The sequence below is a fragment of the Staurois parvus genome, unplaced genomic scaffold (assembly GCF_062004578.1).
Source record: "Staurois parvus isolate SC_StPar_1 unplaced genomic scaffold, SC_StPar_1.0 ptg000249l, whole genome shotgun sequence".
Classification (NCBI taxonomy): Eukaryota; Metazoa; Chordata; class Amphibia; order Anura; family Ranidae; genus Staurois; species Staurois parvus.
Window position 1 is genome coordinate 2,054,634 of NW_028318045.1, and position 144,179 is coordinate 2,198,812.

Sequence of the window (144,179 nt, forward strand, 5' to 3'; positions counted from 1 at the left end):
TTGGGGCGTAACTGTAAATATACCTATGTTGTGTGTGAGAAAACATCACAATTTACACATTGACATAATTCACTATGCCTCTTACGTAATTTGGGGGGGGGTTATGTATGTGTATTGTGGGAACTCGCTTCAACGTGGTAGAGCTTTAAATGCAAACAGCTACTCGCTTTCTTTTTCAGGGCCTTTTTAGCCCACTTTTATTTAAATGAAAGTTCAAACATAATGCTTCCCACGCAGGGGTATCCACCAACAAAACAACGATTCAGCCTCCTGGCTTACACACAGTTCAATGTCTGTCTCCTGCAGACTCTTCCCAAATTATAGCCCCTAGCACACAGCTAGTCTGGCTTCCACCTCCCCTAGGTGAAGCCCACCTGACTCCTATCTGCTGGGGTGGAGCCCTCCTGACTCCCATCTGCCGGGGTGGAGCCCAGAACCCTGGTCCTGACTCTCTCTAAAGGCCTGCACACACCTGTGCAATCAGTCTCCTGGCCTATCCCAAAACCTGGTCCCAGGATTGGAGATTTCATCCCTCCCAGATCTCTTTGAAATCTCCAGGCTCCAGATCCCAAAACAGACCTTACAAACGAAGGAGGAAAGTGAAAAGCCACTTTCCTCCGTATCAAACAAACACTTACCCTGGAGCCCCTCAACCTGCCTTGTTGAGAATCCAGGGTGACAGATCGCCACACTGTCACATATCCCCCCCCTTTGTTTTGATCCCATAGGGGGCAGAACACACAACTTATACCTTCTGGCACCTCTGTGCCAGTTCTCACTTACAGGGGTCCAATCTGGTCTGACCATACCTTTCCTAAAGGGGAACTCTACCCAATGACTCCTTTGGTGTCTCTCCCCAAGCCCCATTGTCACTCTGCTATGGGCTCTACTCAAACCTTCCCTATTCTTTTTCCGAGTGCATTTCCATAACCACTTTCTCTCCTGAGATCTTAACGGGGTCCCCCTGGCTTTTCTATTGACCTTTCTGCCCCTTTGCTTCAGGTTCAAAGGTTTCCTAATACCTCTCTCCGTATTACTGTCCCAAGGCTGTAGGGGAACTATTTCTACTGTATTTGTACCAGGACCATACCCCTGATTTCTTGTATCTTTAGCTATCAAAGCTGCATGACTCATTACCACAGCATTCAGTTTACCATGAACAGGTATATTCCAGTCAATATTACACCTTTCAAATATCTTTTCTAGCCTTAGTTAGGACAGTGTCTGCAGAGGGCACACACACCATAGGGCAGCCATCACCCACGTGAACCTCACAAAATGCCACTTCACCTGGCGTCATGCAATCTGCAGGCGGCTGTCCCACCATTTTAACTTTTTCTACGCCACTTGGATCTGTATACAAATCCTGTACAGATGAGCTCTCTTCTGATCCATTTTGCCAGTTTTCACATACCATTTCTCCCTGTATTTCAGGTGTCTTATCAGACCTGCTACATAAACCTCTTTTTGGCCCAATGACCCTGATTTCTTTATGCACATCCGTTTGAGCCCTGGTCAGGATCTCTGCTGTTCTCAGGTCCATGCTCGGCCCTTCCAACTCATGTGGTTTGTCCAATGGTGCAGTAAACACGCCCTTAACTGACAACTGGCCAGCACCATCCTGGACCATAGCAGCAGAAATGCTTCCCACCTGGCTGTTAGGAGGTGAAACCTTTTTTGACTCATTTTCCATTTCTCCAAAACATTTCTCATCTATCACATTTACAGGTAATCCAGCAGCATACCCTGATACAACTTTTAACACCATCAACAAATTCAGAAATAAACCACTTTCTTGTTCCCGTTTGATATGTACAGCCAGCCATTTGGTGCTCCACCTAGTGGTACTCCGCAGTACCAGACCATCTGACTGTGGAGGAGACACCCCAGTATACATTGGTTGTACATTCCAAAGTTCAAGCATCTCCTTTAATACTTTGATTACAACCCAACCACTTGACTCTAAACCTAAGACCTTCCGGACCATATTTAGGGCACTGGGAACGCTGAGAGACTCACCTGCTGAGACTTGAGAAGCTGAAACTTTTAAAGGGACCTCCTCCAAGCTGGAGATAACCACAGCCTGGTGCTCCACCAGAGCGCTGCCATGTGCTGGGCTCACTCTCAACATCTCAGACTCAGTATCCACAAGCTGCCCCTGATCATTCCCAGTGACAACATCATTTTGACACTCCATGCCAACATCACGCTTGTGGGTCACAGACAAAGTCTCTGCTGTATACACGCCCTGATCTATAGGTTGTTCTATAGATCCTCCTGCTGGCACAGCAGAAACAGTGTCCACCTTATTTTTTTTCATAAAAACCTCATCTATCAATGAGATTTGCCTTTTACCCCAACTATCCCAATCCATTGTATATGTGCTCAATTCGCCAGTGCTCCTCAGCACTGATCCATCCGCCCAAGGAGACACATAAGAATAGACGGGCTTAGTTGCAGATCCATTGCACAAATCACTCTGGATCACGTCAGACTTGGGTAACACCTGTTTTCCCACTGCAGGTTGCAATACCTCACATCCACCACTTTGCTCTGGTGATACTTCCTGAATTACCCACACACTTGCATTTTTGCCAGGCTGCATTAACCCGCTGTTCACCTGAACACTTTCAGTATTATTAGACTGCACCAACACACTCCTATGACAAGGTGCAGTTCCACTCTGCTCCACCAGAGTGACATCGCAGTTGTCCCGGGCAACCTCCGGCTCCAATACATGGAGAGCCCTGGAGATGTCCAAGGACACCTGTGCTGTCTGACCACCAGTTGCTTTGGGAAACGACCCATCTTTAATTACAGCTTTTGCACTGCAAGAGCTCAGGGTTTTCCCAACAGCAGTACATTTCACATCAACATTAGCATTTTTAGCTCTTGTGGGCTGTACTAGCCTACGACCGACCTGTGACTGGCACACATTAGTGACATCACTTGCTTTTTGAGAACCATGCACAGGTTCTACTTCAGCCCCTAACTCCCCACTGTACAAGGCACTGCACAGGGAAAAGTCACTCTCAAAAGCACATTCAGTGGCCCAACTAACTGGGGTCACTCCTACATCAGAATGGACAGTCTCATAACCAGTCCTTCTCAACATGACAGTCCCAGCCATGGTTTTATCACACACAGTCTTACCCACCACAGTAGCAGGTGTCGCCATCTTCATTTGAGTGCGTTGTCTCATAAACGCATCCTCAACTGCACTTTCCTTGGCAACTTTTCCCTTGCCGCAAGGTGAAGTAACAGACGCCATCATAGGCTCCATGGACTCTCTGGCACCCCCTTCAGGCCCAACAGAAACTTCCTCCCTGTTGCCAGAGGTGGCTACCAACATTTTAAAAGAAGAATCTGGGCTTGCAGTTGAAGACATTTGCCCAATATCAGCGGTATTCCAGAGTCTGGGACAGTAAAAGATCCCATGCCCCCACTGACCACATTCCACGCAGGGTATATTTCCACTCTTATCTTTGTTGGGACACTGAGCCACATCTCCAATGCAGCTCCTCCTTCCAGGCACTACTTTTTCTCCGGTCGCCATGGGAGATTGCACTCTCCAAGCAGAACTTTGCTGGCTCTTTCCAACATGCTGTATTGGCTCCTCTTGATACCACTTGCCATGATCCTTGTACGACATGACCCCCCGTACACAGACAGCCCGACTGGCCTCCTCTGTGTTGCTATGGGCCTTCACTCTTGGTCCTGGCCTCTGGTCAGCCCCTCTTCTTGCACATAGCATAGGCTTCTCTCTGCTGGACCAACTCTGAAGCCGTGACACATTCACATTTTTCACAACAGCTACTGGTTTAACTGCAGCAACGTTGCCAGGGGCAACAACACCCCTCTCCCAGGTACGGACATCCTGCAGCTCTCTCCTTGCACTGAAGGTTGGCTTGCTTTCCTCTTTAGGTTGGTTCAATGCTGCCAGGTGCCGCTTGCACCAGTCCACAGCAGACTCACCCACATCTAAATTTCCCGGCTTGGCTGGGGCATCTGGTATATAACCCCCTAGCCACAGGGCTCTCTCTCTCGCTTCAGCAAACATTGCCTCCTTTTCCTGTTTTGACCGCCCCATCTTTGCAGTCATGCACACAGCAGTGTGTTAGACAGTTCAGCAACACTATGGAACACTGTCTCTTTAAGGCAAAGTCCTTTTCACTAGCAGGTTCTCCTCACCTGCACACACAGATAGTGCAGACTTATGCACCAAACAGTTCATATAACAAATGAACTTACTTCAGTCGCCGGGATCTCCAATTCTGCCCGCATTATCCACCATATGTGGGAACTCGCTTCAACGTGGTAGAGCTTTTAAACGCAAACAGCTACTCGCTTTCTTTTTCAGGGCCTTTTTAGCCCACTTTTATTTAAATGAAAGTTCAAACATAATGCTTCCCACGCAGGGGTATCCACCAACAAAACAACGATTCAGCCTCCTGGCTTACACACAGTTCAATGTCTGTCTCCTGCAGACTCTTCCCAAATTATAGCCCCTAGCACACAGCTAGTCTGGCTTCCACCTCCCCTAGGTGAAGCCCACCTGACTCCTATCTGCTGGGGTGGAGCCCTCCTGACTCCCATCTGCCGGGGTGGAGCCCAGAACCCTGGTCCTGACTCTCTCTAAAGGCCTGCACACACCTGTGCAATCAGTCTCCTGGCCTATCCCAAAACCTGGTCCCAGGATTGGAGATTTCATCCCTCCCAGATCTCTTTGAAATCTCCAGGCTCCAGATCCCAAAACAGACCTTACAAACAAAGGAGGAAAGTGAAAAGCTACTTTCCTCCGTATCAAACACTTACCCTGGAGCCCCTCAACCTGCCTTGTTGAGAATCCAGGGTGACAGATCGCCACACTGTCACAGTATATATATATATATGTATATATATATATATATATATATATATATATATATATATATAAAAAATAGTTTATGGACTCAGTAACTTTCACACAGTCTAAAAATATACACTTTTTAAACCAAAGAAATGGAGCGTAATATATTTTGTCCTAAATTTGTGAAGAAATATTTATTTGCAAAGTTTTATAACACTAGGGGAAACAGTTTTTTCCTCTAAATGTTTAGTCTTTTTTCCTTTTTTTAGTATGAAATAAAAACACCCAGTAATAATTATTTACCACCAAAAGCTCTATCTATCTCAAAAAATGGTATAAAATTCATTTGTGTGCAGGGTTGCATAATTGAGTAATTTTCAAAGTATCACAGTGCTGAAAACTGCTAAATTGCTTGGATAGGAAGGGAATTTAGCATGTCAATCTTCAAGTGGTTAAAGAGACTTTGCCATCAACCTAACAATTTGCAGGTAACAGCAGTGAAAATTAAATATTTTAAAAGCTTACTTGCAGTTCTTTTCCTTTACATAATGATTTTTTTTATTCCCTTGCAATGTGCGTTTGAGCTTGCTAAAAACATTTGACTGTTCCATGAGTGTCAATTCCCCAGTGCAGCCCCCTCCCTCTTTGCACATTATACCGTGTTCTCTTCTTGGAGATTCTAATTACTATCTATTCTGGCCCAAGTTTTCCACCTCTTTCTTCAGCCTCCTACATAACCTTTTATGTGGAAGCCTTGAGGGGAGTGAAGGGGAATACCATGGAGTGTCACTTGAGTCTGCTAGGGCTGCTGACATTACATCCAGAATACTTAACCAGTTGGTGCTGGCGCCTCCCAGCCCTTTAAGGGGTTTGTGACGCCAGGGTGTGGGGCTTAAGATCATGTGACTGCTGTGATTGGCTGTCACAGCGGTCACATGATCGGAAAGCTCCTGACCACAAGTAGCAATTGGGACTTTTCTGTGAGACGCCGGTAAATGTGCCATGAGCATACAGGGCACATCCTCTTGGCGCATACTTTGTTTACATTGTATACACAAATATGCGGCCCTCCAGCACCAAGGCCCAGCCGCCAAGAGGCTTCATAATGTGTACGCTTGGAGCCAAGGAGTTAAAGGAGAAGTCAAGCCAAAGTTCAAACAGTAGTCCTGTGACCTTTTTTCAAAGACAGCAAGCTAAAGCCTGCTGTTGGCTGATGTCACAGAGCGAGTCCAAGCTGGTGAAAGACCGTGACCATATGATCTGGATCCACCCAGGAGCCAGGATCGGCACCTGGCTCACACTCTCAGCTGCACTGCTGGGAGACTGAGCCAGCCAATCCCTTCACTCCCTAGCCCGGAGCTCCATTGAGAACTGGAAGGCAGAGGAGAGAGTGGTGAATGAAAGTCACTGCTCTCTGCTCAGAGGGGCAGGGAGAACTGAGCAATCAGTGGTGTTTGATCGCTCAGTTCTCAGCCTAGAGTCAGTGAGGGTCAGATGCAGCATTGTATCGATGCTGCATCCACTTAGGTGAGTATGATTTTAAACGAAATTCCCCACTTTCTCTTTTAAGAAGGTTGGGACATACTTACCCTGAACCCACAAGTTTGTCCTGACAGTGTTGCAGCCCGATAGTGTTGCGATGATGTTGGTGTAGGTGATCTGATTACTAGGCAGGCAGCTTCCACACTCTAGCAAATCTCCACAGTTTCCTTGGTTTGTAGTGCAAAATAGCAAGCAGAAGAATTGAAGCACCACACCACAGTTCAATAGCACAGAGACAATTGTATTCTAGTAAGGATCAAATAAACAATAAAAGAAGCAGCCAATATGTTTTGGGGGCTCAAAAATACCCCCTTCATCAGGGCTTGCAATAGGAAATAAAGTATAAGAACTGAATATTGACTGGAACATGAAAAGTCTTTGATCCAGTGTGATAATCTTCACAAATCACATCAGCAGTTGATTTGTGAAGATTACCGCCCTGGAATAGTTTTCAAACTGAATGATGTAGCGACAGGGTCTCTATAAAAACAAATCAGCAATGGAAGCTCCCAAATTTCACACCAGTTCATTTTTATAAGTAAAGTTTTATAAAAAAAGTGATAGGCTTATTTCAATCCAGTTACCTGGAGCCAGAACTTAATAACGAGAGATTATATCGTGCTGGCTGCGTGGTGGTTAGGCCCCTGTATAATTACACTTTGCACATTCAATAAACACCGCACTTGGGGGAGAGAATGTAATGTAAGATACCCAGGCCTCCTTTTCCGCCGCTGGCTCTCTTGACAGAAGCTGACGCACAGCTTATTAAACTGGATATCAAAGATCCCTTTCTGAGTCTACACAGCCTTCCTTCCTTCCCTGCTCATAACTCTTGTTAGCTGTGATATGCTGTGCATTTAATAAAAGGCTAGCCTAGGACGAGGCGAGCTTAGGGTCTCATCGGGAGAATACCTTTTTTTCTCAGAGGGGGCTTGATCAGTATTTAATTACGGTTTATACTGCGCCGTGAATCCAATAGTGATAAACCAACACAGTCAGAGGTTGCTGGTTCAATGGGGACCTATATTTTTTTCATCAGCTGTGGGGACAGTCCTCTGTATTTAACTGGTTATGTGCTATGCTTAATGCTATTCTATTGTTAGCGACTGCTTGGAAAAGTGGGCCTAAGGAACACTACTCCTATGCAGAACGCAAGGAGGTAATTAAGTTCTAATCCGGCAGGAAAGAAACTGATGCCAATAGTCGCGCAGCAGGCAGAAAACATCAAAGTGATGATTTAAAACGGGGGTCAGCAACCAGTAGATCTCAGCCAGGTGACTGGTAGATAACGATCTGGGTTTGCTGACCCACCATCCCGGAGCATCGAACAGAGTGCAATGCGAAGGGACTACTTGTAAAGTTGGAGCTGAAGTAGGGAGCAAGAGCCACATAAACCGATGCCTCCTCTGTAGTGCAGGCTCCTGTCCCATGGAGTGATACCAACTGCACTCCACCTCTTATCCTGGCTAGCGGTCTCCAGAGTGGTGCCAGCAGCAGGAAAGGAGAGATCTTGAGATGAGTGTGAAGCAACACACTGGACATAATAGTGTAGGTCTGCTTTCACACTAATCTGCTGCGGTTTGCGACACGGCAGTTGGAGGTTTAAATCTGTGCCCAGTGATCTCTGGCTTCTCTCGTGATATTCTGATAGATCTCCATCTCTTTAAGGTTGCCTACTCCTGGTTTAAAGTGATGATTCTTTACAGTAAAGCTGTACTTTTATGGAAAAAAAAATTAAATAAGTAGCCCAGTAATAGTGAAAATAAAAAAGCAGCTTCTGCTGCAACATTCACCTTCAATCTATAGTTTCCCCCTGCAGTACTGCTTTTACGCCACTGAATGTCCTCAGTCTGCTGAGCTGAATGAAGGTCATCATCATTCAACCCATTTCCCTCTGAGTCCAGGCTGTCATGGACCCACCCCCTCAGAGGATTATTACACTGTAGAGGTCTTCATCTGCTTTTTTCTCCAGAAGGGTGGTGCTGTCTTTGTTCAGGCATCATCCAGGAACACCATCTACTTCCTAGATGCCGGCTCAGAGATGACACAGTCATGTAAATACTGGTACTTGTGCAGTTCTTGGCTGTGTACACAAATGGCTGACACAGATCAGCCCCTGCTATAGTCTCACAGCTTGTGACTTGCAATACAGTTTGCAATGCTGCAATCTGATCACTGGAGAAGAGTAGACTGCGGAAATGTTTGCTTCTGCCTGAAGCAAACTGATGACATTATCTTAGCATAGGTGAAATCATTGGACTGGAGCCCAGGAACAGATTACACATGATAATAGATGATAAAACAGCAAAAATTGAGCTTTTCTGAAAAAATTATACTGTTGTGGTATATTGTTGCATGTCAAAAACAAATTTACACAGACTTGTAAAGTTAATAAAAGGCTTACTTTGAGATCCATCTGGTTGCTGTAGGCAAACTTTCTTGAGACCCACTTTCCTGACTTGTTTGCGTTGGAGTATTGATTTTCTTATATGACGAATATCCAGCGTCAGTGCAAGAATTCAAAAAAACAATGTTTAACCTGAGAAAAAGAGTATCTGGTAATAAACACAGCTCAAGAGGCTCTTCATCTAACAGAGTGAACATCAGTAAAGTTCCATGTACCCTGTAATGAGTAATTACTTTGCTACAGTCAAAGCCACAAATTGGCATATTGGGGACATTTTTAAGTGGCTTGGAGATTGCGAAAGACCCACTTAACAACATATTCCAGCATCAACACAAGTGGAAAGGTTACAAACTATGAAATATAAAAGGAAACACAGGAGCTTAAAAAACAAAGTGAAATAGAGGCCTATGGAATATGAAAATCGCCAATTAATTGTTTTTCAAAAATGTTTACGAGGTCACATGTTATGAAACATAAAAGAAATTTACAAAATGGCTAAAACTACAGTATATAACAGTAGTCAAAAGGCCAACAGAGTTTAAAAAGTGTTACTTTTCAAAAGTGATTTTTTCAGGAACTGGTATTTTTTAAAGAGATAAATAAAAAAATAAGTTAAGAGAATAATAAGTTAAAGTAGTTGTAAAGGCTCAAGGATTTTTACCTTCTTGCATTCTATGCATGAAGGTAAAAACCTTCTCCGTGCAGCATCCCCCTAGCCCCCCCTAATACTCACCTAAGCCCATCTTGATCCAGCGATGTGCACTGGAGTCTTGGCTATCCTGGGACTCTCTCTTCTTATTGGCTGAGACAGAAGCAGGAGCCATTGGCTCCCTCTGCTGTCAGTCACAGCCAGTGAATCAATGAGAAGAGAGAGGGGGCTGGACTGAGCTGCGGCTCAGTGTGTGAATGGATACACGGAGCAGTGGGTGCCCCCATAGCAAGCTGCTTACTGTGGGGGAACCTGACAGGAGGGAGGGGCCAGGAGAGTCTGCAGGGGACCTGAGAAGATGAAGATCCAGGCTACTCTGTGCAAATCCACTGCACACAGCGGGTAAGTATAGGCATGTTTCTGTACAGAGGTCACTAGTATGTAGGGCAGTGTACAGAGGTCAGTAGTAAGTAGGGCAGTGTACAGAGGTCAGTAGTAAGTAGGGCAGTGTCCTGGGTTCAATATTGTGCAGGGAGTGTACAGAAGTCTGTAGTATGTAAGGCAGTATACAGAGGTCAGTACTATGTAAAGCAGTGTACAGAGGTCAATAGTATGTAAGGTAGTATGTAAGGTCTTCTCTAATGCCTGCCTCACCACCTGCCCCCTTGACTCTATCCCCTCACAACTCCTACGACCTCCCTCCTCCTCCATCCTACGCTCCCTCACCCACATCTTTAATCTCACCCTCTCTTCCGGAGCATTCCCCTCCCCTCTGAAGCACGCGCACATCACCCCTATACTTAAAAAGCCCTCCCTGGACCCCAATGACCCGAACAACCTTAGACCCATCTCCCTGCTGCCATTTGCATCCAAACTCCTCGAGCGCTTAGTCTACAATCGCCTAAGCTCCCACCTCAACCACAACAACCTCCTCGATCCCCTACAGTCTGGCTTCCGTCCCCTACACTCCACCGAAACTGCCTTACTCAAACTATCCAATGACCTGCTAACTGCCAAAGCTAACGGCCCCTATTCAGTGCTCCTACTCCTCGACCTCTCCGTGGCCTTCGATACAGTCAACCACCCCCTTCCTCCTCAAAAAGCTATACTCCCTTGGCCTCAGAGATTCCACTCTCTCCTGGCTCTTGTCCTACCTATGACAACGCTCCTTCAGCGTTACCTACAACGCTACCACCTCCCCCTCTTTCCCCCTCTCTGTTGGGGTCCCTCAAGGCTCTGTCCTCGGGCCCCTTCTCTTCTCCATCTACACCTCCTCCCTTGGCCAACCCATACACTCCCATGGCTTCAACTATCCCCTCTATGCCGACGACACGCAAATCTATCTCTCGACCCCACACCTCACCCCCTCGCCTCACCCCCTCAGTCTCTGCCCGAATCACAAGCCTACTAAACGACATATCAGACTGGATGTCGCTCCACTTCCTTAAACTGAACCTCTCCAAAACCGAGATCCTCGTTTTCCCCCCAGCCCGCACACCACCCCCCTTTGACTTCTCCATCACGTCCAACAATGCCACCATCAGGCCCACATCAGAAGGCCAGAGTACTTGGTGTTATACTTGACTCCAATCTATCCTTCCAGCCCCAAGTCCAATCACTAACAAACTCATGCAGACTCCACCTCTGCAACATTGCCAAAATCCGCACGTTCCTAACACCAGGAACCACTAAGCAGCTCATCCACTCCCTCATCGTATCACGACTCGATTACTGCAACTCCCTCCTCACTGGCCTGCCTCGCCACAGGCTATCCCCGGTCCAGTCGATCCTGAATACGGCAGCCAGACTCATCCACCATACCAACCGCTCCGTTTCCGCCACCCCCCTCTGCCAATCCCTCCACTGGCTTCCGATTTCCCAACGGATCAAATTCAAAATCCTAACACTGACGTACAAAGCTGTCCATCATACTGCCCCAAAGGACATCACCGACCTAATATCCAAATACCACCCAACACGCACTCTCCGCTACTCACAAGACTTCCTTCTCTCTAGTTAACTGGTCTCCTCCTCCCATGCTCGCCTCCAGGACTTCTCCAGGGCATCACCCATCCTCTGGAACTCCCTACCCCAATCCATCAGACTATCACCTACTCTCCTCTCCTTTAGGTGCACCCTGAAAACCCACCTCTTCAGGGAAGCCTACCCCACCCCCTGCTAATTACCGACCTCCTCCATTCTTCCTACCACTCCATCCCCCACAGCCATTTCCTCCTGTACCACTATCCCCTCCCTCAGATTGTAAGCTCGAAAGAGCAGGGCCCTCGAACCCCTTGTGTATCACATTGTATCGTTATTGTACTGTCACATGTACTGTCTCCCATTGTAATGTACAGCGCTGTGTGAACTGTTGACGCTTTATAAATACTGTATAATAATAATAATAATAGTGTACACAATCATTAATATGTAGAGCAGCATACAATGGTCAGTAGTTTGTAGGGCAGCAAACAAGTGTCAGTAGTTTTTTTGGAGTAGAGTACAGTTACAGCAAATGAAAGCTAACATTAAGGAGATGAGGAAAAGCCAGCTTTCAGCTTCTACAGGGGGATCAGTTCCAGTAACTGCCTCCCATAACACTGATCATCCTCCTTGTCCATGATCCATTTCTCCCTGCTTGTCAGCTGCCCCAACCCTCCTGCTGAACTGATGAGGCCCAGGCCTTGTACAGGAGGGCCAGAGGTACCCAGTAGTACTCTTCCCTACAAACGAACAGTAGTTTGTAAGGCTGAGTAACAGGGTCAGCAATTGGAAAGGCAGAATATATCAGTCAGTAGTTTTTAGGGCAGAGTACATGGGTTAGTAGTTTGTATGACTGCGTACAGAAGTCATTAGTTTGTAGGGAAGAGTACAGGGGTCAGCAGGGCAGAGTACAGGACAGAGTATCACAGGTGTCACATTGCTAGCTACCTTTTCTGGCCACTAATACTGCTGATGGGTAGATGACCCCCGATTTAAAGAATAATGCCAAATGATGGAGATAGTAACTTTGAGAGCTGATTCACGCAGAAGTTCAGCGATTCAAGTCCGATTTAATTCAAGTTTGCGACAGGATTAGGTTAGGATTTTATCCTGTTCACACATGAGCGGTTTAGAAACGGTTCCCATAGAAGTCAATAGCCTGTAATCCACACCTGAACCAGACCTCTCTGCTCAGAAATTGTACAGGACTCTTTTTCAAACCACACTGAATCCGCACCACCAGTGCACCGGACATATGTGAACAGGCATCATAGGAAGCAATGTTATTTCACGTGTCATGCGGATTGGATGTGATTAAAACCTCATCCAATCTGCATATATGTGAACCGACACTGATAGCAACATGTGTCATGATACAACTTGTAGAGACATCACCATCTGCTTCCCTTGGAAGTCAACAAATTCAGTGGTGTGTTACAATTGTGGAAGTGTAGACCACTTCAAGTGGGTTTTCCCAAGTCTGGTAAAGTAGATTAAAAGGTTGTTGAAGGCAGGAGGAAATTAAGAGAGCCTTGAGCGAAGACATCATTTGGGTGTCAGACCACTTTAAGTACCTTCCATTCAGCTCATGATGTGAGAGTTGAGAAAGGGTGGCCTGGGCCTTTTATTAAAGATCTGCCTGATGCCTCAAAGAGAAAACTGAAAAAGTCTGAGAAAGTCTGTATCATCAAGTTAAGCTGTTCAGAGAGTGATATCTACTGTTCTACAAAACATCACCAGAGGAATCACTTCAAATGATAGCAGTTCAGTCAGCCAGACGTACCCCTTCAAACCCTTCTACCAAAGTTCCTGTCAAGCTGGTAGGCCCCTTGTCTGTGTTGTCTGTTCAGGTAGTTGGAACTTACATGAGAGCTGACGCTACAACAATTTACAATTTACAACAAGCATCTAGAGTATATGTATCTGCAGAAGTTTAAAGACTTAGAGATCCAGAGCAACTGAGCAGAAGTACATCTCCATGGCTTAACCATTGTTTAATTTGATCCTTTAGCCAATGGACAACCAGGGACACATTGGCCATTTTGTGTTCTCGGCCACCAGGGTCATCAAAAAGTTCTTCGATCATTGAGATGAACGCAGATCTTGTGGGACGATTGTTAGTTCTTGTTGCCTCCACATGTAATTCTTCACCAGAGAATGTGAATTTGTCAGTGTACCATTGTCTGGTTAAGGAGAAGAAGACTGCAACAGAGGAAGTGTCACAGTCAGAAGAGCTTCCGTACATGCCTGAAAAAGAAGACCAGGGAGTGACACCCTTTGCACTCTACCCGACACACCAGTTCGTTCCCCTGCCTCCATTTTGTGTTAGGAGGTTTAGTTTCACCAAATAGGTATAAAATAGGTGTAAGTGATCTGTGAAAACTGTTATTTCACTCTCTGTGCTATTTTATGTTCAGCTAAATCAGGCTCAGATATAGGTGGGGGTGAGGGGCGATTCACCTACTGAAACATTTTTTACCTCAATTGAGGAAATGCATTAAGGGAACCCCTTTAAGTGGCAGTAACAAATAACAGGTATAGAACAGTGGCAAGGCAATTGCCTAAACCTAACAAGCAAATGGGTAACAGGGTCTCACTGACATAGGCATCACAGGTACTGAAACTTTCAACAATGCTATTATGGTGTAGGGTTGTTTTTCAGAGTTTGGGCTTGACCCCTTAGTTCTAGTGAAGGGAACTCTTAAGGCATCAGCAGACCTGACTGTGCACATGACTGCGCACCAGTGCACAAAGCAAGGTCCATAAAGACATGGATGAGCGAGTTTGGGGTGGAGGAACTTGACTAACCAGAACCCGATAGAATTCCTGTGGGATGAATTTGAGTGGAGACTGCGAGCCAGGCCTTCTCGTCCGATATCAATGCCTGACCTCACAAATGCGATTCTGGAAGAATGGTCACATATTCCCATAGACACACTCCTAAACCTTGTGGACAGCCACTATAGAAGAGTTGAAGCTGTTATAGCTGCAAAGGTTGGGCCAACTCAATATTGAACCCTACGGACTAAGACTGGGATGCCAGTAAAGTTCATGTGCATGTAAAGGCAGGCGTCCCAATACTTTTGGCAATATAGTGTACATGCAGAAGATCAGCTCTCTGACACTCCCTCCTGAACACTGTCCTAGTCAGCAGGACTGGTCAGGGATTGAGAGCAATGATGATTAGAGGAGAATTAGGTGGGGTGCGGTGAATTGCAGGAGAATGTGTGTGTGTGAGAGACATGGTCTGATTCTCTTATTGGCTGGGATCCCTGGCTGCAGCACTTAGCTGAGAAAAAGTAAAAAAAAAAAAAAAGTCATATTTTTTACCATTTTTTACTACATTACAGCAGTAAATTAAAGTGAAACTAAAGGTTTGGGTTTTTTTGGTTTTTTTAAACAAACATGTCTATACTTACCTGCTGTGTGCAATGATTTTGCACAGAGCAGCCCTAATCCTCTTCTTTCTGGATCCCTGCCGGCACCCATGGCTCCTCTCACTCAAGCAGTGCTTCCAGGGAAATACGCTCACTCTGGGGGTACCGCTGTGTGCTTGTCTTCGAGCCACTGCTCTATGCATCCATAAAACGCATAAACTTGAGAGAGGAAGTTAACGTTAGAAATCCAGCTGGCTGGGACTGCTCCTTCAGACACACTTCAAATCACATTTCCTGAGAAGAAAAAAAAGGAACTGCAGTAAAAATTCTAATATACATATATGTATATTAGAACATTCCTTTATCAGACCCCTATATTTCTACTCAATTCCCTCCTCTTGACCCCCCGGTTGGGGGGTTTATCAGTTTGCCTGTGAAGCCGAAGCTCCATATGGTTAACCAAGTTTTGGTGGGTTCATAGGTGGGGTCATAATAGGTTACCTGGTTCCCTACAGTGCACATTGAATAAGTTGTTTCATTTCAAGTGTCAGTTACTGTGCCTTCACACTGATAATGAGAATGCCATAGTAACATTTTAGTGATTATGGATCTTATTCTAGTAGTCTTGATACATGGGTCACATGATTTGCCCTCTATAGCCTTGACCACTTTAATCAAGCAAAGGCATAACAACAGTTTACTCATCTTTTGAGATTGGCTGTATTTTCTTGCAATGGCTAGCATGTATCCACGTCTGTTTTCCTTCTAATTTTACAGCTGTGGCAGTTTTCAGGAGTATTTGGTAGGGTCCTTCAAACTTTGGTCCCAAGGACACCTTTACATGTTCTTTTACTAGGACCCAATCACCTGGCTGTAAGTCATGTGTTCCAGTTACTTGATCTGGATCTGGAATCAAAAACAAGCTTGTGTGTCGCAGTTAATTGCTTGTGTAAGGCAATTACATAAGAAACAAGGTCATTATTAGAGATGAGCGAAGTATTCAAAAATTCAATTCGGCTGATTCGGCGAATTCGAGGAATAAATTCGATTCGAGTCGAATATATTCGCTGCGAATTTAACTTATAAAAAGGGTGTTTCTAGGCTTCAGAGAGCCTTTATATTAGTGCAGAACACTGTACCTTTAATTTAAATGCCCTTGGAGTCTGGTGGGGAAGAGAAATAATACTGTCAGTCAGTATGACATGCAGATGAGTGCCGTCGATCTTAGAATCACCGCACACTTCACTCATTTGGGCAGTCACGGGGCCAAAACCAGAGTGTGGAGCCACAGTGTGGCGGTGGAGGCAGCAGCAATGGGAGGCCATACAGCACCCTATGACAAAATGGAACCCACCAGCAGTGTGAGGAGACCTGAAAGTGGCACATGGCAGAGTGTGGCGATAGAGACAGCAGCAATGGGAGGCCGTACAGGGACCCATGACACACTCTGGACCTGGCAGCAGCATGAGGAGGCGGTACAGGGGCCCATGACAGATTACGGGCCTGGCAGCAGCATGAGGAGTCGGTACGGGGGCCCATGGCAGATTACGGGCCTGGCAGCAGCAATGGGAGGCCCGTAATCTACCAGCACCCTATGACAAAATGGAACCCACCAGCAGTGTGAGGAGACCTGAAAGTGGCACATGGCAGAGTGTGGTGATGGAGACAGCAGCAATGGGAGGCCGTACAGGGACCCATGAGACACTCTGGACCTGGCAGCAGCATGAGGAGGCGGTACAGGGGCCCATGACAGATTACGGGCCTGGCAGCAGCATGAGGAGTCGGTACGGGGGCCCATGGCAGATTACGGGCCTGGCAGCAGCAATGGGAGGCCCGTAATCTGCCAGCACTCTATGACAAAATGGAACCCACCAGCAGTGTGAGGAGACCTGAAAGTGGCACATGGCAGAGTGTGGCGATGGAGACAGCAGCAATGGGAGGCCGTACAGGGACCCATGAGAGACTCTGGACCTGGCAGCAGCATGAGGAGGCGGTACAGGGGCCCGTGACAGATTACGGGCCTGGCAGCAGCATGAGGAGTCGGTACGGGGGCCCATGGCAATTACGGGCCTGGCAGCAGCAATGGGAGGCCCGTAATCTGCCAGCACCCTATGACAAAATGGAACCCACCAGCAGTGTGAGGAGACCTGAAAGTGGCACATGGCAGAGTGTGGCGATGGAGACAGCAGCAATGGGAGGCCGTACAGGGACCCATGAGACACTCTGGACCTGGCAGCAGCATGAGGAGGCGGTACGGGGGCCCATGGCAGATTACGGGCCTGGCAGCAGCAATGGGAGGCCCGTAATCTGCCAGCACCCTATGACAAAATGGAACCCACCAGCAGTGTGAGGAGACCTGAAAGTGGCACATGGCAGAGTGTGGCAATGGAGACAGCAGCAATGGGAGGCCGTACAGGGACCCATGAGAGACTCTGGACCTGGCAGCAGCATGAAGAGGCGGTACAGGGGCCCATGACAGATTACGGGCCTGGCAGCAGCATGAGGAGTCGGTACGGGGGCCCATGGCAGATTACGGGCCTGGTAGCAGCAATGGGAGGCCCGTAATCTGCCAGCACCCTATGACAAAATGGAACCCACCAGCAGTGTGAGGAGACCTGAAAGTGGCACATGGCAGAGTGTGGCGATAGAGACAGCAGCAATGGGAGGCCGTACAGGGACCCATGACACACTCTGGACCTGGCAGCAGCATGAGGAGGCGGTACAGGGGCCCATGACAGATTACGGGCCTGGCAGCAGCATGAGGAGTCGGTACGGGGGCCCATGGCAGATTACGGGCCTGGCAGCAGCAATGGGAGGCCCGTAATCTACCAGCACCCTATGACAAAATGGAACCCACCAGCAGTGTGAGGAGACCTGAAAGTGGCACATGGCAGAGTGTGGTGATGGAGACAGCAGCAATGGGAGGCCGTACAGGGACCCATGAGACACTCTGGACCTGGCAGCAGCATGAGGAGGCGGTACAGGGGCCCATGACAGATTACGGGCCTGGCAGCAGCATGAGGAGTCGGTACGGGGGCCCATGGCAGATTACGGGCCTGGCAGCAGCAATGGGAGGCCCGTAATCTGCCAGCACCCTATGACAAAATGGAACCCACCAGCAGTGTGAGGAGACCTGAAAGTGGCACATGGCAGAGTGTGGCGATGGAGACAGCAGCAATGGGAGGCCGTACAGGGACCCATGAGAGACTCTGGACCTGGCAGCAGCATGAGGAGGCGGTACAGGGGCCCATGACAGATTACGGGCCTGGCAGCAGCATGAGGAGTCGGTACGGGGGCCCATGGCAATTACGGGCCTGGCAGCAGCAATGGGAGGCCCGTAATCTGCCAGCACCCTATGACAAAATGGAACCCACCAGCAGTGTGAGGAGACCTGAAAGTGGCACATGGCAGAGTGTGGCGATGGAGACAGCAGCAATGGGAGGCCGTACAGGGACCCATGAGACACTCTGGACCTGGCAGCAGCATGAGGAGGCGGTACGGGGGCCCATGGCAGATTACGGGCCTGGCAGCAGCAATGGGAGGCCCGTAATCTGCCAGCACCCTATGACAAAATGGAACCCACCAGCAGTGTGAGGAGACCTGAAAGTGGCACATGGCAGAGTGTGGCAATGGAGACAGCAGCAATGGGAGGCCGTACAGGGACCCATGAGAGACTCTGGACCTGGCAGCAGCATGAGGAGGCGGTACAGGGGCCCATGACAGATTACGGGCCTGGCAGCAGCATGAGGAGTCGGTACGGGGGCCCATGGCAGATTACGGGCCTGGTAGCAGCAATGGGAGGCCCGTAATCTGCCAGCACCCTATGACAAAATGGAACCCACCAGCAGTGTGAGGAGACCTGAAAGTGGCACATGGCAAAGTGTGGCGATGGAGACAGCAGCAATGGGAGGCCGTACAGGGACCCATGACACACTCTGGACCTGGCAGCAGCATGAGGAGGCGGTAAAGGGGCCCATGACAGATTACGGGCCTGGCAGCAGCAATGGGAGGCCCGTAATCTGCCAGCACCCTATGACAAAATGGAACCCACCAGCAGTGTGAGGAGACCTGAAAGTGGCACATGGCAGAGTGTGGCGATGGAGACAGCAGCAATGGGAGGCCGTACAGGGACCCATGAGACACTCTGAACCTGGCAGCAGCATGAGGAGGCGGTACAGGGACCCATGACACACTCTGGACCTGGCAGCAGCATGAGGAGGCGGTACAGGGGCCCATGACAGATTACGGGCCTGGCAGCAGCAATGGGAGGCCCATAATCTGCCAGCACCCTATGACAAAATGGAACCCACCAGCAGTGTGAGGGGACCTGAAAGTGGCACATGGCAGAGTGTGGCGATGGAAACAGCAGCAATGGGAGGCCGTACAGGGACCCATGAGACACTCTGGACCTGGCAGCAGCAAGAGGAGGCGGTACGGGGGCCCATGGCAGATTACGGGCCTGGCAGCAGCAATGGGAGGCCCGTAATCTGCCAGCACCCTATGACAAAATGGAACCCACCAGCAGTGTGAGGAGACCTGAAAGTGGCACATGGCAGAGTGTGGCGATGGAGACAGCAGCAATGGGAGGCCGTACAGGGACCCATGAGACACTCTGGACCTGGCAGCAGCATGAGGAGGCGGTACGGGGGCCCATGGCAGATTACGGGCCTGGCAGCAGCAATGGGAGGCCCGTAATCTGCCAGCACCCTATGACAAAATGGAACCCACCAGCAGTGTGAGGAGACCTGAAAGTGGAACATGGCAGAGTGTGGCGATGGAGACAGCAGCAATGGGAGGCCGTACAGGGACCCATGAGAGACTCTGGACCTGGCAGCAGCATGAGGAGGCGGTACAGGGGCCCATGACAGATTACGGGCCTGGCAGCAGCATGAGGAGTCGGTACGGGGGCCCATGGCAGATTACGGGCCTGGCAGCAGAAATGGGAGGCCCGTAATCTGCCAGCACCCTATGACAAAATGGAACCCACCAGCAGTGTGAGGAGACCTGAAAGTGGCACATGGCAGAGTGTTGCGATGGAGACAGCAGCAATGGGAGGCCGTACAGGGACCCATGAGAGACTCTGGACCTGGCAGCAGCATGAGGAGGCGGTACAGGGGCCCATGACAGATTACGGGCCTGGCAGCAGCATGAGGAGTCGGTACGGGGGCCCATGGCAGATTACGGGCCTGGTAGCAGCAATGGGAGGCCCGTAATCTGCCAGCACCCTATGACAAAATGGAACCCACCAGCAGTGTGAGGAGACCTGAAAGTGGCACATGGCAAAGTGTGGCGATGGAGACAGCAGCAATGGGGGGCCGTACAGGGACCCATGAGAGACTCTGGACCTGGCAGCAGCATGAGGAGGCGGTACAGGGGCCCATGACAGATTACGGGCCTGGCAGCAGCAATGGGAGGCCCGTAATCTGCCAGCACCCTATGACAAAATGGAACCCACCAGCAGTGTGAGGAGACCTGAAAGTGGCACATGGCAGAGTGTGGCGATGGAGACAGCAGCAATGGGAGGCCGTACAGGGACCCATGAGACACTCTGGACCTGGCAGCAGCATGAGGAGGCGGTACAGGGACCCATGACACACTCTGGACCTGGCAGCAGCATGAGGAGGCGGTACAGGGGCCCATGACAGATTACGGGCCTGGCAGCAGCAATGGGAGGCCCATAATCTGCCAGCACCCTATGACAAAATGGAACCCACCAGCAGTGTGAGGAGACCTGAAAGTGGCACATGGCAGAGTGTGGCGATGGAAACAGCAGCAATGGGAGGCCGTACAGGGACCCATGAGACACTCTGGACCTGGCAGCAGCAAGAGGAGGCGGTACGGGGGCCCATGGCAGATTACGGGCCTGGCAGCAGCAATGGGAAGCCCGTAATCTGCCAGCACCCTATGACAAAATGGAACCCACCAGCAGTGTGAGGAGACCTGAAAGTGGCACATGGCAGAGTGTGGCGATGGAGACAGCAGCAATGGGAGGCTGTACAGGGACCCATGAGACACTCTGGACCTGGCAGCAGCATGAGGAGGCGGTACGGGGGCCCATGGCAGATTACGGGCCTGGCAGCAGCAATGGGAGGCCCGTAATCTGCCAGCACCCTATGACAAAATGGAACCCACCAGCAGTGTGAGGAGACCTGAAAGTGGAACATGGCAGAGTGTGGCGATGGAGACAGCAGCAATGGGAGGCCGTAAAGGGACCCATGAGACACTCTGGACCTGGCAGCAGCATGAGGAGGCGGTACAGGGGCCCATGACAGATTACGGGCCTGGCAGCAGCATGAGGAGTCGGTACGGGGGCCCATGGCAGATTACGGGCCTGGCAGCAGCAATGGGAGGCCCGTAATCTGCCAGCACCCTATGACAAAATGGAACCCACCAGCAGTGTGAGGAGACCTGAAAGTGGCACATGGCAGAGTGTGGCGATGGAGACAGCAGCAATGGGAGGCCGTACAGGGACCCATGAGACACTCTGGACCTGGCAGCAGCATGAGGAGGCGGTACGGGGGCCCATGGCAGATTACGGGCCTGGCAGCAGCAATGGGAGGCCCGTAATCTGCCAGCACCCTATGACAAAATGGAACCCACCAGCAGTGTGAGGAGACCTGAAAGTGGCACATGGCAGAGTGTGGCGATGGAGACAGCAGCAATGGGAGGCCATACAGGGACCCATGAGACACTCTGGACCTGGCAGCAGCATGAGGAGGCGGTACAGGGACCCATGACACACTCTGGACCTGGCAGCAGCATGAGGAGGCGGTACAGGGGCCCATGACAGATTACGGGCCTGGCAGCAGCAATGGGAGGCCCGTAATCTGCCAGCACCCTATGACAAAATGGAACCCACCAGCAGTGTGAGGAGACCTGAAAGTGGCACATGGCAGAGTGTGGCGATGGAGACAGCAGCAATGGGAGGCCGTACAGGGACCCATGAGACACTCTGGACCTGGCAGCAGCAAGAGGAAGCGGTACGGGGGCCCATGGCAGATTACGGGCCTGGCAGCAGCAATGGGAGGACCGTAATCTGCCAGCACCCTATGACAAAATGGAATCGACCAGCAGTGTGAGGAGACCTGAAAGTGGAACATGGCAGAGTGTGGCGATGGAGACAGCAGCAATGGGAGGCCGTACAGGGACCCATGAGACACTCTGGACCTGGCAGCAGCATGAGGAGGCGGTACGGGGGCCCATGGCAGATTACGGGCCTGGCAGCAGCAATGGGAGGCCCGTAATCTGCCAGCACCCTATGACAAAATGGAACCCACCAGCAGTGTGAGGAGACCTGAAAGTGGCACATGGCAGAGTGTGGCGATGGAGACAGCAGCAATGGGAGGCCGTACAGGGACCCATGAGACACTCTGGACCTGGCAGCAGCATGAGGAGGCAGTACAGGGACCCATGACACACTCTGGACCTGGCAGCAGCATGAGGAGGCGGTACAGGGGCCCATGACAGATTACGTGCCTGGCAGCAGCAATGGGAGGCCCGTAATCTGCCAGCACCCTATGACAAAATGGAACCCACCAGCAGTGTGAGGAGACCTGAAAGTGGCACATGGCAGAGTGTGGCGATGGAGACAGCAGCAATGGGAGGCCGTACAGTGACCCATGAGACACTCTGGACCTGGCAGCAGCATGAGGAGGCGGTACGGGGGCCCATGGCAGATTACGGGCCTGGCAGCAGCAATGGGAGGCCCGTAATCTGCCAGCACCTTATGACAAAATGGAACCCACCAGCAGTGTGAGGAGACCTGAAAGTGGCACATGGCAGAGTGTGGCGATGGAGACAGCAGCAATGGGAGGCCGTACAGGGACCCATGACACACTCTGGACCTGGCAGCAGCATGAGGAGGCGGTACAGGGGCCCATGACAGATTACGGGCCTGGCAGCAGCATGAGGAGTCGGTACGGGGGCCCATGGCAATTAGGGGCCTGGCAGCAGCAATGGGAGGCCCGTAATCTGCCAGCACCCTATGACAAAATGGAACCCACCAGCAGTGTGAGGAGACCTGAAAGTGGCACATGGCAGAGTGTGGCGATGGAAACAGCAGCAATGGGAGGCCGTACAGGGACCCATGAGACACTCTGGACCTGGCAGCAGCAAGAGGAGGCGGTACGGGGGCCCATGGCAGATTACGGGCCTGGCAGCAGCAATGGGAGGCCCGTAATCTGCCAGCACCCTATGACAAAATGGAACCCACCAGCAGTGTGAGGAGACCTGAAAGTGGCACATGGCAGAGTGTGGCGATGGAGACAGCAACAATGGGAGGCCGTACAGGGACCCATGAGACACTCTGGACCTGGCAGCAGCATGAGGAGGCAGTACAGGGACCCATGACACACTCTGGACCTGGCAGCAGCATGAGGAGGCGGTACAGGGGCCCATGACAGATTACGTGCCTGGCAGCAGCAATGGGAGGCCCGTAATCTGCCAGCACCCTATGACAAAATGGAACCCACCAGCAGTGTGAGGAGACCTGAAAGTGGCACATGGCAGAGTGTGGCGATGGAGACAGCAGCAATGGGAGGCCGTACAGTGACCCATGAGACACTCTGGACCTGGCAGCAGCATGAGGAGGCGGTACGGGGGCCCATGGCAGATTACGGGCCTGGCAGCAGCAATGGGAGGCCCGTAATCTGCCAGCACCTTATGACAAAATGGAACCCACCAGCAGTGTGAGGAGACCTGAAAGTGGCACATGGCAGAGTGTGGCGATGGAGACAGCAGCAATGGGAGGCCGTACAGGGACCCATGACACACTCTGGACCTGGCAGCAGCATGAGGAGGCGGTACAGGGGCCCATGACAGATTACGGGCCTGGCAGCAGCATGAGGAGTCGGTACGGGGGCCCATGGCAATTACGGGCCTGGCAGCAGCAATGGGAGGCCCGTAATCTGCCAGCACCCTATGACAAAATGGAACCCACCAGCAGTGTGAGGAGACCTGAAAGTGGCACATGGCAGAGTGTGGCGATGGAAACAGCAGCAATGGGAGGCCGTACAGGGACCCATGAGACACTCTGGACCTGGCAGCAGCAAGAGGAGGCGGTACGGGGTCCCATGGCAGATTACGGGCCTGGCAGCAGCAATGGGAGGCCCGTAATCTGCCAGCACCCTATGACAAAATGGAACCCACCAGCAGTGTGAGGATACCTGAAAGTGGCACATGGCAGAGTGTGGCGATGGAGACAGCAGCAATGGGAGGCCGTACAGGGACCCATGACACACTCTGGACCTGGCAGCAGCATGAGGAGGCGGTACAGGGGCCCATGACAGATTACGGGCCTGGCAGCAGCATGAGGAGTCGGTACGGGGGCCCATGGCAATTACGGGCCTGGCAGCAGCAATGGGAGGCCCGTAATCTGCCAGCACCCTATGACAAAATGGAACCCACCAGCAGTGTGAGGAGACCTGAAAGTGGCACATGGCACATGGCAGAGTGTGGCGATGGAAACAGCAGCAATGGGAGGCCGTACAGGGACCCATGAGACACTCTGGACCTGGCAGCAGCAAGAGGAGGCGGTACGGGGGCCCATGGCAGATTACGGGCCTGGCAGCAGCAATGGGAGGCCCGTAATCTGCCAGCACCCTATGACAAAATGGAACCCACCAGCAGTGTGAGGAGACCTGAAAGTGGCACATGGCAGAGTGTGGCGATGGAGACAGCAGCAATGGGAGGCCGTACAGGGACCCATGAGACACTCTGGACCTGGCAGCAGCAAGAGGAGGCGGTACAGGGGCCCATGGCAGAGTGGCGAAGCGTAAGCAGCTTAAATTGAAGGCCAGACAGAGGCCTATGTTAAAAATAATAACATGTTTGGGGCATGATTCATGGCGGATTTAGTCAGTTGTGTCAGGAACTGGTGGTTTGAAATCCAGACTAATCCACGCCTGATTCATTTTCACAAACGTGAGTCTCTCCACACTTTGGGTGGACAGTCGTGTCCTCCGCGGAGTTACAATACCTCCTGCCGCACTAAACACGCGCTCCGATGCCACGCTACTGGCCGGGCATGACAGCCTTTCAAGGGCAAATTCAGCTAGTTGGGGCCAAAGGTCAAGTTTCGTTGCCCAGTAGTCAAGGGGATTGTCTACCTCGGTTGGCAGGGTGCTGTCCAAGTAGGCCCAAGCCTGTTGTTTGAAGTCCTGCTCAAGGTCCACCTGATGCTGCTGCTGCTGCGGCTGGTTAGTAGTTTCCTCACTGCGCTGGTGAAGAAAGCTACTCATCATCGACTGCAGACTGAGGCAGCCGCTGCTGGTGGAGCTGCCACTGCTCCTACCACCCCACCCCTCCCCTGCTGCCATGGCAGCGGAACGCGAGCGCACAGGGCCCACAGTGTCTGAGGATGGACGTTGGCGCACAAAGGCAGAGACCAACTGACTACATAGGTGGTTTTTATAGTACGTTATTTTGGCCTCCCTCTCAGCAGGTGTGAAAAAGGCCACCATTTTTGAACGGTAGCGAGGGTCCAACAAGGTGGACAGCCAAAAGTCATCCCTCTGTCTGATGGTTATTATTCGGCTGTCGCTACGCAAGCAACCGAGCATGCTATGGGCCATTTGTGCCAAGGAATGCGAGGGACTCCCTGCCTCCATCTCCACAGCATACTGCCACGGTGCGTCTGGGTCCTCTGTCTCCTCCTCCTCCTCTACCAGATGCTCCTGCTCCTCCATTCCTGTCCGCTGAGTGGAAAAACCACCCATTTCACTCAATAATTCCTGAGCACCAATGTCCTCCTCTACCTCCTCCTCTTTTTCCTGTCCTGCCCCCACAGGGGTCATGTGGCGTTGAGATCTGTGCGCCACGTCTACCGCACCCTGACCAGCCATTGTTAACAGCATTTGTTCCAGGACGTGAAACAGAGGAATGACGTCGTTCATCCCATAGTCCTGCCGACTCACGAATAGCGTGGCCTCCTCAAAGGGCCTGAGCAAGCGGCAGGTGTCACGCATGAGCTGCCAATGGCTGACATCTAAGTTACACAGGGGAGTACCTTTATCCGCTTGTAACATCAGGAAATCGGTGATGGCCTTTCGCTGTTCGTAAAGGCGGTCTAACATATGTAGGGTTGAATTCCACCTTGTTGCAACGTCGCAGATCAGGCGATGCTGTGGAATTCCGTTCTGCCGCTGCAGCTCAAGGAGGGTGTGCTTTGCGGTGTAGGAATGGCTGAAATGCATGCAAAGTTTACGTGACATTTTAAGGATGTCTTGCAGTGGGATGGTGGATTTTAGGAACCGCTTGACAACCAGATTGAACACGTGAGCCATGCATGGCGCATGGCACAACCTTCCTTGACGCAGAGCAGACACCATGTTCTTTCCGTTGTCGGTCAACATGGTTCCGATTTTCAGTTTGCGCGGAGACAGCCATCTGTCGATTTCTCTGTTCATTACACTCAGAAGTTCCTCCCCTGTGTGACTACGTTCGCCAAGGCATACCAGGTGCAGCACAGCGTGACACCGTTGCGCCCTGCACATGTGATATGCCGGTCGGGTAATGGGACTTGGCACGGGGGTGGCGGCTGAGGACACGTCGGAAGAAGAGGTGGTAGAGGCGGACATCTTTGCTGGACCAAGGACGTGCAAACGTGGAGGCAAAAGCGGCGTGACCTGTCCAAGTTGCTGGTGCGGCTGTGCCGGCACCACGTTCACCCAGTGGGCCATAAATGACATGTACTGTCCCTGACCGTAGTTACAGCTCCACACGTCGGCGCTGCCGTGCACTTTGGCAGAGACCGACATGCTCAAAGACTGGCCCACCATCTCTTCTACATGTGAATGCAGGGCTGGCACTGCCTTTTTGGCGAAGAAATGCCGGCTTGGCACTCTCCACCGCGGCGCGGCACAAGCCATCATTTCTCGGAAAGGTGCTGAGTCCACCACTTGGAAAGGGAGGGACTGCAGCACCAGCAACTTGGACAGGAGGACGTTCAGCTTCTGCACCGTCGGGTGCGTGCTCGCAAACTGTTGTCTCTTGGAAACGGATTCCAAGAAAGACTGCTGATGGAATCCGTGAAGAGGAGTAGCAGGAGAAGGAGCATCTGAACGAGCGGAAGATGCCAACGAGCGACAACTCCCCTCAGCAGAGGTGTTGGAGCCTTGACTGGCTGATAGAGGGCGATTGACGTCGGGTGACGGAGCAAGTAACGGAGCGGGTGATGGAGCGGGGGCTGGGGCAGGCAGAACCGCCGTATCTTTATCACGGTTTTCCCAGGCCACCGAATGGCGACGCTGCATATGCTGACGCAACGCTGTAGTCCCAACATTGGCCCCCTGGCCACGCTTGACTTTCTGGCCACATAGTCGACATACGGCTACGTTTACTTCCTCGGGCGGCTTGACGAAAAATTGCCACACCGCCGAGTAGGAAACTTTGCCCCCGCTACTCCTCACTGGCTGACTGCTACTTCCTCCGTGCACACCGGCACCACTACTGGCCGTGGTGGTAGGCTGCAGTGGAGCTGGTGCTCTACTCCGTGGCCGTTTGCCTCCACTGACACTGCTGCGACCCTGCTGCCTCCTGGGCAACCCACCGACTGTTTTGCTCGCTGCCAAGCTGGCACCCTCTTCTCCTGATGATGCGGAAGCAATAGCCTGATGACGACGAGGCTGCCAAGTGCGATCAGCCTCATCATCATAAATTAGGGTCTCCGCCTCACTACTAGCCCCCTCGGCTGCGTGTGGGTCAGGAGACAGACCTGTCTCTAGACCGGCTACCAAGCCATTCTCCTCGCCAGTACTTCTTCGCCTGGCTGCTGAAGAGGCGGATGTCTCCCCCCTTCCTGATCGCCCTCTGTTAGCTCTTCCTCACTGTACAGTGGGACTGAGCCCACAGCATGCGATACTTCGCTTGGTGAGGGAACACCAAAGGACAGGGGCAGGTAGAGGACACGTGATTTCAGTGGGCTTGCTCCCGGGCCATGCCAACTAACGGTTGTGTCTGACGTACCCACCGACCGTTGGCTGTAAGTGTCAGAGGTGACCTGGGAAGAGGAAGACGACCGAGCCAACCAATCGATGACGGCAGGGTTGTCGGTGGAGACACGACCGCTGGATGACACCGGGAGCACTGGCCTCTGGCTGCGACTAGTGCTGCCTCAACCCCTTCCTCTGCTGCCACGTCTGCTCGCTCCTAAAACATTGCCTCCTCTGCCACTCCTCTGCGTGTTGTCTGACATACTCTTTAATTCAACGATTCTGTGTCCCTGAGTAACGATTCTGTGTCCCTGAGTAACAATTCTTTGTCTGTCCCTGAGTAACAATTCTGTGTCCCTCAGTAACAATTCTGTGTCCCTCAGTAACAATTCTGTGTCCCTCAGTAACAATTCTGTGTCTGTCCCTGAGTAACAATTCTGTGTCCCTGAGTAACAGTTCTGTGTCCCTGAGTAACAATTCTGTGTCCCTGAGTAACAGTTCTGTGTCCCTGAGTAACAATTCTGTGTCCCTCAGTAACAATTCTGTGTCCCTGAGTAACAATTCTGTGTCCCTCAGTAACAATTCTGTGTCCCTGAGTAACAATTCTGTGTCCCTCAGTAACAATTCTGTGTCCCTGAGTAACAATTCTGTGTCTGTCCCTGAGTAACAATTCTGTGTCCCTGAGTAACAGTTCTGTGTCCCTGAGTAACAATTCTGTGTCCCTGAGTAACAGTTCTGTGTCCCTGAGTAACAATTCTGTGTCCCTGAGTAACAATTCTGTGTCCCTCAGTAACAATTCTGTGTCCCTCAGTAACAATTCTGTGTCTGTCCCTGAGTAACAATTCTGTGTCGCTCAGTAACAATTTTGTGTCCCTCAGTAACAATTCTGTGTCCCTCAGTAACAATTCTGTGTCTGTCCCTGAGTAACAGTTCTGTGTCCCTGAGTAACAGTTCTGTGTCCCTGAGTAACAATTCTGTGCCCCTGAGTAACAGTTCTGTGTCCCTGAGTAACAATTCTGTGTCCCTGAGTAACAGTTCTGTGTCCCTGAGTAACAATTCTGTGTCCCTCAGTAACAATTCTGTGTCCCTCAGTAACAATTCTGTGTCTGTCCCTGAGTAACAGTTCTGTGTCCCTGAGTAACAATTCTGTGTCCCTGAGTAACAGTTCTGTGTCCCTGAGTAACAATTCTGTTTCCCTGAGTAACAATTCTGTGTCCCTCAGTAACAATTCTGTGTCCCTCAGTAACAATTCTGTGTCCCTCAGTAACAATTCTGTGTCTGTCCCTGAGTAACAGTTCTGTGTCCCTGAGTAACAGTTCTGTGTCCCTGAGTAACAATTCTGTGTCCCTGAGTAACAATTCTGTGTCCCTGAGTAACAATTCTGTGTCCCTCAGTAACAATTCTGTGTCCCTCAGTAACAATTCTGTGTCTGTCCCTGAGTAACAATTCTGCGTCCCTCAGTAACAATTCTGTGTCCCTCAGTAACAATTCTGTGTCTGTCCCTGAGTAACAATTCTGTGTCCCTGAGTAACAGTTCTGTGTCCCTGAGTAACAATTCTGTGTCCCTGAGTAACAGTTCTGTGTCCCTGAGTAACAATTCTGTGTCCCTCAGTAACAATTCTGTGTCCCTCAGTAACAATTCTGTGTCCCTCAGTAACAATTCTGGGTCTGTCCCTGAGTAACAATTCTGTTTTCCTGAGTAACAGTTCTGTGTCCCTGAGTAACAATTCTGTGTCCCTCAGTAACAATTCTGTGTCCCTCAGTAACAATTCTGTGTCTGTCCCTGAGTAACAGTTCTGTGTCCCTGAGTAACAATTCTGTGTCCCTGAGTAACAGTTCTGTGTCCCTGAGTAACAATTCTGTTTCCCTGAGTAACAATTCTGTGTCCCTGAGTAACAATTCTGTGTCCCTCAGTAACAATTCTGTGTCCCTCAGTAACAATTCTGTGTCTGTCCCTGAGTAACAATTCTGTGTCCCTCAGTAACAATTATGTGTCCCTCAGTAACAATTCTGTGTCTGTCCCTGAGTAACAGTTCTGTGTCCCTGAGTAACAATTCTGTGTCCCTGAGTAACAATTCTGTGTCCCTCAGTAACAATTCTGTGTCCCTCAGTAACAATTCTGTGTCCCTCAGTAACAATTCTGTGTCTGTCCCTGAGTAACAATTCTGTGTCCCTGAGTAACAGTTCTGTGTCCCTGAGTAACAATTCTGTGTCCCTGAGTAACAGTTCTGTGTCCCTGAGTAACAATTCTGTGTCCCTGAGTAACAATTCTGTGTCCCTCAGTAACAATTCTGTGTCCCTCAGTAACAATTCTGTGTCTGTCCCTGAGTAACAATTCTGTGTCGCTCAGTAACAATTCTGTGTCCCTCAGTAACAATTCTGTGTCCCTCAGTAACAATTCTGTGTCTGTCCCTGAGTAACAGTTCTGTGTCCCTGAGTAACAATTCTGTGCCCCTGAGTAACAGTTCTGTGTCCCTGAGTAACAATTCTGTGTCCCTGAGTAACAGTTCTGTGTCCCTGAGTAACAATTCTGTGTCCCTCAGTAACAATTCTGTGTCCCTCAGTAACAATTCTGTGTCCCTCAGTAACAATTCTGTGTCTGTCCCTGAGTAACAGTTCTGTGTCCCTGAGTAACAATTCTGTGTCCCTGAGTAACAGTTCTGTGTCCCTGAGTAACAATTCTGTTTCCCTGAGTAACAATTCTGTGTCCCTGAGTAACAATTCTGTGTCCCTCAGTAACAATTCTGTGTCCCTCAGTAACAATTCTGTGTCTGTCCCTGAGTAACAATTCTGTGTCCCTCAGTAACAATTCTGTGTCCCTCAGTAACAATTCTGTGTCTGTCCCTGAGTAACAGTTCTGTGTCCCTGAGTAACAGTTATGTGTCCCTGAGTAACAATTCTGTGTCCCTGAGTAACAATTCTGTGTCCCTGAGTAACAATTCTGTGTCCCTCAGTAACAATTCTGTGTCCCTCAGTAACAATTCTGTGTCTGTCCCTGAGTAACAATTCTGCGTCCCTCAGTAACAATTCTGTGTCCCTCAGTAACAATTCTGTGTCTGTCCCTGAGTAACAATTCTGTGTCCCTGAGTAACAGTTCTGTGTCCCTGAGTAACAATTCTGTGTCCCTGAGTAACAGTTCTGTGTCCCTGAGTAACAATTCTGTGTCCTTCAGTAACAATTCTGTGTCCCTCAGTAACAATTCTGGGTCTGTCCCTGAGTAACAATTCTGTTTTCCTGAGTAACAGTTCTGTGTCCCTGAGTAACAATTCTGTGTCCCTCAGTAACAATTCTGTGTCCCTCAGTAACAATTCTGTGTCCCTCAGTAACAATTCTGTGTCTGTCCCTGAGTAACAGTTCTGTGTCCCTGAGTAACAATTCTGTGTCCCTGAGTAACAGTTCTGTGTCCCTGAGTAACAATTCTGTTTCCCTGAGTAACAATTCTGTGTCCCTGAGTAACAATTCTGTGTCCCTTAGTAACAATTCTGTGTCCCTCAGTAACAATTCTGTGTCCCTCAGTAACAATTCTGTGTCTGTCCCTGAGTAACAATTCTGTGTCCCTCAGTAACAATTATGTGTCCCTCAGTAACAATTCTGTGTCTGTCCCTGAGTAACAGTTCTGTGTCCCTGAGTAACAATTCTGTGTCCCTGAGTAACAATTCTGTGTCCCTCAGTAACAATTCTGTGTCCCTCAGTAACAATTCTGTGTCTGTCCCTGAGTAACAATTCTGCGTCCCTCAGTAACAATTCTGTGTCCCTCAGTAACAATTCTGTGTCTGTCCCTGAGTAACAATTCTGTGTCCCTGAGTAACAATTCTGTGTCCCTCAGTAACAATTCTGTGTCCCTCAGTAACAATTCTGTGTCCCTCAGTAACAATTCTGTGTCTGTCCCTGAGTAACAGTTCTGTGTCCCTGAGTAACAATTCTGTGTCCCTGAGTAACAGTTCTGTGTCCCTGAGTAACAATTCTGTTTCCCTGAGTAACAATTCTGTGTCCCTGAGTAACAATTCTGTGTCCCTCAGTAACAATTCTGTGTCCCTCAGTAACAATTCTGTGTCTGTCCCTGAGTAACAATTCTGTGTCCCTCAGTAACAATTCTGTGTCCCTCAGTAACAATTCTGTGTCTGTCCCTGAGTAACAGTTCTGTGTCCCTGAGTAACAGTTCTGTGTCCCTGAGTAACAATTCTGTGTCCCTGAGTAACAATTCTGTGTCCCTCAGTAACAATTCTGTGTCCCTCAGTAACAATTCTGTGTCTGTCCCTGAGTAACAATTCTGCGTCCCTCAGTAACAATTCTGTGTCCCTCAGTAACAATTCTGTGTCTGTCCCTGAGTAACAATTCTGTGTCCCTGAGTAACAGTTCTGTGTCCCTGAGTAACAATTCTGTGTCCCTGAGTAACAGTTCTGTGTCCCTGAGTAACAATTCTGTGTCCCTCAGTAACAATTCTGTGTCCCTCAGTAACAATTCTGGGTCTGTCCCTGAGTAACAATTCTGTTTTCCTGAGTAACAGTTCTGTGTCCCTGAGTAACAATTCTGTGTCCCTCAGTAACAATTCTGTGTCCCTCAGTAACAATTCTGTGTCCCTCAGTAACAATTCTGTGTCTGTCCCTGAGTAACAGTTCTGTGTCCCTGAGTAACAATTCTGTGTCCCTGAGTAACAGTTCTGTGTCCCTGAGTAACAATTCTGTTTCCCTGAGTAACAATTCTGTGTCCCTGAGTAACAATTCTGTGTCCCTCAGTAACAATTCTGTGTCCCTCAGTAACAATTCTGTGTCCCTCAGTAACAATTCTGTGTCTGTCCCTGAGTAACAATTCTGTGTCCCTCAGTAACAATTATGTGTCCCTCAGTAACAATTCTGTGTCTGTCCCTGAGTAACAGTTCTGTGTCCCTGAGTAACAATTCTGTGTCCCTGAGTAACAATTCTGTGTCCCTCAGTAACAATTCTGTGTCCCTCAGTAACAATTCTGTGTCTGTCCCTGAGTAACAATTCTGCGTCCCTCAGTAACAATTCTGTGTCCCTCAGTAACAATTCTGTGTCTGTCCCTGAGTAACAATTCTGTGTCCCTGAGTAACAGTTCTGTGTCCCTGAGTAACAATTCTGTGTCCCTGAGTAACAGTTCTGTGTCCCTGAGTAACAGTTCTGTGTCCCTGAGTAACAATTCTGTGTCCCTCAGTAACAATTCTGTGTCCCTCAGTAACAATTCTGTGTCTGTCCCTGAGTAACAATTCTGTGTCCCTGAGTAACAGTTCTGTGTCCCTGAGTAACAATTCTGTGTCCCTGAGTAACAGTTCTGTGTCCCTGAGTAACAATTCTGTGTCCCTCAGTAACAATTCTGTGACCCTCAGTAACAATTCTGTGTCTGTCCCTGAGTAACAATTCTGTGTCCCTGAGTAACAGTTCTGTGTCCCTGAGTAACAATTCTGTGTCCCTCAGTAACAATTCTGTGTCTGTCCCTGAGTAACAATTCTGTGTCCCTCAGTAACAATTCTGTGTCTCTGAGTAACAGTTCTTTGTCCCTGAGTAACAATTCTGTGTCCCTGAGTAACAGTTCTGTGTCCCTGAGTAACAATTCTGTGTCCCTGAGTAACAGTTCTGTGTCCCTGAGTAACAATTCTGTGTCCCTGAGTAACAGTTCTGTGTCCCTGAGTAACAATTCTGTGTCCCTGAGTAACAGTTCTGTGTCCCTGAGTAACAATTCTGTGTCCCTGAGTAATAATTCTGTGTCCCTCAGTAACAATTCTGTGTCTGTCCCTGAGTAACAATTCTGTGTCCCTGAGTAACAATTCTGTGTCCCTCAGTAACAATTCTGTGTCCCTCAGTAACAATTCTGTGTCTGTCCCTGAGTAACAATTATGTGTCCCTGAGTAACAGTTCTGTGTCCCTGAGTAACAATTCTGTGTCCCTGAGTAACAGTTCTGTGTCCCTGAGTAACAATTCTGTGTCCCTCAGTAACAATTCTGTGTCCCTGAGTAACAGTTCTGTGTCCCTCAGTAACAATTCTGTGTCCCTCAGTAACAATTCTGTGTCTGTCCCTGAGTAACAATTCTGTGTCCCTCAGTAACAATTCTGTGTCTGTCCCTGAGTAACAATTCTGTGTCCCTGAGTAACAGTTCTGTGTCCCTGAGTAACAATTCTGTGTCCCTCAGTAACAATTCTGTGTCTGTCCCTGAGTAACAATTCTGTGTCCCTGAGTAACAGTTCTGTGTCCCTGAGTAACAATTCTGTGTCCCTGAGTAACAGTTCTGTGTCCCTGAGTAACAATTCTGTGTCCCTGAGTAACAATTCTGTGTCCCTCAGTAACAATTCTGTGTCCCTCAGTAACAATTCTGTGTCTGTCCCTGAGTAACAATTCTGTGTCCCTCAGTAACAATTCTGTGTCCCTGAGTAACAATTCTGTGTCCCTGAGTAACAATTCTGTGTCCCTCAGTAACAATTCTGTGTCCCTCAGTAACAATTCTGTGTCTGTCCCTGAGTAACAATTCTGTGTCCCTCAGTAACAATTCTGTGTCCCTGAGTAACAATTCTGTGTCCCTCAGTAACAATTCTGTGTCTGTCCCTGAGTAACAATTCTGTGTCCCTGAGTAACAGTTCTGTGTCCCTGAGTAACAATTCTGTGTCCCTGAGTAACAGTTCTGTGTCCCTGAGTAACAATTCTGTGTCCCTGAGTAACAATTCTGTGTCCCTCAGTAACAATTCTGTGTCCCTCAGTAACAATTCTGTGTCTGTCCCTGAGTAACAATTCTGTGTCCCTCAGTAACAATTCTGTGTCCCTCAGTAACAATTCTGTGTCTGTCCCTGAGTAACAATTCTGTGTCCCTGAGTAACAGTTCTGTGTCCCTGAGTAACAATTCTGTGTCCCTGAGTAACAATTCTGTGTCCCTCAGTAACAATTCTGTGTCCCTCAGTAACAATTCTGTGTCTGTCCCTGAGTAACAATTCTGTGTCCCTCAGTAACAATTCTGTGTCCCTGAGTAACAATTCTGTGTCCCTGAGTAACAATTCTGTGTCCCTCAGTAACAATTCTGTGTCCCTCAGTAACAATTCTGTGTCTGTCCCTGAGTAACAATTCTGTGTCCCTCAGTAACAATTCTGTGTCCCTGAGTAACAATTCTGTGTCCCTCAGTAACAATTCTGTGTCTGTCCCTGAGTAACAATTCTGTGTCCCTGAGTAACAGTTCTGTGTCCCTGAGTAACAATTCTGTGTCCCTGAGTAACAGTTCTGTGTCCCTGAGTAACAATTCTGTGTCCCTGAGTAACAATTCTGTGTCCCTCAGTAACAATTCTGTGTCCCTCAGTAACAATTCTGTGTCTGTCCCTGAGTAACAATTCTGTGTCCCTCAGTAACAATTCTGTGTCCCTCAGTAACAATTCTGTGTCTGTCCCTGAGTAACAATTCTGTGTCCCTGAGTAACAGTTCTGTGTCCCTGAGTAACAATTCTGTGTCCCTGAGTAACAGTTCTGTGTCCCTGAGTAACAATTCTGTGTCCCTGAGTAACAATTCTATGTCCCTGAGTAACAATTCTGTGTCCCTCAGTAACAATTCTGTGTCCCTCAGTAACAATTCTGTGTCTGTCCCTGAGTAACAATTCTGTGTCCCTCAGTAACAATTCTGTGTCCCTCAGTAACAATTCTGTGTCCCTCAGTAACAATTCTGTGTCTGTCCCTGAGTAACAATTCTGTGTCCCTGAGTAACAGTTCTGTGTCCCTGAGTAACAATTCTGTGTCCCTGAGTAACAGTTCTGTGTCCCTGAGTAACAATTTTGTGTCCCTGAGTAACAATTCTGTGTCCCTGAGTAACAATTCTGTGTCCCTCAGTAACAATTCTGTGTCTGTCCCTGAGTAACAATTCTGTGTCCCTCAGTAACAATTCTGTGTCCCTGAGTAACAATTCTGTGTCCCTCAGTAACAATTCTGTGTCCCTCAGTAACAATTCTGTGTCTGTCCCTGAGTAACAATTCTGTGTCCCTCAGTAACAATTCTGTGTCCCTGAGTAACAATTCTGTGTCCCTCAGTAACAATTCTGTGTCTGTCCCTGAGTAACAATTCTGTGTCCCTGAGTAACAGTTCTGTGTCCCTGAGTAACAATTCTGTGTCCCTGAGTAACAGTTCTGTGTCCCTGAGTAACAGTTCTGTGTCCCTGAGTAACAATTCTGTGTCCCTGAGTAACAATTCTGTGTCCCTCAGTAACAATTCTGTGTCCCTCAGTAACAATTCTGTGTCTGTCCCTGAGTAACAATTCTGTGTCCCTCAGTAACAATTCTGTGTCCCTCAGTAACAATTCTGTGTCTGTCCCTGAGTAACAATTCTGTGTCCCTGAGTAACAATTCTGTGTCCCTCAGTAACAATTCTGTGTCTGTCCCTGAGTAACAATTCTGTGTCCCTGAGTAACAGTTCTGTGTCCCTGAGTAACAATTCTGTGTCCCTGAGTAACAATTCTGTGTCCCTCAGTAACAATTCTGTGTCCCTCAGTAACAATTCTGTGTCCCTCAGTAACAATTCTGTGTCTGTCCCTGAGTAACAATTCTGTGTCCCTCAGTAACAATTCTGTGTCCCTCAGTAACAATTCTGTGTCCCTCAATAACAATTCTGTGTCTGTCCCTGAGTAACAATTCTGTGTCCCTGAGTAACAGTTCTGTGTCCCTGAGTAACAATTCTGTGTCCCTGAGTAACAGTTCTGTGTCCCTGAGTAACAATTCTGTGTCCCTGAGTAACAATTCTGTGTCCCTCAGTAACAATTCTGTGTCCCTCAGTAACAATTCTGTGTCTGTCCCTGAGTAACAATTCTGTGTCCCTGAGTAACAATTCTGTGTCCCTCAGTAACAATTCTGTGTCCCTCAGTAACAATTCTGTGTCTGTCCCTGAGTAACAATTATGTGTCCCTGAGTAACAGTTCTGTGTCCCTGAGTAACAATTCTGTGTCCCTGAGTAACAGTTCTGTGTCCCTGAGTAACAATTCTGTGTCCCTCAGTAACAATTCTGTGTCCCTGAGTAACAGTTCTGTGTCCCTCAGTAACAATTCTGTGTCCCTCAGTAACAATTCTGTGTCTGTCCCTGAGTAACAATTCTGTGTCCCTCAGTAACAATTCTGTGTCTGTCCCTGAGTAACAATTCTGTGTCCCTGAGTAACAGTTCTGTGTCCCTGAGTAACAATTCTGTGTCCCTCAGTAACAATTCTGTGTCTGTCCCTGAGTAACAATTCTGTGTCCCTGAGTAACAATTCTGTGTCCCTAAGTAACGATTCTGTGGCCCTAAAGTCTCTTTGGCCCTAACTCTGTCCCTAATACAGAGAGGTCTGTCTCTCTTGAATGACCGGAGGCTAATGGAGAATTCTAAGATGGCCGCAATTTATAGCTCGACCATTACACAGTGCTGGCTGGCTGGCTGCTGATTGGCTAATGCGATCACATGTCATGAATGAATGCATTATGGGTCAGCGCGCCTTGTCTGCGCGCCTTCCCAGAGATCCCCGCTCCGTCGAATTTTTCCTAATCTTCGAAACGAATTCCACTTCGCCAAGTTCGATTCGCTCATCTCTAGTCATTATGCATTACCACAGTCTGATGTGGAAAATACAACCCTGTCTTAGGTGGGCCTCCAAATAAAATCTCATAGGGGCTCAGGTTCTCTGTCTTATAGGTAGGTGTGGTCCTGATGCTGTAGAGAACCAGAGGCAACAATTCTGGCCATTGCTTCTTTATTGATCCTTCCCCCTTTTCCTGCATTAGTTTAGCTAACCTATTCTTAATGACTCCATTATATCTTTCTACTTTCCCTGAACTCTCAGGATGATATGGAACATGAAAGGCCTGTTCAATTCCCAAGTCCTTGCATATGATTTGCATGATCTGTCCGGTGAAATGTGTTCCACGGTCACTCTCTATGGTTTCAGGGACTCCAAAACGGCATATCACGTCTGAAAGGAGTTTCCTTGCTGTTGTCTTGGCATTTGCTTTGGCCATTGGCCAGGCCTCTACCCACCATGAGAACATATCTACACACACCAAAACATATTGGTATTGGCCCGATTTGGGTAATTGGATGTAGTCAATCTGAAGTCTTTGGAAGGGGAGTAGTGGCTTGGCAAAATGTCTGTGTGTCACTCTAGTTGGTTTTCCTGGGTTATTTTTAGCACAAATTATGCATTCCTGAACAAAATCCTGACATTCATTCCTGGAATATTTAATAAACCATCCGCCTTTTCAATGTTTCTCTCCATTGCCTTAGGGCTTACATGACCTGGGCCATGGGCTAGTTGCATGATCATTTTTTCTGTTTGAGGTGGGACATATATTGCATTTTCTATGCACAACAATCCATCTTGGTTTTTCTTTGCTTCATCCCTTTCCATGATCTCATACCAAACATCGGGTGCAGATTCTTGCAATTTCATAATCAGTTCTTTTGCCTTCTTTATTCGCTCTCTTTCCTTCTCAATTCTTGTGCGAGCTTCTTCTTTCTTGGCATAGTCTGTGATTAGGGTCATACTTCTTTCTATTGAATTCTCAGCAGTCTTTCTGGCTGTATGGTCAGCCAGCTGATTTCCTTTTTCTTCCATAGTCTGGCCTCCAGTATGTGCCTTGACCTTCAAGATGGCTACTTCTCTTGGGAGGGTGACCGCTTCAAAGAGTTCTTGGACATATTTCCAATTTTGGATTGGTTCTCCTGCAGCAGTTGTGAATCTTCTGTTCTTCCATATGGGACTATAGTCATGGACTACTCCTACAGCATACCTGCTCCGTATAGATGTTGGCTGATTTATCCCTTGCGGTCTCACAAGCCTTGGTGAGTGCTACCAACTCAGCAACTTGCGTTGAAAGTGATGAAGGGAGCAGTTGGGTCTCAATAACTTCCTCCAATGTTGTCACCGCATATGCTGTTCTTGGGACTCCATCCCTGTATAGGCATGAACCTTCTACGAACAGGATCAGATCAGGATTTTCAAGTGGAATGTCCTTTACTGGGGAGATTTGCTGAATTTCTTCTTCCATGAGTTCTATGCAGTTGTGATCACCCTCCTCTTCGAGATCTTCTTCTCTTTCTGGGAGAAAACTGGCAGGATTGATTGTAGTACATCTCTTCACTTCTATTTCCCCTGATTCAGGCAGGATTGCTTCATATTTGCTCAGCCTTGCTGATGACAAATGTTTGGTTCTTGCTCTTTCCAAGATTTCACTTGCTGCATGTGTTGGTTGTGTAGACTGTCAGGGGTTGATTCATCCTTACAATGGCAACCTTTTCAACTAGTAATGCCGCGGCTGCAATAGCTCTTACACAGGTTGGCGTTCCTTGGAGGATTGGGTCCTGTTGTACGCTTTCATAGGCCATTATGTGTGTTCATTATGGTGACTTCTGAGTAAGGACTCCATTGCCTGTGGCTCCCTTGACAGAGCAATATAGTTGGAGGGGTTTGTTTTGATCAGGCAGTTTGAGGGCCGGTGCTGCTTGGATATCAGCCTTCAACTGATTGAAGAGATCCTCCATCTCTTTTGTCCATTCAAAGGGGATAGTCAAAGCAGTATACAGATGTTTCAATCTTGTATTAGCATCTGGTATCCATTGTCTCACATATGACACCATCCCAATGAACTCTCTGAGCTGCTTGTGATTTTTTAGCTGAGACATTTTAGTTATTGTCCATTTTCTTTCAATGTCATTGTGTTTGGTTCCAGGGCCTAGACAGTGACCAAGGAACTTCATATGAGATCTGCACCATTTTACCTTTTTCTTTGACACCTTACAATTCTGTTCACTGAGATATTTCAACAGGGAAAGAGAGTCTTGTTCACAGTGTTCTTTTGTGTCTGCACCTCTTAGCAAGATGCCCAATCTTGCCACAATTAAATCATTGCCTGGTTTCTCTCCTAAAATTATTAGCTCCTTGAACACGATCTTGAGCCACAAAAGTATTAAGTCTTTTCTCTCTCTTCTCTTCTTCCTGACTCACACTAAAGAATGCGTTTGCCAGGTCTATTACAACTTTGTTCCTGTAGGTATATCATTTGGCAGGGTACTGGGATTTGGGACAACCGGAGTGTCCTCTTCAATAATCTGATTGATAGCTCTAAGATCATGTACCATCTGATATACAGGCTTTTCTCCCTTTTTGATTTTCTTCTTTACAGGAAACAATACTGCTACACACTTCTCTTAGTAAAATCCATTCATATCCCTTCCACTCTGGTTTTGCTGCCATTAAACATTTCCTTGTTATTTCTTTCAATCCCATCACAACAGCATTCTTGCAACCTATGGCAGTGATATTAGTGCGATCTGTCACATCTATGCCCACAGTTTCTGCCATAGATTGGACACGCTTAAAATAATCAAATACATCCTCAGTCTTTTCTTGTCTCACATCTAGCAAGCCACCAGATTTGTTCTGTTAGGGCCATTCGTTAATATTTCTACAACATTCTGTCCATTTTCTTTCTAGCCCTTCTATTGTTTTATCTTCAGCCTGGAACAAAAAGTTTACCCGGCCTGTGGGCACATTGTGATTGTCATCTGCACTTTTCTGCGCAACCTTGGTCAGGTCAGCGGACCCAAGGACTATTCTCAATAATTGAGCCATATCTGCCCAGCACAAATCTTGAGATTCTTTTAACTTGTTCATTTCTTGCATAAAGACAGCTTTATCTTTTGATGGGTGTGGTATGTCTTTTGTAAGAGTTTGCATTTCTCCTGGTGTAAATGACTGGTAGCAAGAGCTGGTGGTTATCATTGGCTGACCACCATCATCTGCTCCTTGTCTAGTATTGGTAATTATATGAAGAGGATATGCACTGTATCTTAAACCCATTCTGGCTTTATTTTCTTCCTGTACTGTTATAGCCTCTAAGTCCTTGATAACTCCTGTATATGGTTCTTGTCCTGCACTGTTCGGTTCAGGGCAAGCATGGTAACTTGGGGGAGGAGGATTATTTGGGTAAGAGGGTGTTGTGGGAGATGAAAATACTGGAGAGTGAACTTGGGGCGACTCTCTGGGTGAAGGAAGGGTCATTGTTTTTACTTTATCCTTCCGGCCACTATCACTAGCTTCATCCTCACTGCTCTCACTCTCTGCTTTATTTTTCTTTACCTTTACTTTATTTTTCCCTCTTTTACTGCGTCTTGGGAGTTGTGGGCTATCCCAGGACCACCGTAATTTTTCAACCATCTCTGACAGATTTTCTTCACATATCAATCAAAATGGTGAAGCGCTATGCTTAAAATAATCATCAATATGATTATAAAGTGCAATAGATGGATAGATAAATAAAATAGAAAATCATACTATAATATTCTATGTGCAATATTATAAATGATGTGCCACTAACAATCTAAGTCCCCATATCTCAAATATAAATCATATAAAAAATTGGAATGAACATGATTTAAACAAGTGCAATATGAATCAAAAAATAATGCAGAAGTAATAAATAAATACAATTTCACAGTGATACAGTGTAAATAAACCACACTTGTGATAATGTGCAAACACTCCAAGCTTGATGTGTGCTCTGGTGACACTCTAGTGTATCTATCCTTAAGTGGCTAGAGTGCCTCCTCACCTCGACCCCTAGGGGCCACAGCTCATTTGGTTAACAGATGTTCCACACCTGGAGGGATCTCAAATACCTGGCTCCACTGGCTTCACTGGCTCCACTAAGACTCCACTGACAGAACTGGTACACCTCTACACATATGATCAGCATAGTTGGACTCAGACACATACGATGAATACCAAGGCCGTAGAGGGATACACTAAGGAGACCTTTGGTTACTGGAGGTTTGGTCAATGAGCCCTCCTTGGCTCTGTTAAACTGTATACATTAAGCTGGACCTTTTGAGTTGATGTGACATCCCCAAGACTGATGGATAGTACGTAAGTTTTGTTATCCAAGCTGATCAGCTGATCTAGTCTGAGTGTCCCATTTTCAAACAGTTCGCATTTCAATGCAGTGCATCTGCCATTGTATACCGGATTCATACCAGGAGAAAGATCTGCAATTTTAATAGTACTACCCTCTATCGTCCATGATTTCTGATGTTGTGGAGTGTCGCTTATTTTCTTTGGATAGAGGTATCTGTTCTGTCCCCACATGAAGGCGAATGAAGGTATATCTGATAATGGCTGTGTAACTTCCTACCTTCGTATCCAAGCAGTGGAGCAGACCGGACCGACAGATGTTCAGGTAGATGGATCCAAACGTATACACGGGAATGAAATCAGCGTGGGTTTATTTGGTCCAAAATACAGCGACAAACAGTGATACAATACTGTAAGGTAGTAGAGGTATTGATGCTGTCCTGTGATATCTTTCCTGAGGCTAACTGCTGGTCAAAAACTAATGCCTTCACAAGCCCACGGTATTGAATGTCCTGTCACACAGCTATATAGCAGATAAAATGGCTGCAGGAAGTGACCAGAACCAAGGCTTGCCTAAAACCACGCCCAGCAGAGAAAACACTTACTAGCTATAACAAAGGCATGCAGCATGCAAATTCTGGCCAGCAGATGGCAGCAACAGATCAAGACATAGAAACAAACATGATGAAATAAGAATTGGTGATACAATGCACAGTTAAATAACAAATATGAGGGGAACAGCACACTCCCCGTCTGAAATTCCATAAGGGATTTCACTATGACGAATGTCCATAAAATATAGAACAACCTGTAACAAATAACATGTTAGAATGCAATAAACATAACAATATAGTAGATTCCGAGTTGGAATAGAGAAGATCCACAAAGTTCAAGTTCAGTAGAGTTCATCCAGCATGAATGTTCTCGATGGGTAGTATCAAAATGAGTTCGTTAATTGGCCTTGCAAACGTTTTAAGCTCACCCTTTCTGAAGATCTTCAACTCCACTTTACGGACCTTGCCATCCTTGCTAGGAAGAACCTTTGTAATTAATCCCATAGGCCAGTCAATCCGTACGGTATGTTGCTCCTTCATCAACACGAGGTTACCTTCTTTTAGGTTTGGTTTGTGGTGTTGCCACTTTCTTCTTCCTTGAAGAATATTGAGATACTCCTTTCGCCACCTGTTCCAGAAGTAATCAGCTAGGTATTGTACACGTTTCCAGTGTTTTTGGTAGATATTCGCATGAGTAAATTCTCCACTAGGCATTAGCGTAATCTCAGTTTTTTGGGTAAGTAGGATAGCTGGAGTCAGTACGGCTGGTGTTTCAGGATCCATAGATACTGGCACGAGGGGGTCTAGAATTGATGATAGCTGAAACTTCAGCGAGAAGGGTGACTAGAGTCTCATGTGTGAGTCTTGAAGAGTTTACATCCTTCAACATAGAATTCAAGATGTTGCGTGAGATTCCGATCATTCTCTCCCAGGAGCCCCCCATGTGGGAACTATGAGGAGGATTGAAAATCAAGGTGCAACCCTTTTCCGCCAAGTGATCTTGAATGGATTTGGTGTCTATGTTCAGTTCTCTACAGGCTCCAATGAAGTTGCTTCCACGGTCAGACCTCAACTGTTTCACTGGTCCTCTGATTGCGAAGAACCGTCTTAAGGCATTAATAAGGCTGGATGCGTCCATGGATTCTATGACCTCTAAGTGAACGGCTCGCACACTCATGCAAGTAAATAGTACAGCCCAACGCTTACTGTTTGCGTGACCGCCACGGGTCCTGCGTGCGGACACCATCCATGGCCGAAGACATCTAGACCAACGTAGGTGAAAGGCGGCTCTGTACATTGTCTGCAGGCAAACCAGCCATTTGTTGGTGTAGTTGTTTTCCTCTAGCCTTGCGACAGTGAACACAGTCATGCAATACTTGGGCCACACGTCTTTTCATACCTATAATCCAAAGGCCAGCAGACCGTAACTTGCCCTCAGTGATATGCCTGCCCTGGTAAAATATGAAAGTGCAGCGCTAACTTAAAACAATGATTACACATAAGATAGATCCCATATGAATGTGGATCGGCAAAAAAGACGGCGTCAGTTCATCAGATGTGCTAAATACGTATACAGTCTCCAACACTTGAGGAGCCAGGGATAGTAGATATCAGAAATGATAAAGAAAAGCCAAGTAATGCACTGACCAGATAGCGCATGTTAAAGCGCATGGGACATTTAAGACCTGTCCCTGGTACTCAGCCACTGTATCACTGGAGCAAGGCGGTGTCATCTATAGGGTGACCACTAGATGTCATCTGTCCGGATGGAAGCTGTGTCCAGCCACTGTGTTGATGGATCAGGTGGGTGTTGTCTATAGGGTGACCACTAGATGTCATCGGTTCCAGGAGAAGCTGTATCACGGATCCAGGGATGTCACTGCAGATGTGTTCTTGTTAGGCACAGTCCCAGGACCTACTGGATTTACAGGCTCCCCAGAAATAAAGAGCCCGTGGAAAAAGGCCTCAAATAGTGTGATAACGTTTATTTAAAAATGAACAATCAGAAAAGAACTTACTTAGCAAAGGTACAGCTGCTTATAAACGGCCAGACCGGAGGTACATGTACATAAGATAAACATAGCTTGGCACTTCCCTAACGCGTATCGTGTAAGTACACATCATCAGAGGGGCTGACTTGGTGTTCAGTCTTTTTGTGGTAGTGTCGGATCAGCAAGACGGTGATATGGTGTTTGCTGGGAATGATGAGAGGATTTTGTTCTGCAACTCTTAGGTGGGCTTGATTCAAATGACCACCAACTCTGAGCAAGCCAAAACTGTCAATAACTGGATTTAAGTTGGCAAGAGGGCTTTTTATTGGAATCTGCTGTTTGTTGTATAAGCACTTCCATTCTACATTGAATTCCTCTTGTTGGACGTGACGTATTATGAGGGACTCACTATGAGAGATGTTCTCCGCAGAGAAGGGTTTATGGCAGACTTGCCAACCGTGACAATCCTTATCTTCGTGAGTATTGTGATAACATTTTGCAATGTGCACTAACCTTGCGATAGTCCTGACGAGTCTCATCCAACTGGAGAAACGTTCAAAGCGCTGGCTACCGAGGCTGGAGGTTTGCTTTGTTCCAGTGACCAATACACTGACTTCGGCGCGGATTTCTGGATCATTATCCGGATCCTGGATGCTGAAAACTTCCTGTACACGTTCGTCCGCCTGTCTTAGCAGAAACTCCGGACCTGTAAGCCAAGTAGAGTTAGTAAAGGAACCTACAGACATAGGTCTAGTGGCATGATATACTCCGAATGAAGGCAAGTAGCAGCACTTGTCGTTCTTCCTTAAGGATGGAGCTGGTTCTGCATGGTTGTTACGGAATATTTTATCCATAAAGGCGACGATGTGTTCTCTCATTTCAGGCTTGCTGTTCATGGTACGCTGAAGAGAGTTAAATCTAGACAGAGCTTGTTCCCGGTTGTTCGGGAGTCTTACCCTGTTAGCTCGGAAGGGTAATGGAGAAACCCAGTGATTGGTTTTGTCTTTAAAGAACTCACTGTCCATTATCTTGACAAATTCTCTGTCCTCTACTGACAAGGCTACTTTATCGTCGTCCTTGGTTGTATGAAAGACTGATCTCCCCAAGTTGTCGGCAAAGAGGGGAGTAATGACGTCAGGTAGTTGTACGAGGCCTGGAGACTTCTCTTTCACCTCATAGTGATGAGGACACGGCTTAATGCAAGTTGTGCGTCCATCTGCACGCACGTACGTTTTGAAGGAGTCGATTTTTGGTTGATTTAAGCATACATTTCCTATGATTACCCATCCCAAGTCCAGTCTCTGGGCATATGGCGCATAGTCAGGACCATTACACTGTTGACGCACTTTGTGTACCCTTAGATTGTCTCTGCCGAGCAGGAGTAGAATCTCGGCGTTGATGTCCATAGGTAGGATAACGTTGGCTAGGTGCCTTAGGTGAGGTTGGTGAAATGCAGCTTCTGGGGTAGGAATCTCATCCCTATGGTTGGGTATTTGATCACATTTGATCAGCGTCGGTAAGGGTATTTCCGTATCCCCACTGACAGGAGAAGCGATGAATCCTTGTGCCCTTCTGCCGCTAGTCTCTATGCGGCCCGAGCAGGTGTTTAGGGTATAGGGTTCAGATGGTCCCTTTATTCCAAAGGCTTCAAAGAATTTAGGACCTGCTAGGGACCGGTTGCTTTGGTCGTCGATGATGGCATACATTTTTACTGCCTTCTCTGGTAGTCCCTCTGGTTAGACCTTGATTAGGCATATTCGGGCACAACATTTCTCGCACTGGCCCTCCCCGCATACATACAAGCATGAGCAGGAAACAGCAGTTGCTGCATTAGCGTAATTTTGGGGCTCCCCGCCATGACTTGGAGCAGGACTGGTGGTGACGGCAGTGGGTGAATCTCTGGAGAGTGGGATTGGGTGCATAGCTGAGGCATGTCTTTCACTATGACACTCCTCACACTTGATGACAGATTTACAGTCCTTAGCCATGTGTTCCAATGAAGCGCAGCATCTGAAACATACCCCGAGCTCGGTGAGGATTTTCTTGCGCTCCTGTATGGTTTTGGATCTAAACCCTCTACATTTGTTCAGAGAGTGTGGTTTTTTATGAATGGGACATTCACGATTGAAGGTCTTATCTCCTGATGAGGTAGTGTACTGTTTACCCGTGGGTACTACAGGAGATGGTAGGTTAGTCTTTCTAACACTCACGCTGCTCTTGAAGTCTCTGTGTTTATGCATGATGCTTTCATACCTTGATGATGATGTTGCTGAAGCTGTAGTGTTGAATTCCAGGAAGTCGAGGCTGGGGTCATTCCTCATCTGGGACTGTTCATCAATAAACCTACAGAAGTGAATAAATGGGGGAAAGGTGACGTCATGCTCTCTTTTGTACCTTGAGACTGATGCCACCCACTTTTCTTGCAGACTGTATGGTAGCTTCACGACAATTGGGTTCACTCCGTGAGCTGTATCCAGGTAGCACAGCCCAGACAGACGAGGGTCACCCTTGGCAAGCTCCAGTTCCATGAGCAGATCACTTAAATCCTGAAGCTTCTGGACATCCTTGAGATTGATCCTTGGAACGTTCTGCAGTCTCTTGAATAGGGCCTTCTCTATTGCTTCTGCACTGCCGAAGGTACGTTCGAGTCTCTGCCAGGCAGCAGCTAGACCTGCTTCTGCTTGTCCCACGTAGACAGTTCTGAGGCTCTTGACACGATTTGTGGAGCCTGGGCCCAGCCATTTGATCAAGAGGTCAAACTCCTGCTCTGCGGTTAGGTTGAGATTAGCGATGGCGACCTTGAAGGTTGCCTTCCAAGCTCTGTAGCTCTCTGCACGGTCATCAAATTTTGAGAGACTGGTGTTGATTAGCTCTCTGCTCACCATAAACCTGGCAAACTCAGACATATCTGATTTCTCACTGCTTGTTGCCATGACGACTTGTGATGCCCCTGGGGCGTATGGGCTGCCTGGCGTGAAAGGGCGAGATGCTTCCGGGTAGAATGATGTAGCTGCAGGGTTAAGCTTTCGTTTAGCCTCTGTGGATTGTGATGACTGCTGCTTGAGCTGTGGAGGTAGGCCAGAAAACGCCTGGTAGCGATCTTGCTGTAACAACCGTCCTTGAGAGGGCACATCTGGGTAATGGTTATTAGGTTGCTCGGGTGCTGTGGGTGGCACTGGTACCGCAGGCAGAGCTGACTTGGAGGTTTCAGTGTTGTTGGCTTGGACGGTACTGCAAACAGATACCTGATTCAGTACATAGTCACTGGTGCGATCAACTGGATCATCTATCTCCTGTGGTAGCGAGCAGACTGGATCAAGACCTTGGCTCAATGCTTACTCAAGTAGTCTTACTTTAGCTAACGCAATTTCCTCCTGCATCTCTGATTCAAAAATCTTTATTCGAGCCTCTGCTTCCGCTTCTGCCTTCTTGGCCTCTGCCTCTGCTTCCGCTTCTGCCTTCTTGGCCTCTGCTTCTGCCTCTGCCCTCTTGGCCTCTGCCTCTGCTTCTGCCTTCTTGGCCTCGGCTTCTGCCTCTGCCCTCTTGGCCTCTGCCTCTGCTTCCGCTTCTGCCCTCTTGGCCTCTGCCGCTGCCTCTGCCCTCTTGGCCTCTGCTTCTGCCCTCTTGGCCTCTGCCTCTGCTCTTGCAAGAGCTTCTTTTACTGTGAAGGAGCGTCTCGCCTTGGATTGCTCTGCGTTTATGCGGGCCTCTAGTAATCTGTCGCTCAAGGCTGAGCTTCTTGAGCATGATGATTTGTATGACCGAGAGGAATGTTTAGATGAATTTGATCTGTGTGATCTAGTTTCTTGCAAATGAGAGATACGGAGTTCCGCTTTACCTTTAACATCCAGCACCATGACGTCTCTTTGTCTGGCTATTGATTCTGCCTTGCTCAGTTCTGATAGGGCTTCATCGATATTAGAGTCTTTTAGAAAGGTTATATACCTTGTGGACAGTCTCTTGTATCTTTCTTGAGCTGTGTCCAGCCACCCGATGGCAACTTGTAAGCTTGTGGCATCACCTGAGGAGGATTTAAGTCCGGACATGAGGGAGGAAACTTGTTCCCATTGCTCCTCCAGGTTATCACATAGCTCATCTTTCGTGGTGTGATAATTTTCAATGACCTTTACTGTCGGTTTGAGAGAGCGTCTTGGTCGTACGACTTGTTCTTCTGGAAGTGTGGATTCTGTTTCTTGCCCTTCATAATGATCAGTATCAGGTTGCATTTGCTTTATTTCATCACTGGGGAACTGTGCAAAGTCCTTTTCGGCCATTTTGACTTAAGGTGCGCTGTCTCTTTAAGAAAATGAACTTTTGAATTGGGTGCTGAATATCGCAGCACGGCTCCGATAGGGCACTTTGATAAAATTTCTAAGATGTTTATAGTGAATTGCGGGGTTTTGCCGCGGCCACAACAATGTAAGGAGCGTGCATAAACAGTACTTCTGTTATGCGAGCAAAAGTTAATATAGGACTTTAGGAATGGCTTGGCGAGTTGTGGAGGACTTCCAGGCGAGACTATAGATACTGCGTATGTGCAGTGCTTCTGCATAGGCTTGTGGAACATGCACTGTAGCCGGGCAGATTTGCTGCAAGTGGGCCTGTTGCTAGGGAGATTCCTGAGTGTGGTACTGGACTCTGAGGGAATCTGTAGTGGGGTATGGACTTTAAGGCAGTTTTTGACTGTTTTGTCCCCACATGAAGGCGAATGAAGGTATATCTGATAATGGCTGTGTAACTTCCTACCTTCGTATCCAAGCAGTGGAGCAGACCGGACCGGCAGATGTTCAGGTTAGATGGATCCAAACGTATACACGGGAATGAAATCAGCGTGGGTTTATTTGGTCCAAAATACAGCGACAAACAGTGATACAATACTGTAAGGTAGTAGAGGTATTGATGCTGTCCTGTGATATCTTTCCTGAGGCTAACTGCTGGTCAAAAACTGATGCCTTCACAAGCCCAGGGTATTGAATGTCCTGTCACACAGCTATATAGCAGATAAAATGGCTGCAGGAAGTGACCAGAACCAAGGCTTGCCTAAAACCACGCCCAGCAGAGAAAACACTTACTAGCTATAACATGGGCATGCAGCATGCAAATTCTGGCCAGCAGATGGCAGCAACAAATCAAGACATAGAAGAAAACATGATGAAATAAGAATTGGTGATACAATGCACAGTTAAATAACAAATATGAGGGGAACAGCACAGTATCCTGATCCACCAATGGGGGCGCTATTCTGGGCAAATGATGAAAGCACACATTGGAATTAAGCAGAAACTTAGTTGAGGAACAAGCCAAAAGTCGATAATGAGTGGTATCTTTCCATTTCTTAAACATTTTGATAACACTTGCATGTTTTGGTGTAATTCTGTCTTACTAGGCCCATCAGTAAAATGCATTAGAACAGTCTTAACAGGCTGATGACTAATCAAGATTTCATCACGTTTCATACTTTCAAAAATCCAACACTGTACACATTTAATTCCCAGCAACAATTCTGTCAGTCTGCCATGAAAGTCAACATACACAGAGACCCAGGTTGATACATCATACATTCCTTCCTTGGGGATTGGATCAGGTCTGCTTTTTGTCCAACTTATAATAGTCTTGGTGTCTTTTCCCAACCACTGTCAATAGTTATTTGTCATTTCTGCCAAAGCACTGAATTTACTTGTGACATTTATACTCTCCCGGCATTGAGAGGTCTATTGGACTGCCGTCCTCCTTTTCGGTCTCTATTTACAATTTGGGTCGTCACCTAAATTGTTTTCCCCGGGCCACACACAGTAGCCATCAATGGCACTTCTTTACATTTGCCACACGGGCTTATGCCACACAGGCTTTTTATGCCACTTCAGTCCCTTGGTCAGACCTCACAATTCTCACAATTCTTACAAATCTATTGACACCCCATGCATAGAAACAAAACATCAGCAGCCCACCAAAGATAATAATAATAGGTTCTAGTATTCCTGCAACATATAAACTAGAGGAGTTTCTTGGGTCAAACTGTGTGTTATTAACGTTACCCTGATCCATATTTATCTCGCCATCTCATCAATCATTACAAAACTCTTCTACTTCCAAAACACCTCAGACACCAGCAGTTACTTGCCACAAGGGACAGAATAAGTAAGAACAAGGGTCTTACCGTGGCCACTGGTCTATCCGTTGTGGATTTCACGTCTCTCCTGGCCTGGGGTCCAATGGAACGATCCGAGTTACGGCACCAAACTTTAACTTCAGGTTAGGGTGTCTTCAAGCGAAACGTTTTAGATGAGATGCCGAGTCCGAATTGGTAAAGAAAGGTGCATTTATTACACTGCAGTGGAGATAATATAGCATACAAAAGTTCACCTCATGTGAGATGAACTAAGGTAATACAAAATATATATCTGTCTCTTTAAGCTTAGACTATTACATATATAGACATAATGTATAGGCGTGATCGTACTGAGTTTCAGGTATGGTCATATGGTTTTAATACAATCAATTCTAATATGCTTAACAGCAAACTCAGAGTTAAATGTAGGTTAATAGTTCAAAATAAGTCCAAGATAGATGGTTGCTGGTTCAAGCTGGTTTGACCATAAGATGCTTTTTTTAAACTTGAAAGAGGAAGTTAACCTTTGAAATCCAGCCGGCTGGGTCTGCGCCTTCAGACACACTTCAAATCACATGTCCTAAGAAGAAAAAAAAGGAACTGCAGTAAAAATTCTAATATACATATATGTACATTAGAACATTCCTTTATCAGACCCCTATATTTCTACTCAGTGGTGATACCTCACGTGTGTCGTTTGACCACCATTTACATATGTGGGCATGGCCTATGTATGCGTTCACCACTACGTGTGTGCACAGATGGATGGGGGCACTTTAAACTTTTTTTTTTAATTTATTTAATGTTTTTGGGGTTTTTTGTGCTGTTCCTTTAAAAAAAAAATGTAAACACTTTTATTCTTATCACAAGAAATGCATGCATCCCTTGTGATAGAAATAATTAGTGACAGGTCCTCTTTATAGAGAGATATGGGGTCAATAAAACCCCACATCTCTCCTCTGCAATGTGAAGCATTGGAGAAAAAAAAAAGCATAGATCTAGTGCTTTTAAAAAAAAAATGGCCGGAACCGCAAGTGACATCTCTCCGGTCCTCCAAGAGCATAGGGATGAGCCATCTGCCCACCACGCCCAGCAATGCACTGAGCTCTCACAGTGCATTGTGATTGCCAGGTCCGGTGCAATGCTTTGACCGATCACATCACAATGCACTGTGAGAGCCTTGACTGGCCAAAGTCACAGTGACTTTGGCCAAACATGGCTTACATCTAGGTTCATGGCCAACACTATATAAGGCTTGCAAAGCAGCCTTGTGTAGTGTTTTGCTGGAGTTTAGTGGAGTAGTTAGTGGTGTGTTAGGAGTATAGTTTAGTGTAGAGCGGTGTTGTAAACAGCAGTGTAGTGGTGTCACTGAAGTGTCAGTGTGTTTTACAGAACTTCTGCATGACCGATGTTCCCATTTTTTTTCTGTTATTTTATATATATATATATATAATTTTATTTTTTTTTGTAGTATCAGGTTCTGTTGCATCATTAGTGTTCCCCCTTCTGTGTTCCTCCTGCTTCAGCAGCAGTTCCCTTTTTTTTGGCTTTATGAATTTTTTATTAAATTAAATTTAATTTTGTTTGCCGCAGCAGCAGAAAAAATATTTTGGGCATAATTGCTGTTCCCCCCTTCTGCGTCAGCAGTGGTTCCCTTTCTTTTTTTTTTTGTTTAGCTTTATGAATTTTTTTTTTTTTCCAGCAGCAGCAGCAAAAAAAAATTTCTCCATTATTGCTGTTCCTCCTTCTGAGTTGCAGGTGTTCTTCCTTCTTCCTTTTTTTTGGCTTTCTTAATTTTTTTTTCAGCAATAAAATAAAATTCTTCATATTTGCTATACCCCCTACTTTATTAAAAATAAATAACTAAATAAAACAGGTTTATAGTGCACCAAGCACAAAAGAATTGCACCCAAGCACCAAATTCCCATCCCACACTCCAAAATAAAAAGTTATAAAAATCCCCATCATGTCTTAAAAGCCAACAAGGAGAGGCAGACGCTCACAGGCACCTAAAAGACGGCAAGCAGCTTCCGTGTCCACAGTGAAAAGTGATGGTTGTGGACTTGGTGCATCCTCTGCAGGAAGGGCATGCTTGTCCTTTTTTTCCAGGTGCTGGCCGTGTTATTGAGCCACAACATGCAGAACAAGTGGTGGAGTGGATAACTAAGCCATCCTCCTCATCCCCTGTCACCCAGACTCGTACTACTGTAGTTCTCCTTCCACTGCAGTTGCCAAAGCGGTGGATTCCACAGACTCCTTGTCCACAGCTACTCCTTCTATTGCCCCACCGTCAAGCATGGAGGAGTCACCTGAATTATTCATAGTGTCAGTCACATGCTGCTGGAGGATGTGCAGCATTATCAATGCTTCGATGTTGAGGAAGGGAGTGACGTGAGGCTAGAGAGAGGGGGTGCCAATGAAGGACAAGAAATTGGCAGTCATGTTCCCCCAGTCGCAGCATACTGCCAAGTTGGCTCCAGTGATGAGGAAGGGGCGGATGATGAGGTCACTGACTGTACGTGGGTGCCTGAGAGAACAGAGGAGGAAAGTGAGGAGGAGGCACAACTCCACCGAGGCAGGATGTCCTCCAGGGGCAGGCGTAAGAGCAGCTACCCTATTGCATCACACGACAGAGCTGCACAGGTGCAGGGTGCTGCAGATGCCACACTGACTTCCAAAAGTTCATTGGTGTGGGCTTTTCTTTTGATCTCATGAGCCTCAACTGAGAGGGATGATGGTATAGCAGTGGGTGCCACTGGTTCTTGCATCCAATCTGTTAGCAGTACACCACCTGTTGATTTCACCAGGCACATTTTGCTACCGCAGTTGCTGAACCATAAAAAAAAATACTGCCCCACCCATCCACATGCTCAGTGTCTAAATACTAGCTTGGCCAAATCGCTAACATTAAAATTTCCTTCATGGCGCACTTGGTAACTCTGCTGGCAGCTGGGAAGGATGCAGGACAGGGTTCAGTGCTGGAGTTTGTTCCGCCACCACGCCTCCAAAAATCTGGTGGTGATTCTGCCGCATCTGTCTCCTTCTCTTCCTCTATGGCCTCTTCTGCTGAACTGTACTCTGAAGCAGCAGTGCTCCCTAAGTGTTCAAAGGGTTACGCAAGCAGTCAGGCTAAAAGATGCCATGCAATGCTTCAGCTGGTTTGTCTAGGGGACAGGAGCCACGCCGGGACAGAGATACTGTCAGCTCTGCAGGGGCAGCCTCAGAGGTGGTTGACGCCATGGCAGCTTGAGCCAGGAATGGTTGTATGCGACAATGGCACCAACCCTCTCTCCGCACTCCAACAGGGACACTTGACACATGTTTCATGCTTGGCTCATGTCCTGAATTTGGTGGTGCAGCATTTCTTGAACAGGTACCCACACTCACAAGATCCTCTGAGGCAGGCCAGAAAAGTCTGTGGCCATTTCCAGCGGTCATACACTGCCAGTGTTCAGCTGGGTGACATTCAACAGGAATTCAACTTGCCCACCAACCACCTTATTTGTGACATGCCCACCAGGTGGAACTCAACATTGGCAATGCAGCTGCGACTACACATGCAGCAGAGGACCATCAATGAGTACCTGTGTGAGTATGGCACAAGGACAGGCTCAGGGGAGCCACACCAGTGGCTGCTGATAAAGGATGCATGCACTGTCCTGTCACCATTTGAGGAGGCTACAAGGATGGTGAGCCGCGCCAATGCCTGCAGTGCTAGTGGTGATGTCACTGCCGTCATCACCGCTAGCTCCGCCCAATTGATTACATCTGACCGTCAAATGTCAGATTGCGACGAGTGCTCGGCGGGTGCAGATGGGTCGGCAGGCATTAGTTTTTTTTAATTTCGGTGAGTCTGCGTTGTCATGACAATGCTGGATGCCATGATTGACAATGGGTTACAATGATGGAACCATTTTTTTCGCTTTTTTTTTTTATGAAGAACAGGAATTTTTCAAAAGTCTATTGTCTTTATTTTTTACTCAATTTAACTCTTTAGTGAATGGGAAGGGATAGAAGTACCCCTTACTCATTCACAAGGGGGAGCAGCATCAGGGTGTCCCTTATTTAAAGGGATGCCCTGATGCTAATGAGCTCCCTTGCCCGCAGACCCCCACAACCACCGGACCAGGGTTGTGGGGAAGACATCCTTATCCCATCAGCATGGGGACACCATCCCAATGCCATGGGCGAGTGGCCTGGTAAGTCGCATGGAGGGGGGAGCTCATTGGCCCCCCCCCCTTTCCTGCCCTGCCAGGCCTGTGATCGGATCAAGGGTCTGTTAGGAATGTAGGTGGGACTCCATGCTTTTTCCCCCTATTTTTCAGGGATGGGGTTCTCCTTAAAAGTCCTACCAGCTACCAGGCCTAAAGGGCCTGGTATGGCTTTCAGGGGGAACCCCATGCACTATATATATCAGTCCTGCTGCAGCAGGTTCTATACATTGTACAGATTTGCAACTTTGCAGGTAGTTTAAGGGGACCCCCCCAGACATGATATTTAAAGGATTTTTTTTTCACTTTACACAATGAAAAATGACTGCCCCTTTAAAAACGGTACTTTTGACATTTTTTTTTCCACTGATTCATGTCCTTCAGGGCACTACCCAAGTCCCCATACCCCTTTATGGCCAATAACTTGCATATAAGCCTTCAAAATGGCCACTTTTGAATTTACAAGTTCAAGTCCCATAGACTTGCATTGCGTTCGAAGTTCACAGTCAAACACTCATTAGGTTTGAATGTTTGACACGGGGGGGGTGTGCGGCCCATCACTAATTACATATATATAAAACCCATCAGCTGCTAAAGGGATGTGACCATATGCTAACAAATTCTGAATTAACCTTCTTCACACTTCTATACATCCTTTCTCACAAACTGTGCACAGGGATGTTTAGTTCACATACATTGCAATACATGTGTAAACTAGCCAGCTGCATCAAAGTAATCCTTCTCTTGCCAATCCCTACTCTGCTCCACAAATGCAAATGTTCCAGTGGATATAGTGTAGATTTGGGGCAGATAGACACAAGCTGTAAGAGAGCTAAAGGTGCAGGTCTGGTCATTGCCTTGGACTATGCAAAAGAAATAAAATATACCTGTGCTCAAATCCCATTGGCTTTTCCACGAGAGACTCCCCTTCCCATTCAATATTGGCACGAGGACACCTACAGGTGGGAAGGCTAACTGCACCTGCCTACTTACACCCCCATCCCCCATTCAGGGGTGGCACTGCACACACTCCATTTTTTTTCACACACACTGCCCTCTCCATCCTTCCACAGCAAGCCTTTTTTTTCAGTGTGAACAATAGGAAGACAGAGAAAGGGGGAAATATCATCAATGGGAAGGGTTTTCATTTAAATGGAAAACCCCTTTAATACTATCACTGCTGTATTTGTTATTGAAGATGAGCTAGAGAAAAAAAGCAGATGGCATGCTGAGCACACAGCAATGATTGATAGGAATCAGATATTCCTCAGCCAACTCCATCACCTCTTGTCATCGCAGAGAGTGTTCCATGCTGAATATATCTTGCTGATTTCTGCCCCTTTTCGTTTGTTTAGAGCCGTTTCTCTGAGAAGGAAAACAAAGAATAGCTGCAGGCTGCTTTTACACATAATAGTCTTATTTCGTCTCAGAGAAAACTTCTATTATTTAGGAGCCGTGTTACCAAGGCCGATACTCCTGAGAACTGCAGCAAATCTGTCCAGATTACTTTGCTGAAATCTCCACATGGTGCATTATCAACAGCAAACTGGTTTAAGTAAAAGAGTTTGGGACTGGCGCTCTTGGATAAGTCAGGGAAATTTTCAGGGATCACAAAGTATTGAAGTTGTGGTCTGATGTACCACCATCCCTGTATATACACTAGGAAAAAAACAACAGATGCCCATAGGACTTTAGATGAGTGCATTACCAAAATATTATTATTATTATACAGTATTTATAAAGCGCCAATAGTTCGCTCAGCGCTGTACATTACAAAGGGGGACAGAACATGTGACAGAACAATAACAATACAATGCAAAACATGAGGGGATCGAGGGCCCTGCTCTTTCGAGCTTACAATCTAGGAGGGAGGGAATGGCGGCACAGGAGGAGATAGCTGTGGGGGATGGAGGTCAGCAAGTTAGCAGGGGGTGGGGTAGGCTTCCCTGAAGAGATGGGTTTTCAGGGTGCGCCTAAAGGAGAGGAGAGTAGGTGATAATCTGATGGGTTGGGGCAGAGAGTTCCAGAGGATGGGTGACACCCTGGAGAAGTCCTGGAGGCGGGAATGGGAGGAGGAGACCAGGGAACTAGAGAGAAGGAGGTCTTGTGAGGAGCAGAGTGTGCGTGCTGGGTGCTACTTGGATATTAGGTCAGTGATGTAGTTCGGGGCAGTGTATATACAACTTTTTATGTCATTAAAAGCTCTTTACATTATGTTAATACAGACAATCCAATAAAAAAACAATGACATAATAGTAGCTGAAAATATATAGTAATTTGATATTACAATTGATCACAAATATACTGTATATCAATCCAGAACATATTTTAAATTTCATACAAGATTTGTTTGATGTAACATAACTTCCACAGGATTGGCTATAATTCACCCTTCACAAACATCCTCCAGATAGGGAAGCTAATTCTCAATGTGTTTCATGAAATTAAATTCACTTCTGCAGGAGATATCTATTACTATAATAATTAGCCACTATTTAAAAACACATACTGGTCTCCAGGAGAGAACTGCCAGGATTGGTTTAATCCAGGAGCTGGGAGGGGGAGTGGGGGCCCCACTCATAGACAAGGAGGTGCAGAGGAAAGAAGAGGAAAGAAGTATGGTCTATCACCCCAATAAAGAATCCTGAACACAAAAGTTCCAAGCATAGGTATCTTGAATCCAAGGTGCCCATGCTCTTCCTCTACCACCAAAAAACTGGTGTACCATTTCAAGAACTATAATAATCAGCCAGTGTTTAAAAGCACATATTGGTCCCCAGGAGAGAAATGCCGGGCTTGGTCTAACCCAGGAACTGTGGGACAGCAGGGACCCCCCACCTCACACACACACAGAGAAGGAGGTGGAGAGGAGATAGGAAGAAGGAAACATTGTCCATCACCCCAGTAAAAATCCTGGACACAAAAATTCCAAGCATAGGTGTCTTGGATCCAAGGTGACCATCCTCTTCCTCTACCACCAAAAAAACTGGTGTACCTTTTCAAGGACTATAAAAATACATACTGATCTCCAGAAGAGAAACGCCGGGATTACTCTAACCCAGTAGGCATGCGGGAGCAGAGACCCCCACACAGGGGGAAGGAAGCGCAGAGGAGAGAGAAGGAAAGAAGCACAGTCCATCACCCCAATAAGGAATCCTGGACACAAAAGTTCCAAGGAAAGGTGTCTCGGATCCAAGGTGCCCAAGCTCTTCTTTTACCACCAAAAAACTGGTGTACCTTTTCAAGGATCCACACTCAGTGTTGTAACTATATGTATATATGGAATCCCAACTCCAAATTAAATACTTCAATACCTATGTATGGTGATCACAACTCAAGGGGCTTTTGTAAAATGAAGCACACATGTGAAATAAAATAACATAATACAAAATGCTGCTATATGAATTAACGCGTATGTAATGCTTGCTGCTTAGCGATATTATTAGATCAAGAGGACGCTCAAACTCAAACCTGTTAAATGCTGTAAATTAGGGCTTTGGTAGACATATTCCATTGTTCTGCGTATGATTGGTGCTTGAAGTGGTCTTCAAAGTAGACCTAGTGTCAGTTATATTTTTTCATGCTAAGTGCTAAGTAATGTGTTGGCGTCACACTTCCAGTTATTTATTACCACTCACAGAGAAACCAGTACTAATGGCACCATTTTTATTCAAGCATCATCCTGGGTCACTATCTACTTTCTCAGCTGCAGATCAGCCCCTGTTGCAGTCTCCCACCTTGTTACAACCTTGTTACAACATCTTTGGAGGAGAGAAGTCTGAGTAAATGTTTTCTCCTGCCTGCAGCAGACTCATGACATCATCTTAGCCTAGGTAATATCACTGAACTGGAGCTAAAGAACAGCTATTAAATTATAAAAGGTGGAGCTTTTTAGAAAAATGATACCACAATAGTATATTGTAGCATATCAGGAATATATTCAAGCAGACCTGTAAAGTTAGCCATTATCACAGTTGGAAATTACTCCTCCCACTGTGCTCACCCATGAATGTTGCACCATAAAAAAACTCCCCCCACTAGGCTAAGTTTCTGAACTCAAAGCAATAACATCAGAGAAATGATCACCAATTATTTCAACAGCACAAGCAACACTGAGGAGAACATTTCTTATTAAGGGAAACAACTTTTTTTTACATTTCCAAAATGAAACACAAGAAAAACAAGCAGGCGTTCCACACACAGAACAATTCTCAGTGTGTATCCAGATGTTCTTTCCAGACAGCCTGAATTAAATCATGGAATTATTTTTTGCTTGATACCTCATTTTGCTTTATTTAATGTGTTTTGTGTTGTTCTGCAGGAAGATACATCCTGGGGGTTTGTGGATCTCTGCGAAAGGGGAAATGTATTAGTTTTGAAAAGTCTTTGAGCAGTTTTCTCAACCAAGAATTAAAAATTAACCGAGACTATGAAATGCAAGAGGACCTGTCAAAATCTACAGTTCATATGGTCCTGAGCAGTGCCAGTGTGCAGTTGGCCTGGCAAAACCCAGTAATATCACTTAGGTCATCAATATTCTTAATGGCTGTCTTATGGCCTGGATGTGCTAAATACTGCCACAGCAAGCACAATATATAATGTATACCCATGACGTGATGCTAAATTTTAATATTACTAACAAATCCACAGTGACTAAATGGTTAGCACTTCCACCTGGCAGTACTAGTGTCATTGGTTTGAATCCCATACACGGCATCACTTGGCTGGAGTTTGTATGTTCTCCCTGTGCCTGCATGGGTTTCCTCCAGGTGCTCCAGTTTCCTTCCACACTCCAAAGACATGCTGGTAGGTTAATTGAATCCTGTGTAAATTGACCCTAGTATGTCTATGTATGAATGAAAGTTAGGGACTCTAGATTGTACGCCCCTTTAGGGTTAGGGGCTGATGTGAATGTACAATATATATATATATATATATATATATATATATATATGTTAAGCGCTGTTATTGACAGCGCAATATAAGTAACTGAAATAAATAATACATAAAATAAAACCAAATCCACTGCTACATTTTTTTGGCAATGGAAGCCTACAGCAGTGCTAAAGACTGGGCTTTTGCTACTGAAAACAGGCAGAAAATAAAACAATTGTCTGTTTAACCTTTGATCAATCCCTTATTGTTTAGCAGACTCTAACATTTTACCCTCCCCTTACCTAAATCTTAACACATAGCCTAGCCCTTAAAGCTCTCACGCTTCCCTGACATCTAACCGGAGCATAACCTTCAAATCTAACTCTGAATACTACATTTGACCCTAACACTTAACCCAAGTTTAATACTTACCATAAACCTCTAAGCAACACTCCCGTTTGTGTGGAATTTTTTTTTTATATATACTGTATATATAAAAAAAAAATTTCACACAAACAGGAGTGTTGCTTAGACATTTATGGTAAGTATTAGACTAAATTAAGTGTTAGAGTCAAATGTAGTATTCGGAGTTAGATTTGAAGGTTATGTTCAGGTTTGATGTCAGGGAAGAATGTGCTGCCACTGCATGGATTGGCTGCTCGTTTTCTCTAGGGGTGAGGACTAAGCTCATACTCAGCTGACCCGCCAATCCTACGGAAAACCGCACTCCCCCATGGTAGAATGGTGGAGTATTCCTGCCTGTGGAACGTGCACTGAGCATGCTGATATCAGGAACAGTCCATTTACAAGACCAATGTAGCATGGGGGGGAGGACTGGAGGGTCAGCACTGGGAGGATTGGCAGGTCAGGTGAGTATATCTTCTGTGTCCTCTTCCCTAGAAGAAAACAAGTGGGGCTGCACTGCACAGGCCCAAAAAACAGTTTCCCAGATTTCTGCTTTAACTAGGAATAAACCCTTTCTGATATCTACATTTTAATACATTTTAAAAAGTGGTTCCTACAGATTAAACAAAGAGGGACAGAGGTTCTACAGCAATGTCTGTTCGAAAAGAAACCTGAAGCCCTGACAATATTAGCTAAAATGGGTCTAAAGGCAGAAGGTTTTTTACCTTAATGCATTGTACACATTAAGGGAAAAAACCTTCTGGGGCAGCTCACCTGGACCCCATCTCAATTCAGCGATTCCTTGTCTCTCTTCTAGTTGTCAATCACAGTCAATGAGGAAAGAATGGGGGTGGGGCCGAGACACGCTCTGTATGTTAATAGACAATGTCCATTCACAGGAGTGTGGCTCGGGAGCAAGCCTGCTCGAGTGCCCCCATAAAAAGAGGCTTGCTATTTGAGGCACTCACTAGGGGGGAAGCCAGGACTGCCAGCAATGAACCCAAAAAGAATAGGATTGGGGCAATGGTTTTGCACAGAGCAAATAAGTATAACATGTCTTTTTTTTTTTTTAAATTACAACCTTTAGAATCACTTTAAGATTGGTGTCCTCCTGTAATACCTGCTAGGCTTGCCAGTTTTCATTATCGGATTAAAGCCAAATGTTACTAATAAGTTTTACTCTCCTCACAGTGTCCTCTGACACTAATTACAGCAATGAGAATATACCATAATTGCTCTTTATAGAGGGGCAAAAGTCTTGAATGGAAGTCCAGCGTGCGTCCTTCAAGGATATTAATCAGATCATTTATTAATTTTCATAAAATGCAACCTACAGCAATTCACACACCGGCTAAGGAAATTACACAGTTATGTAGTTCAAATATTAGAAGTGGTAATTAGTTAGTGGGACACAATGAGGACAGCAATAAAATCTGACACCTTTTCCTGCTATATTTAAAATTAAAAGAAAAATATTGGGCTGGAGCTTAGCTTTAGAGGTAAAATATAAGATGCTAAAATACACCATTTTTTTAAAGCCCAACTCGTGCCAAAACTAATGTTTCTGATTTTGTATAAAGCATGGAAGAGTTGGAAACTGTCAGCTTTTTATTGCTGAGGAAGCAGAAAAAAAGTGTGGGGCGTTGGATCTTTTTAACCACTTCAGTACTGGACACTTTCACCCCCCTTCTTGCCCAGACCAATTTTCAGCTTTCACTTTGAATGACAATTGCGCAGTCATGCAATACTGTACCCATATGAAATGTTGATCATTTTTTTGAGACAGAGCTTTCTTTTGGTGGTGTTTAATCATCACTGGGGTTTTTAATTTTTGCTAAACAAACAAAAAAGACCATATATTTTGAAAAAAAAAAAAAAATTTCTTAGTTTCCATTGCTACATTATACAAATAAGTAATTTTTCTTTTTTTTAATGTCTGGCACATTTTGCTGGATGAAAGCTAAGAAGAGTGGGAAATTTGACTGGAGAGTGAAAAACAGTTTTGCTTTTGTCTGCTGGTGATTGCCGCTGCTTGTAGTTGTTTTATTTTCTTATTTGGGGTCTTGCTAGCAGCTTTTATTTTTTTAATCACTTTTTCTGTCACTTTTTAATTTGCTTTTTTTTCCCCTTTGCTTTCCTTCCTTCAGTCTGCTGATTAAGGGGAGGGGTCATTTGGTGACAGGTGCTCTAGGTCCTATATAACTTTCTGTAGAGCTCACTCTGAGCTTGCCTGTATTTTGCTTGCTGGACCTTTGACAAAGTGGACACTTGATTAAGTGGCGTTAAAAAACCGTAGTGGAAAACAGGAGATAAAAGGATTCTACTAACTTGTAAGTGACTTCTGATATTTCCTATTAGTGATATTATAACTGGAATAATGTGTACTAGCAGGGTAGAAGGTTTTGTGCAGTGCACAGTGTGCCGCATGTATGCAACAATGGAGCAACAGCTCCAGGATGAATACCGCTGCAACAGATGTGAGCAGGTTGCCCTTATGGAAGCTCGCGTTAGAGATCTGGAGGAGCAAGTTGCAAAACTGGGCAGAACTGACAACCTTGAAAGGAATCTTCTGCTCTCTGAGCAGGTAGCTAATGGGATTGATGTGGAGGGTGGAGGGACCAGTCAGTATTATCAGGTGGGAAGATGGGTTACTGTAACGAGAGGGAGTGGTAGGGGCTCACAGAAAAAGAAGGCCAGTCCCGGGTTTGAACACCCAAACAGATTTGCCAAGTTGGGTGAAGCTGTGGGGGTGGCAGCCCTGGATGTTACTGCTATCCCTAACAGCCGGGAGGGCAGACCATCTAGGAGGGGTGGTGAGGGTATTGCAGGAAGGCCTAGACAGCTGGTGATAATAGGGGATTCTATAATCAGAAGGACTAATAGAATAATTTGTCACCAGGATCGCCTCAACCAAATAGTTTGCTGTCTACCTGGTGCCAGGTTTCAGCATGTGGTGGACCGGGTTGATTATTACTGGGAGGGGCTTCGCATGACCCAGCTGTCTTGGTTCATGTTGGAGCCAATGACAGAATACATGAAGGGTAGAGGCTCCTTAAGAATCAGTTTAAAGAACTAGTCTGCAAGTTGAAGGGAAGGACCTCCAAGGTGACATTCTCTGAAATATTACCTGTGTCATGTGCAAAGACAGGGGGAGATTAGAGAACTAAATGCATGGCTAAATACCTGGTGTAAGAGAGAAGGATTTGGGTTTCTAGAGCACTGGGCTGACTTTTTTCGTTGGGATGCAACCTACAGTTGCAAGAAAAAGTATGTGAACCCCTTGGAATTACGTGGAGTTTTGCATGAATTGGGCATAAAATGTGCTCTGAAAGTCTTTTAAGTCACAACAATAGAAGAACACAGTCTGCTGAACATAATAATACACAAACATTAGATGTTGCCATGGTTTAATTGCACATAACATGTAAACATTCACAGTGCAGGGAGGAAAAAGTATGTGAGGCCCTAGCTTAAGGACTTCTCCCAGAGCTAATTGGAGCCAGGAGTGAGCCAACCTTGACTCCAATCGGTGTGATGATATTGGATGTGTTGCTGACAGCTGTCCTGCCCTTAAAAAACACACACCTGTTTTGGGTTTACTGGTTTTAAGATGCACTGTCTGATGTGAACCATGCCTCGCAGAAAAGAGCTCTCAGAAGACCTACGATCAAGAATTGTTGACTTGCATGAACCTGGAAAGGGTTACAAAAGTATCTCCAAAAGCCTTGATGTTCATGTGTCCACGGTAAGACAGACTGTCTACAAATGGAGAAAGTTTAGCACTGTTGCTACTCTCCCTAGGCGTGGTTGTCCTGTAAAAATGACTGCAAGAGCACAGCGCAGAATGCTGCATGAGGTAAAGAAGAATCCCAGAGTGTCAGCTAAAGACCTACAGAAATCTCTGGCACATGCTAACATTTTTGTTGACACATCTACAATAAGGAAAACATTAAACAAGAATGGAGTACATGGGAGGACACCACGGAGGAAGCCATTGCTGTCCAAAAAGAATATTGCAGCACGTTTGAAGTTTGCAAAAGAGCACCTGGATGTTCCACAGCACTACTGGCAAAATATACTGTGGACAGATGAAACCAAGATTGAGTTGTTTGGGAAGAACACACAACACTATGTGTGGAGAAAAAAAGGCACAGCACACCAACATCAAAACCTCATCCCCACTGTAAAACATGGCGGAGGGAGCATCATGGCTTTGGACTGCTTTGCTGCCTCAGGGCCTGGACGGATTGTTGTCATTGATGGGAAAATGAATTCCAGAGTTTATCAAGACATTTTGCAGGAAAACGTACGACCATCTGTCCACCAACTGAAGCTCCGCAGAGGATGGGTGATGCAACAGGACAATGACCCAAAGCATACAAGTAATTCAACAAAACAATGGCTGCAACAGCACAGAATACGCCTTCTGGAGTGGCCCAGTCAGAGTCCTGACCTTAACCCGATTGAAATGCTGTGGCATGACCTTAAGAGAGCAATTCACACCAGACATCCCAAGAATATTGCTACACTGAAACAGTTTTGTGAAGAGGAGTGGTCCAAAATTACTCCAGATCGTTGTGCAGGTCTGATCTGCAACTACAAGAAATATTTGGTTGAGGTTATTGCTGCCAAAGGAGGGTCAACCAGTTATTAAGTCCAAAGGTTCACATACTTTTTCCTCCCTGCACTGTGAATGTTTACATGTTTTGTGCAATTAAACCATGGCAACATCTAATGTTTGTGTAGTATTATGTTCAGCAGACTGTGTTCTTCTATTGTTGTGACTTAGATGACTTTCAGAGCACATTTTATGCCCAATTCATGCAAAACTCCACGTAATCCCAAGGGGTTCACATACTTTTTCTTGCAACTGTATATGTTAGAGATGGTTTGCACCTAAATGGAAGGGGGTCTGCTGTGCTGGGGAAGAGGTTTTTGGGAAGGCTGGACAAATATTTAAACTAGGATCAAGGGGAGAGGGAGAATTAGATTATATTGGAGCAGACAGATCAGTCAGGGGTCAGTCCTTATTGGTGGGTGGAATGGAGAAAGATGGGGGGAGGGTTATGGTAGGTGATAAGAAGGTGCCCATGTTACAAACAACCATTGGAATTGGTACCAATTGTATGAAAATAAAAAATATGCAAAATACGTGCGCACAAGGTGTCAATGAATTAAAGTGTTTGTTCACCAATGCCAGAAGTTTGCAAAGCAAAATAGGTGAGTTGGAAGCTTCGGTGCATGAAGAGAACTATGATTTAATTGGTAATGCTGAATCTTGGCTCCATTCTTCACATGACTGGGCCATTAATATTCCTGGCTATGTTCTCTTTTGGAGAGACAAGGTAAAAAAGAAAGGTGGTGGTGTCTGTCTCTATGTGAAGTGATCTCACAGTGGGTGTTAAAGAGGACCTAGTTGATGGAGAGTATGATGAGGCTGAAGCATTATGGGTGGAACTGCACATAGGAGTGTGTACATTGTAACTTTGTAATCATTGGAGTTTGTTATAGGCCACCCAGTGTTAATGAGGAGGTGGAGACTCGGCTCCTTGCACGGATCTTAACTACCTGAAAATTGACTGGAGTAATGGCACTGCAGGAACAGTTAAAGGGCAAAAATTTCTAAACCTACTACAGGGCAATTTTATGGTACAGTTCATAGAGGCCCCATCCAGGAATGATGCTCTGCTGGACCTGGTAATCTCAAACCATGCAGAGCTTATTACTAATGTCCATATAAAAGAACATCTGGGTAGCAGTGACCATAACCTGATTTCATTATTGTTAGCTGTAAACATCAAGCATACATGGGAAAATAAAAACACTCAATTTTAAGAGAGCTAATTTTCCAAGGCTGAGAGCTGCTCTCCAAGACTTAGACTGGGAAGGAATATTGGCATTGATGAACACAACACAGAAATGGGAGTTCTTCAAAAAGACTGTATGTGAACGCACTGCAAAATATATTCACATGAGCAACAAGTTTAAAAGGCTATAAATCAAACCTATGTGGCTTACGGCAAAAGTTAAAAAAGCTATACATAATTAGAAAATAAATTTTATTCAATATAAAAATGAAGGAACGCTATCATCATTTAAACATTACAAAGAATATAACAGAATATGTAAAAAGCAAATCAAGGCCACAAAAATTGAAAACGAATGACAGATTGCAAAGGATAGCAGGACAAACCCCCAACAATTCTTCAAATATATAAATAGTAAAAAGCTCAGATCCGAGCATGTAGCCCCTTTACAAAATAATCTAGAATGGGTGACTGGGGACAAAGAGAAGGTAAATTTATAAAATACCTTCTTCAGCTCTGTGTATACAAAGGAGCATGGGGGAGCTCTTGTCCATAATAGGTATGGTATTGACACAGTCCCAGATGATCCACATTGGCTCACAATTGATATGATCCAGAAATATTTAGACAGAATGAAGGTGAATAAAGCACCTTGACTGGATGGCATACACCCACGGATCCTTAAACAATTGAGCTCTGTCATTTCAAAACAATTGTTTCTAATTTTTAGGGACTGGCATAGTACCGCTGGATTGGCGTAAGGCCAATGTGGTGCCTATATTTAAAAATGGATCAAAATCTTTACCAAGTAATTATAGACTTGTTAGTTTAACTGCTATAGTTGGGAAGATACTGGAGAGTTTAACCACTTTCCTTCCTGCTCATTTACATAAACAGCTGGATGGAAGCAGTACAGGAGTGGGTGGCCCTTTATAACTGTGCTCCCACATTCCTTGGGAGCATGTGGACACAGTGGAACACCGATCTCTGTACTGGACCTCTGTAAGAGGTCCCGATCATGTAATCACTGATTGGCCAATCAATGATCACATGAATGATCACTTCTGACATCATTGCTTACTATGAATGATCACAGAGGTCACATGGTACAAGGCTATTCACAACAGCCTTATACCATGTGACAAGCTGTGACCAATCACAGCTCTCACAATATTTCTCAATGTCTGCAAGAATGCAGCCAGAGAGAAAGAGAAATAATTGCTTTTACAGCCTTTATGGATGTAAAAGCAATCAGTGTAAAAAAAAAAAAAAAAAATCTTCACCCCCACAAGTAGTACAGTGTCACTATGGTGACACTGTATGGCTAGGGTGACTGTATGTTAAAAAAAGAAAAAAAAACAACATAAATAATATAAATGTTTTCAAAAATTATAATTTTTGGTTACAATCTAGTTTGGGTTATTTTTTTTTTTACTAAAAAGATAGCTGAATACATGTTGGTCAAGATTTATGAAAAAATATTATTTATTTGCAAAACACTTTTTTCAAAATGTTTGGACTTTTTCATTTATATAGCTAAAAAATAAAAATCCCAGTGGTGAATAAGTACCACCAAAATAAAGTTTTATCTGTGTCAAAAAATGCTAAAAACGTCATATGGGTACAGTGTTGCATGACCGCACAATTGTCATTCAAAGTGTGATAGCACTGAAAGCTGAAAATTGACCTGGACTGGAAGGGGGTGAAAGTGTCCGGACTTAAAGTGGTTAATAAGATAAAAAAATATTTTAAGCAACAGACAGCATGTATTCATGAAAGACAAGTTGTCAAAAAATCTGATTTCTTTTTATGAGGAGGTGAGCAAAACCTTGGACAGAGGGGTGGCGGTGGACGTGGTATATTTGGATTTTGCAAAAGTGTTTGACACAGTTCCCCGCACACGGCTAATGTGTAAGGTAAAGTCTACAGGCTTGGAAAAATCAGTATGTAAATGGATAGGAAACTGGCTAAAAGATCGTATTCAGAGATTAGTGGTTAATGATCCATACTCTGAATGGTCTAGGGTTGTCAGTGGTGTACCCCAAGGTTCATTGTTGGGACCCTTAATATTTAATATATGCAGTACATAAATGTTATAGGGTCTGAGATTAAAAATCCCATTTCAGTCTTTGCAGATGACACCAAGCTGTGCAGTGGAGTATCGTCCTTACAGGATGTCTTCAATTTACAAACCGACCTCAATGCACTGTTTATTTGGGCAACTATGTGGCAAATGAGGTTTAATGTTGATAAATGTAAGGTTCTGCACTTGGGGGCTAAGAATATGCATGCATCATACATACTAGGGGGGGTACAACTGGGGGAATCAGTGGTGGAGAAGGATCTGGGAGTTCTGATAGATCACAAGCTTAATAATGGCATGCAATGCTAAGCTGCGGTTTCTAAAGCGAGCAAAATCCTCTCTTGAATTAACCACCTCCCGCCCGCCATATAGTGCAATGACAGGCGCAAGGTGGTTATCTCATTCTAGGACGACGTTGTCCCATTCTAACCGCACATGCACGGCTCTGGGAGCACGGACACAGCAGATCACCGATCAACAGAAAGAGCCGTAGATGTCGGCTCGGTCATGTGATCAGCTGTGTCCAATCACAGCTGATCACATATAAACAGGGAAATGCCAGTAATCAGCATTCCTTGGAGGGGACATATACACTGATCATCAGAGCACTGATGATCAGTGTGCCCTGATGATCTGTGTAGCCCCAGCAGTGCCACCTGTCAGTGTCCATCAGTGCCAGCTGTCAGTGCTCATCCATGCCACCTGCCAGTGCCCATCAGTGCCACATCAATGCCACATATCAGTGCCTACCAGTGCACATCAATGCCACATATCAGTGCCCATCTGAGCTGCCTTTCAGTGTCACCCATCAGTGCCAGTCAGTGCCACCTATCAGTGCTGCCAGTCAGTGCCACCTATCAGTGCTGCCAGTCAGTGCCACCTATCAGTGCCGCCTAACAGTGCCAGTCAGTGCCACCTAACAGTGCCAGTCAGTGCTGCCTATCAGTGCCAGTCAGTGCCACCTATCAGTGCCATATATGAGTGCTGCTTTTCAGTGCCCATCAGTGATGCCTGTCAATGCCCATCAGTTCAACCTACCAGTGCCTCCTCATCAGTGCCCCCCATCAGTGCCACCTATCAGTGTCCATCAGTGCAGCCTATCAGTGCCCATCACTACAGCCTCATTAGCGCACATTAGTGAAGGAGAAAAATCACTTATTTACAAACTTTTATAACAAAAACTAAGAAAAAAATTTTTTTTTACAAAATTTTCAGTGGTTTTTGGTTTGTTTAAAGAAAAAAAAAAACCCAGAGGTGATTAAATACCACCAAAAGAAAGCTCTATCTGTCGCAAAAAAGTGATAAATATTTCATATGGGTACAGTGTTGCATGACCGTGCAATTGTCATTCAAAATGTGACAGCCCTGAAAGCTGGAAATTGGCCTGGGCAGGTAGGGGGTATAAGTGTCCTGTAGGCAAGTGGTTAAAAGAGGTATAGACTCCAGAGAGAGAGATATCATATTACCCCTATACAAATCATTAGTAATACCTCATCTAGAATATGCAGTTCAGTTTTGGGCACTAATTCACAAAAAGAACATTGGGGAACTGGAGAAAGTGCAGAGAAGGGCAACCAAACTGATACGAGGCATGGAGGAGCTCAGCTATGAGGAAAGATTAGAGGAACTGAATTTATTCTCTCTTGAGAAGAGGAGATTAAGGAGGGATATGATCACCATGTATAAATACATCAGTGGTTCATATAGTGAACTCGGTGTAGAGTTATTCCCTCTGAGGTCATCACAGAGGACAAGGGGGCACTCTTTACGTCTGGAGGAAAAGAAATTTAATCTCAAAACATGGAAAGGTTTCTTCACAGAAAGAGCTGTGAAAATGTGGAATAGACTCCCTCAAGAGTTGGTTCTGGTCAGCTCCGTGGATTGCTTTAAAAAAGGCCTGGATTCTTTCCTAGATACACAGAATATAACTGGATTCTAAAATTTATAGGTAAAGTTGATCCAGGGAATATCCAATTGTCACTCGAGGGATCAGGAAGGAATTTTTTCCCCTGCAGAAGCAAATTGGATAATGGTTTGCTGAGTTTTTTTGCCTTCCTCTGGATCAATTGTGGGTATAGGATTATAACTTTTATTTTTGGTTGAACTGGGTGGACTTTTGTCTTTTTTCAGCCAGACTATGTAACTATATGTGCCCTACTGAGTCTGCACTGATTGGCACTGATAGGTTGCACTGATGGGCACTGATGAGGCAGCACTGATGGGCACTGATAAGCTGCACTAATAGGCATGATGAGTAGACACTGATTAGACTGCACTAATAAGGTGGCACTGGTATATGGCACTGATTGGCAGAGGAGTCCCTAGGGTTGGTGTCACCTGGTGCAATAACACTTGGTGACACCCCCTCCGACGATCCCCGCAGAATGGATCAGATCTGTGGATTGAGCATAATGGATCAGACTCTGATCTATTATGCTCAATCTGCAGATCTGATCCATCCTGCGGGAATCGTTGGCTTTCTTTACAACTTACCTTTTCTTGGAGTGGGTCCCGTGTAGCGGCAAGATGTGTCATGTAGATATGTCCTCCCTGAAGCAACTGCGCATGTCCCGGTTTCAGGCGTGATCAATCGATGATAGAACTACTGTATCCAACCATGTACCTTTGGTGAAGTAACCCCTTCCATCCCAATTTGCTTCAGGGGGGACATATCTAAATGGGAGACACATCTTGTCGCTACAACGTCCCCCCCATGTCACTGACCCCCCCACATGTCACTGTCCTCCCCATGTCGCTCCCCCCCCCCCATGTCACTGTCCTCCCCACATGTGTCTGTACTCCCCATGTCACTCCCACCCCCCCATGTAGCTATCCTCTCTCCGATCCATTATGCTCCCAAATAATCAGCGGTGCAGCCTAAAAGGGGTTAACTGTGGCAGCTGTATGCTACAGTTGGTGATCGTTGATTGGCTTCTTATGTCTGAAACCAGGACATGTGCAGTTGCTTCAGGGGGGACATATCTACATGGGAGACACATCTTGCCGCCCTGCAGGATCGTCGGCATGAAACCTATACGGGGTGACACCGGACCCGCTCCAAGAAAAGGTAAGTTGTAAAGAAAGCCGACGATCCCCGCAGAATAGATCCGATCCATCCTGTGGGGATAGTCGGCTTGCTTTACAATTTACCTTTTTGTGGAGAGGGTCCGATGTCACCCTGTGCGGTCAGTGTCACCCACCCGGTGTGGACCGCACCCCCCGCACCTGCCTCGGAACACCACTGCTGATGGGCATTGATATGCTGCACTGAATGGCACTGATGGGGCTGCCCTGATTGTCAGCGTATACCGTGTACTGACAGTTTTGCTGGTAATCGTCTTTCCTTTATTCACACAGACACAGCGTGTGAGGAAAGGACTGCCTATAAACAGCAGGTCTGTTTACATGTGATCAGGACATGTGATTGGACACAGCTGATCATATGGTAAAGGGCCACTACGATTGGTCCTTTGCCTCAATCTGTGATCAGCTCCATCCAAGGAACACAGCAATCACAGAGCACGCCCAGTGCATGCTGGGTATATAACCATATTCCCTTCACAAACATTCCTGGAAGTACGGCTCATCAATGGAGGGTACTGTAGTGACTACCAGCTGGGACTGGAAACATCATAGGCAAACGTACATATTTGCCAGCACACCCCGGATCTTGATATGGTCCAAAAAGGTTTTTATTCGAAAAAGATCCCAAAGAAAAGTGCTATGTGTCAGCTCCAGATGCAATTTTATTCAAACTTTTATATCATAAAATACCAAAATGAGGTGGCTTTTAATGATATGAGAGTCTGAACAAAACTGAGTCTGAACTTTATATATTCAGCTTTTGGTGTTTTCTTTCTTGCACATCCGGCTTTTTATTGCTGTCTGTGTTATATGCAGAGATTTGCTTCCAGTTCTGGTGAACACACTGGAAGTGAGAAGGTCTTCCCAGTGGAGAGACAGATGGCAATAAAACAGAAAAAGGAACCCAGCAAATCTGAAATAAAAAAAAAAAACATCTTGCTGCAGTACTCACCTTTCATCTGGAACTGTCTCTAGTAGTAATTGTTTTTGTCACAAAATGTCCTCAGTCTTTTAGTTTAGCCACTTCACCTCTGACACATTCACCCGCTATGACAGATACATTTTTACATTTCTCCTATGGACTTGTTTATTCGGCAATAACTAAATAAAATGTCATTACTAAAGATCACAGGTAATACATATATCATATTTTTTAAGGACGAACAAAGCTTTCTTTTCATGATATTGTTCTGAAATATTTTTTTCTCACAATTGTTAGACAATAAAACACAAAAAGTTTATTTGAGCAGTGTTAGGTTAAAAATAAATGGTGTTAATGAACATAAAATGTATGCATTTTATTCCATAATTTGTTCTGTTGAAAATAATACTAACATTATGATTCTGGTACAAAGCAATGCAAAGTTATTTACAAATGAATTAAAGTGGTTGTTTTTTCAGTGGTGCACTTTTTTAAAATGGGAAATGTGTAAGCAGAATGAAAACAAATAATGTTTAAATATTAATAGTGAATAGAATAGAAAACCAAATAAAAAAAAAATCAGCAGGAAAAGAATAGTTGAAAAGAAAAGGAGACTAAGGAGTTTATTAGGGCTGATTAGAGTAAATTAAGGGGTTAGTAGGGAGTTAAACAGATGAATGTTTTGATTTAAAAAAAAACAAACAAACAAGAAACCCTCTGTATTTAACTTGTCTGTTGTTTTAACTGACATCAGATCTGCATCCTTCATCTCTTTGATCTGCAGATGAATGAACAGAAAGATTCAAATGTAACAATATGCTACTTTGTATCTTTGCAGCCTGGATCAGTGTTGTTTGGGATTCAGACTGCTTTTTTGACAACTAGAGCTGCCAGCTTATTCTCTGAGTATACAGTAATTTGATTAATCACAGCTGACAATTACGGCATACTGGGAGGGGGTCCCAGAACCAGGGCAGAGCGAATGGACATGCTACGCACATCCTGTGTACAATGATGATGTTTTTTGGGGCGTGCTCCACACGCCCAAAGTCTGTAACTAGCTAAATTATACTTTTCATTTATCCCACTCCTGAAATCAGGCTCTCATGGATGCTACATTTGAGACAGTGTCATCACATAGTCTGGGCTAGGGTTGCCATCTCATCCCTTTAAAACTGAACACATATTAATTACACAGGTTCTGTGGCTGATTAAGGTGGCAATTAAACTCACCTAGTGCCTTATCTGCATTAAATTAGCCCCAGAACCTGTGTAATTCATATGTATTTAGTTTTAAAGGGATGAGGTGCAACCCTAGTCTGGGCTAAAAGCTCTACTTCACTGAACAGTGTTTGTACACCATTAGGAGAGTGCCATTCAGTTAGTCTTTAGTGCTGCAGTGAATGGCACTCAACTAATTATATGCAAGCTCAATTCATAGCAGCAGTAAGGACCAGGAGATGGGTGTCAGGTAGCCATGTGATCACTTCCATTAAGTACAAACCAATGGGCTCACTTAATTTGACCCCTCCCCAGCAGCACATCTAATCTTTTGCTCCCCTTCCCACCACTTGATATGTCCATTGGGCGTGCCTCAGAGTTGGGAAATTAGGGTTGCAGGGATGAAATTCAGACAGTGTTGACAGGGGAACCCCCCTGCCGATCCGCAGTAATTATTGCTAGCAGGTATAACAGCCGCTAACAATAATCGTATGTAAAATCCAGCAGGCAGGTTGAATCAAGAATGATCAATTGATCAACTTGGGTACATTCAGCCTGCCCATACATGGTTTGAAATCTCAGCCCCTTCCTGCTGAACCAGCCGAGATTCGAACTCTCTATGGCTGGCCTAAGTGTAGCTATTGCTTCACCCTGCATGGACAAATCATAGGTTCATGTTAAAGCGGAGTTCCAGTCAGTTTTGTGTTTATTAAGTCAGCAGCTATAAAAACTGTAGCTGCTGACTTTTAATAAACACACACTCACCTGTCCTGGGGTCCAGCAATGTGCTCACCCGCACTATCCCTTCTCTGCCTCTTCTTTCCCCGGCGCTGGCATCACAACTGTGGGCACCAGGCTGTGACAGCAGGGTGCCCACTGCGCATGCACGAATCACACTGCGCATTCTCATTGGTCCATTGGCAGTCTTCTGGAACCTGTGAAGGTTCCCAGGTGACTGCGGGAGGAAGGAGGGGGCCGAACTTCCAGCTCACTTTGCCGCAGCGAACTGAGCCAGAAGTGTGAGCGGATACCTGTCAAAAACAGGCTTCCCCCCCCCAAAAGGTGCCAAATATGGCAGTGGGGGGCAAATAAGCAGAGCTTCCACTTTTGAGTGGAACTCTGCTTTAAGGAGACCCTGTTACCAACCTAAAAAAAAACAGGTAACAGCAGAGAAAACAAACAAATATTTGCAATGCTTACTTACATTTTTTAAATTTCTAAAACAATTTGATATGCACTTGCAATGTGCCTTTGAACTTTCTTGCAAATTTGACTTTTTCAGGAAGAGTCAATTTCCTCCCTCCTGGTATGTTATAACCCACTCCTCTACTAGAAGTATTTGATTACCGTCTTTGCTGGCCCAGCTCCTCCATCTCTCCATTTACCTACCTAGCAGGGGCGGACTGACCATTTGGATACTCGGGCGCTGCCCGAGGGCCCGGGGTCAGTAGGGGGCCCCATGAGATGCCCCTGGTACCTTTTTCATAGGCTTTTTTGAGTTTGGGCAAGGACACAGGGGCCCCATGATCCCCTATTGCCCGGGGACCCCATGAGTTGTCAGTCCGCCCCTGCTACCTAGATAATCTTTTTATGTAGCTGCCAGGGGCACAATGTCATTTGAGTGACATCTGAGTCTGCTGGGCGTGCTGACATCCCATCCAAGGCCCTTGGGAAGGTGGAAAGATAGAGCTGGAACCACAATGTTGCCTTATTAGTGTTGCTCTTCAATAGTAATGTGATGATGTTCATGTAGGTGTAGTAGTCTCAGCTCTTTTGGATGAGGCTTTTACAGGTAAATAATATGCATACAATTTGGTAAATGCACATAACATTTTATGGGAAGATTGTTATTGAAATGAATGTCCTAGCAACAGGGTCTCTTTTAGGGGAAAAAAAAAACAAACTGATAGTTTTCCCTCTGATTACTAATCTTCTGAAACATTAACATATTTATCTGTGAATGCTAATAAAACCTATTTACATAAGCTAGTTTATGAAAATGATGCAAAGTACGTACCATGTCACCTTAGCAGTTAACTCATGGGATGATGTAAATTATTATCTGGCAAAGAAATGGTTAGCTTGAGCCTTCTGTAATCAAGGAAATAAATATTCTTACAAACACACAGCTTAATACCCCTTCATCTTCCAGGCTGTAACAGGATTATAAATAATGGATGAATAGAACTTCATCAGTTTTAATTAATTTGGTTTGCCAATTAATTGGATCCTCTGTAAAATCCTCTAAAAATTAAGCCTCAAACAGCACAGCAGATCTTGTTGCAAACTGCACCGGCATTATCTGTACGGTGGCAGAGCAGGCAATTAAATGCTGGCGGACGGGGTCCAAAAATCACAACGATTTAATGTTGTTGTGGTTTTCACTGCGCTCGGCTAAGACCTCATCTGTGATGAATGAGCTAAGCATACGGCAAGTGCTGCCTAAAGATTTTTTGGAAGCATTAGAAGATGTAAAACCACGGCTATAAGGGTCTGTTTGGATGCGGTCCTGGGTTCTGTGTATTTTGAAGCACTTTCTCTTCCCTCTGTATTGTCAGCGGATTGTGTTCCCCTCGGCTTTTCTCTGTTACCTCCTGGACCGTGCCTCTCAATCTGTATTTCCAACCTGCTTGTCTGAGAAACATTCAAATCCCCAATAAATCCTATGCGTTATGTGGTGCAATGTGTGTTGTGGTACCTCTAGTTCTGAATGGCACCCTAAAGCCCTTCAGCAATGCACCTCCTATGCACCTACATTGCAGTGCACCACAGCTTACGGTGGTGCACTATGGCGCATTGTGGCGTACTGCGTCAGTAGTAGGTGGTGTGCTGCATCAATAGTGCAGCTCTGATTTAGGCCCATAGTGGTGCATTAGCAGCCCATTAAAATAAATGAATGCATTTTTAAAGCACAAGCACTAGTACACCACAATGGACCGAGTGGATCTGAAAGGGCATTTATAGGTGAGTAATTCTTATGAAGCAACACTTTACTGAAGGAAAATTTTACCAAAGCAGTTTCTCTGCATGCAGTTCACATGATTGGTCCCTAGTACCAATCTTCCTTCTCCCAGTCTGTGTGTGGCTGTATTAATGTTTGAAAAAAGCTAATAAGTAAAATGTTTATACTTTCTGTGCTGTAACCCAAGTTATGACATGTTTTGCGTTGTGATGTACCATGCTTCTCTTGTGTGATGAGACACCTAGCTAACAGGTGGGAAGCCTCACTTTCGTCATTCACTGTGTGTGCTGCTAGTAATATGGAGTCATGTCAGAGCTTACTGAGCTTCAAAGAGGGCAGATTATTGGTGCCCACTTAGCTGGTGCCTCTGTGACTGAAGTGTCCGGGAAAATGTTGTCTGATAAGCATAAGTGTGGTCCACGTGGTCAAATGACCAAAAGAGACAAACGGACATTGTACAGGACTGTGACCTGGAATAAGAAAACAACTGTTGCAAAAGTGACTGCAGAGCTCAATCTCAGTCCTGTGAAGACGGAGATTGAGCTCTGCAGTCGCCCCTAGATGTTAACACCTTCCCAGCCAGTGTTATTAGTACAGTGACAAAGTATAGTATTAGCACTGATCACTATATTAGTGTCACTATTGATGTCACTGTTAGTTAGTCAGTTAATGTACCCTCCAGCCAGCATCAGCTAGTGTTAGATTGCCCACCACACTATCACAGTCCGACTATAAGTCACTGACTACCTCCATAAATAAGTAAATAAAAAAATCCAGGATGTATACCATAGTTTGTAGATGCTATAACTTAAACTAAATATTACACACTTATTGGGAATTTTTTTTTACCAAAGACGTGTAGCAGAATACATTTTGGCCTAAATTCATGAAGAAATATAATTTTTATTCAATATATTTTGTAGCAAAAAGTAAAAAATATTAGCTTTTTTTTCAAAATTTTAGGTCTTTTTTCATTTTTTTCATATAATACAAAAACTCAGTGGTGATCAAATACCACCAAAAGAAAACTCTATTTGTGTGAAAATATTATATACATTTTATTTGTATACAGTGTTGCATATGTCAGTGGCAAAAAATGGCCTGTTCATGAAGGGGGTAAGATCTTCTGGAGGGCAAGTGGTTAAGAGCCAGGCGGTTTGTTATTTTTTTCCCATTATTTCTATTTACTGGAAAAGAACCCCTGCGTAGGCAATTTGCATATGTTGGACTATTACTTTTGCTTTTCATTTTAATAAAAGTGGGCTACCAAGACCTGAACTATAGTTTGGACTTACGCAAACTCACATTAAAAACACATCTACCACGAGAGCTAAACATCCTTTATATCACAATTGGTGGAGGATGTAAGCAGATGAAGGAAATCTGTCACTGTTCTCTGTTCCAATGGTGAAAATGTGTCAGGAACCGTGAGTCGTGTGGAAGCACATCCAAGCAACAAGCGTGACATGTTGCAGGTGAGTTGCCTGCAAAGTGATGGAGATAGAGCTCCGTGTTTGAACTGTAAAAAATTGGTGTGTGTGTGAGTGCAAGGATGGGGCGATCGAAGCAGAAAAACGATGCAATTCTCGCTGAAACTAGGGAAAGAGCACTATGGCTAGAGGGGATTTTACAACCTGTGCAATCCCCAGCCAGACCAGAAAGCCCAGCCATGTGTGAATTAGCTGTGGACTGGTGCAAACTGGTTTTGTAAATCTCAGATAAAGGGGAAGTAAAGGACTGGGCAGTGGTTAGTAAAGGGTGCAGATACTGGAGAAGGAAGGGTCCAGAATAAATGTGGCAACAGCAGAGATTATTTCTGTCATTCGCAAAGAGGTACAAGTTGAGGTACCTGGAAACACTGTGGAAAAAAGTGCTAATAGTATTGGTGACTGTGACAGTGTAATGAGTACATCAGTGGGGATTATCACATTGAGCAATGGTTTGTGCTTTACTGAATGTCAGCTGTTAGGACAACTGCCCACAGAGTGTTGAACACCAAGTAAGGTGAAGCTTTGCGAAGATCCCTTGGGGGAATAGTCGCTTGTATTTGTGTGGTCCTTCCTCAGGCCTTTTTTGACAATTGTGAAAAATGTGATTCAAATGATCCTGTGAATAAGGTTTTGGTTGCCAAGAGTAACCAGAAAAGTGTCTTGAACCTAAAAGACCTACTGTGGAAACTGGTACTAGTGAGGAAAAAGGTGATTCCTCGTAAGGTGCAGTATCAGAAGCAGGTTGCCTACAACTCCAGGAAAGTGAGTTGAAAGGGAGGACAGAGTTCCCCCAGAAAATAAATATGAGCCCAGGGACCCCAAGAAAGAGGGAGAAGGCAGTTTATAAATAACTGTAGGACCCCACTGAGATCCAGGGTAGGATATATCTGGAAGCACACCAAGAAAAAGGGTTTGGCCTATGTGGCAGCCAGCCAGCACAGAGGTGTCTAACCACAATCATGGGCGCAGGTGTTGTGCCCTCTGGATCAAAAAAAAAGGGGGGGGTCGAGACCCTCCCACTATGTGAAGTTAGTAAATTGATATAGAGATGACACAGGACTCTCAAAGATTCAGTTTGAGAAGCTCCAGCAGGTATTGTGTGAGTACAGAAAACTGAGTTTTCTCTGGCCTTGGTAGTTCTGGATCAGAGTCTGGAGTTTCAAGGTTCCGAAGTGTCTTGGGTGGGAGCAAACCTTCAATTATGTGTCTGGGCTTTATGGGACTCCTACAGCCTGTGTAAGTGCACAGGTATACAGGATCATTATAATCCCAGATTGAGGACAGCTCAGGGCAGTTGTTTCAGTTGCTGCTGTATGGAGACAGAGCCCTGTCAGCAGAGCTGGGTGTTCCTACAAGAGACTGCATTCCTGGTGAGGGGGGGACTTCTCATTCAAGGACTGTGAAAGTCAGGACAGCTACTCAGGTCTGGGAAACCAAAAGAAGGTCTGGGAGGCTGAGAAAGCTGAGGCGGCTACTGGGTCCAAGGGGCTAGAGGAAGTCTGGAAGTCCATGTAGGAGTAAGCAAACCTTGGGGGGGCTGGAAAACCCTATTTCAAGGCCAGGAGTGGGCCCATGGAGCAAGGTACTGCAAACCAAGGCTGAGTGAGCCTTAATAGTGAGATAGCTTGGTATTTTTTTCCATTATTTGGATTTGGTGGAGAAGAACCCCTCCATGGGTATTCTGCATGTGTTAGACCGTTACTTTTGCTTATATTTGGGCTACCAAACCCTTAACTATAGTTTGGACTGATGTGAATTCAATTTAAAACTGCATCTACCACGAGAGCTAAACATCCCTCATATCACAATACTGTATATAAACATGTTAGCATGGGGGAACTGCAAGCTGATTGCTTGTTTTTTATTGTTACACATGTGGGTTCATGGCCTCCTTGAGGCCAAACCACTTCACCAGGCCCTACATACAGAAGGATAATGTCCTTTAGACCTACCAGTGACACCTGTTCTGGCACCAATTACAGAGTCATTTGAAGGGGAATATCGCTGAGCGTTGATTTCCCTCCACCAGCTGTTCTCACACTGTATATTTGATCATGTTTCACCCAAATGCAAGGATGGGAGCCACTGCACTTACTTTGCAAGGCCTCCTGAATGTAGTCCCAGATCCAGTCCCTAGAAGAGTTCCATTCTGCAGCAGGCCCTAAGATAGGGACCCAGGCACTCAGTAGGGCTAGCCTGGCACTTGCTGCCTATGAAACCTTTGTCTCCGACCGCTCCCGCGCCCTTCTTTTTATTACTACTCATTTCATAACGCATAGCTTGTAGTTGTACACTCCATTCCCAAGTTTACCAATACATTGTGAGGACCAACACTCTTTCTCTTCATAAAGTAAATCAGACCAGATGTAGTTTCCATGGCAACATGATATAGTGCAACATCCAGAACACACAAGACATTGTCATTCTCCCTTATTATAAATGCTGTACTTGGCTGCAGCTGTGGTGTGCAATGGTGTCCACCAATACATCAGTATTGTCCCCCACAAGAAAATACAGATAACTTAGTCTTCCAACCCATACTAGGGTCCTGCTATGGTGCAGCTCCACAAATACCATTCAGTTCACATGTTTACTCAGGTTGTCCTCACTTGTCCTCACTGCTCACTTCCCATAGATGGACAAACCATGAAGTCCGACTTCCACTAGTATATACTGTATCATCTCCCAAAGCACAGGAAGTGAAACATGCGGAGGAAGGCACACAATAGCACACACTGTTAGGCTTCACTTTATCCTGGGTCCTGGGTGCTGCATTTGCATAGACACAATAGTCCATTCATTTGAATGGGATACTGTACCTGCTGGAAACGCAGGGAAAAGATCCTCGACCCCAAAACGCACACACAGGACAGCCTCATGGAACCACAAGGTGCAGTTTCACACCCCCAAACCTTCTGTGTTTTCAGATATTTCTGCTAAAGAGCAGCGCATCTTGCCTTCGGGTGCCTGGGGGGGGCAGGAACGGGTGATATTTACACACATTCCAGCACCCACAATAATGTGAACCTAGCCTTCACCCTAGTCACCAAACATTAATCCTTTAGTGCAGGGGTCTCCAAACATCTTAAACAAAGGGCCAGTTTATGGTCCTTAAGACTTTAGAGGTGCTGCACTGTGACCATCAGGAGTTGAAAATGTCCCAGCATCAGTTGGAGCAAACAATACCCTATCCTTGGTGTCATTGGGAGGAGTTGTGCCCCATCATTGGTGTAATTGGGCCCCATTGTTTGTCATTGGTAGGAATTGTGCCCCATCGTTGATGTAATTGGGAGGAATTGTGCCCCGTCACTGGATTTATTGGGAGGAATTGTGCCCCATTACTGGTGTCATTGTGCCCCATTGTTGGTGTCATTGGGAGGAACTGTGTCCCATTGTTGGTGTCATTGGGAGGAACTGTGCCCCATTGTTGGTGTCATTGGGAGGAACTGTGCCTCATCATTGGTATTATTGTGAGGAATTGTGCCTCATCACTGGTGTCATTGGAAGGAATTATGCCCCATCATTCGTGCCATTGGGCCCCATTGTTGGTGTTATTGGGAAGAACCATGGCCCATCATTGGTGTCACTGGGAGGAACGTTGTCCCATTATTGGTGTCAGTAAATGAAATAGTGCCCCAAGGGCCAAATAAAAGCAAGAAAAGGGCCGCATTCGGCCCCCAGGCTGCAGTTCGGAGACCACTGCTTTAGTGCATACTATACTGTAATAACATTTTAGGCACCTGTCTACAAATACATACATACATACAGACACATGGGCAGAGATACATCCATATACGTACCTATATGGAAGGCACTGTAAAAATTAGCATAGGTAAGTTATTGAGAACTTTTAGAAATATTTAAAATGTGGTTAGTAATTATATACTTTTTTTTAATTGTAAGATTGAAGTGGCACAGAATTTGTAACGATAGCGATTTAAGACATTTTAAACATTAATGATGATGAAATCTGCCATTTAAAATTATGGTGAAGTAAATCACACAGTAAATTTTAGTAAAATCAATAGAACACTAGGGTTGGAATTTACAATGTAATGCAAAGTTAATGGTGTATAATAGGAGAAAGAATGATGGCGAAAAATTAAACAATGAAATCTATTGATGTTTTTAACTTGTTGAGATGTGGAGTCAGAATGTGAGGTAGTGACTGATAATTCTAAAAGTTGAAATACAAATTGATGTGAATACTAGAGATGTTAAGGGAGTAGCAAAAGAGAAGTGTGAAGAATCTACTGCAAAATGGTATGTTGTCCTAATAAACACTGAAAAGTTCAGCAGCTGGTTTTAGCAGCAACCAACTGTGCTGGCAGTTTTAGCAGCAACCAACTGTGTTTAACCTCTTGGCGCCGGCTGAATGCAAATGTGCAGCCTCCTAGTGTTTGGGCCTAGACGCCGAGTGGCGTCTATTAAAAAAAACATATGTGCTGAGAGCATGCGCCCTGCGCGCTCCCAGCACGCACGTTCGGTACTCATGAAAAGGTCCCAGTCTCCTCTTTCGATCGGGACCTTTCCTGATCATGTGACAGCGAATCACGGCGGTCACATGACCCTAAAACCCCGCCCCGCCTCCCGGCTTCTGGAACCCTTAAAGGGCTGGGAGGCGCCGGTGCCAAGGGGTAAATGTCCAAAAGGACACTAGTTGGGGATGGGGGCACTGGAGGGAGGTGATCAAGTCAAGTCTGAAAATGGCCATACTGTCTGGGCATAAGTGGTATGCCATTGCACTCAAAACAGAGAAACTGCAGCAGAGAAAAATCAGGTCACCTGCCCTGCCAGGCAGGGCTTTGCTGTGTGGAAGAGCTGTGTAAGTCTCAGGATTGGATGGACAAAAATACAAATCCTTTGGCAGGAAATATAGCTCCCATATATAGTATATATTTCATCTGTGCATTAACTGTGTGCCTGGAGTTCAGTTGTAAAAATTTAATAATGAATACAGAGCTGCACTGAAGTGGTATTAAAGCGGTAGTAGACTTGTTAAAAAAAAAACTAGCCCTCGTGCAGGCTCATGTCATAATGTGCTAGTTTTCAGACTTATACAAACTTACTTCGTCTTCCTTCTGGGTTTGCGGGCTCTGGCCATTTGAAAGGCCAAGCCACAATGTGCGTGGGAGTTTTGGTTGTGGCACAGCTCTCTCAATGGATGGCATGCTGTCCATTGAGAGCACAGTGCGCTTGCATCTGTGAATTAACCGGCTGCTACATATGTATATATCCTCTAAAAGGTGCCTGTTTTGGAGATAGTCACTGTACCTACATTTCTTGTAGACACAGGAAGACATCAAGTGATGAAACGCGTTGGGCCTGGCCTAGTGGGCGTGACGTTGGAACATTCCTCCCAGCTGTCGGTTGTGTTGATCGCAGTGCAGGAGGTTCGTCCCTTGGTTTTTCCCTTGTGGATGTGGCATTTTAGAGGCTGTCATTGCTGGTGTCAGCTAGACACCTTCTTTGTGAGTGCAATACTTTATTAATAAAATTTTACTGATTTTAAACATACTGCACCATCATATCTCTTCTTATTCCTCAAGCTTTGCCCATGTTATTGGAAGATCATTTGCTGCTTAGCTGTTCCATATGTGCTGCCTAGCTGTTCCATATGTGCTGATTGGATCACTATTGGTTGGTGTTCCTGTACTGGGATATCCTGCAGATCATCGCTCCCAGAGCAAAATGCTATCATGCTGGTTTATAATATAATCAGCATATAGCTCTGGTGAGTGTATTCATTTCATCTGGTGTCGGATTTGCATATGGGTGTTTGTTTTCAAGATTGACATTAAGTTGATATTGGACTATCCCTGTTATGGTGGCTGGACTTATGTTTATATTTATGAATTCATTTATTTTTATTATTTATCCTTGCATGTTTTGTGAATAATTAGCGCACTTTTTATTTGTACACCATTTTACCTTTTTTGGTTAGAGGTGCTGCTTATTATTTGATTTATTTTGCATTTTCTGTGGCGCTTCTTATATCTGCTGCAGGAAAAAAAAGCAGCATTTACTATCGCTATAAAGTCCAAGGCCCAAAGGTTTTCTTGCTGGCTCTGGCATCTTCTCCCCTGCTTCTTCCAGGTGCTGGACTTCGGTCACGTTGATTGGCCGATACAGGTTGACGTCACTTCTGCACATGCGCAGGAGTGCAGTCACCCTGGCACACTGGCACTGTGTCGGGATTTAAACTGAGCTGTGCATGCACAGGCTCAGTGTACATTCTATAGCAGACTGAAAGCAGGAAGGTAGGTTTATTTTATTGTAGCAGAGACACTACAGGCAGTATTTCTCCTGCTATATAGAGCCCGCCTGCTCACTTTTTTTTATTTTAGACTTTTAGTTCACACCCCTTATGATTAAGTCCAGGAAGTGATGAAACGCGTCAAGGGACGTGACGTCGGACGTTACCCAGAGGATCCGAAGTAGCGGAGCTGCCATTTTTAGTGTGGGAAAAACACTGCCTGGCATTCCTGGAAGCTGCTTAAGGTTGAAGTCATGGGAATAATGCGCTTTTAAGTGATTTTAATCATGAGTACTGTGGAGTGTGTATACAAAGGATCTGAAGGCATCCATGTGGACATTGCAGATGTGTACCCTCTTCTGGATTAAAACGTTTACTTACCTTATATATTTGGTAAGGGTATTGAATTCCGTCACTTTAGAAGTGTACACTGAATGCCACTGGAAAGTGGACATATTTTTTAACTTATCTCTTTTATATCTGTCTGGAACTCAATGTAATGAGATGTAATGGTGTCTATGATAGTAATCTGGTAGTGTATGTTCATGTGCCAGTGTTAACCTATAAGCACTGTTATGTTCCTATGGCTTCTCTTACAGTTGTTACCTTAGTAACCCAGGTCTCAGCACCGCCGTATATGGTTCAAAAATAATAAAAAGCCCCCAGGCCTGGAGCAGAATCTCCGACGTTCCAATCAAAGAGACATGGGGGCATAATACAAGGTATACCTGCTGCATACAAATAGAAGTAGAGGTGCTGAGACAGGAAGGAAAGTCTTGTCTAGCAGGAAATTATTGCCTCCTGGGAAAGGTTTTGGTGTCATCACTTTGTCGTGTCTTTCTCAATGTTTAAACCATAACTCAAAGAAAGCTAATAACCTTGGATAGCACCGACTGCCTGTATCCTTTTCATCCCCCAGGCTTTTCTCTTACCTCTGCCCGCGCATCTCATCTTCTTTATAACCACCTGCAGCTCGCTCTCAAGATACAGCTTTGCGTTCAATCGAATTGTCTCTTCTAATGGCTTATAAAGGAAGAAACAAAGGTACACAGTAACCCATACCAACCGGTTAGCCCATCTTTCAACAGCAGTTGAAGATTTGTGACTGGATGGAAAGGGCTACTGCACATTGTCCATAGTGCATTTTGAATTATGGCCATGAAAGTGTGAATGCGAGTTCTGCTTATTATGAAGCTCTATGGTCAAGACACACACTGCACAATATATATACATTGTAATACTAAACGGATTTATTTGGCAAAGCTTAACTAGTTGCCGACCGCAGATAGCCGATAGCTACACTGCGGCCGGCCAGTTCTGAGTGGACGTCATATGACGTCCTCCCAGAACGTGCTCTCCTACGCGCCCCAGGGGGCGCGCACCCGGCGATCTCCGTGATCGCTGTGTCTTACGGACACAGCTGATCACGTGATGTGGTAAAAGGCCAATCACAGCGGCCTTTTACCACGTGATCAGCGATGTCCAATGACACGCTGATCAGAGGGAAATGCAAGTGCCGGTTCTCGGCTGCACTTTCCTCACGCTGTCAGATTGTGAGGAAAGTACTGCCGAGAACCGGCAGTTGTCAGAGCGGGGATCGGCACCGATCATCAGGGCACTGATGATCAGTGCCCTGATGATCGGTGCCCAGCAGTGCCACCCGCAAGTTCCGCCCACCTGTGCCCAGCAGTGCGCCCACTAGCTCCGCCCACCTGTGCCCAGCAGATCACCCACCTGTGCCCAGCAGTGCACCCACCTGTGCCACTCTGCAGTGTCACACACCTGTGCCCAGAAGTGCCACCTACCTGTGCCCAGCAGTGCCACCCACCTGTGCCCACCAGTGCCACCCACCTGTGCCCACCCACCAGTGCTGCCCACCAGTGCCATCCACCAGTGCAGCCCAGCAGTGCTGCCAGTCAGTGCCCAGGGGTTGTGCCAGTCAGTGCCGCCAGTCAGTGCCGCCAGTCAGTGCCCAGCAGTGATGCCAGTCAGTGCCGTCTATCAGTACTTATCATCAGTGTCACCTATCAGTGCCGCCTATCAGTGCTGCATATTAGTGCCGCCTATCCGTGACACCTCATTAGTGCTGTCTATCAGTGCCGCCTATCCGTGCCACCTCATTAGTACTGCCTATCAGTGCCCTTTAGTGCTGCCTATCAGTGCCCATCAGTGCCGCCTATCAGTGCCCATCAGTGCCGCCTATCAGTGCCCATCAGTGCCGCCTATCAGTGCCCATCAGTGCTGCCTCATCAACGCACATCAGTGAAGGAGAAAAAATACCTGTTTGAAAAATTTTATAATAGAAACAAAGAAACTTTTTTTTTTTTTCAAATTTTTTGCACTTTTTTTATTTATAGCGCAAAAAGTAAAGCGCCCAGTGGCGATTAAATACCACCAAAAGAAAGCTCTATTTGTGAGAAAAAAATGATCAAAATTTCATATGGGTACAATGTTGCATGACCGCGCAATTGTCAATCAAAGTGCGGCAGCGCTGAAAGCTGAAAATTGGCCTGGTAAATAAGGGGGTATAAGTGCCTGGTAGGCAAGTGGTTAAAAAGATTGCCCTTTCATGGTTCTGCCTGTCTGTTGGCCATCTCTTTCCACATCTTCCTGGATTCTTTGCATGCTTTGCAGCTTCTCCTCTGCTGTTTACATTCAATTTTTAAGGACTATATATCCCATGGTACCTTGCTGCCTGCACCTCTTAAAACTCCTCCTCTCAGCAATCACATGTCCAGTAGTAAAGATAGCTACCACTGATGCAGCCATTCAGAACTGTGAGCTCTGTGATTGGTCACCGCCTCCCCGTACCTTGTGACAGCTGTAGCCAATCACAAAAATGCAGCCAAGAACTGTCAGAAATTATTGATTATACATGGCTGTATAAGCAATCATGATGAAACAAAAAATACCAATCACTTCCTTAGGTTAGTGCAGTGTTACTATGGCAACACTGTACTGCTCTGATGTGAGGATATATTAATAAAAATATTAATATTGTAAAAACAGCAAAAAAAACAAAATATAAAGTTTTGGGACTCCTGCCTTTACACGCACATGAACTTTATAAGCATCCCAGTCTTAGTTTAAAGGGTTCAATATTGAGTTGGCCCACCCTTTGCAGCTATAACAGCTTCAACTCTTCTGGGAAGGGTGTCCACAAGGTTTAGGAGGGTGTCTATGGGAATGTTTGACCATTCTTCCAGAAGCACATTTGTGAGGTCAGGCACTGATGTCGAACAAGAATGCCTGGCTCACAGTCTTCGCTTTAATTAATTCCAAAGTGTTCTATCGGGTTGAGGTCAGGACTCTGTGCAGGCCAGTCAAGTTCCTCCACCCCAAACTCGCTCATCCATGTCTTTATGGACCTTGCTTTGTGCACTGGTGCGCAGTCATGTTGGAACAGGAAGGGGCCATCCCCAAACTGTTCCGACAAAGTTGGGAGCATGAAATTGTCCAAAATGTCTAGGTATGCTGATGCCTTAAGAGTTCCCTTCACTGGAACCAAGGGGCCAAGCCCAACCCCTGGAAAACAACCCCACACCATAATCCCCCCTCCACCAAACTTTACACTTGGCACAATACAGTCAGGCAAGTACTGTTCTCCTGGCAACTGCCAAACCCAGACATGTCCATCAGATTGCCAGACAGAGAAGCATGATTCGTCACTCCAGAGAACACGTCTAGCTGCTCTACATTCAGTGGTGGCACGCTTTACACCACTGCATCCGACGCTTTGCATTGCATTTGCTTGGATGCAGCTGCTCAGCCATGGAAACCCATTTCATAAAGCTCTCTACACACTGTTGTTGTGCTTATCTGAAGGCCACATGAAGTTTGGAGGTGTTTAGCTATTGAAATGAGGCAGTCAGGACTGATCCGTTTTCAAATACAGTATATATACCATAGTTTGTAGATTCTATTATTTGCAACATTTTATGCACAGAAAATGAAAAAAAGTGTTTTTGGTTTTTTCAAAATATTTTGTATTTTTTAGGGTGCAAAAAATAAAAAACCCTGTGTTGATTAAATACCACCAAACAAAAGCTCTATTTGTTTAAAAAAAATTATAACAATGGGTTCAGTGTTGTGCGACCGTGCAATTGTCATTCAAAATGTGACAGCACCAAAAGCTGAAAATTGGCCTGGGCAGGAAGGGGGTGAAAGTGTCCAGTACTGAGGTGGTTAAACAAGAGTTCACTTCATTCACATCACTGTACAGCAGCGACTTGCACTGTGCTGCTGTAAAGTGATATGTGATCCTGTATTGTCTGCATGTCTGCATTTTATAGCAGTTCTGGGCTGTATGGGCTGTTCTATGGCTGTATTGTGTAAATGGGACACACAGAAAGCAGTTGTTTTCTGGGTGTACACGGGCTGACTGGTGTTTTACAATACAGCCTAAAACTTCAAACTTTTTACATTAATTAATGGCTAATACAGCACACGTCTATATTAATATTAGATACAAATTGTGCTGATTCATTGTAAGAGTGATCGCTTCATTATGCACCTAAAAGGTATGCTCATGCAATAAGTTTATTTTAGCTTCAGTATGCTTAAGAATCACTAAACTCCATTCACTAAGGCAAATGGCATGTGGTACTTGGGTCAGGCGACACATTTTTCCTAAATATCGCATGCAATATTGAAAATGTCAATTCACTATCCCCTTATGCGGTGGTTGTCTCAAAAAGCAAAAACTCTCAGTAAATATCACATAAAACGGTGTTAAAGTCAATTCACTAAAATAAATAAATAAATGAGTTAAATAAGTAGTGGTCCAGGCATGTGGTATTTAACCACTTGCCTTCTGGAAGATTTTACCTCCCTTTATGACCTGGCCATTTTTTGCTATTCAGTGCTGAGATGACAATTTCAGTTATGCAACGCTGTACAAAAAAATTTAATTATTATTTTTTTTCACACAAATAGAGCTTTCTTTTGATGGTATTGATCACCACTGTTTTTTTTTTTCTCATTATATAAATGCAAATAGACTGAAAATTAAAATATATATATATTTCTACCTTCTGTTATAAAACATATCTAATAAAAAAAAAAATCATATTTCTTCATACATTTTGACCAAAATGCATTCTGCCACGTGTCTTTGGTAAAAAAACAAAACAATACGTGTAAATCATTTGGTTTGCGTGAAAGTTATAGCATCTACAAACTATGGTGTATATATACTGAAATTTGTATTTACTTATTTATTTACTAGTAATGGAGGGTTAGAACCCCCGTCAGTTTTTTTTTTTTTTTTTTTGCATCTGTGTCCCATTGGGGAGATTTCCCTACTATTAGCCTTTGGATGTCAATTTAAAATGTGGGAATTTATTGCCCTTTCATTTTCAATAATGAGAAACAGTAAAAATAGAGAAGGTGAATCTCTCTTAACAGTGGCACAGACAGCAATAAAAACTGACTGATGTTCTATTCTCTCTCTGCTGTATCCATCCCAGTGGATGTGATGTCATGCGATAAAATACCAATTGGTTTCATGAGATAAATACAGCAAATTTCGATGAAATAATGCATGCCTTATTTTACAAACATTTTTGAAAAACGCTATGAGGTATTTTACCGTGGTTCTTAAAGAGGTACATGCCACTTCGTGGATGGAGCCCATTGTTTCAAGTGGTTGTAAACCTCAGACATGAAATATGAACAAGAAAAAATGAGGAAGGGTTGTAACAGCGCAAACACTGCAAAGTCCTGGGAAATGGTAGTATGGGGTGATCGTGGTATTAGTGGCTACTGTATGGAGAGCGTAGGATTCCGTGTGGCACTGAGGGCAAGGCTTCCAAATAAGCTGTAGCAACTTCTGTAGATGAGAAAAAGGAGAGACTTAGAGGCGCTTCTCTCCTTTTTCTCATGAAATGTGAACAAAGCATATCCCTCTATAGCAGTGGTGGTGAACCTATGGCATGCTTGCCGCAGCGGGCACACAGAGTCCTCTCTGTCGGCATGTGAGCCAAGTTGCCCCTAGCATCGCCCCAGCAGCCGAGCATCGGATAACAGTGCACATAGGGGCTATGCACATGCTTGGAAAGGAGTAGTGGCACCAGGCAATCATGTCATGAGCCGCGACCCATTAGTCGCGACTCGTCCGAGCTTTCGCATGGCCAGTCAGTTCACTGCCAAGGATATATTGGACTGGCTGTGAGTTTTAAAACATTCATTTTTATTAACACAAGATTTTTGCTTGTGCTGGTGGTCAGTGGAACTTTGCCCCCTTATGCTCGTGGTCAGTGGAACTTTGCCCCCTTATGCTGGTGGTCAGTGGACTTTGCTCCCTTGTGCTGGTGGTCAATGGAACTTTGTCCCCTTGTGCTGGTGGTCAGTGGAACTTTTCCCCTCTGTTCAGGTGGTCAGTGGAACTTTGTCCCCTTGTGCTGGTGGTCAGTAGACCTTTTCCCCTCTGTGCTGGTGGTCAGTGGAACTTTGCCCCCTTTTACTGGTGGTTAGTGGAACTTTGACTCCTTGTGCTGGTGGTCAGTAGAACTTTGACCCTCTGTGCTGGTGGTCAGTGGAACTTTGCCCCCTTGTGCTGGTGGTCAGTAGAACTTTGCCCCCTTGTGCTGGTGGTCAGTAGAACTTTGCCCCCTTGTGCTGGTGGTCAGTAGAACTTTGCCCCCTTGTGCTGGTGGTCAGTAGAACTTTGCCCCCTTGTGCTGGTGGTCAGTAGAACTTTGCCCCCTTGTGCTGGTGGTCAGTAGAACTTTGCCCCCTTGTGCTGGTGGTCAGTGAAACTTTGCCCCCTTGTGCTGGTGATCAGTAGAACTTTGTCCCTCTGTGCTGGTGGTCATTGGAACATTGCCCCCTTATGCTGGTGGTCAGTGGAGCCTTGCCCCTTATGCTTGTGGTCAGTGGAAGCTCTGTTATTGTGTTTTTCTTTTAAGACAATAGATGTTAATGTACGGGTTGTTTTTTCTAAACTAAACCTCAGTATTCAGGTTTAATTGCAGTGTTGGCACTTTGTGATAAATAAGTGGGTTTTGGGTTGCAGTTTGGGCACTCAGTCTCTAAAAGGTTCGCCATCACTGCTCTATAGTGTGTAGTTGTCTCAATCTAATGTATCAAGTGTCATATCTGTCCACTGCCTCATTCTTCTGCTATAAGCTTAAGTCACTTCCGGTGAGTTTTCCTGACACCAAGAGAAAATTGGTGTCAGGGGAGGACTCAGTCTGTGATGGACAGCCTCAGTTCTTTTCATGTGTTCTGTGTGAATGGGGGTGTTTTTCTTCCCTCCAATCAGCTTTCAGAGTTCTCCTCAGTAATGTAACTTCAGTTCTCTGTCCCCTGCTTTTTAGAGTTGAGAGATCCAATGCAAATTTTGGCTTTTGAATGGATGTAGGGAACAGACAGCTGCATATAGACATGTACAACACATTTAGGAGGATTTGTTTCATCTCCGTGTATCACCTGAGGCCAGTTATTTCACTGGGTATACGTAAGGGTTTAAACCCACTTTAATCACTTCAGTTCCATATGGTTTCCCCCCCCCCTCCTTACCAGGCCATGTATTGCTGTTCGGCACTTCGCTACTCCAACTGGTAATTGCGTGGTCATGCAATGCTGTACCCAAACTAAATGTATGTCCATTTTTTCACACAAACAGAGCTTTCATTTGGTGGTATTTGATCACCACTGGGTTTTTTATTTTTGTGATATAAACTAAAAAATACAGAACTTTTGGAAAAAACATTATTTTTTACTTTCGGTTATAAAAAATATTCAATAGACTCAAATGTAATGTTTAGGCAAAAATGTATTCTGCTACATGTGTTTGGTTAAAACCCCCCAATATATGTATATTAATCGGTTTGTGTAAAAGTTATAGCATCTACAAACTATAGTATATATTGGAATTTACACAGCTTTTACTTCTTGACTGCCTATCACATTTCTTGAAGTGCTAAAATTCCAGGGCAATACAAACCCCATCAAATTACCCTTTTTTGGAAAGTAGACACCCCAAGTAATTTGCTAGGAGGCATGTTGAGTCCATGGAAAATGTTATTTTTTGCCACAAGTTTTTGGAAAATGACAAAAAAAGTTTTTATACAAAGTTGCCATGGGTATATGTGGCATAACACCCCAAAACACATTCTGCTACTTCTCCTGAGTATGGGGATACAGATACCACATCTGGCAGCCTAGCGACATATAGGCCCCCAAAAAATCCAATGACCACCTTTAGGCTTTCATAAGGCGTATTTCCTTATGTCACCTCCTCACTGCCTATCACTTTCGGAAGCCCTGAAATGCCAGGATAGTTTAATCCCCCCCAAATGACCACTTGTTTTTAAGTAGACATCGTAGCAATCATGCCACAGAGATGGACACGGTTCAACCATTTTGGCTCCAACCTCCATCTTGGCAAAGGATCAACATTCTTGTACTAACATATCTCTCCTCATTCTCCCTCTCTGAGAGTCACAGTGACATTTGGTCGGTGTGTGTGTATGTTGGAAGTGTTACAGGCAGGCCAGGGCACAGCAGGTAGTTCTGAGCTATAAACCATCTTTGAGCTGGGTGCCGGGCGGGCTGGGAAGCTGAGCAATCTGGCACCTCGTAAAAAGATAACCCAAGCCTTCCCCTGAGTTCAAAGACATTCCAGAGGACTAAGACTAGATAACACTTTTAAAATCCATTTTTCCCCTATGTCTCATATCTTGGAATATGAGAGCCTTACATAAAAAACAGGCCTATCTTCAGATGGCCCACGATAGACAAATCGTTTGATAGGTCTAATTCCCTGACTGGAATACCTAGGAAAGCAGAAAATTACATCTCTTGAACCCTTCAAGTATGTATTTCATATGTAACCGTTCCTCAGATGCGTCTGCATACTAATCTACCCGCGGGTGGAATGATACTTGTGCCTAGGAAAGGTTATGAGCCAAAATATGAGTTAGGAGAGATTTTGGTTCTAGTTTGGGTCTCCGCCCAGACAATCCCTCCCCAAATGAGGCATTGGTCCTTGGCTTCAGAGACACCCCCTGCTGGGGGACTACAAAATAGGCTGTCAGGCCTAAGAGAAGAAGTTGAACAATTCTCCCTTTTAACATCAGAACCATCTTGGGAGACCGTGCCCTTTCACTCTGAAACTTGATCTGCTTAACCCAAGACTGATTGGCAAGTACTTTAGCCCTTTAACCTCCTTTCTGTTACCTCTTTGCTGTGCCACTGTTCTCTGTATATTTATATATATATTGGTTACATCTTTTTTCTGTAAATATTTTTATTGCACCCTTTTTGACCCTTTAGTAATAAATCTTTCCTTCTGAAAGTGTTGAACTGTTTCTATAGCTAGTTAATGCAACTTACAAATTCCTGCCTCTAAAAGAGCGCTACTGTGTTTGTTTAACCCTCTGTATAACCTGTCTGCGGTGACAGTGCTATACAGACGATTATCTCAACCATCATAGTGTTATTGCTGATATTGTTGAGTTTCCTCTTTCTCTGTACAAAAAGGAGGTGGTGGCAGTGTGAAGGGTTAATTGCGTAATTAACCTGACCCAGTAACAATCACATTCAGGCTGCTGGTACATCGATTTGTGGTCCATTAGCTGGAAAATCGTTGTGCAGGGTGCAGCTGGGCGTGGCATTGTTATGTACGTGACATCGCGGTTTCAGATTTGCTAGTCCTTCAGTCATGAATTTGGTGAGAAGGTCAGGGGTCTGACGTGCGATCGTCACAGACACCCCAAGGAATTTGATAAGAGGCATGGTAACTATTTTGTAGATATCATTTTTGTTACAGGGTTTTGAAAAAAGAAAAGAAAAAATAAATTTTCATTTTCTTCTTTTTCCAAAAACTTGTGGCAACAAATGAGATCTGCTAAATACTCACCATCCCCTTTAGCAAATACTGTACCATGGAGTGTCTACTTTCCAAAAAGGGGTCATTTGGGGGGGGGTGCTTCTACTATCGTGGCATTTCAGGGCCAAAATTAGAAGTTTATGACATACATCACCTGACAGGATTCACATTTTGTCATGAAGTCATCCTACAGCTCCAATCAGATGACTTTATTTAAGCAGAGATTATGTCACAAGTCTTCTGTAGGCAGGAGGAAGCATTTCCTCAATCTCCTCTCCTCCAGTGATCAGGAGGCAAAATTGTAATTGTTTTGCAAATCACAAGGTGAGAGGCAACAGGGGATGATCTGTGTGACATTTGTGAACGAAGCAAAGAAGTTCACAGGCACCAGGATTTAAATAATTGTGTCATCTTTGAGCTGGCATCTCATTCCACAAAGTAGATGGTGATCCAGGATGATGCTGGAAAAAAACGGCTCCATCCTTCTGGAGTGAAAAGCAGATGAAGGTATTGCCAGGGGGAGTACTTTGATCTCTGTGAATGTTACATGTACATATTATTTAGCATACATGTACTTAACATTAAAAACCTTAGCTGGTGCTTGTTTTAATCACATTTAGTTCTTCTCATAGTCCTGGACTTCTTAGGTGGCTGCAAATACAAAATGAAGTCTGTACCTATTGAATCCTTGCCATGCTTTAGGCCTCATGCACACAGAACTCCTGGCAGGAGAAGATCTGCTTAAAAAATACAGCTAAAGCCATGAATTTCACATGCAGTTAGGTGCGTCTATTGTTTGAGCGTTAATGGATTCCATTGACCTATAAATGTATTCTGGCCATTGGAATGCACTAACGCTCAAACACATTTTTTCTGCTCTTCAGCTCTTTTGATGTTTTTTTTTTTTCAGTCTGTAAACACTCCACTTCTAATATGCCTGTAAATGCCTAGGTGTGCAAGCTTACGTAGAGATTCTTTTACAGAAAAAAATGCCAAACGCCTCTAAAAGTCACAGTATATAAGCGTGTGCATGAAAATATCAAACTTTTGCTCTTAACTTACTTCCATCTATCAATAGGCTAACTCATGCAAGACACAACGGCTAATTTCTATTTGAACTTTCTAAATTCATTAATGATTTTATGAGCAATTATAGATCATTATTGATCTGGAATTTTCTAAAAACATTGAATTGCAGGTTAGAATTGGAATGTTTATTGAATTCTCAGGACAGAGACAAATGGTGCAATCTATAGCCGTCCTGTATTGTCAGTACACAGGACAGGTCCGGGGATGTCCAGTCTTCAGGCTTCATACTTCCCTAGAACTGTGCTCAAATGTTAATCAGTGTTCACATATAAAACTTACAAGGTGCTAGAGTGGTGTGATCATGCAACACTTAGGCCTCATTCACATGGGCGCTGTGGCCTGTGCAGAGTGAATGTGCACCTTGTTTATGCAATGGGAGCCTCCTGGTCCTGCATTTGGGCACCCTATACTAGAGAAAACACAACAGGGCACAACCTCCTGTGCATTACCGTGGTATCAAATGCTTTATTATAAAAAAGTGACAAGTGCATATTCACAAAAGGATCATAAAAACACATGGAGCCAAATAAATCAGTCCCAGACAATGGGGGTCATGTGTAAGAGGTAACTGACGCGTTTCGGGAGACACACTCCCTTCCTCAGAGCCCTGAGGAAGGGAGTTAGTCTCCTGAAAAACGTCAACTATTACAACTGGTAACCTGTTTCACAGGACGTTTTGTGAGTATGCACTTGTCACTTTTTTTTATAATAAAGCATTTGATACCACGCTAATGTATGAGGAGAGTGCACCCTGTTGTCTGATGCATTTCGGGAGACACACTCCCTTCCTCTGAGCCCTGAGGAAGGGAGTGTGTCTCCCGAAACGCGTCAGCTATTACAACTGGTAACCTGTTCCACAGGACTCCTTTTGTGAGTATGCACTTTTTTATAATAAAGCATTTGATACCACGTCCTGTTGTTTTCTCTTGTCAATTCTTTCCCTATCTTCACAGGGCTGCACCTCAACAAGTGACAGTTACCGTGAGACTCTGCAGAGCACAAAGATTTGAGCACCGGTGGTCTTTTGACTTTGAGGCACCCTATACTACCCTATGGGGACACAGCAGCTGTATGGACACAGTACCTAACCACTTGCAGCCTGCCCATCCACAATACACAGGCAAAGCAACGCACCCGTATGTTGCTGCCTGTTTCCGGGTTTCGGGTGCACGCCCCCACCCACCTACTCTTTCTGTGATTGTACACAACAGGTGTATGTCAGCATGCCCCAGCCAATGATTCACGGCAGGGATCAGCTGTTTACATTCACAGCCCAGAGTTCTGTGTTGACAATCAACACAGAGCTCTGTACAGAGGCAATGATCTCTCTGTTTCTCATCCCTGCAAAGCAACTAAAGAAACTACTAGATCTCTCAGTAAAAAGCAGCACACTTTACACATATTACACATACAGTAGTTAAGCACACATTTAACCTCTTGATCGCCCTAGATGTTACCCATTCCTATTCAGTGTCATTAGTACAGTGCCATCGTCAGTTAGTGTCAGCTTGCCCACCGAACTATTGCAGTCGCTAATCACCACCATTAATAATATAAATGTAGTGCTACCCTCTTCAGAGCCACTGGTTTTGGGTCCCCCTATTTTCCCGCACGGCCAGACAACACACATTTTCCACTCTTGCATCCAAAGTCAGTAAACAATCCATGAGCTTGGTTTTGTTGTTTTGTTAGGGGTTAAATAACTTGGATAAGGTCCAGGGGTACATAAGATGCCCAATGGAACTGAAACAACTTGGGGGACAAACTTCCTATGTACAAAAAGCAGACACTTTTGATCCTGGACTTTCTACTCCCTGTGGAGTGGCTGTTGTCTCTTAACGGATCAGCACACAGTCCTTACTAAGAGCACTCAGTCCCCTTAAATAAACTTTCTTCAGACCCCTGATGCAAATCTCCTCATCCACCTGGCTGTCATGAAGAGTAACCCAGGTCAAGGGATTCTGAGACACATAAGAATGCTGTCCCAGAGAGATCTAGTTGGGTATGACACCTGGATGCCCTCTCCCTCGTTTGTTACCATGTCTGCTACTTCATCATGGACAGCAAGTTAGAACAAAGAGCAAATGTGAAATTCTGCATGAAACCAGGCAAATCACTGGATCCCTGCAATGTCAAAACAGTGACCTTTGAGCTGGATCTTCAACTTTGGGAAGAGGGCATTTTTGGGGGTTGAGTTTGTTGAAGGTCTTCCTGATCTCTCATCATCTTTCAGTGATGTTCTTCTGCTCCTGAAGTGTGCATGCCACTCAAAACACTACAAACTACTCATTGCAGAATCATGTCAAACGTCTCTGATTTGCTATGTGTTTCTGTGTGTTGCAGTGCGATATCATGCAAGCACATTGCATAAAATAGCATAGATCTAGAAGGAGAAACAGAATTCTGATATGAACATGACACATAGAAAACTATTACTTTATATGTCAAATAGACTACACAATAAAAATACCTGCGCTAGGTGCCTCTACAAAATCTGTGCAATAATAAATACAACAGCAGCTGCAATCAATACCCATCAAATTATACAAAAAAAAAAATACAGCTCTATCAGGTACAAGTGCCACAATGTGTGAAATGCAAATCCACTGCTTCCTCTTAACACCAATGAAAAAATATTATTAAAACTAAAAATGAAGGGTGACTTATGTGTTATGTCAACCTATATTGGTGTATAATGGTGTATATTGGTGTATAATGTACCATACTCCTACTATTATGGATATATATCCACTACACTCTTTCCATAGTGATAGAAAAACATAATGTATCATAAATATCAAAACATAAGATCAAAAAATAAAAAAATCAGCAAAATGTGCCTGTGGATCTACCGCTTCTTCTTTTCACCAATATACCAATAATACATATGCACCAGACTTTGTGCATTAATATGACTCCCAAATTATGTGCATAGATATATATTTAGAGTGCTTTGTGCTTATGTGCAGATCATCCACTTCCTCTTTACATCAATATATTAATTGTGCTCTTCCCCTAAGTGTGCTCACCCTCACCGGAAGGAGTGGACCCCCTGCTATATAGCTAGAGATTATACATGCGTGCAAGATGTTATCTCCCGCAGTGGTAAAGCTCCAAATGAATCCTCCTTTCATAAACCTCCTCCACTGTTTATCCTCCTCCAGCAGCAATATGTTTTCTTTGCTCCCTATAGATTGTTAATGGCTCCAAATAAAGCAAAGGAAATAAAGGAAGGGTCCCATCATAGTCTAGTATTGCTATTTATTAAAAAACGCTAATGCAAAAGCACTCACTTTAAAACACAATAAAACCACATGTAGTAGTTACTCTACAAGGAACCCAAATGCACAGCCCCAGTGTACATTCCACGGGCCAGATGTAACATCACCAGAACCAGAAAATATGGACTCTTCCCAACATGTTCCGCTTCACCTGTGGGTATCATCAGGAACATTATAGGGTGCCATATACTAACACATAAGCCACCCTTAATTTTTTATTCTATTAATAATTTTTTATTGGTGTTAAAAGGCAGCAGTGCATTTGTATTTTTGCAATGTATTTTTGAGTGTGAATGGGCCCATACACTGATCAAAATTAGGCCGGTCCAACATGGACCATCCAAACTTTGTTTATTGTGCGGGCTCAAGAGAAGTCGGTTGACTACTCAACTTCTGTCAAAGGAGCATGTCCGAGAAATTTCCAACAATCATTGGCAGCCAATCCACTGATCAGTCTATTGGATGGAAGAATCAGTAATTGTTTTTCTCATTGAAAGAAAACTTCCTGACCACCAGCCAGCACCAGTATAATCCACTAACAGTGCCAACATTATTAATATCTACCCCTCTACTGCCATTCACTCCTCTAAAGTATATGTCAGCCCCCTGATGAAGCCACGTGACCCTGTGGCGTAACGCGTAGGGGAGGGGCTCTGACGTCACGACGTCGCGGTGGACGAGCAGCATTTACAAGCTAAAGGATCTGGGCACAGCTCTGTTGGATACAACTCTGTGGGAGCCAGCATAATGTGAGTGGCAACTTATTTATATTAAAAGATTCTACCTCACAAAGGATAAGGCACTATTGTGGCTCTTTCTTACATGGTCCCCCACTTTTACTGGGAGGAGGAAATACTACTTATATAATCATCCCTACTATCCATTGAGGCTCAGTGTGGAAGGAGGACAAAAGGGAGACCTCTGGTGGCAGGAAAGAGGCAATAAGATCTATGGCATGGATGGATATATATACATAATATGAAGATTACTACCCAGTCCTGATAGGACAAAAAGCGCTGTTAGCAACTGTGTTTGGCTAAATAAGGAGGTGAGTGCACATCTATCTATTGAGCACGGGGAGTGTGGCACAGCACTGAATTTGGCACTGAATTTAAAGTATAAAGAGGACTATTTTACAGTATCTGAATCAGCATTTATTTCGTTGAGCACTTTATGTTGCTCTGATTTGAAGCACAATAGTTTTGTTCATATCACAATTTATATGATCACTTGTATATATGGAGCGCGGCACCTGTATATGTATCTGAGGATATATATACATATTTTGTTATATATTATATGTCAGCCCCATCCTGTCTTTGATTTGACCTGTATGTTAAGACTGAGACTGCTACTAGTTTGCCTCTTTTTCTTCTGCATTATTTACTTACACCAGTGGCCTCCAAACAGTAGCCTGCGGCCAGATGTAGACCCTTGAGTGCCTTTACCCGTCCCTGGGGGCACTTATACGAGACATGATTCCTCCCACTGATAAAAGGCACTATTCCTAATGACATCACTGATGAGCAGTACTGGGCAAGGTCACCTAGAGCCCAGGGCGAACATGCCAAATTGCGCTCCCCAAGATGTATGAGCATTGTGTCAACAAAAATCCTCCCCCAAAAAAATACCTCTCATTCACCCCCCCCCAAAAAAAAGTTTCCCCTCCTAGCACAAATCCTCTCCCCCTGTCAAGGTCCTATCTTTTCCCAGAGGTTATGTTACTCCATGTGCTGGCATCCATCTTGGATCTCTGCTGAGCATGGTGGGAATCTTTTATGCCTTCAGGTCTCTGAGGCCCATCCCCCAGAGGGGTGTGGCTGAGTACATATAAGCCTGTGATCCGCACATGCTCTTTGCACTTGTGTCTTGTGTCTTTGTCTTGCTACAGCTCTGTGTATACGCTCGTGACTCTTCTGGTATTTGACTCGGCTTGTGACTAAGACCATTCTCTGTGTTTTCCTTCGATCTGACCTTCCGTTGCTGAACCCGGCCCCTGACCTGTTATTCTCTACTGTTCTTTACCGTTTTGTCCCGTTGTTGTCGACCCAGCTTGCCTGACTACGCTATTGTCATTCTCACCATACACGCCATTGGTGGCGGCCATTACCGCACCCGGGGTGTCTCGGGGGCCGCGACCTGGTTCCTGGCTGCGTCAAGTCCATCCCCACCATCAGGGGCCCTGGTGAAGGGCAGCCTGGGACTTAGACTCCGCGCCCTGAGGGACTTCGGTCTGTTGGTGGTGGTTGTCGTCAGCCAGTGCGTTACCCTGCCACTAGGCCTACCTGTCCGTTCCACAGACCTGCCCTGACACACCCCTCTACCATATCCTCTTTTCTAGCACAACCTCTCCAAATACCCCCCTCCTAGCACAAATCCTCTTCCTCCATTCACCTCCAAACACAAACTCCCCGAAATCAACACTCCTAGAACACCTCCTCAAATTTCCCCTCCTAGAACAATTCTTACCCCCTGCCTCCCACCAAATTCCCCCTTCAAACACAAGTTCTCTCCCCCCAATCTCCTCGTGGTGCCCTCCACACCTCACATGATACCACAGCGCCTAGGGCAGCAGCCCCTCCTGCCCACCCCTTGTCCCGGCTCTGCTAATGAGGCACTATTACTCCCACCGATACTACCAATCAAACATTATTCTACCTACCAACACCAAGGCAAGGGCACTATTCCTTCCACAGACAATAACATTGGGGCACTATTACTTCTCCTTATGACCACAGGTGCTATTTAATTTTTTTTACTCCCACTGACCACCAAGCCTGAGACATAGTCTACTCCCAGTGGCCACAGTCCAGCTCCCTAATGTCTGAAGGACAGTAAACTGGCCCTTTGTTTAGAATATATGGAGACCCCTGACTTTCACATTCAACTTATTTCCTCGTATAAACCTGTAAACTACTACAATCTGAACTCAGCATCATAAAAGCTAGCTGTCAGCCAGCCTGGAAGACTTAGGACATCTAGTGATGAAAAATAGTTACTGTGGGGAACTGCTTGAGATTGAAAGTGAGTATTGCAGCCAGGGTTGCATTTTTAAATCCCTGCTGGGGGACAGTTTGTTTAACCTATGGGGGCCTCCTGGCCCTTTAAGGAGTTTTAAATGCTGGGAGACGGTGGTTGTGATCATGTGACTGCCGTGATTGGCTGTCACAGCGGTCACATGATCGCAAGTAAAGATCCTGAGCTTTCCATAAGTCTCCAGTAACTGTCACATGATCTCAAGTAGAGATCCAGAGCTTTCCATTAGTCTCCCATAAGTGTGCTGGGAATGTGTACAGGGTGCGCTCTCAGTACAGTTGTGGGTTTTTTTGGACACATATATGCGGCCTCTTGGGAGCCTTAATATGCATGGGGAGACCGACAGAAAGGCGTTAAAGTCCAAATAAACCAAAGCAAAGATTAAAATATCCTGAGCTGCAGCAATCTTGAGAGTCAGACCATGACTTTCTTGCACAACAGTGGTCTGGCTTTCCTGGGGTCTGACATACACCCCCACCATTACCACCACCACACAGTGCAATAATCAACAGTGCTGCTTAAGCAGCGAGAGCACTGTTGATTTGCACTCAATTTAAAGTGCCATTAAATCCACATCATAAAAAAGTATCAATAAATGCTGTATTACATACTATTCATACTCACTCAGTCACTGTGAGATTAGTTTTCTGCATTCTGCACAAAACCTGGTTGATCCTGCTGTTCTCTATCTCCCCCTTCTGTCCATGTCCCCAATGCAGCTAGGGATTTTGCAGAGCAGTGTTGATTGCTCTGCACATGCTCAGTTTTCAGTGAGTTTCTATACTGAGCATTTTCTCCCTATCATATCTGAGCAGCCCATGTAACTTTAGAGTCACACATGTAGGCACAGTGGTAAATGACAACCCACTCCTTCCTCCTCCATGCCCACTAACCAACTAAACACAATGGGGGTGGATACTACATGTAGATTGATGGAGGCTTCACTTCCCTCTTATTCTAAGACACAGGCTGGAGGTGTGTGATACAGCCTGTGATTGGCAGAAATTCGCCCACGCCATGTTATTGCCCCCCCAAAAAAAATTGATTTCAAACATTTAAATTGTCATACAATTGTAACAGTTTATTGATATTAATTATTCAGTTTTACTCTGTATTCCAATGATAGTCTTTTTTATTTTGAACATGTAATCAGCAGCAGAGAACTAGAAGCTCCTCCTGCTTTTGCTTCCCTGCAGACAGGTTGGGAATGATCTGGGTCATGTGACAGCTGCATATCGATTAGGAAAAATGTACTGAGATTTTTTTTTTATTAAAATAATTACAGTGCTATCAACCACATACAAAAAGATATGGGACTATGTAAATTAAAGCTGATCCCCAGCTGATTACCAGCTTTTGTTACACTGTTATGGGCTGATGATGTCACAACCTCTGACTTATCCAATCAGAGGAAGCTTTGTATTCATTGATCGCTTTCTATGAATGGAGTTCTGCTCAGACAGACGCTATTGTGTTCGGGTATGAGACAGGAAGGTCTCGGTTCACACCCAGAATACAGTGCTGTATGCAGTATGTAGTCTCAGCTATAAGCAGTTTATACAGCACATCCAGCAGCCTCACCTTAGTGAGGTACATAGCCAAGCTGGCCCAAATGAACTAAGTAAAGAGTAACCAAAGCTGGAGGTCAACTTTAAGGGATGATGGGGTCTAAGACTATAGGAGAGTAGGGTTGCCACCTCATCCCTTTAAAACCGAACACATATTAATTACACAGGTTCTGTGGCTAATTTAATGTAGATAACTCACTAAGTGAATTAATTACCACCTTAATCAGCCACAGAACCTGTGTAATTCAATGTGTTCGGTTTTAAAGGTGGAAACCCTATAGGAGAGCCAGTCTGTAGTCTGAATGTCCACACTCCTGCAGCACATGGTATTTTAAAGTGATTCTAAAGGTTTTTTCTTTTTAAGAAAAAAAATAACAAACATGCCTATACTTCCCTGCTGTGTGCAGTGGTTTTGCACAGAGCAGCCCAGATCATCCTCTCCTGGCCCCTCCCTCCTGTTAGGTGCCCCCACAGCAAGCAGCTTGCTATGGGGGCACTCGCTGGCCCCACCCCATATTTCTTCTCATTGGCTCACTGTGATTGACAGCAGTAAGATCCAATGGCTCTGTCTCAGCCAATGAGAAGAAGGTGTCCTGGGATAGCCGAGACTCTAGTGCACATCACTGGATTGAGAAGGGACTTAGGTGAGTATTGGGGGGTGGCTTGGTGGGATGCTGCACAGAGAAGGTTTTTTACCTTCATACATGGAATGTATGAAGGTAAAAAACCTTGCGCCTTTAGAACCTACTCCAACCGTTGGTTGCTGCTTACGGTCAGTCAGCTGGGGCGCAAAACTGGAGCAAGCTACACTGAGACCTGAAGTGCTCTTTGTCAAAATCAACATTCAATGCAATGGAACTTGTCATCTGCATCTGTCAGCATAGATCCGCTGCAACATGTGCATTAACCAGCTCTATAAATACTACAGGCTAATCAGGCGGGCAGTTGCAGGCCTGTCTCCAGAAACAGCCCCCCCTGAGTTCTGACGCTATGATTCTACATGAGGAAGGTCAGTTAAACAAAGCTCAAAGGCATTTTGACATGTCTGATTATGGCATCTACGCGGTATAAGCACAGCGCTGCTTATTACCAGCCTACCCAACCTCATAGTCATCACAAGCCAGGACAAATTGCTTTAATAAGAAGGCACAGGATGAAAGCATAATGGTATAGGAAAATCACCTTGTACAGATCTGCTAGATGCAAGCTTCGCTTCTCCCTGGTCCCTCACCCCTCCTGCTCTCTCACATCATTGAGAGTCTTCTGTTCCCTCCTCGCTCTGGCTTCAAGCTATGCAATTAGGAGAGAGATGACAAAATGAGAAGGACACTTCCCCTGGGTGGTTTCCAGGACCTATCATGCAAGATCTTCAGTCTCTTTCCTTTACAGGAACTGAAAATTGTGTTCTCTTAACTTTGTACTTTATTTTGTAGGTATTGGATATGCAGATTGGCTTAAAGTGTGTGTCTGGATAGGAATAAAAATACAGTATACAGTCACAGCCAGTCCTCCTTTGCTGGACTACAGAACTCCTCCACCTCTTCTCCTCAACAAAACAAGGGGTCAGTAGACCAGTAGAGAAGAACTGGGCAGGGCTGATACTACTGCTTTGGATTTTAGTGCAGCAGAGGTGCTGTGTTCTGTACAGGAAGTTAAGAACTCTCTAAACCACGGGTGTCAAACTGGTGGCCTTCCAGCTGTTGCCAAACTACAAGTCCCATGAGGCATTGTAAAATTGACAGTTATGAGCATGACTCCTAAAGGCAGAGGCATGATGGGACTTGTAGTTTTGCAGCTGCAGGGTTCCAGTTTGACACCCCTGCTCTAAACCATTGTCCAAGGTCAGCATCTACTTTCTGGATAGAGATGTCGGCTCAGAGATTATACAAACAAGATAACAGATCAGCCCCTGCAACTCCATAAAGTAGCTCAGAGCACTGCTCCAAGCACCAATGGCAATGCTTCGGTGATCCACTGAAATCCGGGTGTTAGTACCTATAGAGCCCATCCAAGCCTGATAAGTAATGCTGCAATGGAAGGACGCTGCACACCAGTCAGACCATGTGTTGGGTGAAAATTGATAACGCCCTTGGCCTTGGTTCCTCCCAGATCACATCCCCTAAAGCTTTTCGCTCAATCTATGACTAAGCCCTGTGGACAAGATGAAATATGACAGAGGGTGTCTCCTGGGAGGAGCTGAGGCCGAGGGTGTTCTCAATCTTCACCTAAGACATGGGCTGCTGGTGGGCTGCGTTTTTCCATTGCAGCATTACAGAACAGCCTCTCACCTTGTGACTTGCTGCATAGTTACAAAGTTGCAGTCTGATCACTGGGAGAGAGGAGACTGAAGAAATGTCTCCTCCTGCCTGCAGCAGAATAAAGACATAATTTCAGCCTACAAAATTGGAGTTTAAGGACAGCTTTTAGATGATAAAAGCTTTTCTGTAAAGAAAAAATGATTCTATTGTGTATGGCGACTAGAGATGAGCGAATCGAACCAGGCGAACCGGAATTCGAGTCGAATTTCAGGAAATATTCGATTCGCGTCGAATCCGAAATTTTGCCTACTTCGGGTGCGCGAATCGAATATTTCCCGATCAGCCGGCAAAAGTGTCCCTGCAGTGAGCTCCGCTATTTCTGACAGTTCTCTGACAGAAGGAACACATGTTTAGCGGTTGAAACATTGTATCTATTAGTTTCCATTTAGGATACAGATGTTTCAACCGCTGTACATGTGAAGAAGCTGTCAGAGAACTGTCAGAAATAGAGGAACTCTGCACATACACTTTTTGCCGGCTTGGAATTATTCTTATTTTCATCCTACTTCTTCTTCTTCTTCATCCTCATCCTCATCCTCTTCTTCTGAGGATGAGGATGAAGAAGAAGAAGAAGAAGAAGAAGTAGGATGAAAATAAGAATAATTCCAAGCCGGCAAAAAGTGTATGTGCAGAGTTCCTCTATTCTGCAGATACACTTAGAGGAGCTCTGCAGATACACTTAGAGGAGCTCTGCACATACACTTTTTGCCGGCTTGGAATTAATCTTATTTTCATCCTACTTCTTCTTCTTCTTCTTCATCCTCATCCTCATCCTCAAAAGAAGAAGAAGAGGATGAGGATGAAGAAGAAGAAGAAGAAGAAGTAGGATGAAAATAAGAATAATTCCAAGCCGGCAAAAAGTGTATGTGCAGAGTTCCTCTATTCTGCAGATACACTTAGAGGAGCTCTGCAGATACACTTAGAGGAGCTCTGCACATACACTTTTTGCCGGCTTGGAATTAATATTATTTTCATCCTACTTCTTCTTCTTCTTCTTCATCCTCATCCTCATCCTCAAAAGAAGAAGAAGAGGATGAGGATGAAGAAGAAGAAGAAGTAGGATGAAAATAAGAATAATTCCAAGCCGGCAAAAAGTGTATGTGCAGAGTTCCTCTATTCTGCAGATACACTTAGAGGAGCTCTGCACATACACTTTTTGCCGGCTTGGAATTAATCTTATTTTCATCCTACTTCTTCTTCTTCTTCTTCTTCATCCTCATCCTCATCCTCAGAAGAAGAAGAAGAGGATGAGGATGAAGAAGAAGAAGTAGGATGAAAATAAGAATAATTCCAAGCCGGCAAAAAGTGTATGTGCAGAGCTCCTCTATTTGTATCTGCAGAGCTCCTCTAAGGGTATCTGCAGAATAGAGGAACTCTGCACATACACTTTTTGCCGGAAACCGCTGTATGGAGGGAATGTCCCAGAACTGTCAGAAATAGACTATTTCTGACAGTTCTGGGACATTCCTTCCATACAGCGGTTGAAACATTGTATCTATTTGTTTCCATAAATGGATCCATTTATGGAAACAAATAGATACAATGTTTCAACCGCTGTATGGAGTGAGTGTCCCAGAACTGTTAGAAATAGTCTATTTCAGACAGTTCTATGACATTCCCTCCATACAGCGGTTGAAACCGCTGTATGGAGTGAATGTCCCAGAACTGTCAGAAATAGACTATTTATGACAGTTCTGGGACATTCACTCCATACAGCGGTTGAAACATTGTATCTATTTTTTTCCATAAATGACATTCTGCAAATACACTTAGAGGAGCGCTGCAGATACACTTTTTGCCAGCTTGGAATTAATCTTATTTTCATCCTACTTCTTCTTCATCTTCTTCTTCTTTATCCTCATCCTCATAAGAAGAAGAAGAGGATGAGGATGAAGAAGAAGAAGAAGAAGAAGTAGGATGAAAATAAGAATAATTCCAAGCCGGCAAAAAGTGTATCTGCAGCGCTCCTCTAAGTGTATCTGCAGAATGTCATTTATGGAAAAAAATAGATACAATGTTTCAACCGCTGTATGGAGTGAATGTCCCATAACTGTCAGAAATAGACTATTTATGACAGTTCTGGGACATTCACTCCATACAGCGGTTGAAACCGCTGTATGGAGGGAATGTCATAGAACTGTCAGAAATAGACTATTTATGACAGTTCTGGGACACTCACTCCATACAGCGGTTGAAACATTGTATCTATTTGTTTCCATAAATGGATCCATTTATGGAAACAAATAGATACAATGTTTCAACCGCTGTATGGAGTGAGTGTCCCAGAACTGTTAGAAATAGTCTATTTCTGACAGTTCTATGACATTCCCTCCATACAGCGGTTGAAACCGCTGTATGGAGTGAATGTCCCATAACTGTCAGAAATAGGCTATTTATGACAGTTCTGGGACATTCACTCCATACAGCGGTTGAAACCGCTGTATGGAGGGAATGTCATAGAACTGTCAGAAATAGACTATTTATGACAGTTCTGGGACACTCACTCCATACAGCGGTTGAAACATTGTATCTATTTGTTTCCATTTGTTTTCATCTCCAAGGGCATTTAAATTAAAGGTACAGTGTTCTGCACTAATTTAAAGGCTCTCTGAAGCCTAGAAACCCTTTTAATAAGTTAACTTCGTAGCGAATTAATTCGCATCGAATCGAATTTCATACTGGAATTCGCCGAATCAGCCGAATCGAATTTTTGAGAAATTCGCTCATCTCTAATGGCGACATGTCAGGAATTTATTTAGGCAGACCTATTAGCTACTAAATCACTATATCTGCAAGAAGAGAAGAATGAGTCCCACCTCCAAGTCATTCAGCTCTTCAATTTTATCACAACAGATGCAGTGCTCAGAGTGATGCAGACTACAACACCTGCTGATGTACACACCGCACATCCAGGAACCATATTTGATATTTAGCCATTTTTTTACAATACTAATCTTAATAAGTAAAATATATGAATGAAAATGGAACTATGGTGCGATTTTTTTCAAGCAACACATATTTTTGCCAAACATTGGTTGTGTGATTTAACCCTTTCTCTGTTATACATCAGCAGCAGTGGGTGGTTTTACACATACTAGCACCTGGGAATTCATGTAAATGTCCCAAGCTATCTGCTGGCTTTTTAGAAGAAAGTGTCATCACCCCTCTGCCATGTTTCCTGGGCTTTGCTATATCATATGGGATAGCAGGGTAGAGAGGAGGGAGAGCACCAAATGTCCATTCACTGATTTCCTCTAGTTAGTAAGAACCCACAAGTAATGAGGATTTTGTCACTTCGGAGTGCGATCTGTGCTACATTAGTTTCAGTGGGGTGTAGGGAGATCTCCTTATGTCTCATTGGAGAGAATCTGTCACTATTAATATGCTCTCACATAGGGAGCTATTGGTGATAGCTAAAGCAATAGTTAAGACAAAAAAAGTGTAAAAATTAAAAGTACACAAAACACTTACACCCCCCCTCCCCCATTACTCCAGCTGGAGTCAGAGCAATAATTCAGGGCAATTTTGCATAGTTAACACTTAGCTGATGACTAGAGATGAGCGAATCGAACTAGGCGAACCGGAATTCGAGTCGAATTTCAGGAAATATTCGATTCGTGTCGAAACCGAAATTTTGCCTACTTCGGGTGCGCGAATCGAACATTTCCCGATCAGCCGGCAAAAGTGTCCCTGCAGTGAGCTCCGCTATTTCTGACAGTTCTCTGACAGAAGGAACACATGTTTAGCGGTTGAAACATTGTATCTATTAGTTTACATTTAGGATACAGATGTTTCAACCACTGTACATGTGAAGAAGTTGTGAGAGAACTGTCAGAAATAGAGGAACTCTGCACATACACTTTTTGCCGGCTTGGAATTATTCTTCTTTTCATCCTACTTCTTCTTCTTCTTCATCCTCAGAAGAAGAGGATGAGGATGAGGATGAAGAAGAAGAAGAAGAAGAAGAAGAAGAAGAAGAAGTAGGATGAAAAGAAGAATAATTCCAAGCCGGCAAAAAGTGTATGTGCAGAGTTCCTCTATTTCTGACAGTTCTCTCACAGCTTCTTCACATGTACAGCGGTTGAAACATCTGTATCCTAAATGGAAACTAATAGATACAATTTGTATCTATTAGTTTCCATTTAGGATACAGATATTTCAACCGCTGTACATGTGAAGAAGCTGTGAGAGAACTGTCAGAAATAGAGGAACTCTGCACATACACTTTTTGCCGGCTTGGAATTATTCTTCTTTTCATTCTTCTTCTTCTTCCTCATCCTCATCCTCATCCTCATCCTCTTCTTCTGAGGATGAGGATGAAGAAGAAGAAGAAGAAGAAGTAGGATGAAAAGAAGAATAATTCCAAGCCGGCAAAAAGTGTATGTGCAGAGTTCCTCTATTCTGCAGATACACTTAGAGGAGCTCTGCAGATACACTTAGAGGAGCTCTGCACATACACTTTTTGCCGGCTTGGAATTAATCTTATTTTCATCCTACTTCTTCTTCTTCTTCTTCTTCATCCTCATCCTCAGAAGAAGAAGAGGATGAGGATGAGGATGAAGAAGAAGAAGAAGAAGTAGGATGAAAATAAGAATAATTCCAAACCGGAAAAAAGTGTATGTGCAGAGCTCCTCTAAGTGTATCTGCAGAGCTCCTCTAAGTGTATCTGCAGAATAGAGGAACTCTGCACATACACTTTTTGCCGGAAACCGCTGTATGGAGTGAATGTCCCAGAACTGTCAGAAATAGACTATTTATGACAGTTCTGGGACATTCACTGCATACAGCTGTTTTAACCGCTGTATGGAGGGAATGTCATGGAACTGTCAGAAATAGACTATTAATGACAGTTCTGGGACTGTCCTTCAATGCAGCGGTTGAAACATTGTATGTATTTGTTTCCATAAATGGATCCATTTATGGAAACAAATACATACAATGTTTCAACCGCTGTATGGAAGGACAGTCCCACAACTGTCATTAATAGTCTATTTCTGACAGTTCCATGACATTCCCTCCATACAGCGGTTAAAACAGCTGTATGGAGTGAATGTCCCAGATCTATCAGAAATAGACTATTTATGACAGTTCTGGGACATTCACTGCATACAGCTGTTTTAACCGCTGTATGGAGGGAATGTCATGGAACTGTCAGAAATAGACTATTAATGACAGTTCTGGGACTGTCCTTCAATGCAGCGGTTGAAACATTGTATGTATTTGTTTCCATAAATGGATCCATTTATGGAAACAAATACATACAATGTTTCAACCGCTGCATGGAAGGACAGTCCCAGAACTGTCATTAATAGTCTATTTCTGACAGTTCCATGACATTCCCTCCATACAGCGGTTAAAACAGCTGTATGGAGTGAATGTCCCAGATCTATCAGAAATAGACTATTTATGACAGTTCTGGGACATTCACTGCATACAGCTGTTTTAACCGCTGTATGGAGGGAATGTCATGGAACTGTCAGAAATAGACTATTAATGACAGTTCTGGGACTGTCCTTCAATGCAGCGGTTGAAACATTGTATGTATTTGTTTCCATAAATGGATCCATTTATGGAAACAAATACATACAATGTTTCAACCGCTGCATGGAAGGACAGTCCCAGAACTGTCATTAATAGTCTATTTCTGACAGTTCCATGACATTCCCTCCATACAGCGGTTAAAACAGCTGTATGGAGTGAATGTCCCAGATCTATCAGAAATAGACTATTTATGACAGTTCTGGGACATTCACTGCATACAGCTGTTTTAACCGCTGTATGGAGGGAATGTCATGGAACTGTCAGAAATAGACTATTAATGACAGTTCTGGGACTGTCCTTCAATGCAGCGGTTGAAACATTGTATGTATTTGTTTCCATAAATGGATCCATTTATGGAAACAAATACATACAATGTTTCAACCGCTGTATGGAAGGACAGTCCCACAACTGTCATTAATAGTCTATTTCTGACAGTTCCATGACATTCCCTCCATACAGCGGTTAAAACAGCTGTATGGAGTGAATGTCCCAGATCTATCAGAAATAGACTATTTATGACAGTTCTGGGACATTCACTGCATACAGCTGTTTTAACCGCTGTATGGAGGGAATGTCATGGAACTGTCAGAAATAGACTATTAATGACAGTTCTGGGACTGTCCTTCAATGCAGCGGTTGAAACATTGTATGTATTTGTTTCCATAAATGGATCCATTTATGGAAACAAATACATACAATGTTTCAACCGCTGCATGGAAGGACAGTCCCAGAACTGTCATTAATAGTCTATTTCTGACAGTTCCATGACATTCCCTCCATACAGCGGTTAAAACAGCTGTATGGAGTGAATGTCCCAGATCTATCAGAAATAGACTATTTATGACAGTTCTGGGACATTCACTGCATACAGCTGTTTTAACCGCTGTATGGAGGGAATGTCATGGAACTGTCAGAAATAGACTATTAATGACAGTTCTGGGACTGTCCTTCCATGCAGCGGTTGAAACATTGTATGTATTTGTTTCCATAAATGGATCCATTTATGGAAACAAATACATACAATGTTTCAACCGCTGTATGGAAGGACAGTCCCACAACTGTCATTAATAGTCTATTTCTGACAGTTCCATGACATTCCCTCCATACAGCGGTTAAAACAGCTGTATGGAGTGAATGTCCCAGATCTATCAGAAATAGACTATTTATGACAGTTCTGGGACATTCACTGCATACAGCTGTTTTAACCGCTGTATGGAGGGAATGTCATGGAACTGTCAGAAATAGACTATTAATGACAGTTCTGGGACTGTCCTTCAATGCAGCGGTTGAAACATTGTATGTATTTGTTTCCATAAATGGATCCATTTATGGAAACAAATACATACAATGTTTCAACCGCTGCATGGAAGGACAGTCCCAGAACTGTCATTAATAGTCTATTTCTGACAGTTCCATGACATTCCCTCCATACAGCGGTTAAAACAGCTGTATGGAGTGAATGTCCCAGATCTATCAGAAATAGACTATTTATGACAGTTCTGGGACATTCACTGCATACAGCTGTTTTAACCGCTGTATGGAGGGAATGTCATGGAACTGTCAGAAATAGACTATTAATGACAGTTCTGGGACTGTCCTTCCATGCAGCGGTTGAAACATTGTATGTATTTGTTTCCATAAATGGATCCATTTATGGAAACAAATACATACAATGTTTCAACCGCTGTATGGAAGGACAGTCCCACAACTGTCATTAATAGTCTATTTCTGACAGTTCCATGACATTCCCTCCATACAGCGGTTTAAAACAGCTGTATGGAGTGAATGTCCCAGATCTATCAGAAATAGACTATTTATGACAGTTCTGGGACATTCACTGCATACAGCTGTTTTAACCGCTGTATGGAGGGAATGTCATGGAACTGTCAGAAATAGACTATTAATGACAGTTCTGGGACTGTCCTTCAATGCAGCGGTTGAAACATTGTATGTATTTGTTTCCATAAATGGATCCATTTATGGAAACAAATACATACAATGTTTCAACCGCTGCATGGAAGGACAGTCCCAGAACTGTCATTAATAGTCTATTTCTGACAGTTCCATGACATTCCCTCCATACAGCGGTTAAAACAGCTGTATGGAGTGAATGTCCCAGATCTATCAGAAATAGACTATTTATGACAGTTCTGGGACATTCACTGCATACAGCTGTTTTAACCGCTGTATGGAGGGAATGTCATGGAACTGTCAGAAATAGACTATTAATGACAGTTCTGGGACTGTCCTTCCATGCAGCGGTTGAAACATTGTATGTATTTGTTTCCATAAATGGATCCATTTATGGAAACAAATACATACAATGTTTCAACCGCTGTATGGAAGGACAGTCCCACAACTGTCATTAATAGTCTATTTCTGACAGTTCCATGACATTCCCTCCATACAGCGGTTAAAACAGCTGTATGGAGTGAATGTCCCAGATCTATCAGAAATAGACTATTTATGACAGTTCTGGGACATTCACTGCATACAGCTGTTTTAACCGCTGTATGGAGGGAATGTCATGGAACTGTCAGAAATAGACTATTAATGACAGTTCTGGGACTGTCCTTCAATGCAGCGGTTGAAACATTGTATGTATTTGTTTCCATAAATGGATCCATTTATGGAAACAAATACATACAATGTTTCAACCGCTGCATGGAAGGACAGTCCCAGAACTGTCATTAATAGTCTATTTCTGACAGTTCCATGACATTCCCTCCATACAGCGGTTAAAACAGCTGTATGGAGTGAATGTCCCAGATCTATCAGAAATAGACTATTTATGACAGTTCTGGGACATTCACTGCATACAGCTGTTTTAACCGCTGTATGGAGGGAATGTCATGGAACTGTCAGAAATAGACTATTAATGACAGTTCTGGGACTGTCCTTCCATGCAGCGATTGAAACATTGTATGTATTTGTTTCCATAAATGGATCCATTTATGGAAACAAATACATACAATGTTTCAACCGCTGCATGGAAGGACAGTCCCAGAACTGTCATTAATAGTCTATTTCTGACAGTTCTATGACATTCCCTCCATACAGCGGTTGAAACCGCTGTATGGAGTGAATGTCCCAGAACTGTCAGAAATAGACAGAAACTGTCACAGAACTGTCCTTCTTCTCATCCTTCTCCTTCTTCTCATCCTTCTTCTCATCCTTCTTCTCATCCTTCTCCTTCTTCTCATCCTTCTCCTTCTTCTCATCCTTCTCCTTCTGCTCATCCTTCTTCTCATCCTTCTCCTTCTTCTCATCCTTCTCCTTCTCCTTCTTCTCATCCTTCTCCTTCTCCTTCTTCTCATCCTTCTCCTTCTCATCCTTCTCCTTCTCCTTCTCATCCTTCTCCTTCTTCTCATCCTTCTCCTTCTTCTCATCCTTCTCCTTCTCCTTCTTCTCATCCTTCTCCTTCTCCTTCTCATCCTTCTCCTTCTTCTCATCCTTCTCCTTCTCCTCATCCTTTTTCTTCTCATCCTTCTCCTTCTCCTTCTTCTCATCCTTCTCCTTCTTCTCATCCTTCTCCTTCTTCTCATCCTTCTCCTTCTTCTCCTTCTTCTCATCATTCTCCTTCTTCTCATCCTTCTCCTTCTTCTCATCCTTCTCATCCTTCTTCTCATCCTTCTTCTTCTCATCCTTCTCCTTCTTCTCATCCTTCTCCTTCTCCTTCTTCTCATCCTTCTCCTTCTTCTCATCCTTCTCCTTCTTCTCATCCTTCTCCTTCTCATCCTTCTCCTTCTTCTCTTCCTTCTCCTTCTTCTCATCCTTCTCCTTCTTCTCATCCTTCTTCTTCTCATCCTTTTCCTTCTTCTCATCCTTCTTCTTCTCATCCTTCTTCTTCTCATCCTTCTCCTTCTCATCCTTCTCTTTCTTCTCATCCTTCTCCTTCTCCTTCTTCTCATCCTTCTCCTTCTTCTCATCCTTCTCCTTCTCCTTCTTCTCATCCTTCTCCTTATTCTCAGCCTTCTTCTTCTCATCCTTCTCCTTCTCATCCTTCTCCTTCTCATCCTTCTCCTTCTTCTCATCCTTCTCCTTCTTCTCATCCTTCTCCTTCTCCTTCTTCTCATCCTTCTCCTTCTCCTTCTTCTCATCCTTCTCCTTCTCCTTCTTCTCATCCTTCTCCTTCTTCTCATCCTTCTCCTTCTTCTCATCCTTCTCCTTCTCCTTCTTCTCATCCTTCTCCTTCTTCTCATCCTTCTCCTTCTCCTTCTCCTTCCTCATCTCCAAGGGCATTTAAATTAAAGGTACAGTGTTCTGCACTAATTTAAAGGCTCTCTGAAGCCTAGAAACCCTTTAAATAAGTCATCTTCGTAGCGGAGAAATTCGCATCGAATCGAATTTCACACTGGAATTCGCCGAATCAGCCGAATCGAATTTTTCATTTCTTCGCTCATCTCTACTGATGACCTATAAGAGCTTTTGTAGCATTGCGTATAGAAATTTGTGGAGTACCGAGATTAGTCACCAGTTTCAGAGCATGTTATTTGACATGTTGGGTATCTATTTACTTAACACAACTTCATATTTAGTGTCCACTAAAATTATTTTGAGTACTTTTTACCAAAAATTTGTGCATAATAAAACTATTGCTCTTAGTGTGATTTAACATTTTGGAAGTGTGACCAATTTAATCGCAAGGACCTCTGTTTTCCTAAAATATGGGGGGTTTAACTATTTATTATACTGTATATTTATATGATTATGAAACATTAATATGAAAAATTCCTCAGAGATTTTGGTCCATATTGACATGATAGCATCACGCAGTTGCTGCAGACTTGTCAGCAGCACATTCATGAACCATTGATACAAGGCAGGATGGATCCATGCTTTAATGTTGTTTACACCAAATTCTGAACCTTTCATCTGAATGTTGCTGCTGAAATTGAGACTCATTGGACCAGGCAACGTTTTTCCAACCTGCTATTGTCCAATTTTGGTGAGCCTGTGTGAATTGTAGCCTCCGTGTCCTGTTCTTAGCTGACAGGTGTGGCACCCGGGGTGGTCTTTTGCTGCTGTAGCCCATCAGCTTCAAGGTTCTATGTGTTGTGTGTTCAGAGATGGTATTCTGCATACCTTGGTTGTAACGAGTGGTTATTAGAGTTACTGTTACCTTTCTATCATATCGAACCAGTCTGCCCATTCTCCTCTGACATCAACAAGGCATTTTTATCCACACAACTGGCCACAACTGGATATTTTCTATTTTTCGGTCCATTCTCTGTAAACCCTGGAGAAGTTGTGCGTGAAAATCCCAGTAGATCAGCAGTTTTTTTAATACTCAGACCAGCTCGTATGGCACCAACTACCATGCCACGTTCAAAGTCACTTAAATCCTCTTTCTTTCCAATTCTGATGCTCAGTTTGAACATCAGCAATTCGTCTTTCACCACGTCTAGATGCCTAAATGCATTATGTTGCTGCCATGTGATTGGCTGATTAGCAATTTGTGTTACCAAGCAATTGAACAGGTGTACCTTATAAATTGGCCAGTGAATGTTGTGGCAAACTTGCTCATCCTTGTTGGAGCGGAGTCCCCCTTCAACTCCCTTTTTCGTGTTCTGTCTGTTTATTTGAGGCATTCCTCAGCCTTATTCCTACCCTCCTCCCTTCCTGAGAGGCAAAGTATCTTCTGGCAGATGGTGTGGGGGTCAACCAGGTTAAGACATCCTGCGTCCAGCAGTCGATAAAGGCTGTAAAGTGTACTTCCTCCCCCATCTTACTCAAGATAAGATAATTGCACATTCCTCAGGTGAACTGTATGTTTCATATCATGGGGGATGAGTTGTAGTTAGTTCAGAGTTCCCCAATGACCACTCCCAAAACGTGTAGTCAGAGCCCCCCCCCTCCCCTTTGAGAGGGACCTTTAAGAGCGTCAAGTGAGTTAGTCTGACACACACACACAAGACTCACACAGAGAGATCTCCCAGCAACATCGTAACAAGGGGAGATCAAAGAAATCACCCTGCTCACAACTTGGATCTGCAAACCCAGGCTAAGGGCAAGTAACTCAACCCTGTAATCTTCTTCCTAATTATCTCTTTGCTGTGTCTTTATATACATATATATATATATTTTTGTGACATCTCTTTGTAAATATGTATTTGCATCTGTCTGACGCTTTTAGTAATAAATCTTTCTGCCTGAAAGTGTTAAACTGTTTCTAAGCGCTTACTTGCAATTCACGAATGCCTTGAAGAGACGCTACGGTTTGTTATATCTCTGTATAGCAGGTCCGCGGGCCGTGCTATATAGATCAATATTTCAATCATTATAGTGTATATTTGATAACGGGAGTTTCCCAGTCTCCGACAAAAGTGGTGGTGGCAGTAGAGGGTTAGTTGCGTAACTAACCCGACCCAGTAACAAGCGCATTAAGGCTGCAGGCACCGATTGTAGTCCATTAGCTGGGCAATCGCTGTATAGGGTGCAGCTGGGTGGGGCCTTGTTACGCACGTCACACCGCGGTTTTGGATCGGCCGGCCCTTCGGTCACGAGTTTGATGAGAAGGTCTGGGGTCTGACGCCATGGGCGTGACGTATTACTGTTAGTCGCGGCTGTGCGATTGTCGCCTGTTGGTGGCGGCGACCGCGGGTCGTGACAAATGTATTTTGTGCATGTTAATTACCTGTAAAAGCCTCCCTTGTGAGGACATTTAAAAGCCCTGAGTCTGTTGCTGGGCACCGCCATCTTGGATGTGATGTCAGCAGCCCCAGCAGACTGAGTCATCTCTCGAGTGACAGTCTATATAGTATTGCTCTTCCCTTCATCCCAAGCAGCTACAAAAAAGGGTAATCCATTGAAGAAAGGGGAGGGGCGGGGGAGCTGGGCCAGCACAGAGAGTAATTAACCACCCTAGTGGTCTGATTATGTCCATATTTCAGTGCTCAAAGCGGTACATTTTTTTGCATGGAAATATGTATTTTTTTTATTGTAGGCCTGTAATTTTTAGGCATAACTCATTGAAATCTGTCCAAACAAGAGTCTAGTAAACATCCCGGGTATGTTAAAATTTGAAACACAAAATCATAAATTATAATTTAATAAATAATCATAAAAAATAATATAATAATACATTTAATTCAATAATATAATCAAACCAAAAACACTGAAATTTGAAATATAGCGCCAAGTTCGCACATCACTGAGCAAAGTTGCAAAATCGTTTTCAGTGTCTGATGACGAATTTCCCCACGAATCATTATCACTCAATTCTGCAAGTGGTTCTAATTTACTATCACTGTTCTCTAGCTGGTCTAAAACAGATTTTGACCTAAAGGGGCGCTTTTTGGACACCATGGACATTTCTCAGTTTCCAGGCAGAAAGAACAGTAAAAATGCAGGCAGGGCACAGGACAAAGCACTGGGGACAGAATGTATGTGAAATGGTTTGATACAGTAATGTTTTACTATGTGATTTTAGTGTATTTAGTGAATGTCACTTTTTGTCATTTTCAAATTTCCCGCCAGTTCCGTCCCCCGTACGTCCCGACGTCGCAGGGGACGGAACCCAGAAGACAGATGCCGGCGTGCCCCAGAGGACATTACAGGGGACACTGCAGGAGGGACATCGCGGGAGCGCAGGACAAGGTAAGTGAAGAAGAGATCCCGGAGCAACGCTGCAGAGTATTCCCGAGTGTAGCTCAGGGTTACCGCTTGTGGTGCTGAAACTTTACCCCGAGCTACACTCGGGAATACCGCCAGGGAGGCTACACACTCCCCACAGAGGAGAGCGCTACAATGTGGAAGGAGGGAGGGGCTGAGCTAGGGAATCGACTCTATCTGGAGCAGTAATATTTTCTAGCAAGTTAAAAGGCACATTTCCAGTAAATAAAACATAATTTATAGACAGGAAAAACCCTGCAGATGAGCATTTAAAATAACTTGATATTTCCGAGCTTCTACCTGGACTTATTTAAATTGATGTTTGTTATATAGATACTTCTTTCCTTTGTAATTCAATGTATAAAACATTCAGGAGAAGGGAAACTGTGTCATCTCCTTGTGAACACTTCTACCCTAGAATACAAATCTGGTCCCTAAGCTCTGCAGTTCTGCAAGTGTTAACAATTCAATTAGAACGCTATTACTGCCAAATAGAAAAACATCACATTTTCAATATTTTGAAGGCGAATCTAATTTGCAGAATTTTTGTCCTTATTCTTGAAATCGGCATTAAGGAGATACTCCATTTATTAGTTGTAAGGGAGATGAAGTCTTTGCAGATCTGCCAAGTCTTGCCTGGAGGACTTAGAAAAACTATTTTCCATTTCAAAAAAAATAAAGAGGCCCATATGACATCGCTTCTGCGGCTAATGAAATTGTAAAGCTGTGTGTCGTTTCCATAATTCCGAACCGCCTGTTTTTTTTAACTGTTCCACTAGAAAATAAATGCGGGATTTGAGCATTTTTTTTTGCTTATTGAATGCTTTACATGGAAAATCACTGACAGATCAATGGAAAGGCTATTCAGGCTCAGGCCTGGGGTAGCAATACTTCAAGGGGATGATTTTGCTCTCATTTTGCTTTTATAAGAAATTACAAAGTTGAAATATTAAAAGAAAGCTGTAAAGCCACTTATATTTACAACTTTTTGAAAGTGTATACATTTTTATTTTGTATATAAAATATACTTTATACTCCTGTATCCTGTAATGCATTGAGGTAGACTGATAAAGAAAAAAAATTACTATTATGTTTCACTAATTACTAAATGAGATTACTGAGTGCTTTTATGCGAATGTTAGGTTCTTTATATAATAGCAGATTCACTTGAATTTGCAGAAAAATAATTATTAGAACAGATGACTGGGATTTTTGAAATGCCTTTTGTACAACAGAGACAATTCATCTTTTTGCTCTACAGCAGGGCTCTCCAAACTCTCTAAACAAAGGGACAATTTACTGTCCTTCATATTTTAGACGGGCCATTGGAAGAAGAAAATGTCCCGGAGTAAACAGTATACAGTGTACCCTCTTTTGTATTAGGGGAGGAACAGTGTCACATCTTTATTGTCAATGGAAGGAATAGTGCCCCATGGTTGGTGTCAGTGGTAGGAATAGTGCCCCATGGTTGGTGTCAGTGGGAAGAACAGTGCCCCATGGTTGGTGTCAGTGGTAGGAATAGTGCCCCATGGTTGGTGTCAGTGGGAAGAACAGTGCCCCATGGTTGGTGTCAGTGGGAAGAACAGTGCCCCATGGTTGGTGTCAGTGGTAGGAATAGTGCCCCATGGTTGGTGTCAGTGGGAAGAACAGTGCCCCATGGTTGGTGTCAGTGGGAGGAATAGTGCCCCATGATTGGTGTTAATGGGAGGAATAGTGCCCCATGGTTGGTGTCAATGGGAGGAATAGTGTCCCATGGTTCGTGTCAGTGTGAAGAATAGTGCCCCATGGTTGGTGTAAGTGGGAGGAATAGTGCCCCATGGTTGGTGTCAATGGGAGGAATAGTGTCCCATGGTTCGTGTCAGTGTGAAGAATAGTGCCCCATGGTTGGTGTAAGTGGGAGGAATAGTGCCCCATGGTTGGTGTCAGTAGGAGGAATAGTGCCCCATGGTTGGTGGTCGGTGTCAGTGGGAGGAATAGTGCCCCATCATTTGTGTCAGTGGGAGGAATAGTGCCCCATAATTTGTGTCAGTGGGAGGAAAGGTGTCAGTCGGAAGAGTAGTGTCCCAGTGTTGATGACAGCAGGGGGAATAATGTCCCAAAGGCCAGATAAAAGCAAGCAAAGGGCCCCCCGGGCTGCAATTTGGAGACCGCTGCTGTACAGTGAGGCATTTCAGAGATTGGAGGACAGTCAAGCTGATAAGGTATTTCAAGATAGCAGAAATGAATTTGTCTGGTAATGATATGTTGCTTGTGTGAATTCGGAATAATTTGATATGTAAAAAGTGTGTTTGGAAGGGGCCTACATGACAGTTGTCCAGGACTTGAGCTTATAAGCCTCTGGTTTTGATCAAGAGGTCAGATCCTTGGAACATCTGCCAGGATCTCCATAGATGTTAATATCTGTTTCTCATATTTACTTTTTCTTTGCAACTTTTCTAAATAAACTTTCAAAACCTTCACATTGAGCAGATGTTGTTGATTTACGTATTAATATTAATGGAGGTGTTGGTTTCCTGCAGAATTAGGGGGACCATATCTCAGGACTGGTCAGTTGTTCAGCAGTGCGGTCAGTGGAATATAGTTCTTTTACAGGTATGCCTTTTTAAAAATCTCTTGCAGATCACATACGGTGTTGCAGCTGTGTAACAGATAACAAAACGAACAATATTTGTGTAATCAGTAAAGTATTTGTCAATAAAATTTGAATGACCAAGACTGTGATGCTCAGAAATGAAAGAACACAAATTTTGAGTACAGACCTACTAGCCAGTCACAAAACTTACTCTCCACCAGTTGCCCCACCCAACCTTTCCCAGGTCTGCCCCCAACCCCACCCTTGTCCGGCCCCAACCACGCCCCCTTAAAGCTTATGAAATTACATTTTTCTTTAGAATAAATAGTCCAAAATATAAAACTGTACACAGTAATGTATATCCCAGCTCCCCTGTACTCCATTATAGTGATATGACATGTATACAGTAATGTATATCCTCCCTCCCCTGTACTCCATTATAGTGATATGACATGTATACAGTAATGTATATCCCAGCTCCCCTGTACTCCATTATAGTGATATGACATGTATACAGTAATGTATATCCTCCCTCCCCTGTACTCCATTATAGTGATATGACATGTATACAGTATGTATATCCCAGCTCCCCTGTACTCCATTATAGTGATATGACATGTACACAGTATGTATATCCCCCCTCCCCTGTACTCCATTATAGTGATGACACTGGATGGAAACTGACTAACATCTCTGGTGACTCTAATACAGTGATCAGTGCTAATAAAAAGCACTGTCACTCTATTAATGACACTGGGCAGGAAGGGGTTAACAACTGGGGTGATCAAAGGGTTAACTCTGTTAGGGGAGTTATTTTACAGTGTACGGTGTGGTGCTTTACTAGGGGATGTGCTGGTTTTTATCTCCCTGCTTTTCAAGGAGATGAAAACTAGCACATCCCCCCTGACAGAGGCGAGATCTGTGTTGTTTACTTTCATGGATCTCTCTCCTGTCAGTTGCTCTGCCATGAATCAGTGGCCAGGACCCGGTGATTAACATGTACAGAGCCAATGACAGTGTGGGTAGGTGGGCTCGCGTGCATGCCACATACCCGGAAAATGCAGAATCACATATATATACATACATGATTCTGCACAGAGCGGATGCCCTGTAGCAGTAAAACTGCCATAGGCGGTCAGCAAGTGCTTAATCAAGAATCTAACTCCTAACCTTTATAATCCCTAAAAACATTACTTAGGCACCTTATTGATCCCTAAGACAAATTCTTCTGAGCTGAGATCTTGTAAGGATAGGTCTTGGTCAGTGCTAAGAATCATGATCCATATTCCTACAATTTGGTACTTATTTTTAAGTTTCATCTGTACACCTGCAATAATGCATGTGGCTCCAAAAGAATAAACTAGTCGTCTTCATCTTCAAATGTGATATTACTTTTGCAGGAGGTGCAAACATTAATCAAATATTTTCTAGGGGTGTGCGGTATAGAAAAGGTTGGGAACCACTGAGATAGTGGAATAATCATGTTTGTTACATCTATCATTTCCAATAATTCTCTGTTATGTCAGACATTGAACTGGTTTCCTGTAGTCATATAACTATCCTGCAGAAGGATAAAGCTCCTGAGCCATCATGGTTGCTGGGTCTGCAGTTTTCTGCGATCATGGAACCAGTCCCAGGCACTGAACAATGTTTCTGATTATAAATACGCTTATAAAAGACACCAGTAAGAAAAGTCTGGAGGGCTTCACGGGGTAATCAGGAGCTTGTAACAGAAGGAGTCTGCCAAAGAACCATGCAGCGCTCACAAATACTTCAATCATGAAGACAGCTAGGATCTTTGCTGGGTTAGAACAAGCTTGTCCTCACTCACAGGGAAGGAGAGAAGGATAGACAAGGGATTATTGATAGCACAGGAACACCGCCAGGCTTAAAATAGCAGCACGCGCACAGGGGCCTCTATCAAGGGAGAGATTGGGGAGGGGGTGGCATAGGGAGAAGGAAGACAAGCAAAATGGAACAATTTAAAATGCTGAAATCAAGAAAAGGAGAATATGCAGCATGAAAGCGCAACTTCAAATTTTTGCTGCTATGTCTACATGTGAAATAAATGTATGTATCATAATACGAGGTATGAGCTCATAGAAAGTGTCTATTTTTTCTCTTACCTGGGGTATAAAATGGAGAGTGCATTTTAAAGCAAACTTAAAGTCATGGCAAAGTTACCAAACCACTGCTTAAAGAGGACTTGTAGTGTGCATACTGCACCCACATAAGGCAAGCAGAGGGAAATGGAATAGTCAAGTATCAAGTATAGCATGTGGCCCCCTGCAGTTGATCTTTACCCACCACTGATTTACCATGCCTTGCTCTATACTGTGTCTCTGTGTGTGGCCACTTTTGTTAGGGCTGCCCCCCCCCCACCACCACCACCCAATAGCTGGTGATCTGGTGGCTGGTGGGATAATGATGACGAAACAGCAGGGGAAATAGAGGAAGCACAAATCCACAGAATAGATGAAGCAGAAGTATACAGATATATGTAGTGAAGATTGCTTTCTTGTAGTGACAATCACCAAATCTTACTTCAAATCTCCTAAAACAAACAGTCAGACACAGCAGTGCCTTGGTTGATCTCATGCTGCTGATAGGTGAGGTTGTAGGCACATACTAGGAAATGCACTGATTTTTTATCTCTGCGTTAGTTTTCATTTCTTACACAGAATATTTTCTGAAGAAAATACCAGCTGATCTTGCCAATATGCATTGTCCTTGTCAGTTTGAACTGAACAGACAGCAAAAAACATGTCTTCCTTTTGTAAACTACTAATCCCTTCCTCATGCAATGGGCATAAAGAGAAGAAGGCATGTTTAAAGTCCAGTCTATGTGACAACTTTGATTTAATCCATAGATACAGCAGAGGACTGAGCACAGTCACCCATGGACAGGATGTGTATTACTGGGATTGCCAGGTAAAAAAGAAATAAAAGTCCAGAGAAAAATAAAACAAGAGCAGCCATCACGTCTAGAAACTGGTAAGCTGCAATATAATTATATTTTTGTTTGTGGGTTAAAATTAAGTTTAACATTTGAGTTAAAGTCCATCTTAGATGTTATAACATTTACTGCCAGATCCCTGAACATAGGTCTAAAGGTCTCCTTAAGAGTATCAGTAGACTTCTCTAAAATTAGAAAATTTTCATCCAATCAGTGTTTGCAGCCATTCAGCTGCAGCACTGATCAATGTATTTTGACAGTGGAGGGGCCCTCGCTGACAGTATATAATAGCACAACAGAATCCCTGCATCTGAAAACTAAATAAGGGGAATAGATGGAACAAATATAATAGGAGGCTGCTAACGCCTACTACAAACCAAGTGAGAATGTGTGAACAATTTATAAATAAATGGTGCAGCGCTGCGGTTGTAGCACATCACGCATACATATAAGATATATGTATTTGTTCATTTGTGTTAGGCAGCGCCGCACTATTTATTTATAAAGAATTCCTCCATCCACCCACCGGCTGCTTGAAAAAAAACAAAAAACGGTCCATACATGGCCAGCTTTAGAGACTTACATTGAAAGATGGATATCCCAAGTATGTATAGCCAAAGCCGTCTTTTTCTTGTTTTGTATAGATATAAGAAGAGTTTAATAAAGAGTGTAGGTTTAAGGCTTTACTTTTATGGTTGAGTACTCTATTGAATAAACAGATAAGACTAAAGAAAAGTCATGCAGTCATTTTTTAGACATGGTTATTTCTAAAGACATATGAACAGTCATCTACTTTCATAAATAAAATAAATTTTTTTCACATCAACAAATTACTTACAATGATTGACCACCAAGTAATTAGTTATTTCCATATGATTGTAGTCAGTTGTCTTTACAAATATCTATGATGGATAAAAAGTGACACAATAAGAAAAAACAACAAAAGATATTACTTTTTGTCTAACCACCATAATATGCTTGCAATGCGTGCAAGACAAAACATAGAATACCTCTGTCTCCAAAAAGTAGAATGGTCGTTGTCTTCATAACCTGTGCAGATACAGTACTTGGAGCCATAAACTGAGCTGCTTACACAGCAAAAGGAGAGCCAAAACCCCATAGCAGTAAAAACTTCATAGTAGATGAAAAACTTTCAATCAGGGCAAGTCATAATAGTGTCACTCCAAGGATTACCACTGACCAAAGATTAAGGGTAAGGAGAGAATCCTGGACTGCCATCCTGCTCTTCTTTCAAATGTGCCAAACCCATGATACCGGCATTCCATTTCCAGTAGGCAGGGACTGGCATTTTTGAGCCAAGAGCATTGCATTTATTTATTTTATATATTTATTTCAGGTACTTCTATAGCACTGTCAATTTACACAGCACTTTATGTACATATTGTACATTTACATCAGTCCCTAATCCTCAAGGAGCGCACAATCTAATGTATTCCACCTTGACTTTGAGGATAACCAAGAAAAAAGGTAAGGGATGGTAAAATGTGTGTTTGTGTGTATGGGGGGTAAGGGAGTGATGCTTCTTATAAAACTTCATCCATTTAGCCCTGGTTCACACTGAATGCGACTTTGAAATCGTGCTACTTCACTTGAAGTAGCACAATTTCAAAGCTGCACATCATTGCCATTTGTACCTCTGATTTCACTGTGGCCTGCAACTTGTGGCCTGCAACTTCATATAACAGGAGTCAATTATTGCAAGTCACAATGAAATCGGAGAAAAAAGTACTTCAGGGACTATTTCTGAAATCACGCTAATTCAAATCGCACCGATTTAATGCCATAGAAATACATTAGATGCCCTTTCAGGTGCAATTTGAAAATCTCATGTTGCACCTGAAGTCACACCAGTGTGAACCAGGGCTTATCCAATATATGGTTGTGGACAGAGAATGGAATGGTTAAAACTCTATTAAGTTTTTCTTTCTGTTTGTGTGCTATTGGAGATTCAGCTTTTCTATTTGTCCTGGAACGGGAAATGTGAGAAAATCTATCCAAGATTAGAGGAAATACCCTCTTAGACAGTTGTCAGCAGAACTGGTATGCCGATTGAAAGATTTCCATTCCTCTCCTAACTCCTATTCCAGTGACAACATACCTTTCTGTCCTGGTGACAACGGTCACCAGGACAAATAGAGAAGGTGAATCTCCACCGAAGAGATACAGACAGCAATAAAAACCTGACAAAGTTTCAATCACGTCAACTTTCTACTTAAAACTAAAACAAAAAGGTGTTGGCTATAGATATTCTTTAAAAAAAAAAAATGCCTTACCCACCAGGTTCTAAAGTCTGCTTTGTGTAACCACCACCACAGAAGAGGTTCTCCATACAGACACTCTGTCCCTATTGTCTATAATGGCAGGAGACCACCAGGAGCCAAGAGATGAGGTGACAAGCTTAATAATGCTACATGTACACTGGAACTGCCGTAGAAGTTAACTGGAAGCAGAAAAATGCGACCAAAATGAGTTTAAACACGGTACCACGTTTAGCCACATTGGCCCAAATACTTGCTATTAAAATGAACAAATGCCCAAGTGCTAAATGTGGCTAGCGCTTAGCTTTACATGCGTTTTTGCTACATTTGGTGTTTTTGGGCCAAAACTTTCCTCTTCTGATCACAATTCTTCTGCATTCAGGAGAGAGATGTTTAACTACTTAAATGTTAAATTCTGTTGTTACTAAACTCTGGTAAAAGCCTATGTGTACCTGGACACATAGGCTTTTATTGAGTTGAGTCCAGGGGCTCTGACAAAAAAATGCCAAAAGCTCCTAAACTCACATTCAGATGCAGCAGTGTGCATGAGGCTCAAGAGATCATCACCTGAATCAATATTTTCAATTTGCTACACTCAGGAGTACTGGGAGTCCATGGGAGGTCGGGCAACATATCACTTCCTTCTTTTGGAGACAACCAAGGTTAAAAAAAAATGTAGACACTGAAAGTTCTATCCTTTAAAAATACAAAACAAAAACTAAAGAGACTTCAGAATTTTAGACCAAGGACTAGAGGGTTTCCAGCACTTTGTTAATCAGGACAAACTGTGTGTCAGCTTAGCTGCTCAGCTTTGATGAATAGTCAGTTAATTAGACGGCACTTATTGTAACATCTTCCAAAACATCTCATCAAGATGGTTAATGGCGTCTGTACGCATTCGCACGGCGCTTATTACACGTCTTAATATAGTTTTTGAGCACCATTAGAGCGTTTAATTAATCAAAACGGGAAAATGAGCCTTTATCAAATAAACACCTCGCATCAAGGTGATGACATTGCCGCGTTGCGCTTGCCCTCCACTACGTGCAGAGTCTCGCGGGTCATTTAGTAGCGGAAGAGCCGCCGGACTTGGAAAACTTTCTCCTTTCTTGTCGGATTTTTGCTCCTAAGCTTTGTTTCTAAAAGGAAAAAAAAAGACATTAGGAAAATTGATTTTGTAGGAAAGTAAAGTGTCTTTTCTTCAGATCAAAGAGATGTCATAAATTAACTTTAATAAATCCCTGCTGTATTTTTACAGGACTTTAGTGTCCTCTGCTTTTCTGTAAAGATTTTTTACATTGATTATTGTGGAGGACACTTGCAGCCTTGCACTGGTATTACATGATAATGTAGGAATCCTTTGAAGATCATACATTATAGATAAGGTTTAAAAAAGAACTCCGACAACCACTGGTTATGCCTAAAATGATGGTATGTCCCAATTATTATGTTAGAAAAATGATCCTATGACTAACTGCCAGGTATGGAAATGTGAATTATACACCTTGTTCGCCATATCATTGCTAAATGAGTCTGACAGCAAAAAATGTGTGCTGCAAAATGTGTGCATTGTTCAACTCCTATAATTCCCTAGAAGGCTAGGTCCACACCTTACCCGTGTTTTTTTCACACTCTTTCGGTACATTTTCACGATACATGCATAGGGCAGCCTATTCATTTGACTGGGCTGCCCTACATTATTATTATTACAGATACTTATATAGCGCTGTCAATTTACGCAGCACTTTACATATATATTGTACATTCACATCAGTCCCTAACCCTCAAGGGGTGTACAATCTAAGGTACCTAACTTACATTCATAGATACACATACTAGGGACAATTTAGACAGGATCCAATTAACCTACCAGCATGCCTTTGGAGTGTGGGAGGAAACTGGAGTATCTGGAGGAAACCCACACAGGCAAAGGGAGAATATGCAAACTCCAGGCAGGTGGTGCCATGGCTGGGATTCGAAACCAATGACCCTAGCACTGTCAGGCGGAAGTGCTAACCATTTAGCCACTGTACGGCCCACATGTGCAAAACTCACCAAAGAAGCTTCTGTGCCCTTTTAGGTGTTAAACTTTACGCGTTTCCTAACCGCGCTTTTGACGTGTGCAAAATTGCACATCTGCCTGCCACTCTTGGGGAACCATTAATAATTAATAGCACCACAAGCAAGATGCACATTTTTATCGCGTTCCATGAACGTGCACGAAAACGTGTGCTTTTGCGCATTTGTTCACATATGTATGCAGCCTAGGTGTTCCTCACTAGTCAAGCACTGAAGTACTAGTAGCTGTCACATACACACATGGATTGAAGCACTAGGCAGCGGTAACGTATCTCGCATAGGTTAACCGTTCTAACAATGCCCAGCTGATGCAGGGTGGTTTAGTCCTACTAAAGTTGTTAGGAATGGTAACTTTTCCAACAGGAAAATGCACAAGAATGCTCACCTGCACATGTGTCTTGCGCAATGATAACAAAGGGGCTCATTCCAACCTCCCACGTCTTTTGCATTGAGGCAGCTCATTAAAAAAGAATGGATTGTCAGCATGCCTCAATGCACAAAAAAAGGTCCTGCATGAACTTTTTCAGGAAAGGACAATGCAATGCATACAGCATATGTGTGTTATGGTGAATTTGAATGCAGCGCTTGTGATTTGGGATGCAATTTACTTTGTATTGTAATGCACACCTAAAGTGCGTTACTGTGCGTTGTTTCAAAATATGCATTGCTGTTTGTGTTGGGAAATCAGATTTGAGTTAGGGAACGGACTATTCAGAGGTGCCTTGATGTGGCAATGCAGCTTCATATGTGTTTCCAGAATGTATGCAGTAAAAATGCTGCCTAGCTTGAAAATCTTCTGGGAAAATGTTGTATTGTTTTGTACATTGCTCTTCCCTTCCCATGTTTATTTTTCTTCTTTTTGCGAGTTTTTAATTGGCTGGGGCAGCTGTGGTTGTGTTACAACATGGGCCATGGCTATATACAGTAGAATTAAATCTTCAACAATATATGCTTTGCTCTTGTTTTCTCTCTCTGTGCACATCCGTCAGACCATTTGTATGAACTCCTGGTGGGTGTGATGTTCCAAAAGACCCCCCTATCTACACCTGCCGTGCACCAGGAAGGCTCCTTGTAGTCCAACTTTGTAGCAAGCAGGAAGGGGTGACACATTGCAACTGAGAACTGAAAGCAACTAATATAGGAAAAAAGAATTACACTCTTTAGGGGGGTTTACTAAAACTGGAGAGTGCAACATCTGGTGCAGCTCTTCCAGGTTTATTGCAAAAGGTTAATTGAACAAGCGTAAAATCACGTTAACTTGAGTTTTTCAGCTTTTTTGCATTATTATTATTATTATACAGGATTTATATAGCGCCAACAGTTTGCTCAGTGTTTTACAATAAAACAGGAGACAATACAGCAACAATACAGTTCAATACAAGAGGGATAGGAGGGCCTGATCCTTGGAGCTTATAATCTAGGAAGGAGGGGCTAGTGGTACAAAAGCTAGTAACTGTGGGGGATGGACTGGTTGGAAGAGTAGAAGATTCCAGTATTAGCTGAGGGAAGGATAAGCTTCCCTGAAGAAATAGGTTTTCAGAGATCGCCTAAAAGTGAGCAGAGTAGGCGATAGTCTGATAAATTGGGGTAGAGAGTTCCAGAGGATGGGGGAAGCTCTGGAGAAGTCCTGGAGACAAGCATGGAAGGAGGAGACAAGGGAGCTAGAGAGTAGGTCTTGCGAGGAGCGGAGAGTATGGTTTGAGTGATATTTAGAGACAAGATCGGTGATGTAATTTGGGGCAGTGTTATAAATGGCTTTATACGTTATTGTTAGTGTTTTGAATTTTATCCGTTGGGCATCGGGAAGCCGGTGGAGGGATTGGCAGAGAGGGGTGGCAGATACAGAATGGTTAGTAAGGTGGATTAGTCTGGCAGCAGCATTCATGGTAGACTGAAAAGGGGATAGCCTGCGATGAGGAAGGCCAATGAGGAGGGAGTTACAATAGTCAAGGCGAGATATAACAAGGGAATGAATAAGTTGCTTAGTAGTTTCCGAGGTTAGGAACAGGCGTATCTTGGAGATGTTGCGGAGGTGAAGTCTACAAGATTTGGACAGTGATTGGATTTGGGGGTGAAAGGACAGATGGGAGTTTAGGGTTACACCTAGTACCCTGGCATGAGGGGAGGGAATGATGATTGTGTTATTGATCTTGATGGAGAAGTCAGGGGAGGGGGCACGGGCTGGAGGGAATACTAAGAGCTCAGTTTTGGGAAGATTGAGTTTGAGGAAGTGGAGTGACATCCATGCTGATATGTCACTTAGTAGGTTAGTAATGCGAGTGGAGACTGAAGGGGTGAGATAAGGGGTAGAAAGATAGATTTGTGTGTCATCAGCATAGAGATGGTACTTAAAGCAATGGGAGTTTATGAAGTGACCAAGGGAGGAGGTGTAGATGGAGAAGAGAAGGGGTCCAAGGACAGAACCTTGAGGGACCCCTACAGAAAGAGGGAGTAAAGAGGAGGAGGCAGCGTTATAGCTAACACTGAAGGAGCGCTGCGATAGGTAGGAGGAGAACCAGGAGAGAGCAGAGTCTCTGAGGCCAAGAGAGTGGAGTTTTTTGAGGAGGAGGGGATGGCCAACCGTTTCAAAAGCCGTAGAGAGGTCAAGTAGTAAGAGTACGAAGTAGTGGCCATTGATTTTAGCAGTTAGTAGATCATTAGTGAGTTTTAGTAGGGAAGTTTCAGTGGTGTGTAGTGAGCGAAAGCCAGACTGTAAAGGGTCAAGAAGGTTGTTGTCGGTGAGGTGGGAGCTCAGGCGATTGTAGACTAAGCGTTCTAGGAGTTTAGAGGTAAATGGCAGCAGGGAGATGGGTCTTAAGTTGTTCAGGTTGGTGGGGTCCAGGGAGGGCTTTTTAAGTATAGGAGTGATGTGTGCATGCTTTAGAGGGGAAGGGAAATAGAGAGGGAAAGAGATTGACGATGTGAGTGAGGGAGCATAGAATGGAAGAAGAGGGTGACCGTAGTAGTTGTGAGGGGACAGGATCCAGGTGGTGAGATGGGCTTCTGAGAAAACCTTAGTGACCTCTTTGGTAGTAGCAAGGTCAAAAGAGGAAAGTGTTGAGGGAGGTTTAGTATAAGGTATGCTAAATGGGATGGATGTCTGTACAGTGGCGATGCCCCTACATTAGCGTTTAGCCACATTTTTTTTTCGTGCTTGTGTCTGTTAGCTTTTTTTACCAAAAAATATATTTTTTTGCTTCAAAAAAAGTCCAAAAACGTTTGCCATGTTTTGCTGTGTTTTTCAACGTTAGAAAGTTTTTACAGCTAAAAAACTCCTCTAGAAACCCACTAGTTCTGGGTTTTTTTTTCCAGCCAAAAAACATAGACACATAGGATACATAGGATAGCATGCTGGGGAGTTTTTGGCTTTTGGCATTTTTTTCTACAGCCAGTAAACAGCAGCTATAAAAACATCCAGTGTGCATGAGCACTTAGCATTATAGAAATATATGCAAAAATATGATTGATTTGTTTTGGGGTTTTAATTCAGTTTATGTTTGAGAAAAGTTAAACTTGCCCTTGGTATAACATTGCTAAAACTTTTTACCAGGTATCAGCTAACCTGAACAAAGGGTTTGCACAGATCCCACATCTAATTGCACAGATTCAGCACTGGACAGCTCCGTCACTCACAGCAAAGCTATAGTGACTTTATACAAAATTTCTGTTTTTTATTCTGGTCAAGATTTAAAATAATTCAAATTATATTATCAAGTAAATATGAGCTTTAGTGCATTTTGTGCGTTGTTGCTCATTCTTTTCATGGTATGTTGGGGTTGATTTACTAAAGGCAAAAATGTTGTTCACTTTGCAAGGGAATTTTCACAGTTCAGTGAATGTGGTAAAAGTTCACTTTGCATAGAATACCCATGCAAATGTAAGGCAATCAGGAAAAAAAAGTTTGCTTTCACATAGTTTGATGATGGAAGTCAGCAGAGCTTATTTATTTCTTTATTTCAGGTACTTATATAACACCATCAAGTTTACACAGTACTTTACATATATATTGTACATTCACATCGGTTCCTAACCCTCAAGGGGTGTACAATCTAAGGTCCCTAACTCACATTCATACATACACATACTAGGGCCAATTTAGACAGGAGCCAATTCACCTACCAGCATGTCTTTGGAGTGTGGGAGGAAACCGGAGTACCTGAAGGAAACCCACATAGGCACAGGGAGAACATGCAAACTCCAGGCAGGTGGTGCCATGGTTGGGATTTGAACCAGCAACCCTAGTACTGCCAGGTGGAAGTGCTAACCATTTAGCCACTGTGCTGCCCTAGCTTCACCACAATCACTAAGCTAAGGGAAAATTTCCTTGCAAAGTGAACAGCCGGTTTGCTTTTAGTAAATCAACCCCTATGAGTTAAGTCTGGCTTGCGGAAAACAATGAACTGGCTATAAGCTTGAATTAGTGTATCTGAGCAGTTGTTAATGAAAACCTACCTGAAGAAATGCCATAAATGCCAATCATAATACTTCATATACTGGTGAGCAGCAGAGGGAGCTTTTATGAATCTGTGCATCCACTTGGGCTCGGGAAGATTTTACGTCATTCGTGACCAGGCCATTTTCTGCTATACTGCGCTGCGTTACTTTAACTGGTAATTGCCTGGTCATGCAACACTGTACCCAAACAAAATTTATATCATTACACAATATTCATATATTTTTCACACAAATAAAGCTTTCTTTTAGTAGTATTTGATCACCACTGTATTTTTTTTATAAAAATGAAAAAAGACCGACAATTTGGAAAAAAATATATTTTCTACTTTCTGTTTTAAAACATTTCCTAGATTGTAAGCTCCAAGGAGCAGGGCCCTCCTATCCCTCTTGTATTGAAGTGTATTGTTGCTGTATTGTCTCCCGTTATATTGTAAAGCGCTGAGCAAACTGTTGGCGCTAAATAAATCCTGTATAATAATAATAATAATAACAATATCCAATAAAATAAAGTTTCTTCATAAATTTAGGCCAAAATGTATTCTGCTATAAGTCATTGTTAAAAAAAAATCCCCAATAAGTGTATATTAATTGGTTTGTGTGAAAGTTATAGCATCTACAAATGACAGTGTATCTACAGTATTTGAAAACGGATCAATCCTGATGTACCGACAATCTGTCTTATTGCTTGAGATCTTTAAAATGCCACAATACAAATAGTATTATAATACAATAAAAAATTTGAAAAAAAACAATATTTTTTACTCTCTGCTATAAAACATATTCAATAAAAAACATTTTCACCAATTATGGCCAAAATGTGTTCTGCTACATGTCTTTAATAAAATAATCCCAAAAAGTGTATATTGATTGGTTTGCATGAAATATATAGCATCTACAAACTATGGTATATATACAGGATATATAGTACTAATGGTGGTGATCAGCGACTTATAATGGGACTGTGGAAGGCAATCTGACACTAACTGACACTGGGGAGAACTGACTAACTGTCATTGACATCACCAGTGACATTAATTCAGTGATCATTTATATTATACACTGCCAGTGTACTAATGACACTGGCTGGGAAAGGGTTGACAACTAGGGCGTTTAAGGGTTTAAATATGTTCCTAACTATGTGTAATGTGTGTATTATGTGCTACTTTTCTCAGGGATGAAAAACACAGAGATTTTTCCCTCTCTACAGAGCTCTGTATTGATTGTCAACACAGAGCTCTGGGCTGTGATTGTACCCAATTAATCAGAAGGTCCTGGCTGTAAATCATTGACCGGGACTTGCTGACAGGCTCTCGCTGTGCACAATCACAGTGGGTACCGCCCAGGGGAGAGGATTAGCACGCCTGAAACCCGGAAGTAGGCAGCAGCGTATGGGCATGTCACTTTGCCTACAGCGGCTACCCATCTGCAGTACATTGCGGGCAGGCAGGCGCTAAGTGGAGTACAATAATCAAAATATGGAACATGCAAGTAAACATTTTACTACACCATAGTATAATGTTAGGTAGAGCATTAGTAATGCAAAATGTGCACCTCCAAAAAGTACACTACAGCCTCCCTTTAAGTACCAATCTCAATTATTCTTACCTCTACAGCAAAAGAGTCTTGCATTATATTTGCTTCTTAAAGTGACACTAAACAATATTCTTACTCTCCAAAAATAATTACATCCTCTACTTAACCACATCAATATGGGGCACTTTTACCCCCTTCCTGCTAAGGCCAATTTTCAGCTTTAAGCGCTCTCACAGTGTGAATGAAAATTGCAGTCATGCAACAATGTACCCAAACAAAATTTTTATAATTTTGTTCACACAACTAGAGCTTTGTTTTGGTGGTATTCAATCACCACAGTTTTTTTTCTGTTAAACAAACAATAAATATAACCTTTTTCTTCATTTCAGTTATAAAATGTTGTAAAAATAAATATTTGTTCTTCATAAATTTAGGCCAAAATGTATACTGCTACATTTCTTTGGTGAAAATAACCCAAATTAGTGTACCTATATACTGTATTATTTAGTATGTAGGAAAGTTGGATAGTCCACAAACTATGGTATATAATATCAATATATATGGAATCAATCCTGATTTACTGATCTAAATTCTTGAGGTCCAAAAATGTCAGGACAATACAGATATCCCCCAAATTACCTCTTTTTGGAAAGACGTCTGCGGTATTTAGTAAGAGGCATGACCAAGTTTTTTTACGTAATTTTTTTGTCACAATTTTTTGGAAAATGAAGAAATTAAAAAAATGTTTTTTCACCATATTTGTTTTACATACGCCCACGAGTGTAGTGCAGAGTAATCATATAACTGGTGTGGCCCTGATCAGGAACACTGACTGGTGACCGAGTGGAAATAAAAAAAATTTCTTTAAAATTGTTTTAGTTTTTATTACATTTTTTTCTTTTTTTTTACAATTTGTTTTCTTTTTCTAAAAACATTCTGATCAGAGTAATATAATGTTACCATAGTAAGATTGTACTACTCTGGGAAAGTGATCAGTATTTTTTTTTTAATACATTATGATTGCCTATAGCAGTGAATGTCACTACTATAGGCAAGCATTTAACTGCATGAAATTCAGTGTTTTTTGTTGTGATTAGCTGTGATTGGCCACAGCTAATCACATGACACAGATGGGCTGTGATTGGCCTAGTCTGTACTATGTGATTACTGTGACCAATCACAGCTTGCAACACAATTGTATACAATGGATGGCATGAAGGGAACCCATCCATTGTTTACAATTGTCATGTGGCCTGCTGTGATTGGTCACCGCGGTCACATTATACTGGTTCCAGCAACAGGCTGGTACACAGATCGCTCATTGGCTGTGTCCAATCCAGGAGGAAGTCATATTCCGTCATTTCGTTATTGTCCTGGAGGAAACTGGTTAAAGTGATTCTAAAATTAAATGTGTTTTTAACTTAATGCATTCCCTGCATTAAAGTAAAAAACATTTCACCACTTGTGCCCACTTCCCAAACACTTACCTGAGTCTTCTCACAATTCAGAGCTGTGCCAAGCTGCATCTCTTCTCTCTTTATTCCCTGCTCTCACAGGACACTCTATGAGCAAGGGGAGCCATTGGCTCCTGCTGCTGGTAGTCAAATCCAGTGAGGAGGCAGCAGGAGGCAGGGCCGAGCCACGCTGTGTGTGTCCATGGACGCACACAGCATGGCTCTAGAATATGCCCACACGGGTGCACCCATAGCACATGGCTTGTTCAGAGAAAGGAAGGAGTTGCCAGCACTGGATGGGAACCACCAAAGAGGAATAATTTTGCACAGAGCAGGTAAGCATACCCTCTTTTTTATTTTTACAATAAAAAATTGGCTTTACAATTACTTTAATGACCCCATAATCTTTTTTTCATGAAATAGTTTTTTACAATTTTTTTCTCACCTTTGTCCTTCATGAGCTCGTGAACCTCTCCTTTTCCCCTCACTTCCATTTTTTTGGAATGAACAGTGCAGTTTGGTCATGTGCATTGCTCTATGCACACTACAAATCACAGTCCATAGTTCCTAGTGCATCTCAGGAGTGAGTAACAGGCAGTGGCTATGTTCCTACATACAGTGGGACCATGGAGATTGAATGTAGTCTCCCTCTAACTGGAAATCAGGTTACAGCAGCAACAACAAAAAAAAAACAAGGAATTTGGAGGAGGCGGATAGCAACAGAGGGTACTTTTTTGAGTTAAGAATACATACTTGAATAGAATATTTTTTAGTGTCACTTTGAATCAGCTAAATACATTCCAGGCTGGTCAAAGCAAAAAGTGTGCAAAATTTTACAGATCATTACCTTTTGCCTGAGTAAAAAAGCCTGTCTGCTACCAGCAGGCTGCAGAGAAGGGCTGCTCTGCGTGGAAGCAAAATGGTCTCTCTGCAGAGGCTTGGCACACCCCCTGCTAGAGTTTTCTAAGGCCCATGTACACGGGACATTTCTGAACGATGGAAACTGACTGCTGGAAAATGTAGGTTAAAAAACGTCTGTTTAGCTGTGTTTGCATAACGTGTTTATGCGAGTTTAGAAGTGTTTGCGTTTAGAAGCAGTTTTTAAAGCTAAGCACAGGAGGACCTCTCAAATGCCCAGAATGCACTAAAAAGTGGTAAATTATTAACTATTTCAGATTGTTTCAGAGAAATACAGAGAGTAGAAGCAGAGACAGCAGTATGTGTTGAGATAATTAGGTGTGAGTTGCTCATTAACATTTCTTTTGTTTCCAGAGGTGGGAATGGTGTCTGGTGGAGTGAGTCATTAAGGTCACCTGGCAGGGGGTCTGCATGAGGAATTTGAGGTGTGAATGGTCATTAACATATCTTTTATTTCCAAGGGTGGGAGAGGTGTGAATTGGTCATTACAATGTGTGAGGAGCTTGGTAGGAACATCCTGTGTTCAGTGTTTTGTCCATCTGAGTACCTTGAAAACTCTTTGCATGCATTTTTCATGATGAAAAAAGGCTCTGGACAGCATTGGGAACTGGAAGAGTTAAAAAAAATTTCAAACGCAAACACTTAGGAACACGATTTGCCGTGTTTAGCCACATTTACAAGCATTTTGCGTTTGAAACGCTGATAAGATCGACGTCTGAACGTAAGTTTGTTGCATTAAAGAAAACGACTGTAAACTCAACTGCCTGTAAACTACTGTAAACGAAGATGTGTACATGGACACATAGGAAAACATTAGGGTGAGTTCAGGGCTGCTGAAAAAAATGCTGAACAGCTCCTAAACTTGAGTTTATCAGCTGCAGTGTACATGAGCCCTAATAAGCAGGAAGTATGAGGTATTGCAGAGCTATAATTCTGACTCCTCAGCAGGCATGTCAGACCTATGCAGAGAGACCACTGCTTCCACATAGAAAGAAAGGGTCCTTTTCTGAGGCATGTTGGCTGGGAACAGACTTTTCTACTCATGCTGTAGCTATTTTTCTGAAAACAAACTACTTTGTGCACATTTTGTTTTGATGTACCTGAAATGTATTTAGCTGATTTAAATTGAAAGCTCAGCTGGGCTTTTCTATTAAATGTACTTGTACATATTTCTCATACGTCTCCAGTTCAAGGATAGGAGGAGAGGAATAAAAATTGATACTGCTTTGTCCACAGGGGGAATAATGATTTCTTTTTCCCCGCCTAAGGATTTAATCTTTACAACACAAATTTTAAACAGAGGCAGAGGAAAAACATTTTAAAGAGTTTTATTTCCTTCTAGTTAGCACCCCAGGCTCTCAAACTGCACCATTAAACTGATAAATTACAACGAATCTCGTAAGTGATAGCTGTACACACAATACTGTAAAAAATGTACACAATTCATACAAGAGCCTTTTTAATTCTCCATCAGATTTTTTATTCTTTTTGTAATAAGCAAAAAAAATCATTTAATTAACGAATTGGCAGAGCCAGATCGCTAGCTGTGAAACGCGGTAGAGGGTTTTTTTTCTTAAGCTATTCAATGTGAATTGCGTGGGATAGCTCCATATGTTCCGAATTCTAACGAGGAAAGTCGTCAAGGGCTTATCATTTTCTACTTTTCATTTATTAAAGCAACAGTCAATAGAAACTATAAAGTGCTTCAGTTAGGCCTCATGCACACTGGTGCCCAGTTTGTATTTGAACACATGTCTATCGATAGTGTGTTGTCCCAGAAGAACAAAGCTCCGTTTTAGTGCGTGGGAAGTTGTCAGTTCTCGGCTGCAGTGAGTCACAGTGAGGGACAGTGTGATGCATATTTCAGCGGAAACAAACTGTTTCCTTTTTTTATTTTGAGATTCATATCTCTGAACAGCAGCGCAGTGCATTGTACAGTGACATGCAAAGCCTACCTGTGCACTGCAGTAAAATGCAGCATGTCTGCATTTTACCGCAGCTCCCTATATCATTCCCCTGTGCAGCACTGCAGTGTGAACAGGGCACAAAGAAAACAATTGGAGCCAATATTAGCTTGTTATTGGGTTGGTCCAGGGGCGGACTGACCATTTGGAAACTCGGGCACTTTCTATGCAGAAGTGAGCCTGATTTTACACACTCCGGCTTTAGTAAATAAACCCCATTGTAACAATGCAGTAGCAAGCAACATTGCCCATTAGTTTTGGATACTCTGACTCCATTGGAGAGATTCATCCTCATTTTTGTAAATACACACAATATATTTTATGGTGCCCTGGCAAGGACAGCCAAGGGGCAATAAAATGGAATAGAAAAATAGGGGGAAATTAATAAAAATGATATGCAAATATATAGTTACATAGTTAGTTAGTCTGGCTGAAAAAAGACAAAAGTCCATCCAGTTCAACCATAAAAAAAAAGTTATAATCCTATACCCACAGTTGATCCAGAGGAACGCAAAAAAAAACCCAGCAAAGCATGATCCAATTTGTTTTCGTTGGAAAATAATTCCTTCCTGATCCCACAAGAGGCAATTGGATATTCCCTGGATCAACTTTACCAATAAATGTTAGTAACCAGTTATATTCTGTGTATCTAAGAAAGAATCCAGGCCTTTTTTGAAGCAATCCACTGAGCTGGCCAGAAGCAACTCTTGAGGGAGTCTATTCCACATTTTCACAGCTCTCACTGTGAAGAAACCTTTCCGTGTTTGGAGATTACATTTCTTTTCCTCCAGATGTAAAGATCGCAGGTGGTAAAACTCCAGGACTTTTCTCGGCACACAGCATCATCAGGACAAGATGTGAGACTGTTTTGGAAAGTCTGAGACACTTGACATCCATGCTTTTGAACTACTCTTTTTTTCTCTCCTTTTGTTGTTTAAGATCCTCATTTTTACCCTTGTGACATCAGGACAAGTAGCAAGGGAATAAAGGGTCACCAAGAAAGAATGTAAAGAAAACAATAACCAAAGGGGTTACATTCAGTTCCTTTCTCTTTCCAGGGGTCTCCAAACTTTTTTTAAAAAAGAGCCAGTTTACTGTCCTTCAGATTTTAGGAGGGCCTGATTGTGGCCAGTGGTTGTGGAAAATGTCCTGGGCCCAGCATTAGTGAAGTAAACAAGGCCTTACAGTTGGTGGTCAGTAGGAGGAGGAGTAGTGCCCCATCATTGCTATTAGTGATAGGAAAAGTACCCTATCATTGGTATCAGTGGATGAAGTAGTGCTTCTTTGTTGGTGTTGGTGGGAAGAATATTGCCTCATATCATTAGGTAGAATAGTGCCCCAAGGGCCGAATAAAGATTAGCAAAGGGCCTCATCCGGCCCTTGGGCCGCAGTTCGGAGATCCATGATCTACTCAAAATAAAAATATGTTTTGACAAGATTTTGGCTTTAATCTTTGTAGCCTGGGAGCTGAATTGGTCAGTAATACTGCTCATTTTTCATAGAACTTTGTGCTATTGACTAATTTTTTACCTTCCTCAAGGCAAAGTAGATGTGGTTTTCGTTTTCTAAAGTACTTTGTATCATAAGCAACTGACATTTTTTTTAAACACAATACATTTTTTACCTTTTTTTTAATCCTTTGTTGATACTGATCTCCTACAGCCTATTTACATCCATACATTCCCACAATGACCACATGGCATTTTTCAAGGAGGTTTCCCTGATAGTGAGAACAATGTGCCATACCTGCATAATGTTTTTTAAAGCAGAACAAAGGCAGAGAAAAACAACAAGATAAGAACAAGATAAAAATTAGTTGTCTATCACAAGATACAACAAAATACAACAAAAAAGCAGATTTCCCCATCATATAGGGAGCTCCTTCAGAAATGCCCTGACCCGCCATAGCCTATGCCATGGGACTGGACGTTGGACCAAAGACTAAGAATAGTTCTCTAAGTGACCTTAGAGCTGTTTTCCTTTCTGCTGAATACCAGGCTACCCTGGTGGGTATAAATATGGAACAGCACTACCTGCACTCAAAACCAACCAGCTCTCTCTTCTAAATACCCCGCTCTTTCAAAAGTGCAATGTGCATTAAAGTGCAAAATCAGAGACAAATTATATAACATCCAATAATACCCTTATAAAGTGCAAACAATCAATATAAAATCCAAACCAACCAAAAACATACAAGTCTGCAGAACGTCTCTCCCAGAGCACCATGTGTTTTTGCTGGCTTATGATTTGACCAGCTTATCACTCTGATGAGTTTATTCAATCTGTTTGGTGGTGGAAGAGCACTGCTGTAGTCAGAACTGGTGCTAGACTATTTTCCACCACAAGCAAGACCATCTACTTGCACCCCCCCCCCAAAATTAAATTAAATAAATAAATATTTTTAAAAACAGTAGAAAATATTAAATCAACAAAACATGCCATAAGATGCCACCAGCTCCAATATTAAATACAAAGTCAGCATCATGGACAGACTGTATCTGTGTCTGGCAGTGGCAGGGTGACAGTTGCAGTGAGTGGAAGATGATGGATCCACACTCTGACAGATCCCAGGCTGGAATTTGCCAGGCAATGGGGGGAGATAAAACGCTGTGACAGCAGGCAGCTGAACTGAGTGATCCCACACAGTGACAGATCTGACAAAACACGCCACCACCAACAAAGACACAGATCAGCAGGCCCAGCAGGCACTAGAAGAGCAGGCTGTGGGATCGAGATGATGTCATCACTCACTGACACATGTGATGGATGTCCGGCTGGCCAGACACGACACGAGACATCAGAGTCAGATATTACCTTCCTCCGCAGGTGCAGCTCTGCCTCCAATGATGAATGGGAAGAGAAGGGCTGGAACTCCACAGTGATCAGCAGCCACCACCCAGCTAGCAGTAAGGGACTGAGTCTGAGAGGAACACTAGAAGGAGCAGCAGCTCAGCTGCTACACTGGCCCCAGACACCCAGCATCTTCCCCGGTCCTTTCTTCCTGCCCTCTGCCGCCCCTCCTCTCAGATGAAGGATCATTCATGATGTGGCAGCGTCCCACAAAGAGAGAGTGCTGGCCTGTGCTGCGCCAAGGCGCCCCTAGGTGGCAGTGTGCCCTAGGCGGCTGCCTAGTTTGCCTAGTGGAAGCACTGGCCCTGGCTCTAGTGATCTAAGAATACTTCATTTATAAAGAAGGGGAGTTTATCTTCACTGAAGTACTGTTCTATGTACTGTATATATATATATATATATATATATATATATATAAAATATCAAAATCAAATCTTTTCATTTACTTTAAATGTCTACAGATCATTGATAAGCCCCAGCACATCCCGTAAAATAGTCCTAGTGCTACATAGTAGGATTGATCCCCAACCTAGCATCAAAGCACAGCACACGGTGAAGCTCCAGTATTGATTAATCACTGTGATGCTTCCTTATCCATATTCATATAAGTACCTTCCTTTGTATCATCCATAATAACGTTACAATTACAAACTTGCAGCCATTAGCTAATGATCTGCCATTAATTACTGGAAGACTGAGATTGCATCATTATGTCATTGCTGATCCGGGGTCAGGTCACCTCTACACATCAAGACACATATTAATCAACAGGGAGGTTAAAGCGTACATGTCTCATAAACAGAGAGCCACTTTATTCTGGGATCAAATGTCCATCCTATCAGTCTAAAAGACAAAAAACAGTTTCCTGGTGGCAATGGTGCACGGCATTTCTCCAACCGCAGTGACAGCACTTGTCCCGGGTGGACTTTAAAGTCTGACAAGTCAAATAAATGGCATGCCTGGTGTGTAAGAAATGACAGATATTGGCTCCAGTCAGTAAGGCCTTGTATAACTGGAAGACCCTAATATTTGCTTATTAGATTCAACTGATGTATAATGAAAAAGTGGTTTATAGCACCACCAAACTAGTGCAAAGTAAATAACTGGCATCACTGCCCTCATAAAAAAGTATTATACTGAGTTCTTACAGGGATAGCACCAAATAATGAAGCATATCACTTCTATATTGCGCCAATTACAAGAGGGGGGCTGAAAGGTTCTTAGTCCGATCCCTTTGCCAGCATGTAACACCAATTTTGTTAATGTAGTTTTAGAGCCCTATTTTCTTGAGTGAATGAACCATGGTGGAGAAGAAGGGTGTGCTGTTTTTGCAGGACAATGAACCATCACACATTTTGAAGGATTTAGGGTTTCAGTGCATAGACCATTCACCAATACTTGCTCCACCTGACTATTTCCTATTTCTCAACCTCAAAGTGGTTGTAAAGGGTGAAGGTTTTTTATCTTCTATTGAACTAAGCCCTAGTTGTAAATCATCATCTTTGACAAATAACAAATCTATACTGGACGAAGGTGCGTTTCCCTACGCACCATCTGGCCAATTGATGAATCTAAAATATATAACTTTGATTCAAATATATAAAAAATGTATGCTCAGCTGTAATTAATTCCTATTGGAGTGGAATGTACTGCGCACAACAATATAACTGGATGCCATTGCAATTATTTAAAAGTAATATAAGACATCAAAACAGCGCAGATATATAAATAAATATACACTCCAGTGAAAAATTAAATAAATAATAATTAATAAAATATATATATAAAAAATTTAAATTAATAAGTCCCACTCCAAATCAATAAAGTGAAAAATAAAAAACCATATTCATAAAAGTCCTTTTTCCAAAAAAAACTTTTGACCTGTGTTTCCACTGAAATAGTGCTCAAGTATCACACCGCACTCATTGGTGAAAAAAATGCCTTTTAGGGTTTTTTTGGGATCCTAAAGGTCTCTGAGATTGCATTCACCGATCCATGAGCCAGTCTAGTGCAGTCAGTTGACATAAGGAGGCACTCTGATGGGGACAATCCATGTAAGGGGGAACTCTAATAGGGATACCTGATGTAAGGGGGCACTCTGATGGGGACAATTGATGTAAGGGGAAGCTCTGATGGAGACACCTGATGTAAAGATGCACTCTGATGGGAACCTGATGTAAGGGGCACTCTAATGGCAACCTGATGTAAAGGGGAACTCTGATGAGGACTCCTGATATAAAAGGGGAATCTGATAGAAATATCAGATATAAGGGGGCTCTGGTTCTGTTTAATCCCCCTAATCTAATGACAACCTAATACATAATAGTGTTTCCCAGATCGTGACACTGTGTGACAGACTGTCAGTGACTCACACACACAGTGTTGACATTATGCCCCCAGACTTTTTTTTTACTGCACCCCCAGATCAGATAGGCACTCTGACTAAAGTCTATGGTCAAATCTAAAACCATATATTCATTTTCACATAGTATCTAAGTTACTTGTAGCCTATTCCTATTAATCTGAATGATCTTGAAGTTTGTAAACTTACTTTGTGAAGAACCTCACACATTTACTTCCTTGAATTCTGTGACCTGTAGTCAATATGCCCTGTGATATTTACTGCTGTATCACACATTTCACAGAGCCTGCCTTCTGGACTACAGAGGTGCTGAGAGGAGGAGTTTCAGGAGGTGGAGTCAGGACACGAATCACTGCTTGCAGGCAAGGTACCATGGGATATGTAGTCCTTAGAAATTGAAAGTAAACAGCAGCGGAGAAGCTGCAAAGCATTCAGGGAATCCAGGAAGTTGTGGAAAGAGATGACCAGCAGACAGACAGAACTTACAGCATGAATGGAGATATTTCAAGTAAGCTTATATTAGATTGTCAAAAATATCTGTAGTTTGTATTATTACAATGCTAACGCTCTGAAATGAGAGTGTGTGCTTTGACTGTAGATTTCCTTTAAGTGTTTTCTCTAAATTCTAGCAGTGTAAGTATCGAATTTTACTTAATATCAACGTCTTGTGATCCCTGTACAGTAAAGCAACAAGGAGCTAGCCCATTGCTACAGTACAACGAGCATGCTGATAGGAGGAGAGAGCAGAATGACTACAGATGAACTTATTAGTCTGCTGCTTCTCCTTTCACTGTCCAGTCACAGGCTGGTGGAGGGACAAGACCTATAAGTGTTACTAAAGAAGAGAAAAAAATCAGGTCTTCTGCCCTGCAATCAAGGCTTTGCTGTGCGGTGGAACTGTGAAAATTTCAGAACTGCATG

The 144,179-nt window shown here is 44.1% G+C and overlaps 1 long non-coding RNA gene across 1 annotated transcript; it reads right to left on the reverse strand.

The window, feature by feature from the left end:
* Positions 1-14,917: 14,917 nt before the first annotated feature.
* LOC149459693 (uncharacterized) lies at positions 14,918-103,625 on the reverse strand. Its single transcript, XR_016313219.1, has 3 exons — positions 103,546-103,625; positions 50,287-50,818; positions 14,918-15,101 (listed from the first exon to the last, which is right to left on the reverse strand). It is a non-coding gene; the product is annotated as an uncharacterized LOC149459693 (long non-coding RNA).
* Positions 103,626-144,179: the final 40,554 nt, after the last annotated feature.